Consider the following 144,179-nt stretch of genomic DNA (forward strand, 5'->3'; position numbering starts at 1 on the left):
CCACACTAGGCAGAGATTTGAAAGTCTGGCGGCGTGGGCATTCTCGTTCCCCAAACGTTCTCGACGCAGCTCGAGTTCCTGAAGAGGAACGTCTAAGGTTACTTATGTAACCCTGGTTCCTCGAGGGAACGAGACGCTGCGTCGCAGTGCCACACTTCCGGCATCTCTGGCTGGCGCTTGCTTCATCCTTTGGGGCTGTTTTCCGGCTTCGCCGCTCATGCTTTATCCTTCCTGGTCTCTGACGTCACCCGCCTTTGACGTCACGCCCTTCCTTTGGACTGATTATACACATTATTCAGAGACGTCACGCTGGACGCGTTCCCCAAACGTTCTCGATGCAGCATCTCGTTCCCTCGAGGAACCAGGGTTACATACGTAACCTTAGACATTTTACAACGATTACAATGACATTCTTCATTCCCAAGGGAAGAGTAATTTGCTCTATACCTCCACAAAGTCTGGTCGTAACGGCTTTACATATTCCACCCACTTGGACCAGAATTTAATGAACATATTTTTCTGGAGATGGAGGGAAAAAGTGATTCTTTCCATATCATATCTATCATTTACTATGTCCATCCACTCTCGTATTGTGGGGGGTTCAGGAAGCAACCAAGACCTTATTAATGCTTTTTTTACCAGCAGATGTTAAAATGCCAAATAGATATTCATCCTGCTGTCTTGCCTTTAAATCCACATTTCCTAAAAACGCACTGAAAAGTGCAAGGGAATGGTAGTGTTAAGAATCTTTTCTAATGCTTTATGAAGCTCTGCCCAGAAAGGTTTTATCACTGGGCACTCCCAGAATATGTGCCAGTGATTGGCTTCCTGAATCCCACACTGTCTCCAAGATTTGGTGTGTCCCCCTTCAGTATGTGCTTTCTGTTTCGGGGTAATAAAAAATCGGACAAGACACTTCCGCCCGAACTCCCGCCATATATGAGAATTAGTGCATTTCCAGGGGAATTTACACATCTCAAGCCACTCCTCTTTTGATATTGACAAATTACATTATTTTTCCCATTTTTCTTTAATATCCTCTTTCTTTAATATACGTGGAATTATATAGTTTTGTTCTGAGGCCTTTATAAAATCTAGATATGACACCCTTATTTAAATTGTTCTGGTAGGCACCCATGAATATTCTCAATATTGGGTCATCTAGGTCTGTTTTATTTTTAATATTATGTTCAAAATGATTACGTATTTGGAGGTATCTATAAAAATCAGATTTCTCAAGGCAATATTGTTTCTTTAAGTTTTCAAAATCTTTTAGGTGTCCCTTTTCTGTAAGGGAATATAATGTTGTTATTCCCTTTGAGATCCAAGACTTGAATCTATGATCCATTCTATTATGTTTGAATTCAGGATCATAAGCACACCATTGAATTATTTGTAGTTTGTGGTTCAGTTTATATTCTTCCATCACAGTTTACTTTACTTCTAAAATTGATACTATTAGAGATAAAATTGCAACCATTTAGCCGTCAGCTACAGTATCACATCAGACAGTGCACTATAGACCCCCTGAGGAACAGTTCCAATCATTCTCTACTGTAGGAGAGGAAGAATTGTATAAACTTGTTAAATCATCTAAACCAACAACATGTATGTTAGACCCTATACCATCTAAGCTCCTAAAAGAGGTGCTTCCAGAAGTCATAGATCCTCTTCTGACTATTATTAATTCCTCATTGTCATTAGGATATGTCACCAAAACCTTCAAACTGGCTGTTATTAAGCCTCTCATCAAAAAACCACAACTTGACCCCAAAGAACTAGTTAATTATAGACCAATCTCGAATCTCCCTTTTCTGTCCAAGATACTAGAAAAGGTGGTATCCTCACAATTATATTCCTTCTTAGAGAAAAATGGTATATGTGAGGATTTCCAGTCAGGATTTAGACCGTATCATAGTACTGAGACTGCTCTCCTTAGAGTTACAAATGATCTGCTCTTATCATCTGATCGTGGGTGTATCTCTCTATTAGTTTTATTGGATCTTAGTGCTGCGTTTGACACAATTGACCACAACATTCTTTTGCATAGACTTGAACACTTTGTTGGCATCAGTGGAAGTGCATTAGCATGGTTTAAATCGTACTTATATGACCGCCATCAGTTCGTAGCAGTGAATGAAGATGTATCCTATCGATCACAAGTGCAGTATGGAGTACCTCAAGGCTCAGTACTAGGGCCGCTACTCTTCACGCTTTATATGTTACCCTTGGGAGATATCATCAGGAAACATGGTGTTAGCTTTCACTGTTATGCTGATGATACTCAGCTCTATATTTCTTCGCAGCCCGATTAAACACACCAATTTGAAAATGCATTTGTAAAACTGCATTTTTCCATCTCAAAAATATATCTAAATTACGGCCTATGCTCTCAATGTCAAATGCAGAAATGTTAATCCATGCATTTATGACCTCAAGGTTAGATTATTGTAATGCTTTATTGGGTGGTTGTTCTGCACGCTTAGTAAACAAACTACAGCTAGTCCAAAATGCAGCAGCAAGAGTTCTTACTAGAACCAGGAAGTATGACCATATTAGCCCGGTCCTGTCAACACTGCACTGGCTCCCTATCAAGCATCGTATAGATTTTAAAATATTGCTTATTACTTGAATGGTTTAGCACCTCAGTATTTGAATGAGCTCCTTTTACATTATAATCCTCTACGTCCGCTACGTTCTCAAAACTCAGCAATTTGATAATACCTAGAATATCAAAATCAACTGCGGGCGGCAGATCGTTTTCCTATTTGGCACCTAAACTCTGGAATAACCTACCTAACATTGTTCGGGAGGCAGACACACTCTTGCAGTTTAAATCTAGATTAAAGACCCATCTCTTTAACCTGGCATACACATAACATACTAATATGCTTTTATTATCCAAACCGTTAAAGGATTTTTAAGCTGCATTAATTAGGTAAACCGGAACCGGAAACACTTCCCATAACACCCTATGTACTTGCTACATCATTAGAAGAATGGCATCTACGCTAATATTTGTCTGTTTCTCTCTTGTTCCGAGGTCACCGTGGCCACCAGATCCAGTCTGTGTCCAGATCAGAGGGTCACTGCAGTCACCCGGATCCAGTACGTATCCAGACCAGATGGTGGATCAGCACCTAGAAAGGACCTCTACATCCCTGAAAGACAGCGGAGACCAGGACAACTAGAGCCCCAGATACAGATCCCCTGTAAAGACCTTGCCTCAGAGGAGCACCAGGACAAGACCACAGGAAACAGATGATTCTTCTGCACAATCTGACTTTGCTGCAGCCTGGAATTGATCTACTGGTTTCGTCTGGTCAGAGGAGAACTGGCCCCCCAACTGAGCCTGGTTTCTCCCAAGGTTTTTTTCTCCATTCTGTCACCGATGGAGTTTCGGTTCCTTGCCGCTGTCGCCTCTGGCTTGCTTAGTTGGGGACACTTCATCTACAGTGATATCGTTGACTTGATTGCAAGTAAATGCACAGACACTATTTAACTGAACAGAGATGACATCACTGAATTCAATGATAAACTGCCTTTAACTATCATTTTGCATTATTGACACACTGTTTTCCTAATGAATGTTGTTCAGTTGCTTTGACGCAATGTATTTTGTTTAAAGCGCTATATAAATAAAAAATAAATGCACAGACACTATTTAACTGAACAGAGATGACATAACTGAATCCAATGATGAACTGCCTTTAACAATCATTTTTGCATTATTGACACTGTTTTCCTAATGAATGTTGTTCAGTTGCTTTGACGCAATGTATTTTCTTTAAAGCGCTATATAAATAAAGGTGACTTTGACTTTGACTTTATTATCATATTCCATTTTTTTAACTGTGCTTTAATCCATGGATTTTGCACCTTATCTATAAATCTTACCAAGCTCAGCATAGAAGACAGCGCTTTAGACTGTGGTGACTCAGCATATAGATGTCAATGCAACAGCATAAAGAGAGGAGACATTCAGAACGTTCAGTGTAACTTCAAGAGAGAGTACTCACAATGGGCGTTCAGCTGTGGTGGCTCAGCATAGAAGACAGCGCTTTAGACTGTGGTAACTCAGCATATAGGCATCAATGCCACAGCATAAAGAGAGGAGACATTCAGAACGTTCAGTGTAACTTCAAGAGAGTACTCACAATGGGCATTCAGCTATGGTAGCTCAGCATAGAAGACAGCGCTTTAGACTGTGGTTGCGTTCAACTTAGATGCTTGGATCCTCCGTCCATCAACACGTTGTTGCTGCACTATTTCCCTAGCTGCAAACACTGTACTTCGCCCCACACATGCAATCACCGCAATATCACTCTCATTAATCGTGCAAAGTTCAGCAGACACCGCAGTACCACTCCAATTCCCAAAACTAGAACAATGATAATAAGCAATATTTTAAAATCTATACGATGTTTGATAGGGAGCCAGTGCAGTGTTGACAGGACCGGGCTAATATTGTATTTACAAAACAGAAATACTATGAGTCAGGCTCCAAATCAACTAAACTTTTGGCAAGGAAACTGCAGAAACAGCAAATTCAATATTTATATTATATAATTCAATATACAAAATAAGGAATCTAAACTCTTAAAATGTACAATATAAACAGGACAAAATACAGCAATTTTTAAAAGGTACTACAAGTTATTATACACACAACCACACCTAGAAGATGAGCAAAATATTGGAAAATTCCTAGATTCCCTCAATTTACCAGTTATGTCAGAGGAACAAAATCAAACAATCACAAATGAAATAACTGAGACAGAATTAAATAGTTCTATCTCCAGGCTTAAGGTGAATAAGTCTCCTGGCCTGGATGGATTTTCGTCAGAGTGGTATAAGGCTTTTCGAACTGTATTAACACCAAACCTTCTTTGGGCATGTAATACATCTTTAATATAGGCCAAAATGCCTCCATCATGGAGTGAGGCAGTGATCTCAGTTATCCCAAAAGAGGGAAAGGACCAATTAGAATGCAGTTCATATAGACCAATTTCGGTTTTGAAAGTTGACTACAAATTATACACAGCCATCCTTGCCAGAAGACTGGAAAAAATTCTCCCACAGCTTATACATAATGATCAAACTGGGTTTATATCTCAAAGACAAACGCATGATAACATAAGACGGTCACTGCACATATTAAATCATATCAAACAAAACAAACTTGAAGCCTTTTTTATTAGTTTAGATGCTGAGAAAGCTTTCGATTCTGTGAGTTTGCTTTTCTTATATAAGGTTCTTGAAAGATTTGGCATGCACCCAAATTTTGTTAGGGCTATTTGTATGCTGTATAATAAACCATCAGCCCAGGTAAAAATAAATGGGTATGTGTTAATAGTGCCTGAATTGGGGGGTCATTTATTATTGAAAGTTCAATATCTTTCCACCTAGCATGATATCTTGGATTACATATGTTAATTAAAGGTTTACTTTGGGCTGAATAAAAATAGTTCCTAAAATGAGGCAATGCCATACCTTCTTCCTCTGTTGGGAGCTGTAATGTTTTAAATTTAATCCTGGGTTTTTCCTCTTGCCAAATATATCTGGAAATTATCTTATCCAATTCAGACCATTGTTTTGAAGATATTTCTACAGGGAGCGCTTTAAATAAATAAAGATAACGCGGAAGGATGTTCATCTTTACAGAATCAATTCTTTGACTAAGGCCTATGAAAGAGCTGGAGTTCCATCTGTGTCACTTTTAATGTTTGTTAAGAGTGGATCAAAATTTATTTCTGCCAGTGTTAGGATTTCTTTTGGTAAATATATCGCTAAATATTTCCTGACCCCAATTAAGATGAAATTTTTCTAGAATGTGTTTTGGTTGTCAATGTCAATGTCACCTTTATTTATATAGCGCTTTAAACAAAATACATTGCGTCAAAGCAACTGAACAACATTCATTAGGAAAACAGTGTCAATAATGCAAAAATGAGAGTTAAAGGCAGATCATCATTGGATTCAGTTATGTCATCTCTGTTCAGTTAAATAGTGTCTGTGCATTTATTTGCAATCAAGTCAACGATATCGCTGTAGATGAAGTGTCCCCAACTAAGCAAGCCAGAGGCGACAGCGGCAAGGAACCGAAACTCCATCGGTGACAGAATGGAGAAAAAAACCTTGGGAGAAACCAGGCTCAGTTGGGGGCCAATTCTCCTCTGACCAGACGAAACCAGTAGTTCAATTCCAGGTTGTATATAATTAAAGGTCAAAGTTTGCGTCTTCTGTATGTTTAGTTTGTATGCTGCATATCTGCCAAATCTTTCTAGAGTGTTCATTAGTTCGAGAAATGAGTCATCAGCATATAGTGCCAGTTTGTGAACTTCTCCATTTATGTGGATACCTTCTATATATTCATTATTCCTTATCCTTATTTCCCTATTCCTTAAATAAATTTTGATCCACTCTTAACAAACATTAAAAGTGACACAGATGGAACTCCAGCTCTTTCATAGGCCTTAGTCAAAGAATTGATTCTGTAAAGATGAACATCCTTCCGCGTTATCTTTATTTATTTAAAGCGCTCCCTGTAGAAATATCTTCAAAACAATGGTCTGAATTGGATAAGATAATTTCCAGATATATTTGGCAAGAGGAAAAACCCAGGATTAAATTTAAAACATTACAGCTCCCAACAGAGGAAGAAGGTATGGCATTGCCTCATTTTAGGAACTATTTTTATTCAGCCCAAAGTAAACCTTTAATTAACATATGTAATCCAAGATATCATGCTAGGTGGAAAGATATTGAACTTTCAATAATAAATGACCCCCCAATTCAGGCACTATTAACACATACCCATTTATTTTTACCTGGGCTGATGGTTTATTATACAGCATACAAATAGCCCTAACAAAATTTGGGTGCATGCCAAATCTTTCAAGAACCTTATATAAGAAAAGCAAACTCACAGAATCGAAAGCTTTCTCAGCATCTAAACTAATAAAAAAGGCTTCAAGTTTGTTTTGTTTGATATGATTTAATATGTGCAGTGACCGTCTTATGTTATCATGCGTTTGTCTTTGAGATATAAACCCAGTTTGATCATTATGTATAAGCTGTGGGAGAATTTTTTCCAGTCTTCTGGCAAGGATGGCTGTGTATAATTTGTAGTCAACTTTCAAAACCAAAATTGGTCTATATGAACTGCATTCTAATTGGTCCTTTCCCTCTTTTGGGATAACTGAGATCACTGCCTCACTCCATGATGGAGGCATTTTGGCCTATATTAAAGATGTATTACATGCCCAAAGAAGGTTTGGTGTTAATACAGTTCGAAAAGCCTTATACCACTCTGACGAAAATCCATCCAGGCCAGGAGACTTATTCACCTTAAGCCTGGAGATAGAACTATTTAATTCTGTCTCAGTTATTTCATTTGTGATTGTTTGATTTTGTTCCTCTGACATAACTGGTAAATTGAAGGAATCTAGGAATTTTCCAATATTTTGCTCATCTTCTAGGTGTGGTTGTGTGTATAATAACTTGTAGTACCTTTTAAAAATTGCTGTATTTTGTCCTGTTTATATTGTACATTTTAAGAGTTTAGATTCCTTATTTTGTATATTGAATTATATAATATAAATATTGAATTTGCTGTTTCTGCAGTTTCCTTGCCAAAAGTTTAGTTGATTTGCAGCCTGACTCATAGTATTTCTGTTTTGTAAATACAATATTAGCCCGGTCCTGTCAACACTGCACTGGCTCCCTATCAAGCATCGTATAGATTTTAAAATATTGCTTATTACTTACAAAGCCCTGAATGGTTTAGCACCTCAGTATTTGAATGAGCTCCTTTTACATTATAATCCTCTACGTCCGCTACGTTCTCAAAACTCAGGCAATTTGATAATACCTAGAATATCAAAATCAACTGCGGGCGGCAGATCCTTTTCCTATTTGGCGCCTAAACTCTGGAATAACCTACCTAACATTGTTCGGGAGGCAGACACACTCTTGCAGTTTAAATCTAGATTAAAGACCCATCTCTTTGGACTTGCTACATCATTAGAAGAATGGCATCTATGCCATTTTTGCCAAGGTTTGCCATTTATGCCAAGGTTTTTTTCTCCATTCTGTCACCGATGGAGTTTCGGTTCCTTGCCGCTGTCGCCTCTGGCTTGCTTAGTTGGGGTCTCTTCATCTACAGTGATATCGTTGACTTGATTGCAAGTAAATGCACAGACACTATTTAACTGAACAGAGATGACATCACTGAATTCAATGATAAACTGCCTTTAACTATCATTTTGCATTATTGACACACTGTTTTCCTAATGAATGTTGTTCAGTTGCTTTGACGCAATGTATTTTGTTTAAAGCGCTATATAAATAAAGGTGACTTGACTTGACTAATGCGTGGTGTGCTCACAATCCCAGACAGAAATTGCAGAGAATCTCTGCACAGAAAATGGAGTAACATACTGTATCAGATAGATTACACTAGCTAGATTCACCATTTAGATGCATTCGAAATGTAGCATGCTGAGGACATCTGCTGGTTGAAGCATGTAAATGAAACAAGAACAGCAAAAACTGAAACTGATACAGATACTTAAAAGGATAGTTCACCCAAAAAAAAGAGTGTAGTCTCACGAGAGTAAGCTCCGGGGAGAAGAGCGTAGTCTCGTGAGAGTAAGCTCTGGGGAAAAGAGCGTAGTCTCGTGAGAGTAAGCTCTGGGGAGAAGAATGTAGTCTAAGAAAACAGCAAGTAAATTGCTTAATTTTATTGATGCTTTAAAATTAACTGAAGCCCCTTAACTACTGTCTTAATTTATTATTTGTCATTTATTATTTTTGTTTATATTTTTTATTATTATTTTACGTGCTCCGTTCCCTGTATACAATGATATTTCTGTGAATTATATCTAAGCCAGTTATTGTTGTAAATTTTGACACTTCAATAAAAAAAAAAAAAAAAAAAAGAGAAGATTGTAGTCTCGTGAGAGTAAGTGGGTGCTTCTCAATTCATATTTGTGCATCCTCGTTTCCTTTCCTCGCTTCCTTTCCTCGTGTCTTAGCTCCACACTTTCAGGATGCGAGGGAAGGACGCAAGGAAAAGACGTGAGGATGGAGGACTTGAATCAAGTGAAATGATTTATCCTCGCTCCCTTCAGCGTTACTTCAAAGTGTCATCAGCTGTAATTAAAGGGATCTGCCCTTATGTTGTTAAAGTTTATTAATTAAGACATTCATAATAAATATTAATAAAGCAAGATGCCCTGTTTGAAATATATGACATGCATGGTTTATTTGAAGTGAAAAGGTAAAATATAAATAAAAATTGTTACAACAGATGTGAAGGGGGAGGAGAATTTATACGTGCGTCACGTTAAGTCGATAAAATACTTCCGCATAGGATACACCTGTGTATCCTCGCTCATCTCTCCTCATGAAGCCTCCTCCCTCCTCGATCCTCGTCTCCTCGTGGTGCAATTAGGGAATTGAGATGTCCTTCAAGATGGCTGTGTTCGATCGGTTTCCGGGTCATAGGATGGAGGACGGAGGAGCGAGGAGACGAGTAGGGATATTGAGAAGCACCCAGTGTCACGGGGTGACTAAAAGCCGGAACTTTTCTTTTTGGGAATTGGAGTGGTACTGCGGTGTCTGCTGAACTTTGCACGATTAATGAGAGTGATATTGCGGTGATTGCACGTGTGGGGCGAAGTACAGTGTTTGCAGCGAGGGAAATAGTGCAGCAACAACGTGTTGATGGACGGAGGATCCAAGCATCTAAGTTGAACGCAACCACAGTCTAAAGCGCTGTCTTCTATGCTGAGCTACCATAGCTGAATGCCCATTGTGAGTACTCTCTTGAAGTTACATTGAACGTTCTGAATGTCTCCTCTCTTTATGCTGTTGCATTGACATCTATATGCTGAGTCACCACAGTCTAAAGCGCTGTCTTCTATGCTGAGCCACCACAGCTGAACGCCCATTGTGAGTACTCTCTCTTGAAGTTACACTGAACGTTCTGAATGTCTCCTCTCTTTATTCTGTTGCATTGACATCTATATGTTGAGTCACCACAGTCTAAAGCGCTGTCTTCTATGCTAAACCACCACAGCTGAACGCCCATTGTGAGTACTCTCTCTTGAAGTTACATTGAACGTTCTGAATGTCTCCTCTCTTTATTCTGTTGCATTGACATCTATATGCTGAGTCACCTCAGTCTAAAGCGCTGTCTTCTATGCTGAACCACCACAGCTGAACGCCCATTGTGAGTACTCTCTCTTGAAGTTACACTGAACGTTCTGAATGTCTCCTCTCTTTATTCTGTTGCATTGACATTTATATGCAGAGTCACCACAGTCTAAAGCGCTGTCTTCTATGCTGAGCCACCACAGCTGAACGCCCATTGTGAGCACTCTCTTGAAGTTACACTGAACGTTCTGAATGTCCCCTCTTTATGCTGTTGCATTGACATCTATATGCTGAGTTACCACAGTCTAAAGCGCTGTCTTCTATGCTGAGCCACCACAGCTGAACGCCCATTGTGAGTACTCTCTCTTGAAGTTACACTGAACGTTCTGAATGTCTCCTCTCTTTATTCTGTTGCATTGACATCTATATGCTGAGTCACCACAGTCTAAAGCGCTGTCATCTATATGCTGAGTCACCACAGTCTAAAGCGCTGCCTTCTATGCTGAACCGCCACAGCTGAACGCCCATTGTGAGTACTCTCTCTTGAAGCTACACTAAACGTTCTGAATGTCTCCTCTCTTTATGCTGTTGCATTGACATCTATATGCTGAGTCACCACAGTCTGAAGCGCTGTCTTCTATGCTGAGCCACCACAGCTGAAAGCCCATTGTGAGTACTCTCTCGAAGTTACACTGAATGTACTGAATGTCTCCTCTCTTTAATTTAATTTCAATTTTATTTGATTGGGACAGTGCATTTTAATTTACATAACATGGAGTACATGCATGTAAAAATGCCGGATTACAGCCAAGGGCTAATTTCCATCCGTAGTCCCACGTGCTAGGATCACACAGCTCACAAAAACATTGTAAAATAAAATTTACATCTACAGTCAGTTCATAAATTGGTGTCCTATATACAATATTCAAACAAGACTACATTCAACTTCACAAACATTCATCCATATACACATTACAACATAAAACAATTTAAAAGAGAGTAAAGCATACATTCTAATGTGTACAGCTTTGATTTGCCCATAGCCATTTTTTCAGCTGGACTTTAAACGAGCTATACGTAGTACATTCTCTTAGTGTTAGAGGAAGACTATTCCACAGGTTCCCACCCCGGACAGACAGGACCGTCTGACCGAAGGTGGTACGCCTGTGAGGTATTATCAAGTCTCCTCTAGTAGAGGCTCGTGTGGTCCTCAGAGAATTTTCTTTGGATTTAATAACGTCCTTCAGCGGTGGCGGAGCGAGGGAGTGAAGGACCTTATATATCATACAGGCCATTTTCAAATTAATCATATTTTGAAAATCTAGTAATCTATGTTTCTTTAGCACTTGACAGTGGTGGTGTGATAGCGGTTTTTTATCTAATGGCTTTTTATATAGACTTTCTATGGTTTTAAGTGTTGTAGGACAAGCAAGAGACCAGGTAGTCAGACAGTAATCAAAATGAGAAATAATCATCGAATAAAAATGTTTTAGCAGCACCCATAGTTAAATTATTTCGAATGTGACAAAAATTTTGAAGATTAAATTTGACTACCTTTGCTACTTTTTTTACATGATTTTTGAAGCAAAGTGTTGAGTCAAGGACTACCCCAAGATATTTGAATTCTGAGACCAGGTGAAGTTCCTCTCCATTCAAAAAGACGTTTGAACTGCTTACTTCGACGTGACGTTTTGAGAAGTACATGCACACGGTTTTTCTGGTGTTCAACATGAGGCATGAATTCTTGAGCCAGTCCTGCACATAAGATAGGGCAGCTGTGAGATCAGCAGCTGCTTGTTGGATGGTTTTTGCTTGAGTGTAAATTACTGCGTCATCCGCATACATCTGTGAGAAGACGTTTGTACATGAATTTGGTAGGTTATTAATAAAGAAAGAGAACAGAACCGGCCCAAGAACAGACCCCTGCGGGACACCAACTCCAGAATCTAAGCAAGGAGATTTGACACCATCTACTACCACATACTGTTTCCTGTGGGACAGGTAGGATTTAAACCATAAAAGTGCTTGATCAGAGATGTTAAATTGAGTCAACCTGGATATTAAAATTTGATGGTTAACAGAGTCAAAGGCTTTCTTCAAATCTAAGAAGATAGCGCCGACATAAGGACTCTTGTCAAGCAGACCTTTTATGTTTTCTGTTAACACACACAGGGCACTATCGGTGGAGTGATGGTTCCGAAAACCAAACTGTAATGGATGTAGTGAAGGTTGGACATTTTCCAGATGAGCCGTCAACTGTGTGACTACCCACTTCTCTGCTATTTTTGATATAACGGGAAGTATGCTGATAGGTCTATAATTAGACATGTCTGTTATAGCACCTGATTTAAGTATTGGTGTCACTGCAGCCACTTTCCAATCTGCAGGGACTATAGAATGGTTAAAGGACATGTTAAGAAGATGGGTTATTGGACATATTAGATGATCCTTGTACTCTCTAAAAAAGTATGTATTAAGGCCAAATGCATCAAGAGCTTTTGAATTTTTTCATGCCAACAATAATTTTTGTTACTTCATAGTCTGAGATTTCAGTGATTTTAAATACAGGCTGATGTGGATCAAAGACATTGTTAAAACACAGAGCTGAAACAAATTCCTGCGTAATCTCTTTCACAGAATTCATAAAGAAATTATTAAAATTGGTGGCTATGGAAAATGGATCTTTAATAATCAAGTCATTCATTTGAAGCTCCATTTCCTTATTATTTTTATTTAGATGTCGACCAAGCAGTTTGTTTAGGTTTTGCCATACTAATTTTCCATTGCCGTTTGCATTCTCTATTATTTTAATGAAATAATTCGCTTTGGCCTGTCTCAGACTCTGTGTTACTTTATTTCGCATATGGGTAAACCTTTGACGGTCTGTTGTTAGACCTGATTTTAAAAATTGCTTTAATAGCAGGTCTCTAGCTGACATCAGATTTTTACATTCTTTGTTCAGCCATGGCAAGTGGCACCTTTTTTTACATTTATATTTCCCTCTACTCGGATGGGTTGAGATAACATCCTTCAGAGATTTAATAAATTTACTGCTACATGATTCAGGATTGTCATCATACAAGATTGTATCCCATTCCAGTGAAGACAGGGCTGTGGCCACATTTTGTCGTTGACTGTTAGGTATAAACTCATAAGGAGACCTGTTATTTGTGGGGTTGAGGAAATCATTATTAACCCTCGACTTGGATAATTTCCTAGAAAAAAGTATAATATTATGGTCTGAGAGACCAGTCAGGAAATTGTATGATCTAATTATCCTTTCAGGTCTGTTGCTGAAAAGTAGATCTATTTTAGTTTTAGAGTGTTTCGTAATCCTTGTTGGTTGCTGGACAAGTTGGGAAAAATTGAGATTATCCATTATATGCTTTAGTGTTTTCCTGTCTTTCTTACAGTCCCAGTTCACATTGAAATCTCCAATTACAATAACTTCATTGGACTTGTTGTGTGTTGTATGATGTTTAAGTAGTGCTTGCAGTTGTTCATAGAAGTCAACTTTGGCTGATGGTGGACGGTAAAGGCAAACCAGAGTAAAACTCATCTCTGCAGAGAGGGAAATTTTAACTGAAACATTTTCAATTTTGATCTCACTTGGCACACTTAGTTGTAAACACTTCAAATTATTTTTCACATACAGCAGTACACCACCACCTCTTTCTTTACCATTGTCCCTTCTAAACACATTATAGTCAGGGAAAACAACACCAGCTTCAGGGGATGATTCTTTAAGCCAAGTTTCTGATAGGCCTAATATATCAATATTTGAATTCCTGAGAATATGGTCCAGTTGTTCACGTTTAGGGAGCATACTGCGTATGTTAAGGGCACAAAGAAGCCCTTTTGGTCTATTTTTATTGTCCCATATTAAATTAGCATGGTTTAATGTATTAAAAATATTTGTCTCTCGATATCTTCTCATTACATAATTTCTTATCTTTTTAATAACTTGGCAGGAATTTGGTGCAGTCTGAGTGCAGTCAGGTACGAACCCGTTTTGGATCCCTGGCGTAAGTGGCGTTGTTTCCAATTCAGCTGTCATATTGACAGCCAATGTCACATGACCATCGATGCATGCTGCAGTTGTTTGTAGCCTCTTAGCCGATACGCTAGCAGTAGTAGCCCCTGCTGCCGCTGTGTTAGATGCATCGAGTGCTATTGTAGACTGCAACTCAGCTGTCAATCCTCCCTCCGCAATCCCGACTCCACCACAGTCCGAGGGCACCCCCGGCACAAGATCCAACGTGTCCACTGCAGTCCCCACGGGACATCCGGCACACGCCAACGGATGCAGGGCACCGCACGCCAAAACGCCGGCCCCCACCCCCAGGCCCACAGGTGAGTCTGAGCCAATGCCATAATGGCCAGAGTAGCTGTTGGCGGCCAACGCAATGATAGCCTGGGGTTCACGTTCCGCCAGTCTTTTAAGGGGTCCCGGACACTGGTGTATGTCCCCTGATAAAAGTAGGCAGATGGCGATTATAAGCGTGCGGCTTTGAGGAATTTGTAGAGTGCGTGCACTGCTTTTCCTGCTTTTAATTGAGCAGTAGAGAGATGGAAAAACAAAAGCCGCAGCAACGGCATGTCTCCCAAATCCAAAATGTTTTTTGTTCGAAGTTTTGTGTGGAACTTGTAAGATTGTTCCCGGATATTTTTTGCCAGCGCCGTAGTACTTGGATTGTGATGAGAAACAGGCAGTGTCGTTGAGTCTATATCTTAAATTGTCCAAAAATAGCACATAAACAAGGAGTGCTATGACAACTCCCGTCGTACCTGCTGCTGCCATCTTGGCCTGCAGGTATGTCCTTTCCGTTCCGGCTAGGAGTGAGGCTTTTGTCTGGGCTCGTCTGCCAGTCCAGTCAAGTAGGCCAGATGGCTGGGTTCTTGTGGAACCACACAGGGCGTGCTGGGCCGTCGAGGTTGCCCGAGGGCTCGCCGCCGTTTGCCGAGGCAGAGTAATTGTCAAAGTCAGGAACACTAGTCCTTATCCCGTCAGTCTCTACTGACATCAACAACTGGCTCGAGTAACGGCAGTGGAGCCTCAACAGGTACGGGAAAGCCGAGACGTTTGCTTCAGCCGAGTGGATGCAGCAGTTGTGGAGGTGGCTATTGCACCTGAGGGCCAGCGAACGGGTCTGAGCGACACCGAAGTGCCTGACCATCTGACCAGCGAAGCTCTACAGGGAGAGGGGCTGGAGGAGGAACAACAGTGTCAGCTCCAAGCTTTGTTGAACAAATGGCGGCATATATTCTCCACCCACGAAGAGGACTACGGATGCACGGGCATTGTGAGGCACCAGATCCCTACGGGGGACGCTGCACCCAGCCGGGAGCGCTATCGACCGGTCCCACCAACCCTTTATTCCGAGGTTCGTACCCTGTTACAGGGGATGCTGGAGAGAGGCATTGTTTGCGAAAGCAGTAGCCCTTGGGCGGCCCCGATTGTCCTGGTCCAAAAGAAGAGCGGAGCGTGGAGATTCTGTGTAGATTACAGGAAACTGAATAGTGTGACCAAGAAGGATGCCTTCCCCCTGCCCCGGATCGAAGACTCGTTGACTAGTTTAACTAAAGCTGCCTGGTACTCCACGTTGGATCTTGCCAGTGGGTACTGGCAGGTCCAGGTAGAGGAGGGGGATTGGGAGAAGACCGCGTTTACGACCCCCTTTTGGTCTCTTCGAGTGGAAACGGATGCCTTTCGGCCTTTGCCACGCCCCCGCCACCTTCCAGAGGCTGATGCAGCGGTGTCTGGGGGGTCAGTTGGTGGACTCCATGTTGGTCTACCTGGACGATGTAATCGTCTTCTCCCCAGACTTTGCTAGCCATCTACTCCACCTGGAGCAAGTGATCCAGGCTATGGAAAAGTACGGGCTGAAGCTGCGGCCGGACAAGTGCCAACTGTTTAGGAGGGAGGTCAAGTTCCTGGGCCATTGCGTTAGTGCAGCAGGAGTTTCCCCGATCCAGAGAAAGTGAGGGCTGTACAGGAGTGGGAGCCTCCGAAGATGGTTCGACAGGTGCGGTCATTCCTGGGGTTTGTGGGCTATTATCGGCGCTTTATTCGAGACTTCTCCAAGATAGCCAAGCCATTAAATCAACTGCTTGTGGGCACGGCACGGTTGCGGGGTCGCGGCTCCCCCTCTGTGACCTGGAGCGACGCATGCGAAACAGCCTTCCGAAGTCTCCAACAACAGCTGCTACTGGCCCCAATCCTGGCTTATGCCGACTTCTCGCTCCCATTCGTCCTGTATACCGACGCGAGCAACTTGGGGTTGGGTGCCGTACTGGCGCAATGACAACAAGGCGAGGAACGAGTGATCGCCTATGCCAGTCGGAGCCTCCACCTGGCGGAACGGAATGACTCCAACTATAGCTCCTTCAAAATCGAACTACTGGCAATGAAGTGGGCCATGAGTGAAAAGTTCAAGGACTATCTGTGGGGAGCTAAGGTAAAGGTGACGGACAATAATCCATTGGTACACTTGCAAAGTTGGGCGCAGTCGAGCAACGCTGGGTGGCTCAGTTGGCGAACTATGACTACCAGAACCAGTATCAGCGATGTTCCCGAGAGTTGGGGCTGGGACCCTAAGCGTTGGAAGGAGCTGCAGGAGAAGGAAGCTGATTTGATGGTCGTTCGGAAGTGGCTGGAGAAGGGCTCCCTATCGTGGGATGCCGCGAGACAGACGGAGACGGTGAGGTTGCTTCGTGGGCAATGGGAGAGGCTCTGTTTAAAGGAGGGGGTAATCTGCCGGGCGCTCCAGGATCCTGTCACCTGTGAGCCGGTGTACCAGGTGGTAGTACCGGCGGGGCAGGTACAGCCGTTACTCCACACCTACCATACCCAGATGGGCCATCAAGGCCAGGATAGGACTTTGTCATTATTGAGGAGACATTTCGACCACGGGCACCGCTACATATGGTGGGGGTAGACTTCTTGACGTTGAGCCGGCCGGCTGACCCATTTCAGAACATCTTGGTGGTCACAGACTTATTCACTAAGTATTCTTGGGCCATTCCCACTCTGGACCAGACGGCTACTACTACAGCTGCAGCCCTCTGGAGAGCCGTGTTCCAACCCTTCGGATGCCCAGAGGTCCTCCTGTCGGACCAGGGCCCAAACTTTGAGTCACGGGTGATTGCTGAATTGTGCCAACTTTACGGGTGCCGTAAGACCCACACTACCCCGTACCACCCCCAGGGGAGTGGGGGGTGCGAGAGATTCAATCAGACCCTATTGAGTTTGCTGGGGACCTTAGAGGCGGACCAGCAGAGCGCATGGGCAGAATGCCTCCCTTCCCTATTACAAGCGTATAACAATAGCATCCACAGCACCACAGGCTTCGCCCCCGCTTTCCTGATGTTCGGGAGGCACGTAAGGTTGCCCGTTGACCTCCTTTGGGGAACCGTACCGGCAACGGGTACCCCGAGTACTACCGAGTGGGTGAGTCGGCATCACCAACAGCTACACGCCGCCTACGAGAGAGTCAACAAATACCTAAGCAGCGCTGCAGTTAAGAGTAAGAGACTGTACAATCGTACTGCTAAAGAGGCCCCGTTGTTGCCGGGAGAGCGAGTAGTAGTGAGGGATAATCAACGTCAAGGAAAAGGGAAGTTGAGTGATCGGTGGGAGGCTACGCCTTACGTGGTAGACCGGCAAAAAGATCCAAATCAGCCGGTATACGTCCTCCGCCCCGAGGGGAGGCTGGGCCCCGAAAGAGTGTTACACCGTAACTTGCTTCGGCCCTGTCCCAACTATCCGGGACCCGCAAGGACGGTCCCGACGCACCCTGGGATGCCTGAACCCCTAAGAATAGGCTGGGGGGTGTTTCCTGAGGAACCAGAACCCGTAGCGGACCGTGGACTTTTACCACCCCCGCCCTCACCACCCCGACGCTCACAGCGAAGTCCGTGCATGTGGTGATGAATTACCGGCAGTGGAGTTGAGGAGCAAAGGATTATACAATGGATATACCACTTGAAAGATAAGTGTTCTACTTTGTGTTGTGAGGAAAAAAAGGGGGGGGCCGTAGAGGAACATCCTTGACTGTGTTATCAGGAGTAAAGCTGTGTTGTTTCACTAGATGTCCGCCATTGACCTGCATGGAAATATCTCGCTGGACTTGAACATTGTTCTAGTTTTGGGAATTGGAGTGGTACTGCGGTGTCTGCTGAACTTTGCACGATTAATGAGAGTGATATTGCGGTGATTGCACGTGTGGGGCGAAGTACAGTGTTTGCGGCGAGGGAAAGAGTGCAGCAACAATGTGTTGATGGACGGAGGATCCAAGCATCTAAGTTGAACGCTACCACAGTCTAAACCGCTGTCTTCTATGCTGAGCTACCATAGCTGAATGCCCATTGTGAGTACTCTCTTGAAGTTACACTGAACGTTCTGAATGTCTCCTCTCTTTATGCTGTGGCATTGATGCCTATATGCTGAGTTACCACAGTCTAAAGCGCTGTCTTCTATGCTGAGCCACCACAGCTTAACGCCCATTGTGAGCACTCTCTCTTGAAGTTACACTGAACGTTCTGAATGTCTCCTCTCTTTATGCTGTTGCATTGACATCTATATGTTGAGTCACCACAGTCTAAAGCGCTGTCTTCTATGCTGAGCCACCACAGCTGAACGCCCATTGTAAGTACTCTCTCTTGAAGTTACATTGAACGTTCTGAAGGTCTCTCTTTATGCTGTTGCATTGACATCTATATGCTGAGTCACCACAGTCTAAAGCGCTGCCTTCTATGCTGAGCCACCACAGCTGAACGCCCATTGTGAGTACTCTCTCTTGAAGTTACATTGAACGTTCTGAATGTCTCCTCTCTTTATGCTGCTGCATTGATGCCTATATGCTGAGTCACCACAGTCTAAAGCGCTGTCTTCTATGCTGAGCTACCATAGCTGAATGCCCATATTGAGTACTCTCTTGAAGTTACACTGAACTTTCTGAATGTCTCCTCTCTTTATGCTGTGGCATTGATGCCTATATGCTGAGTTACCACAGTCTAAAGCGCTGTCTTCTATGCTGAGCCACCACAGCTGAACACCCATTGTGAGTACTCTCTCTTGAAGTTACATTGAACGTTCTGAAGGTCTCCTCTCTTTATGCTGTTGCATTGACATCTATATGCTGAGTCACCACAGTCTAAAGCGCTGTCTTCTATGCTGAACCACCACAGCTGAACGCCCATTGTGAGTACTCTCTCTTGAAGTTACATTGAACGTTCTGAAGGTCTCCTCTCTTTATGCTGTTGCATTGACATTTATATGCAGAGTCACCACAGTCTAAAGCGCTGTCTTCTATGCTGAGCCACCACAGCTGAACGCCCATTGTGAGTACTCTCTCTTGAAGTTACATTGAACGTTCTGAAGGTCTCCTCTCTTTATGCTGTTGCATTGGCATCTATATGCCGAGTCACCACAGTCTAAAGCGCTGTCTTCTATGCTGAACCACCACAGCTGAACGCCCATTGTGAGTACTCTCTCTTGAAGTTATATTGAACGTTCTGAAGGTCTCCTCTCTTTATGCTGTTGCATTGACACCTATATGCTGAGTTACCACAGTCTAAAGCGCTGTCTTCTATGCTGAGCCACCACAGTTGAATGCCCATTGTGAGTACTCTCTCTTGAAGTTACACTGAACCTTCTGAATGTCTCCTCTCTTTATGCTGTTGCATTGACATCTATATGCTGAGTCACCACAGTGTAAAGCGCTGCCGTCTATGCTGAGCCGCCACAGCTGAACGCCCATTGTGAGTACTCTCTCTTGAAGCTACACTGAACATTCTGAATGTCTCCTCTCTTTATGCTGTTGCATTGACATCTATATGCCGAGTCACCACAGTCTGAAGCGCTGTCTTCTATGCTGAGCCACCACAGCTGAATGTCCATTGGGAGTACTCTCTCTTGAAGTTACTCTGAAGGTTCTGAATGTCTCCTCCTTTTATGCTGTTGCATTGATGCCTATATGCTGAGCCATCCCAGCTGAACGCCCATTGTGAGTACGCTCTCTTGAGGTTATACCGAACAGCCCGAGTCCAGAGCCCGAGGCCGTTTCGGTGGTGCATTTATCCTGAAACACAAAAGCCGGAGAATAGATGATATAGCTACTTACCCACATTGACACTGTCCCGAGCCTCCTGTAGTGGCGTTTCTGCCCAAGCCGATGATCCTTCCCGGCCGCGGTCCAGGCTGACTCTGTGGAACAGATGCTTAACGTTAGCGCATTCACTCTCGTCCAATTGCTGCTGTGAAATTAGTGCTGCCACTTTCCTGTCCTTCCCTTGTTGGTTCCGGCCCGTCTTCGGAAGAATTCCCGCCTCCTGTAGTGGTGCCTAGCCCGTCTAGCCGAATCCGGATCCTGGGAAGTAGAAATCAACGGTAAATAGTACCTCCATCGAGTCCCCTGCGCCCACCCCTTCGTAAAAGACAGAACGGCCACAAGGAGTGAGGATCTGCACCACTGTACTTGAGAGCTTTTCCCCCAGTGCCATACTCGCCCACCAACGGACCTGACCTTGGTGTCCAGATACCTACCATCCGTCCACATTCAGAGCAGTCTCCAGTTTTAGAATTATTTAGCTAATAAAGTCTTTTAAATTGTTACTCTGTTGTCTGTCGTCTCTGGGCTGTGGGGTAGCTCCTCGGAAGGGCACTGCCAAGGGGTTAACGGGGAGGTCGGTCGGCACAGTGCCAAGGCTCCCCCCGACCTGTGACATCTGGCGTAGTCGGCAGGGTAGCCCTTCTGAGTTGAGCACCCGTAGCTAGGAGATGGCGGATGAAGAGGGACTGGCCGCTAGACCCCAAGTTATGCCCGTTTTCATGGGAGCACCGTGGGCGCAGCGATTCGGAGGGCCTGGCTCGGAATTGAACTTATACGAGTGGAAGACTCGGACCGAATACTTGGCCGGGTTACAAGGGCTGAGTGAACCACAGAAACTGCAGTTTGTACTGGGGTCCCTCGAGGGGGAAGCCAAGAGAGAGGTCCAGGCCGCACCCAGAGCTGTCAGAGCCACCGCCAAGACAGTTTACGACTTTCTTACTGAACTATATGGGGACACCACTCAAGTCGCTGCGCTCCGGGCCCAGTTCTTCAATTTCCGACAAGGCCCCCGACAGAACCTCCGTGCTTATTCCTTGCGTCTCCGAGAGCAGTATACCCGCCTGAAGGAACGAGTGGATCATGGCTTGGGAGAAGAAGATACCTTATTACGAGATCAATTCCTGTTGGAGCTTTGTGACGGACCGATCCGTCAGAGCTTACGGTTGCAACTTCGCCAGGACCCCACGTTGACTTTCGAAGCCCTTCGCCGTGAGGCTCTGGCCCAAGAAGCTGAACACGCCGAGAATCCTGATCCGCCCGCTTGCATGGCCGCGAGCGGGACCTGTCCCCCTACTGCTCCGACTGTGGTCGATTGGAAGCAGGAGCTACGAGCAGAGCTCATGAAAGACGTTAAGGAACAGATAGCTGAACTCTCTAAGACCTTGATCGGTGAGCTCCATCGAGGCCGGCCTAGTGGGGTGCCTTTGCTGCGGGAGCGGTCTTACTCCGAGGGAAGTCGGGAGATGGGACGCCGACCGGGAAGACCGGGCCCAGCTCGGTTCCAGTGGGATGATCAAGGACGGCCAATTTGTAATCACTGTGGAGAGGCGGGACACATGAGTCGCCAGTGTGGTTCCCGGCGTGGGTCGCAAGGGGGTTTTTAAGGTTACCGGCCACTGTGGGTCAAGTGGTCGGGACCCCCACAATCGACCCCACTTCCTTGCCTGTTCCTAGAGACCAGTTAGTTGGACGCTGTCCGACGGTTGAAATCCAAGTCAACGGCACCAAACTTCAGTGTCTGGTCGATACCGGTTCACAGGTCACCTTGTTCGCAGAAAGCTTGTCTCGAGAACTCTTCCATGAATGTCGCAGCCCGGGGACCAAAGCACCCTGGCTCACCCTTAGAGGGGCGAATGGACTTGACATCCCGTATATCGGATACGTAGTGGCTGACTTCCAGATCAGAGGGGTTGGAGTCCAACAGAAGGGCAATGTCATCGTCCGGGATCAGTGTCTGGGAGCCCACCGAGCCCTTCTTGGCATGAATGTGATATCGGAGTGTTGGGAGGAGTTGTTCCGGAGTCGGCCCGCTCTGAGGCCCCCATTAAAAGAAGCAAGGGAGTGGGAAGGTATAATCGCAGATTGTGAACGGATTTATAGTGCTCGAGCACAGTGGGATTGGGAGGAAACTGGACGAGTGGCCTGCAGGTATGCCCTTTCTGTTCCGGCTAGGAGTGAGGCTTTTGTCTGGGCTGGTCTGCCAGTCCGGTCAAGTAGGCTGGATGGCTGGGTTCTTGTGGAACCACACGGGGCGTGCCGGGCCGTCGAGGTTGCCCGAGGGCTCGCTGCCGTTTGCCGGGGCAGAGTAATTGTCAAAGTCAGGAACACTAGTCCTTATCCCGTCAGTCTCTACCGACATCAACAACTGGCTCGAGTAATGGCAGTGGAGCCTCAACAGGTATGGGAAAGCCGAGACGTATGCTTCAGCCGAGTGGATGCAGCAGTTGTGGAGGTGGCTATTGCACCTGAGGGCCAGCGAACGGGTCTGAGCAACACCGAAGGGCCTGACCATCTGACCAGCGAAGGAGGAGGAACAACAGCGTCAGCTCCAAGCTTTGTTGAACAAATGGCAGCATATATTCTCCACCCACGAAGAGGACTACGGATGCACGGGCATTGTGAGGCACCAGATCCCTACGGGGGACGCTGCACCCAGCCGGGAGCGCTATCGACCGGTCCCACCAACCCTTTATTCCGAGGTTCGTACCCTGTTACAGGGGATGCTGGAGAGAGGCATTGTTCGCGAAAGCAGTAGCCCTTGGGCGGCCCCGATTGTCCTGGTCCAAAAGAAGAGCGGAGCGTGGAGATTCTGTGTAGAATACAGGAAACTGAATAGTGTGACCAAGAAGGACGCCTTCCCCCTGCCCCGGATCGAAGACTCGTTGACTAGTTTAACTAAAGCTGCCTGGTACTCCACGTTGGATCTTGCCAGTGGGTACTGGCAGGTCCAGGTAGAGGAGGGGGATCGGGAGAAGACCGCGTTTACGACACCCTTTGGTCTCTTCGAGTGGGAACGGATGCCGTTCGGCCTTTGCAACGCTCCCGCCACCTTCCAGAGGCTGATGCAGCGGTGTCTGGGAGGTCAGTTGGTGGACTCCATGTTGGTCTACCTGGACGGATGTAATCGTCTTCTCCCCAGACTTTGCTAGCCATCTACTCCACCTGGAGCAAGTGTTCCAGGCTATGGAAAAGTACGGGCTGAAGCTGCGGCCGGACAAGTGCCAACTGTTTAGGAGGGAGGTCAAGTTCCTGGGCCATTGCGTTAGTGCAGCAGGAGTTTCTTTTTTTTTTTTTGAACTTTTTATTTATATTTTTTCCACAGAACAAAACAAAAAGAGCATTATCTGAGACAAGTGATAAAATAACAGATATAATACAGAGAAAAATAATAATAAATACAAATATTCTGTATATATACGTATATATATTGCTGCACCCAATATGCATATTCACATCTCCACAAACATGATACAATAATATACAGTCCTATAATGAAATAAAGATAAATAAATAAATAAGTAAAAAAAACAAAAAAAAAACATTATTTAATTTATAGATTTAAATATTCTTTAACCATGTGCCATCTCTGATTAAAAAGTTCAGTTTTCAATTGTAACGATGCAGTCATTTTTTCCATCATATACATCTGTTTTAGTCGCTGTTTCCATTCAGTTACATTTCACAGCTTTCCAATTAGCCGTAATGGTTTTTTTGGCAATTAGTAGCAATACACGTAAAATATATCTTTGGTCAGCTTTGAAAACTTCAACCGATATAACACCCAATAAGAAAAAACTTACATTTGAGGGAACTTCTCTTTTTACAATTTTCTCTATTTCTTTTTTAATATTTTTCCAATATGCAAGGATTACTGGGCAGTCCCAAAATATGTGTATGGTCACCTGTTTTACCGCATTGTCTCCAACACAAAGCTGCAGAGGGGTCTTTTAAAATATTGTTCTATGCCATTTGGGATTTTGCCAATTCTCTCTTTTTCCTTATGGTTTGTAATGTAATGCCTAATTTGCAAATATCTATAAAAACCGCTTGAGGGAAGATCAAATTGTTCCTGAAGTTGTGAGAAGGACTTTAAGTGTGTTTCTTCAAAGAGCTGATTAAAAATAAAGAGGCCTTTAACTGCCCACCTCCTAAAACCATGGTCGCATATCGAAGGTGGAAAATCTACATTACCCACTATGGGCATAGCTCGAGAAATTGTTCCAACATCCTTAAGCATTTTCTTTACTTCTGCCCATACCTTTATTGTATGTTTTATCCATTCATTTTCAATCTTCATTTTATTGACATGTTTTAGATCCATAAAGGGTAGGGCAGACAGTTGTGCACCCTTAACTTCCCCTTGCTCTATTTGAGTCCACTTCGCTTCCTCATCTCCACTGATCCAAGTCACAATTGCTGCTAGTTGAGCTGCCCAGTAATACAATTTTATATTTGGCAAAGCCAAACCTCCTTTATTTTTAGCCAGATGCAGTGTTTTAAGTTTAATTCTGGGTCTTTTGTGTTGCCATATAAATTGAGAAATTAATTTGTTTAACATATTAAAAGTGGAAATTGGAACTCTTATGGGCAACGACTGGAATAAAAATAAGAAACGTGGGAGCAGGTTCATCCTTACGGTCTCAACTCTGCCAAACAAAGATAGAGGAAGAACCTCCCAAAGAACTAGATCACTCTTTATTTGATTAATTAGCTTACTATAGTTTGCCTCAAAAAGTCTTGTAGTTTTAGGAGTGATAATAATCCCCAAGTACCTAAATTCTTGTTTAGACCAGCGAAATGACACCATCTCATTTAGTTGTTTAGGCCATATTCCTGATATCATCATTGCCTGTGATTTATGTTGATTAATTTTGTATCCAGAAATGTCTCCATAATCCTTTAGGCATTGCATTAGTCGAGATATTGAAGTAAGGGGATGTTTTATAAAGAGCAGAATATCGTCAGCGAAAAGGGAAATTTTATGAACTCTCCCCCCACTGTCCTCAACCCCCTCGATCTGGACATCCTGTGTTATTGCCTCCGCTAGAGGCTCGATACTGAGAGCAAAGAGAATGGGTGAGAGAGAGTCACCCTGTCTTACGCCTCTCTCTATATCAAAAAAGTCAGAACAATGTCCGTTAACTCTAATTTTTGATTTAATCTAATTTTTTCTTGTACAACACCCGGAATCAAAAGGTAAAAAAGCATCTAAGCTGAGAAGCATTGACGTTTGAGTACCCTTTGCCATGAGTGACTGCAAGTTTAATGCTCTCCTTATAATATTTGTCCCTTGGCGGCCTGAAATTAACCCCGTCTGATCTGGTTTTACTAATTTCCTAATGTATTTTTGTACTCTAGTTGCTAAAATAGATGTTAATATTTTATAATCCACGCATAGAAGGCTAATAGGATGATAGCTAGAACACTGCAATGCATCTTTTCCTTCTTTATGCAGGACTGTAATGATAGCCTCTGACCATGACTCTGGAGGGTTTCCTGAATTTAACACATAATTATATAACTTACATAATATTGGAGTGAGGTCCTCAACAAACACTTTATAATATTCTCCTGCAAATCCGTCTATTCCTGGCGTTTTGTCATTTTTTTATTTAATAATGGTTTCTTTTACCTCTTTTTCTCTAATTGGCTCTACTAACGCAGAGGCCTCATCCGTCGTCAATTTGTCTAATTTAAGATTTTTAAAGAAATCATGTATTTTTTCTTCTTTCAAATCCTGATGTTGTCCCTTATATAATTGTTCGTAATATTTGGCAAAAGTATTTGCTACTGCTTTTGGACTCGTTTCAACATTGTTGGAATGAGGTTGTTTAATTTTAGGAATTGTTCGACTAGCTTGTGCTTTCTGTAGTTGAAATGATAATAACCTGCTTGCCTTGTTCCCCAATTCGTAGCATTTTCTATCGATAAACCTAAGGGCACCCTCTGCCTTATAGGTCAGAATCTCATCTAACTTGTCTCTATTCTCTTTAAGTTTATTAAATACTTCTTGTTTTCCACTTTGTTTATGTTCATTTTCTAATCTCTTGATTTCAGTTTCTAGCTCTACTTGTTTTTTAAATCTGTCTTTCTTTAACTTTGATCCTATAGATATTATTTTCCCCCTTATTGTGGCTTTTCCTGCATCCCATAAAACAGTAGGTGAGACCATTCCATTATCGTTCAAAGCAAAATACTCCATTATAGCTGACCTTATGTCCTCTCTTATCTTAACATCTGTCAATAATGAAACATTAATTCTCCAATACTTCATACATGGTTCCAATCCCAAATCAAGTGTCATTTGTACTGAGCTATGATCTGAAGTGGTTATTGGCTCAATGACACAGTTTTTAACTCGGTGTGTGTCCTTTTTGGACACCAAAAAATGATCCAACCGTGAGTAGCTTCCATGCACTTGTGACATAAAGGTGAAGTCTCTCTCTTTTGGATGAAGGTGGCGCCAAGCATCTATCAACCCTAATTCCTTCATCATATTCATTAGACTTTTCGACATTTTGCTTTGAGGTTTTAAGGATGATGGTCATTTATCTATTCTATTATTCAGTACGCAATTTAAATCCCCACCCATTAAAAAAAACCTTCCCCATGATCTGCTACCAAATGTGCAAGCTTTTTGAAAAATTGTGGACAATCTTCATTTGGTGCATAAGCATTCAAAAGAGTTAATTTAAAACCTGCAATCCTTCCTATGACCATAACATAACGGCCCTCAGTATCCTGGAAAACTTTTTCACAATGAAAGTACACAGACCTACTAAATAGTATCGCTACACCACTCTTTTTACATTTCCCATAAGAGCTACTGTAAACCTGATCCACCCATTCTCTTTTTAATTTTTGGTGTTCTGTTTCTGTGAGGTGAGTTTCTTGCAGTAAGGCTACAGAGCACTGCATTTTCTTCAACTGCCCCAGTATCTTTTTCCTTTTAATTGGGTTATTTATTCCTTTTATGTTATAGGTAATTAAATTAAGTAATGCCATCATTGTATTTATACTGATTCATGTAACACCGCCCGAACCTCTCATAAGCATCTGTTCGACAAAAACAAATTAAATAATTTAACTCCAAATGTACAAAGTTAAAGAAAAAGAAATTTGCAACCTGCCTCAGATAAAACAAAACAATAACATTATGAACATAGAACAGAACTTCCACATTTCCAGTCAGACACAGAAAATAAACTATAACCATGTCTGACCCCCAGTGATAATGGGACAGAGAGTGGTGACCTAATCCCTCTGTGGAGAAAAGCACCCAATGTGCAATAATGACCAGTATTACACTAGCATGTAAGAAAGGTCTTGATGAGTGTGAACCACTCATGTAAACATCAAGAGTCCGTCAGATCTTTTTTTTTTTTTAACCCTTTGTGACAACTTTACTTTTTTATTTTGTATTATGCTGTTATTGCATTCAGTCTATGCATTGTTCATACACACTCAACATTATATGTCAGCCCTATTTTTAAATCAAACTGAAATTAATTTCAAGTGTTATACCTCCGACTAATCATCTTCCTCTAGAATCATAGCCTTCAAGTCAGCTATCGCCAGCATGTTGGTTCTCCTACTCTTCGCGCTGATGTTCCATCCTCCAGTTAGTTTCTCCTCGATGCGCTCTTTCTCTCCGCACTGCACCTCTACACCCATCTCTCTCAAAGTATCCGTGGCGATTATCAGCGAGGGAAAAGTTTTTTCTCCCGAGTCCATCTTGACTTTCAGTCGTGCTGGATACAGACACTTTGCCTGAATGCCCTTCTGCTTTAGCTGCTTGACGACTGCGTGAACCTTAGCTCTCTTCTTTTGTAGCTCAGGAGAATAATCTTGATCGAAGAAAATCCTCTTGTCTTGAAACAACACCTTTCCTTGGCTCCATGCTTGCTGCAAAACGATGTCTTTCACCGCTGCGTCGAGTAATCTCACAATGATTGATCTGGGGGGAGCCGCTTTATCTGTCGGTTTGGACTGAAGTGAGCGGTGCGCTCTTTCAATTTTAATGTCCAAATTAGGTGGCAATGTCAGTACTTTGGGGAGCAGGGCTTTCACAAACGCAACCACATCTCCATGTTCACTCTCCTCCGGTATTTGAAATATTCGGAGGTTGTTTCTCCTCAGCCTGTTTTGTAAATCATCACAAACAGCTGTGAGGTGTTTTTCGCGTTGAAACAGGTACCGTATCCCACGGAACTGCCCTGCGCCCGCATCTTCCACATCGCTCACTCTCCCTTCCAGCTCACCGATCCTCTGCTGATGGTCACCGAGCTGCTCCTTGATATCTGTCACAGTCTTTTCCAAGCGTTCAAGAGTCTTTGTTGTTTGTTTATGTCCCTGGCTGTTTTCTTCGCGGAGTTCTCATTTCTTGTAACAAAGATACTTCGCCCTCACTTGCTATCTGTTCCTCGCGGCTAGTAGCATCTAAGCTAGCGCTGTTTGTGCTCTGTGGTTTATTGTCAATTTCTTTCGAATGTCCTGGTTTTCCTTGTCCTCTCGTTCTCGATGTGGTAGTCATCTTGTTCACGCGCTATTTTACCCCTTGAAAGCTTTATATATTTGCAGTTGTCAATGTTTTCTAACTTTTTTCTAATGGAGCCTTGTCTCTAACCTGTTGTTCCAACCATGACGTCACCGGAAGCCGCAGCAGGAGTTTCCCCGATCCAGAGAAAGTGAGGGCTGTACAGGAGTGGGAGCCTCCGAAGACGGTTCGACAGATGCGGTCATTCCTGGGGTTTGTGGGCTATTATCGGCGCTTTATTCGAGACTTCTCCAAGATAGCCAAGCCATTAAATCAACTGCTTGTGGGCACGGCACGGTTGCGGGGTTGCGGCTCCCCCTCTGTGACCTGGAGCGACGCATGCGAAACAGCCTTCCGAAGTCTCCAACAACAACTGCTACGGGCCCCAATCCTGGCTTATGCCGACTTCTCGCTCCCATTCATCCTGTATACCAACGCGAGCAACTTGGGGTTGGGTGCCATACTGGCGCAACGACAACAAGGCGAGGAACGAGTGATCGCCTATGCCAGTCGGAGCCTCCACCCGGTGGAACGGAATGACTCCAACTATAGCTCCTTCAAAATCGAACTACTGGCAATGAAGTGGGCCATGAGTGAAAAGTTCAAGGACTATCTGTGGGGAGCTAAGGTACAGGTGGTGACGGACAATAATCCATTGGTATACTTGCATACAGCAAAGTTGGGCGCAGTCGAGCAACGCTGGGTGGCTCAGTTGGCGAACTATGACTACCAGATCCAGTATCAGCGATGTTCCCGAGAGTTGGGCCTGGGACCCTAAGCGTTGGAAGGAGCTGCAGGAGAAGGAAGCTGATTTGATGGTCGTTCGGAAGTGGCTGGAGAAGGGCTCCCTATCGTGGGATGCCGCGAGACAGACGGAGACGGTGAGGTTGCTTCGTGGGCAATGGGAGAGGCTCTGTTTAAAGGAGGGGGTGATCTGCCGGGCACTCCAGGATCCTGTCACCCGTGAGCCGGTGTACCAGGTGGTAGTACCGGCGGGGCAGGTACAGCCGTTACTCCACGCCTACCATACCCAGATGGGCCATCAAGGCCAGGATAGGACTTTGTCGTTATTGAGGAGACATTTCTTCTGGGCTAGGATGGGAGCGATGGTGGGTGAGTTTGTCCGGGATTGTCCCCGCTGTCTGCTGTTTAAGGCCCGAAAGGAAGTGAAAGCCCCCCTTGTCCCAGTACGACCACGGGCACCGCTACATATGGTGGGGGTAGACTTCTTGACGTTGAGCCGGCCGGCTGACCCATTTCAGAACATCTTGGTGGTCACAGACTTATTCACTAAGTATTCTTGGGCCATTCCCTCTCTGGACCAGACGGCTACTACTACAGCTGTAGCCCTCTGGAGAGCCATGTTCCAACCCTTCGGATGCCCAGAGGTCCTCCTGTCGGACCAGGGCCCAAACTTTGAGTCACGGTTGATTGCTGAATTGTGCCAACTTTACGGGTGCCGTAAGACCCACACTACCCCGTACCACCCCCAGGGGAATGGGGGGTGCGAGAGATTCAATCAGACCCTATTGAGTTTGCTGGGGACCTTAGAGGCGGACCAGCAAAGCGCATGGGCAGAATGCCTCCCTTCCTGGGCCCCGAAAGAGTGTTACACCGTAACTTGCTTCGGCCCTGTCCCAACTATCCGGGACCCGCAAGGACTGTCCCGACGCCCCCTGGGATGCCTGAACCCCTAAGAATAGGCTGGGGGGTGATTCCTGAGGAACCAGAACCCGTAGCGGACCGTGAACCTTTACCACCCCCGCCCTCACCACCCCGACGCTCACAGTGCGACAATCGGGGACAACCGCCGGGCGAGGTATGGTGAATGGACGTCTGGTCCGGGGTTCTAGGGACTAGAACCCATTGGTAGGGGGGGATGTCACGGGGTGACTAAAAGCCGGAACTTTTCTTTTTGTCCCCCCCCCGGACGTCTTTCCGGAAACCCAGAGTTCGATTCCGGTGGCTAGTGCGCATGAGCCTGAGACAGCTCACATTGATTATGAGAGATTGGCCGCACCTGTGGCTTCTTCCAGCGAATCCGTGCATGTGGTGGTGAATTACCGGCAGTGGAGTTGAGGAGGGAAGGATTATACAAAGGAGATACCACTTGAAAGATAAGTGTTCTACTTTGTGTTGTGAGAAAAAAAGGGAGACCGTAGAGGAACATCCTTGACTGTGTTATCAGGAGTAAAGCTGTGTTGTTTCACTAGATGTCCGCCATCGACCTGCATGGAAATATCTCGCTGGACTTGAACATTGTTCTAGTTTTGGGAATTGGAGTGGTACTGCGGTGTCTGCTGAACTTTGCATGATTAATGAGAGTGATATTGCGGTGATTGCACGTGTGGGGCGAAGTACAGTGTTTGCAGCGAGGGAAAGAGTGCAGCAACAACGTGTTGATGGACGGAGGATCCAAGCATCTAAGTTGAACGCAACCACAGTCTGAAGTGCTGTCTTCTATGCTGAGCTACCATAGCTGAATGCCCATTGTGAGTACTCTCGAAGTTACACTGAACGTTCTGAATGTCTCCCCTCTTTATGCTGTGGCATTGATGCCAATATGCTGAGTTACCACAGTCTAAAGCGCTGTCTTCTATGCTGAGCCACCACAGCTGAACGCCCATTGTGAGTACTCTCTCTTGAAGTTACATTGAACGTTCTGAAGGTCTCCTCTCTTTATGCTGTTGCATTGACATCTATATGCTGAGTCACCACAGTCTAAAGCGCTGCCTTCTATGCTGAGCCACCACAGCTGAACGCCCATTGTGAGTACTCTCTCTTGAAGTTACATTGAACGTTCTGAATGTCTCCTCTCTTTATGCTGTTGCATTGATGCCTATATGCTGAGTCACCACAGTCTAAAGCACTGTCTTCTATGCTGAGCTACCATAGCTGAATGCCCATTGTGAGTACTCTCTCTTGAAGTTACACTGAACGTTCTGAATGTCTCCTCTCTTTATGCTGTTGCATTGATGCCTATATGCTGAGCCATCCCAGCTGAACGCCCATTGTGAGTACGCTCTCTTGAGGTTATACCGAACAGCCCGAGTCCAGAGCCCGAGGCCGTTTCGGTGGTGCATTGATCCTGAAACACAAAAGCCGAAGAATAGATGATATAGCTACTTACCCACATTGACGCTGTCCCAAGCCTCCTGTAGTGCCGTTTCTGCCCAAGCCAATGATCCTTCCCGGCCGGGGTCCAGGCTGACTCTGTGGAACAGATGCTTTCCTGTCCTTCCCTTGTTGGTTCCGGCCCGTCTTCGGAAGAATTCCCGCCTCCTGTAGTGGTGCCTAGCCCGTCTAGCCGAATCCGGATCCTGGGAAGTAGAAATCAACGGTAAATAGTACCTCCATCGAGTCCCCTGCGCCCACCCCTTCGTAAAAGACAGAACGGCCACAAGGAGTGAGGATCTGCGCCACTGTACTTGAGAGCTTTTCCCCCAGTGCCATACTCGCCCACCAACGGACCTGACCTTGGTGTCCAGATACCTACCATGCGTCCACATTCAGAGCAGTTACTCTGTTGTCTGTCGTCTCTGGGCTGTGGGGTAGCTCCTCGGAAGGGCACTGCCAAGGGGTTAACGGGGAGGTCGGTCGGCACGGTGCCAAGGCTCCCCCGACCTGTGACATAAGCTCTGTGGAGAGGAATGTAGTCTCTCGAGAGTAAGCTCTAGGGAGAAGAGTGCAGTCTTGCGAGAGTAAGCTCCGTAGAGAAGAGCGTAGTCTCGTGAGAGTTAGCTTCCGGGAGAAGAGCATAGTCTCGCGAGAGTAAGCTCTGGGGAGAAGAGTGTAGTCTCGTGAGAGTAAGCTCTGGGGAGAAGAATGTAGTCTTGTGAGAGTAAGCTCTGGGGAGAAGAATGTAGTTAGTCAAGTACAAACTATGATGTGCCATATTTCTAGAGAGAAGAGCGGCACCACCCCAGGAGGGATGAAGACCTGTTTTCAACAGGTCAGGTCTACCCCAAATACTCATCCAATTGTCTATAAAACAAAAAAGTCAGTCTGGGGTGCGCTTCCCAAAAGCAACTTTGGATGCAATTCCGTCGTTACCAATGAAGTTCAATGGAACTCGCAACCATAGTTAGCTAACGATGCATTTATGAAATGTACCCCAGGTTAGTAATAAGTGAAGTTGGTGATGCTGTGTTTAGAGTTGTATAATCACCTTCTTCTGAGATCTTGAGAGATTTAATGTCTTTTATTTCAGTTGATGTAATCCAAGTCTGTGGCTGAAGCCAGTTGTAGTTCTTGTGTTTCTCTATTTTTTAATGATTCTGTAGCTGTTCATCACTAATTCTCAGTCTTCACTTAATAAATCACTTAATTATCTTGTTATTTCCGTCACTGCTTCAGTGTTCATTCAACCCTCAGGATTTTGCTTTGTAGGTTGAATATATATATATATATATATATATATATATATATATATATATATATATATATATATGTATATATGTGTGTGTGTGTGTGTGTGTGTGTGCCGCGTGTCCAGAGCTCTCATCAGCGTATCCCTGGAAACCGAGCAGGTACACCTGCACCTGCTCATCACGGGCTGAGCGGCCACACCTGCGCCCCATTAAGCACTGCTTACTTAAACCCAGCAGGCGAACACAGAGGTGAGAGATGTCTCCGCATGACTCGGCTAACCCTTTCTTTCATTGTGCCTACAGAGAGCAGCGTGTGACCGCCAGCCCCACCGCCCACGGGAGAGCACTGACCCACACTGCACCAGCGCACCACTACAAGGACGCCGAGCACCAAGCCGCCTCACAGCAACGCCACTTCACCACCCTTCCTTTCAATAAAAACCACCCTTCGGGGAACTTACCTTTATCCTCGAGTCGTGTCCTTCTTCACACTGGAGAATGCGTGCAGGACAATGAAGAGGACACCGATGACCCCTTCCCACACAGCGTTTCTACTGTTGGACTGGTTTGTTTTTTGTTTCCTCCACGCTCCTTGCCTCACGCATCTTCTCTGGTTCCCCAGGTGGCGCTCCTCCCCCAACGATGGAAGAGCTGTTGAAGCACCTCACTGAGGTGAGCATCCGCCAGCAGCAGATTATGGAGCACATGGCCTCCCGGCCTGGGCCGGATGGGGCTGTCTCCAATCAGCGCCGCCCAGCTATTCAATGAGTGGACCTGCGAATCGGCGGCAGCCGGCCTGAGCTCAAGCAGCTAGTCTCTCCCGTTTGGCCCAACACTGGTTGCTGGCCGGGGGTCCCACCGTACACCAGGTAGCGGAGCACGTTGTGGTCGACCGCCTCCTGCGGGCCCTTCCCCACCCACTTCGTCAGGCAGCCGGTAGATGGAACCCGACCAACGTGGACGAACTGGTTGAGGCCACAGAGCTGACGGAGGCCACCCAACACTGGGAGGTAGGGGAGAGAGTTCCGGTCCTCCTCGGCAGGGACTGGCCAGGGTTCGACCGCCTACTCTCCGCCGTCACTCAGGATCAGATGCTCCCCTACGTGCTCTTCGGCATTTGAGAGATCCCTCAGGCCTCCCGTGGCTTTACACCGTTCGAGCTGCGGGGTACTACCGCTGCTTTATCCTTAACTTCTCCTCCTTAGCTTCTCTCCTGACAGACCTGACCAGGAAGGTGCAGTCAGAGAATGCTCCCCTACAGTGGATGGCCCGGGCCAAGGAGACGAATGCCAGGGTGACGCGGTGGTTCCTCCCACTCCAGAACTTCAACCTTACCGTGCAACACCGAGCGGGGACGGCCAATGCCACGGGAAAGCACGGACTCACACTGCACCAGCGCACCTCTACAAGGACGCTGACCACCAAGCCGCCTCACAGCAACGCCACTTCACCACCATTCCCTTCAATAAAATCCACCCTTTGTGGATCATCATCCTCGAGTCGTGTCCTTCTTCACCCCGCCACAATATATATATATATATATATATATATATATATATTTTTTTTTTTGTAACTGGGTTCATGCAAAAACCAAAGTAATAACTCAAATATGTATTATAAATTCTATATCTACGTTACTGTCTTGTTAGGAGAAAAGCATTTTTAAACAAAATATTAAATTGTTTAAATGTCTTCAATCAAACATACAAAAGTCAATGCATGAAATACGAAAACGTGCACAATTCTTCTCACAAAACAGCTGAATAAATGCTGCTCATCGGCTGTAGTCTAATAGGCCTTACAGCTAGCAGGAATGGAAAAGTGCAATTTCAGTTTGTTGAATGGACCCCAAGACCTGATCATCCACTAGTGACATGACAGATTCTTAACTCAGCTCATTGTTTCATTGGCTCTTTGCTATATAAGGGATTTGCCTTGGGGAAAAAACACAGATGTGCGTAGAGCTCGTACTCCCAATTTTTTAGCTTGTCCTTGTGTTACAGCTTTGGTTGCTCTGTAAAACTTCACTCATTGTGGTAAGAGGCCATGGTCACATTATTTTGTTTTTATGTTAGACAGTGTAAAGTATTTAGTGAATATGATGAAAAGTTAGATAAGATTTTGATAGATTGATTGCAACATAGAGAAACAAAAAAAAGGTTTATGGGGCAATTCACCTCCACATGGGCATAGTCACACAGCAGGTTCAGTTTATCACCATTTATCAAATAGTTGTTTTCAAAATGATGCAAGTGCCCCACTTTTCATTGACTGTTTGGAGGTGAACTTTACCTTCACTTTGCTCAGTTTGGATAAAACATTGATTTTCTTTCATTTGCCAGTGCTAAGCACTCATTTTTAACACCCCCCCCCCCCCCCGCCCCCAAAAAATTAAAAAACCTAATATTAAAAAGAAAAAAATATCAGTTTAATTTAGTATTTTATATTTGTGCCCCAGACTTGTTGACAATGCACTTCAGTCTTTGAAACAATCGTTGTATGGATTTATGTATGATTGTATGTGTTTTCTGTGGTAATCAGTATTATACAGCAGGTTCTGTCCATCAAGCTTATTTTTGTTTCTAATTTAATAGCTCACAGGTAAACAATTTTTGGATAAAAAAAAAAAAAAAAAAAAAAAAACATTTTGTCAGTGGTGTTACATAGAGTTAAAAATTCAAAATTCAGCTTTGCATCACAGAAATAAATGATAATTTAAAGTATAATAAATTTAAAAACAATTATTTTAAATTGTAATAATATATCACAATATTAAATTTTTTCTGTATTTTTTATCAAATAAATGCAGGCTTGATGAGCAGAAGAAACTTCTTTCAAAAACATTAAAAATAGTAATGTTTCCAAACTTTTGGTCTGTACTGTATGTGGTCAAACTATTAATCAAAGCACTGATGGTTCACAGGTTTAGTCATTATGAATGAATCAAATAAAATAAAACTGAAATAAATTCTGAAAAAGACAGAGGGAAAATTAAAGGGCTTTCCTTATTTAGTTAAAGTTAGGAGATATGACGAAGTGGTTATCACTTGTTCAAAGGAATGTACAATTGTCATGAAACCTAAGAAGACTGTTAGCTGTGCTAGCAGGGATATATCAAACACCTCAAGGTAATAAACAGAAACAATAGGAAGTGTTTCTAGTCTGCTCAGGGGCCTGGTATAAGGAAGGTTATAGACAGGAATTAGGCTCCTAAAACATGTACCACTCATTAAGGGGACAACAGTTGAGAGAACTGCTCTAACCTAGAGGGAAGATGGTGATGGTCAAATAACTAAAATAAGGAAAATGTCCGAATTGCTTTAGGAAACTAAAAGGAATGATAAAATAAACAAACTGATTTAATTAGAATCAACTTAGCTGAATCTGTACCTTCAAGCTAAAAAGTAAATAAATGAAATGGAATCAAAGAGAGGTAGAATAAAGTCAAAATAAAAATAACACAAATAGAACTAACATATGTGATGATGAGCAAACCTGAGTCTAAACAGGTTTTAGCACAAACAGGAAGTGAAACCAAGAGTGAGAGAGAGAGAGAGAGAGAGTCAAACTTTTGACTTGAGTCGAGCTTTTGACTCAATTTGGCACCAAGGACTGTTTTAAAAACTTATTGAAAGCGGCATAGGAGGTAAAACCTATGACCTTATCAAATCAATGTACACTGAAAGTAAATGTGACGTAAAAATCGGCACCCAACATACAAGGTATCTTTCCCAAGAGTGTGGTGTGAGACAGGGCTGCTGCTTAAGCCCAACATTATTTAACATTTAAATCAATGAACTGGCAAGCAGTCTGGAGCGATCCGCAGCCCCTGGCCTCACACTACACAACTCACAGATCAAATGCCTGCTGTATGCAGATGATCTGTTTCCTGCTGTCTCCCACTGAACAAGGTCTACAGCAGAACCTGGACCTGCTAGAACAATACTGCCAGACCTGGGCCCTGACAGTCAACCTGAAGAAAACCAAAATCATGATCTTCCAGAAAAGATCCAGATCCCAGGGAACACAACACACATTTACATTAGGCACTAAGCCGATAACACACACATCACACTACAACTACCTGGGTTTGAAAATCACATCCACAGGAAACTTTAATCATGCTGTGAATGAACTGAGAGAAAAAGCACGCATGGCCTTCTACGCCATAAAACGCCAATGTCCTATAGAAATCCCTATTAGAATTTGGCTGAAAATATTAGAATCAGTAATTGAGCCCATTGCACTCAATGGCAGTGAGGTGTGGGGTCCACTGACCAATCCAAATCAAGATTTCACCAAATGGGAAAAACATCCAATTGAGACCGTGCATGCAGAACTGTGTAAAAATATATTACACGTGCACCGGCATACAACAAATAATGCATGCAGGGTAGAATTAAGGGCAATCAAATTCTGGAAACATCTGAAACTCAGTGACCCCCAATCATACCATTATAAAGCCCTGCAACACCAAGAGATGAGCAAAGAAAGCAGTCCCCTCCCTCAGCTGATCCAGAGCTTCAGTCCTGATGCTTCACTAACTTCTACTGATGCTCTGAATGACATCAGAATCAATCAGATTACTGCACAAATCAAACAGAATTACATCACTCACTGGCAAACCCAAACAGAACAACAGAGTAAAATGTGATGCTATTTGACTCTAAAGAGAGAATACAGTATGGCAGAGTATCTGTACACAGTGTCAGATCAGAAACTGAAAAGCATGCTGACCAGATACAGACTCAGTGGACACAAGCTGATGATAGAGACTGGCAGACACAGAAAAACATGGCTGCCAGCGGAGCAGAGACTGTGTTCACACTGTGATCTGAATCAGATGGAAACAGAACTGCACTTTCTAACAGAATGCCCCAAATACACGGACATACGGACAGTGTTCTATGATAAAATACAGCAGATCCATCAGACATTTAAAACTCTTCCGAAACCAGGAGAAACTGCTGTATCTGTTAGGAAAACAAGAACTGCTGTGTGTTTGCTGCTCAGTATGTGTCTGCCTGTCATGATATTAGAGAAAACACTCAACCTGCCCTGATCTGATGTTTACATCACATGTAGATTATGTTATGCCATATTACTGTATTGTAATACTTAGACGTATCTTTTGCCTCTGTAAATCTAATACCATATTCTATTTTATTTTATTTCTAACTTATACATTCACATACACTAATTTCATTTTGCACTACATGGTTAATACTTTTTATATATTTTATTATTACTATTATTCTTTTTCTTTCTGTTATTACATATGTGCACTATTTGTAAGCAGCCCAGCTGCAACTGCTTTGGCAATACAAATGTACAGTTTTTGTCATGCCAATAAAGCTCACCTAAATTGAAATTGAAAAAAAAAAATTTGGGTTTCTTCGCTGATGCATTCCTGAGGGGAATTTGCACTGCTGAGCTAGGGTGAGTGAGTAGGATATCTCTCCCAATGTGGTTCCTATTGCAGCCTATAAGAGTCCCTGGGTTCTCTCTGGACAGGTCAAGTTCGTCTTGAATTTTGTCCAGCTTTTCCAGGTCCTTTCTGGCTGCCTTTTCCAGCTGCTCTTGTTGTTCAGCAGCTGTAAGAGCCTTTTGAAGTCTGTTGGTTTCCTCCTGTAACTCAATTTTGCAGGGGACTTTGTGGGATTTGTGAGATCCGGGATCTGTTGCTTGAGATCATTCACCTCCCGTTTCAGACTAATCTTGGTGATCTCTTTGTAGTCATAACTATGGCTTGAGTCATGAGTCAGTAGTACCCCTGTTGTCTAGTTGCTTTCGGCTCTGGTGCAGTGGGTTGTAGAAGTGGTTCAGTAGCCCTGGGTAGATGGGTGTTCCTCACAACGCCTGGCCAGTCCCATTGGTCTGCCATCTGGGCAGTTAGACTGAGCGTCTGTTACATTTTTGCAAACTCATGTTAAGAGTAAGGGGCGAGAGACTAATACAAGATAAAACAGAATGTGGAGCTAGGTTTTACAGCTAGGTTTTGCCAGGTATGGTTAGCTGGTGAAGCATTTTGTTATTATCTTGGCTGTGGATAGCAGAATGTTAAGATAGGTTTGGGTCAGCATATGTTTGGTGAAAGGGGCATAAGCAGAGTTCTAACTGATGACTTAAGACTCTTACTGACAGTTCACAACAGGCTCGATCTCTGAGGAAGTGCAGTAGAGGAAGGAAAAGGAAGAGGAGAGCATTCCTATTTAGATTATGATTATTACTTGGTGCTCTAGAAGTCTAGAACACTTGTGTAACAGGGTCATAAAATTAGAGCACATGTTGAAAATAAACAAATCGGGACTTCCGGTTTGACGAACCAGGAGATGGCAACTTAGAGAGTGTGCTCCAGACGATTTTGGACAAAGTTACCCACTACAACCCGAATATTTAGAAACAAACTTAGTTTAAAATTTGATTTAAGAAAGTGGGGCTTGAGAATGCCCAGAGGGAAAAATAAAAAGTCAATACAGACGGAGTTATTCGACGTCGAAGGAGCTAGCCAAAAGCCAAAAGAAATGAATAAATCCAATACTAGGATTGAAGAGGCGGAGAGGAGAATTTATGCAACTGAAACTCGGCTACAAGTGGCGGAAGGCACCGTGCAGGAAGTAATTAAGCACCCGGACTTGCTTTTGGAGCGGATCCAGCGTTTCACGTGGCATACCATTAATAAACAAGGGAACCGGCACAGAGCTGGCAAAGCTTTGGACTATAAGGAAAATTACAGGCTTTTAGACACCAGGAATTAGGATGACTGTTAGTGATCTGAAACCTGCTGTGTGCGAGTTTACTGGGAATATAACTGGTGAGTCCATTGAGTTGTTATTTTCTTTTTCTTTTTTTGCTCGTGACTCCCAGTGGAGAGAGGAATTAAGACCTTTAACACGTCCAGTACACCTGCTGCTGTTCTTTGCAGTTTGTGGGGTATAACCTGTGATTCTCCTTGTAACTCATGGTCACTTATGGTGGTGAGTTTTTTTTCTGTTTTGTTTATCTCATTTCTCATTTTCCCCCTTATTATACATTGAATGAATTCAGTTAAAATAGCAACTTACAGTGTGAATGGTCTTGTCAATCCCATTAAGAGAAGTAAGATATTAACTAAACTAAAAAGAGAGAGAGTTGAGGTGGCGTTTTTACAGGAAACACATCTTTCAGGATACAGAACATGCTAAATTAAAACGTTTGGGCTTTAGACACCAGTACTCATCATATAAGGCGGGACACAGGAAGGGGGTGGCAATACTAATATTCAACAAGACTAGTTTCGAACCCACTTTTGAGAAAAAGGACATAGAGGGAAGATTTATTCTCATGAGGAGAAATTAAAGGGGGCTTATTGATTACTTTATTTAACATCTACGCTCCTCCTAACTCTGGAAGTTTTTCAAACAGATATTTGATTTAATAACAGTAGTGTCAGGAGAAAGCAGGCTGAATTGAGATGCGGGTAAACTCAAGGCTTTATTCAAACAGAGGAGACAGAGAAGATGAGTCACGATTCACAGGTTTCACTCGTAGTGAGAGGATGAGTAGCAGATGAGTCACATTTCACAGGTTTCACTCGCAGTGACAGGATGAGCAGCGGATGGGTCAAAGCAGATGAGTAAAGTTCCACAGAAGTACGTATAACCGCCGAACCGGAGGGATGACGGCTGGAAGCTACTAGGAGCTCTGGGCTTGTAAGAACAAGGGCAGAGAAATCAGCTAAACACACTGGAGCCTGAGGACAAGACACGACAAGGTGAGTACAAAGAGCTGCTAGATGATCGGAGCTATTGGTACGAGTAACAACAGTCTGACAATAGACAGAGAAACACAGGGAATAATAAAGGGGAAAAAATTAGAAGGACATAGAGAACAGGTGGCGAACAATTAAGGTTAACAACGGGGAAACAAGGGAGGCGGGGAAAACACAAACAGGCAGACGCGGTGAGCTGTCAAACCATCCCAACACACACGCACACACACCAAAAAGGCAGGTGATTAGCCCCGAGACCCGACAGTACCCCCCCTCCCAGGAGCGTCCCCTGGTGCTCTAGGAAGGGGCCTACCTCGATGCCGCCGGAAGTCCTCAATCAACGAGCGGTCCAGAATGTCCCGGGACAGCACCCAACACCTCTCCTCTGGACCATACCCCTCCCAGTCCACAAGATACTGAAACCCCCTGCCGCGGCGCCGCTCATCGAGTAATCTCTTAACCGTATAGGTAGGAGATCCATCCACAAGACGAGGGGGTGGGGCGACTGCAAGCAGGATTAAGGGGGGAAGAGAACACAGGCTTGACCCTGGAAACATGAAACACCGGGTTTAACCCGACCAAGAGTAGGAGGGAGCTTGAGCCTGATCGCCACCGGACTAACCACCTTGGTGATGCGGAATGGCCCAATGAATCTGGGTGCCAGCTTACGAGAAGGCGCCCGGAGAGGCAGATCCTTGGTAGAAAGCCAAACCCGTTGACCACACACATAGGCAGGAGGAGAGGACCGGCGACGATCAGCTGCAGCCTTGGTTCTGCCAGAGGTTTGGATCAAAATCCTCCTGACTTTCTCCCAGGTGCGACGGCAGCGCTGTACGAAAGCCAGGGCGGATGGAACCGCTGCATCGGGTTCCTGTGATGGGAACAGAGGTGGGTTATAACCAACAGCACACTCAAAAGGGGACATACCTGACGCGGCCGCAGGAAGGGTGTTATGAGCGTATTCTGCCCAGGAGAGCTGCTGGCACCAGGAACTCGGATTGTTGGATGCTAGACAGCGGAGCATTCTTCCTAGATCCTGGTTGGCCCGCTCACACTGCCCATTGATCTGGGGATGAAAACCAGAAGACAGACTTGCAGAGGCCCCAATCTGTCTACAAAATTCCCTCCAGAACCGGGAGACGAACTGGGGACCCCTATCTGAAACCACATCCACCTGTAACCCGTGGAGACGGAAGACGTAATCCACCACCAGTTGGGTGGTCTCCCGGGCGGAAGGCAGCTTGGGCAGGGGAATAAATGACCCGCGATCCACCACCGTGAGAACTACAGTGTTTCCCTTCGACGGAGGAAGCCCAGAGACAAAATCAAGGGCAATGTGTGACCAAGGACGTGAAGGGATAGGGAGAGGATGCAGTAGACCATCAGGAGGGCGATTGACAGGCTTACTTTGGGCACATGTGGGGCAGGCCAAAATAAACTGTCTAACATCTGCGGCCATAGTAGGCCACCAGAAACGCTGTCGGATGGCAGACAATGTTCTCCGAATACCTGGATGGCAGACTAACCTGGATGAGTGACCCCACTCAAGGACCTCAGAGCGCAGCGCAGCCGGCACCTGCACCCCTCGACCGGCCTCCTCAACTCGCTGCTCGATACCCCACGAAAGAGCAATGGGAAAAACATCCAATTGAGACCGTGCATGCAGAACTGTGTAAAAATATATTACACGTGCACCGGCATACAACAAATAATGCATGCAGGGTAGAATTAAGGGCAATCAAATTCTGGAAACATCTGAAACTCAGTGACCCCCAATCATACCATTATAAAGCCCTGCAACACCAAGAGATGAGCAAAGAAAGCAGTGTCCTCCCTCAGCTGATCCAGAGCTTCAGTCCTGATGCTTCACTAACTTCTACTGATGCTCTGAATGACATCAGAATCAATCAGATTACTGCACAAATCAAACAGAATTACATCACTCACTGGCAAACCCAAACAGAACAACAGAGTAAAATGTGATGCTATTTGACTCTAAAGAGAGAATACAATATGGCAGAGTATCTGTACACAGTGTCAGATCAGAAACTGAAAAGCATGCTGACCAGATACAGACTCAGTGGACACAAGCTGATGATAGAGACTGGCAGACACAGAAAAACATGGCTGCCAGCGGAGCAGAGACTGTGTTCACACTGTGATCTGAATCAGATGGAAACAGAACTGCACTTTCTAACAGAATGCCCCAAATACACGGACATACGGACAGTGTTCTATGATAAAATACAGCAGATCCATCAGACATTTAAAACTCTTCCGAAACCAGGAGAAACTGCTGTATCTGTTAGGAAAACAAGAACTGCTGTGTGTTTGCTGCTCAGTATGTGTCTGCCTGTCATGATATTAGAGAAAACACTCAACCTGCCCTGATCTGATGTTTACATCACATGTAGATTATGTTATGCCATATTACTGTATTGTAATACTTAGACGTATCTTTTGCCTCTGTAAATCTAATACCATATTCTATTTTATTTTATTTCTAACTTATACATTCACATACACTAATTTCATTTTGCACTACATGGTTGTGACGAGTGGGGCGGGGCCGAGGGACATGGGAGCGAGGCCGGGGGAGTGATTGGAGATGAACTACACCTGTTCGTCCCACCGGTCTCGAGGCCCATGGAGGAGATGGAAGGATATAAAACTGGAGCGACGACAGTGAAGGACGAGAGAGGACCAGGCCTGGGCTTCTCTCGTCCTTCACTGTCGTCGCTCCAGTTTTATATCCTTCCATCTCCTCCATGGGCCTCGAGACCGGTGGGACGAACAGGTGTAGTTCATCTCCAATCACTCCCCCGGCCTCGCTCCCATGTCCCTCGGCCCCGCCCCACTCGTCACAATGGTTAATACTTTTTATATATTTTATTATTACTATTATTCTTTTTCTTTCTGTTATTACATATGTGCACTATTTGTAAGCAGCCCAGCTGCAACTGCTTTGGCAATACAAATGTACAGTTTTTGTCATGCCAATAAAGCTCACCTAAATTGAAATTGAAAAAAAAAATTTGGGTTTCTTCGCTGATGCATTCCTGAGGGGAATTTGCACTGCTGAGCTAGGGTGAGTGAGTAGGATATCTCTCCCAATGTGGTTCCTATTGCAGCCTATAAGAGTCCCTGGGTTCTCTCTGGACAGGTCAAGTTCGTCTTGAATTTTGTCCAGCTTTTCCAGGTCCTTTTTGGCTGCCTTTTCCAGCTGCTCTTGTTGTTCAGCAGCTGTAAGAGCCTTTTGAAGTCTGTTGGTTTCCTCCTGTAACTCAATTTTGCAGGGGACTTTGTGGGATTTGTGAGATCCGGGATCTGTTGCTTGAGATCATTCACCTCCCGTTTCAGACTAATCTTGGTGATCTCTTTGTAGTCATAACTATGGCTTGAGTCATGAGTCAGTAGTACCCCTGTTGTCTAGTTGCTTTCGGCTCTGGTGCAGTGGGTTGTAGAAGTGGTTCAGTAGCCCTGGGTAGATGGGTGTTCCTCACAACGCCTGGCCAGTCCCATTGGTCTGCCATCTGGGCAGTTAGACTGAGCGTCTGTTACATTTTTGCAAACTCATGTTAAGAGTAAGGGGCGAGAGACTAATACAAGATAAAACAGAATGTGGAGCTAGGTTTTACAGCTAGGTTTTGCCAGGTATGGTTAGCTGGTGAAGCATTTTGTTATTATCTTGGCTGTGGATAGCAGAATGTTAAGATAGGTTTGGGTCAGCATATGTTTGGTGAAAGGGGCATAAGCAGAGTTCTAACTGATGACTTAAGACTCTTACTGACAGTTCACAACAGGCTCGATCTCTGAGGAAGTGCAGTAGAGGAAGGAAAAGGAAGAGGAGAGCATTCCTATTCAGATTATGATTATTACTTGGTGCTCTAGAAGTTTAGAACACTTGTGTAACAGGGTCATAAAATTAGAGCACATGTTGAAAATAAACAAATCGGGACTTCCGGTTTGACGAACCAGGAGATGGCAACTTAGAGAGTGTGCTCCAGACGATTTTGGACAAAGTTACCCACTACAACCCGAATATTTAGAAACAAACTTAGTTTAAAATTTGATTTAAGACAGTGGGGCTTGAGAATGCCCAGAGGGAAAAATAAAAAGTCAATACAGACGGAGTTATTCGACGTCGAAGGAGCTAGCCAAAAGCCAAAAGAAATGAATAAATCCAATACTAGGATTGAAGAGGCGGAGAGGAGAATTTATGCAACTGAAACTCGGCTACAAGTGGCGGAAGGCACCGTGCAGGAAGTAATTAAGCACCCGGACTTGCTTTTGGAGCGGATCCAGCGTTTCACGTGGCATACCATTAATAAACCAGGGAACCGGCACAGAGCTGGCAAAGCTTTGGACTATAAGGAAAATTACAGGCTTTTAGACACCAGGAATTAGGATGACTGTTAGTGATCTGAAACCTGCTGTGTGCGAGTTTACTGGGAATATAACTGGTGAGTCCATTGAGTTGTTATTTTCTTTTTCTTTTTTTGCTCGTGACTCCCAGTGGAGAGAGGAATTAAGACCTTTAACACGTCCAGTACACCTGCTGCTGTTCTTTGCAGTTTGTGGGGTATAACCTGTGATTCTCCTTGTAACTCATTGTCACTTATGGTGGTGAGTTTTTTTTCTGTTTTGTTTATCTCATTTCTCATTTTCCCCCTTATTATACATTGAATGAATTCAGTTAAAATAGCAACTTACAGTGTGAATGGTCTTGTCAATCCCATCAAGAGAAGTAAGATATTAACTAAACTAAAAAGAGAGAGAGTTGAGGTGGCGTTTTTACAGGAAACACATCTTTCAGGATACAGAACATGCTAAATTAAAACGTTTGGGCTTTAGACACCAGTACTCATCATATAAGGCGGGACACAGGAAGGGGGTGGCAATACTAATATTCAACAAGACTAGTTTCGAACCCACTTTTGAGAAAAAGGACATAGAGGGAAGATTTATTCTCATGAGGAGAAATTAAAGGGGGCTTATTGATTACTTTATTTAACATCTACGCTCCTCCTAACTCTGGAAGTTTTTCAAACAGATATTTGATTTAATAACAGTAGTGTCAGGAGAAAGCAGGCTGAATTCAGATGCGGGTAAACTCAAGGCTTTATTCAAACAGAGGAGACAGAGAAGATGAGTCACGATTCACAGGTTTCACTCGTAGTGAGAGGATGAGTAGCAGATGAGTCACATTTCACAGGTTTAACTCGCAGTGACAGGATGAGCAGCAGATGGGTCAAAGCAGATGAGTAAAGTTCCACAGAAGTACGTATAACCGCCGAACCGGAGGGATGACGGCTGGAAGCTACTAGGAGCTCTGGGCTTGTAAGAACAAGGGCAGAGAAATCAGCTAAACACACTGGAGCCTGAGGACAAGACACGACAAGGTGAGTACAAAGAGCTGCTAGATGATCGGAGCTATTGGTACGAGTAACAACAGTCTGACAATAGACAGAGAAACACAGGGAATAATAAAGGGGAAAAAATTAGAAGGACATAGAGAACAGGTGGCGAACAATTAAGGTTAACAACGGGGAAACAAGGGAGGCGGGGAAAACACAAACAGGCAGACGCGGTGAGCTGTCAAACCATCCCAACACACACGCACACACACCAAAAAGGCAGGTGATTAGCCCCGAGACCCGACAGTACCCCCCCCTCCCAGGAGCGTCCCCTGGTGCTCTAGGAAGGGGCCTACCTCGATGCCGCCGGAAGTCCTCAATCAACGAGCGGTCCAGAATGTCCCGGGACAGCACCCAACACCTCTCCTCTGGACCATACCCCTCCCAGTCCACAAGATACTGAAACCCCCTGCCGCGGCGCCGCTCATCGAGTAATCTCTTAACCGTATAGGTAGGAGATCCATCCACAAGACGAGGGGGTGGGGCGACTGCAAGCAGGATTAAGGGGGGAAGAGAACACAGGCTTGCCCCTGGAAACATGAAACACCGGGTGAACCCGACCAAGAGTAGGAGGGAGCTTGAGCCTGATCGCCACCGGACTAACCACATTGGTGATGCGGAATGGCCCAATGAATCTGGGTGCCAGCTTACGAGAAGGCGCCCGGAGAGGCAGATCCTTGGTAGAAAGCCAAACCCATTGACCACACACATAGGCAGGAGGAGAGGACCGGCGACGATCAGCTGCAGCCTTGGTTCTGCCAGAGGTTTGGATCAAAATCCTCCTGACTTTCTCCCAGGTGCGATGGCAGCGCTGAACGAAAGCCAGGGCGGATGAAACCGCTGCGTCGGGTTCCTGTGATGGGAACAGAGGTGGGTTATAACCAACAGCACACTCAAAAGGGGACATACCTGACGCGGCCGCAGGAAGGGTGTTATGAGCGTATTCTGCCCAGGAGAGCTGCTGGCACCAGGAACTCGGATTGTTGGATGCTAGACAGCGGAGCATTCTTCCTAGATCCTGGTTGGCCCGCTCACACTGCCCATTGATCTGGGGATGAAAACCAGAAGACAGACTTGCAGAGGCCCCAATCGGTCTACAAAATTCCCTCCAGAACCGGGAGACGAACTGGGGACCCCTATCTGAAACCACATCCACCGGTAACCCGTGGAGACGGAAGACGTAATCCACCACCAGTTGGGCGGTCTCCCGGGCGGAAGGCAGCTTGGGCAGGGGAATAAATGACCCGCGATCCACCACCGTGAGAACTACAGTGTTTCCCTTCGACGGAGGAAGCCCAGAGACAAAATCAAGGGCAATGTGTGACCAAGGACGGGAAGGGATAGGGAGAGGATGCAGTAGACCATCAGGAGGGCGATTGACAGGCTTACTTTGGGCACATGTGGGGCAGGCCAAAATAAACTGTCTAACATCTGCGGCCATAGTAGGCCACCAGAAACGCTGTCGGATGGCAAACAATGTTCTCTGAATACCTGGATGGCAGACTAACCTGGATGAGTGACCCCACTCAAGGACCTCAGAGCGCAGCGCAGCCGGCACCTGCACCCCTCGACCGGCCTCCTCAACTCGCTGCTCGATACCCCACGAAAGAGCAATGGGAAAAACATCCAATTGAGACCGTGCATGCAGAACTGTGTAAAAATATATTACACGTGCACCGGCATACAACAAATAATGCATGCAGGGTAGAATTAAGGGCAATCAAATTCTGGAAACATCTGAAACTCAGTGACCCCCAATCATACCATTATAAAGCCCTGCAACACCAAGAGATGAGCAAAGAAAGCAGTCCCCTCCCTCAGCTGATCCAGAGCTTCAGTCCTGATGCTTCACTAACTTCTACTGATGCTCTGAATGACATCAGAATCAATCAGATTACTGCACAAATCAAACAGAATTACATCACTCACTGGCAAACCCAAACAGAACAACAGAGTAAAATGTGATGCTATTTGACTCTAAAGAGAGAATACAGTATGGCAGAGTATCTGTACACAGTGTCAGATCAGAAACTGAAAAGCATGCTGACCAGATACAGACTCAGTGGACACAAGCTGATGATAGAGACTGGCAGACACAGAAAAACATGGCTGCCAGCGGAGCAGAGACTGTGTTCACACTGTGATCTGAATCAGATGGAAACAGAACTGCACTTTCTAACAGAATGCCCCAAATACACGGACATACGGACAGTGTTCTATGATAAAATACAGCAGATCCATCAGACATTTAAAACTCTTCCGAAACCAGGAGAAACTGCTGTATCTGTTAGGAAAACAAGAACTGCTGTGTGTTTGCTGCTCAGTATGTGTCTGCCTGTCATGATATTAGAGAAAACACTCAACCTGCCCTGATCTGATGTTTACATCACATGTAGATTATGTTATGCCATATTACTGTATTGTAATACTTAGACATATCTTTTGCCTCTGTAAATCTAATACCATATTGTATTTTATTTTATTTCTAACTTATACATTCACATACACTAATTTCATTTTGCACTACATGGTTAATACTTTTTATATATTTTATTATTACTATTATTCTTTTTCTTTCTGTTATTACATATGTGCACTATTTGTAAGCAGCCCAGCTGCAACTGCTTTGGCAATACAAATGTGCAGTTTTTGTCATTCCAATAAAGCTCACCTAAATTGAAATTGAAAAAAAAAAATTTGGGTTTCTTCGCTGATGCATTCCTGAGGGGAATTTGCACTGCTGAGCTAGGGTGAGTGAGTAGGATATCTCTCCCAATGTGGTTCCTATTGCAGCCTATAAGAGTCCCTGGGTTCTCTCTGGACAGGTCAAGTTCGCCTTGAATTTTGTCCAGCTTTTCCAGGTCCTTTCTGGCTGCCTTTTCCAGCTGCTCTTGTTGTTCAGCAGCTGTAAGAGCCTTTTGAAGTCTGTTGGTTTCCTCCTGTAACTCAATTTTGCAGGGGACTTTGTGGGATTTGTGAGATCCGGGATCTGTTGCTTGAGATCATTCACCTCCCGTTTCAGACTAATCTTGGTGATCTCTTTGTAGTCATAACTATGGCTTGAGTCATGAGTCAGTAGTACCCCTGTTGTCTAGTTGCTTTCGGCTCTGGTGCAGTGGGTTGTAGAAGTGGTTCAGTAGCCCTGGGTAGATGGGTGTTCCTCATAACGCCTGGCCAGTCCCATTGGTCTGCCATCTGGGCAGTTAGACTGAGCGTCTGTTACATTTTTGCAAACTCATGTTAAGAGTACGGGGCGAGAGACTAATACAAGATAAAACAGAATGTGGAGCTAGGTTTTACATCTAGGTTTTGCCAGGTATGGTTAGCTGGTGAAGCATTTTGTTATTATCTTGGCTGTGGATAGCAGAATGCTAAGATAGGTTTGGGTCAGCATAGGTTTGGTGAAAGGGGCATAAGCAGAGTTCTAACTGATGACTTAAGACTCTTACTGACAGTTCACAACAGGCTCGATCTCTGAGGAAGTGCAGTAGAGGAAGGAAAAGGAAGAGGAGAGCATTCCTATTCAGATTATGATTATTACTTGGTGCTCTAGAAGTCTAGAACACTTGTGTAACAGGGTCATAAAATTAGAGCACATGTTGAAAATAAACAAATCGGGATTCCGGTTTGATGAACCAGGAGATGGCAACTTAGAGAGTGTGCTCCAGACGATTTTGGACAAAGTTACCCACTACAACCCGAATATTTAGAAACAAACTTAGTTTAAAATTTGATTTAAGACAGTGGGGCTTGAGAATGCCCAGAGGGAAAAATAAAAAGTCAATACAGACGGAGTTATTCGACGTCGAAGGAGCTAGCCAAAAGTCCTCAGCTAGCAGCGTAATGGAGGACGATGATGACACACAAACGCAACTCGGAGCGGGTCAAAAAGAGACTGGGGACTTTAGCCTCATACTTTAAGAGATGAGAGAGTTCAGAAAAGACAGCGGTCAGCAGCTGAATGCAATTGGAAAGAAATGAATAAATCCAATACTAGGATTGAAGAGGCGGAGAGGAGAATTTATGCAACTGAAACTCGGCTACAAGTGGCGGAAGGCACCGTGCAGGAAGTAATTAAGCACCCGGACTTGCTTTTGGAGCGGATCCAGCGTTTCACGTGGCATACCATTAATAAACCAGGGAACCGGCACAGAGCTGGCAAAGCTTTGGACTATAAGGAAAATTACAAGCTTTTAGACACCAGGAATTAGGATGACTGTTAGTGATCTGAAACCTGCTGTGTGCGAGTTTACTGGGAATATAACTGGTGAGTCCATTGAGTTGTTATTTTCTTTTTCTTTTTTTGCTCGTGACTCCCAGTGGAGAGAGGAATTAAGACCTTTAACACGTCCAGTACACCTGCTGTTGTTCTTTGCAGTTTGTGGGGTATAACCTGTGATTCTCCTTGTAACTCATGGTCACTTATGGTGGTGAGTTTTTTTTCTGTTTTGTTTATCTCATTTCTCATTTTCCCCCTTATTATACATTGAATGAATTCAGTTAAAATAGCAACTTACAGTGTGAATGGTCTTGTCAATCCCATCAAGAGAAGTAAGATATTAACTAAACTAAAAAGAGAGAGAGTTGAGGTGGCGTTTTTACAGGAAACACATCTTTCAGGGTACAGAACATGCTAAATTAAAACGTTTGGGCTTTAGACACCAGTACTCATCATATAAGGCGGGACACAGGAAGGGGGTGGCAATACTAATATTCAACAAGACTAGTTTCGAACCCACTTTTGAGAAAAAGGACACAGAGGGAAGATTTATTCTCATGAGGAGAAATTAAAGGGGGCTTATTGATTACTTTATTTAACATCTACGCTCCTCCTAACTCTGGAAGTTTTCAAACAGATATTTGATTTAATAACAGTAGTGTCAGGAGAAAGCAGGCTGAATTCAGATGCGGGTAAACTCAAGGCTTTATTCAAACAGAGGAGACAGAGAAGATGAGTCACGATTCACAGGTTTCACTCGTAGTGAGAGGATGAGTAGCAGATGAGTCACATTTCACAGGTTTCACTCGCAGTGACAGGATGAGCAGCAGATGAGTCAAAGCAGATGAGTAAAGTTCCACAGAAGTACGTATAACCGCCGAACCGGAGGGATGACGGCTGGAAGCTACTAGGAGCTCTGGGCTTGTAAGAACAAGGGCAGAGAAATCAGCTAAACACACTGGAGCCTGAGGACAAGACACGACAAGGTGAGTACAAAGAGCTGCTAGATGATCGGAGCTATTGGTACGAGTAACAACAGTCTGACAATAGACAGAGAAACACAGGGAATAATAAAGGGGAAAAAATTAGAAGGACATAGAGAACAGGTGGCGAACAATTAAGGTTAACAACTGGGAAACAAGGGAGGCGGGGAAAACACAAACAGGCAGATGCGGTGAGCTGTCAAACCATCCCAACACACACGCACACACACCAAAAAGGCAGGTGATTAGCCCCGAGACCCGACAGTACCCCCCCTCCCAGGAGCGTCCCCTGGTGCTCTAGGAAGGGGCCTACCTCGATGCCGCCGGAAGTCCTCAATCAACGAGCGGTCCAGAATGTCCCGGGACAGCACCCAACACCTCTCCTCTGGACCATACCCCTCCCAGTCCACAAGATACTGAAACCCCCTGCCGCGACGCCGCTCATCGAGTAATCTCTTAACCGTATAGGTAGGAGATCCATCCACAAGACGAGGGGGTGGGGCGACTGCAAGCAGGATTAAGGGGGGAAGAGAACACAGGCTTGCCCCTGGAAACATGAAACACCGGGTGAACCCGACCAAGAGTAGGAGGGAGCTTGAGCCTGATCGCCACCGGACTAACCACCTTGGTGATGTGGAATGGCCCAATGAATCTGGGTGCCAGCTTACGAGAAGGCGCCCGGAGATGCAGATCCTTGGTAGAAAGCCAAACCCGTTGACCACACACATAGGCAGGAGGAGAGGACCGGCGACAATCAGCTGCAGCCTTGGTTCTGCCAGAGGTTTGGATCAAAATCCTCCTGACTTTCTCCCAGGTGTGACGGCAGCGCTGTACGAAAGCCAGGGCGGGTGGAACCGCTGCGTCGGGTTCCTGTGATGGGAACAGAGGTGGGTTATAACCAACAGCACACTCAAAAGGGGACATACCTGACGCGGCCGCAGGAAGGGTGTTATGAGCGTATTCTGCCCAGGAGAGCTGCTGGCACCAGGAACTCGGATTGTTGGATGCTAGACAGCGGAGCATTCTTCCTAGATCCTGGTTGGCCCGCTCACACTGCCCATTGATCTGGGGATGAAAACCAGAAGACAGACTTGCAGAGGCCCCAATCTGTCTACAAAATTCCCTCCAGAACCGGGAGACGAACTGGGGACCCCTATCTGAAACCACATCCACCGGTAACCCGTGGAGACGGAAGACGTAATCCACCACCAGTTGGGCGGTCTCCCGGGCGGAAGGCAGCTTGGGCAGGGGAATAAATGACCCGCGATCCACCACCGTGAGAACTACAGTGTTTCCCTTCGACGGAGGAAGCCCAGAGACAAAATCAAGGGCAATGTGTGACCAAGGACGGGAAGGGATAGGGAGAGGATGCAGTAGACCATCAGGAGGGCGATTGACAGGCTTACTTTGGGCACATGTGGGGCAGGCCAAAATAAACTGTCTAACATCTGCGGCCATAGTAGGCCACCAGAAACGCTGTCGGATGGCAGACAATGTTCTCCGAATACCTGGATGGCAGACTAACCTGGATGAGTGACCCCACTCAAGGACCTCAGAGCGCAGCGCAGCCGGCACCTGCACCCCTCGACCGGCCTCCTCAACTCGCTGCTCGATACCCCACGAAAGAGCACCGACCACCACCCCCTCAGGAAGGATGGCCTCGGCTAAAGCGAAGCACGTGTCAACAGGATATCCTCGTCTTTTCAAAATAAAAGTATTTTCAACAGGATATCCTCGTCTTTTCAAAATAAAAGTATTTTCAACAGGACGTGGTCATATTTTAAAAATAAAAGTATTTTTTTTATACAACAGTCTGGCGGTGATTGGGACATTAGACGCGTTGATATTAAGTCAAATAACACATACTTTATGAATATAGTGTTAAAATATCTCTATCAGCAGATGAGATAAAGCAGCATAACATGAAGAAAATTACAGGAATGAAATGTAATAAAAATAGCATAACAGGCTTTGATCAATTAATAGTTTTTTTAAATATCACTACCATCAGATAAAATAAGACAGCAAAAAACTTGAAGAAAATTACAGGAATGAAATGTAATATGGTTTAAAGGCATCATATACTGTAAAAATAGCATGACAGGCTTTGATCAATTAATAGTTTTTTTAAATATCACTACCATCAGATAAAATAAGACAGCAAAAAACTTGAAGAAAATTACAGGAATGAAATGTAATATGGTTTAAAGGCATCATATACTGTAAAAATAGCATGACAGGCTTTGATCAATTAATAGTTCTTAAATATCACTACCATCAGATAAAATACTGAATTAAATACTGAATATAAAATACTCACTTTTATCCATTGTCTTGGAAAGCAAATGTCTTGGAGAGTCGTCCGGAAAGTTTTCTGGTTCAAGTGATTGTCTTTGTAATGCGTCAAATTGGATTTATAAGGCGGGACCGTGTGAAAGAAATCGGTGTTGAGTGACCGCTAGGTGTCATCCTTGTTCTATGAATGAACTTGTTCAATAGGTGGGAAACTGAACCAGGGTCGCCCCGTGTCGTCATAAATTAGAGGGGTACAAGAGATGCTAGCCGCGCACCAACCGTAATTCATAGGTGAACCGTCAGAAAACTGTAAAAAAACATGGTACTCCTGCGTGAGATACGTTAGTTTTAATTAACAATGTCTTTGAAGATATTATGATTTGTAGTAAATTCCGAGAAAAGAGTGAAGTGTAGCATGCAAACGCAGACACTGGGAGCACTGCGGGTCAGAAAAGGTGATGTGAAAACACCTCCTTCACCTCTCTAAAAAATGTAAAATGGATTTTGTTTATCTGAAACAATCGGTTTCAGTATTTTTTTTATAACCATTTCATTTATATCCTTTTTTTAAAAGAACAGAATGTTTTTCAACCTTAGTTAAATTGCTTTTAGATTATGTATATTATATAAATTACATAAAGAACTGCATGTTTAGCTCTGTTGTACTGTGGCATGCGCGCTCTGTCTCTCTGTCTGACAGTGAGAACGCGCGCATGCAGGCACGCTCTCTCTGTCTCTCTCCCTGCGGGCACGAGCACGGCTCAACCGTGTGCTATCATTCAGAGAGAGTCCAACAGATGGAGCTGGGAGCCCGTTTCTCACAAAGCTGAAGCTTCTCTAAGGTAATCCAATTGGTTTAGTAAGCTTTTTATATTCTTTTAAAGAACAGAATGTTTTTTCAACCTTAGTTAAATTGCTTTAGATTATATAAATTATATAATGTTTTATATATGAATGTGAAATAACTAAAATGTGGGTCCCACTTTATATTAGGTGGCCTTAACTACTATGTACTTATAAAAAAAAAATAAGTACAATGTACTTATTGTGTTCATATTGTATTGTAAAACACTTTTGCTGCTATTGAGGTGGGATAGGGGTAAGGTTAGGGAGAGGGTTGGAGGTATGGGCAAGTTTAAGGGTGGGTTAAGGTGTAAAGTATGGGCCAACAGGGTAATTATAAATGTAATTACAGAAATTAAATACAGATGTAATTACATGTAGTTTTTTTAAATATAAGTAAAATGTTTTTACAATGTAAAAACATGTATGTACACAATAAGTACTTTGTACTAAATTATTAATTAAAATGTAAGTACATAGTAGTTAAGGCCACTTAATATAAAATGTGTTTTCAACCTTTAATTGTTTTAGATTATAGAAATTATAGAATGTTTTATATATAAATGTGAAATAACTGAAATGTTTTTTCAACCTTTAATTGTTTTAGATTATATCAATTATAGAATGTTTTATATATAAATGTGAAATAACTGAATGTCACATATATGAAATAACTAAAATGTTTTTTCAACTTTAGCAGGATAATTATTATATTATATAAATTATAGAATGTTTTATATATAAATGTGAAATAACTAAAATGTTTTTTTTTTCAACCTTTAATTGTTTTAGATTATATAAATTATAGAATGTTTTATATATAAATGTAGAACACACCGACCCCATTTATATACTGCTCGTGAATGTAATGGGAGTGGGACACACACACACACACACACACACACACACACACACACACACACACACACACACACACACACACACACACTCGCAAAACCCATATAACTGGCACAAAGTTCAAACAACCGGCAAATAGCTTCTGTCAAAACCACATGATCGATGCGTGGGGAGTGTTTCCTATAGCGTAAAACCACACGTCAAAAACCATGATTTAGAACTAACTAGGTCAATAGGGTAAAAGCTTCTGTCAAAACCACATGATCGATGTGTGGGAAGGGGTCAATAGGTTAACCCATGAACTCATTCGGAAAGTTCAACCCATCCATCATAAGGTCACCGGAAGTTCAACCTGTCAAAAGGTCAAAGTCGTAAATCATCTTGACACATAGTGTCTGATAGGTACTACTTGTAAATGGATTTAAAAATAGCTGACTGCTATTATTAAAACAGGGAAATCATTCTGATTATTAGGAACAATCAGTAGCACTAGTGATTAACTGCAAGATGTGTATTGGGCAACACACCATGGTTAGTCAGAGCTGCTGCGTGTTCAGCTCCCATGCTTAGAGTGTGCCCCACCCTTAGTAACGTGTTATTCACTGTGCTATTAAAAACTCCCAATTACTTAATTCTTCTCTAGATAAACAGTTAAATGTAATTAAGTGTAGATTGAATTAGCTAGTAACTGAGAAATAGCATTCAGAAAGATACATATGAGTTTGTTACATTAGCTGAGAAGAATTTAAGATAAGGAAACAGAGAATAGAGAAAGTGAAAAATCAGAAACCAGGGATTAGGTTAATTTCAAATTACTTCACACTGCATACAAACCTGCTGTTTTTAAAAGCTTCAAGTAAAGGATATTAACCCGTAATTGTTAAAGCTATTCAGTAGCTTAGCCTAAGATTAAACAATGCTAAGACCGCTTAAGGTGGTCTGTTTACAACATGGTACAACCAGGTGACTTGTGTGCTATGTGAAGTTAGCACTTCCTGTGACAAGTCGTTGGTCATGGTGCACGTCCTTATATTGCTGAGTTAGATGTGTTCCTAGGTCAACATATTTTGTTGACCCTGGAACAACATTTTACTCCAAAAATGTATTCTTGACCACATCCCTACACCTAAACCTAACCTTAACCGTGAGTAATCCCTAAAATCAGAGGAAATGATAGATGAATGACACTGATGTACAAGCACCAAACAGTGATTTTAAGCATAAACTTCACAAAATCTATAAACTGTTTTTTTCAAATCTGATTGGATAATCACAATGTTGTTCAAGGGACAACAAAGATGTTGTCCCAGGAACATGTCTCACTTGGTGAAATCAGGTTCTGCGGTCATGGTAACCAATGCATGCTAGAGCTAGTCAAACAGTTAAGTTGCCCACAGTTTTAAAACACGGTGCGTTCAGTCCTTTAAGACTTGTTGCATTAAATAAGCACTTCTGTGAGTGCTTCTCTAATTTTCACAATAAACCTCTTGCACTTGTTTAAAGAATAACAAAACAGGTTTGCTGTATGTTAAAGCCAGTTTAAACATATGTTGTTATGTGTGTCTCACACATGAATACTTTAGTACAGTATTACACCTTTAGTTTCACTCAGCGAGTGACACACAGTAATGACCAGCAGGTTAGGCTTGTATGCATACAGTCAGAGAGTATATGGATTGCATTGATCTAATCAGAGGTGGGTAGAGTACCCAAAAACTGTACTCAAGTAAAAGTACTTCTAGAAATATTTACTCAAGTAAAAGTAAAAGTACTAGTCTTGAATAGTTACTTGAGTGAGACTAAAAGAGTATCGGATAAAAAATCTACTCAAGTAGTTAGCTACTAGTTACTTTGGGTCATATATACTGAGCCTATTTTTATTTAGATATATAGATAAAATGTATATAATGTATGTGTGTGTGTGTATAAATGTATATATTTAATCAGCCTTTACTCCAATTTATGTAATTTATTATAAAACCCTGTCTGTTTACTTAAGTAACAGATTTAGGTGTTAGATAATTCACCAGAAAGAGGTCTCCAATCAGCGAGCGAGTGAAGGAAGCACCGGTATTTTAGCGAGGATTCATCTGAACGCCTTTTGATTGGCCATTGCATTCAAAAGCTCAACAGAATCTTGTGTGATTGGTTATAATACGCAGTGCTGTAAAAACGAGTCCGTCTCTGGCTCAGCGCCAGCAAGAGATCACAGATCTGAATTTAGCAACTGATGATATGACTTGCTGAACGTACTTGCACTGGTGTGATTGTATTAAAATTAATAAAATCTTAATTGGCTATTTTTTTTCTTTTGGAAGCTGCATTCAACTTGACTCCTATGGAGTCAAAATAACGCCTTATATATACGCAAAAAAATAACGATTTGCAAAAGAAAAAAAGTTTTGCAAACGAAATTTAAAGTATTGAGGAAAATAACTGCTTTTTGCAAACAAAATTTAAGAATTGCAAAACATAAATGAAACAGCACGAAAGCAATGATTTTGCAGTACATATTTTACATGGTCATATCTATTAATTTATCTGCAACGCTGCTTTTATTTTGCGTGTCAGTCTAGTTTGAGCTTGCGATATCGTTTACCCTTTGCGCTTCATTTTTCTGCACGTCTCTCTTTGTGGCACTGTTTTGACGTGGGGTGGAGTCAAGGGACGGGGGCGTGTACAACATGCCTCCCTGGAAGTGACGTTCATCGGCCCAAGACGCAGCTCACCCATAGACAGTAAAAGAAAAAAAAAGAAAAAGATCCAGGTCCTGTCATGATGAGCGAGACTTTCGAGTGGTTTGTTTCTTTTAATTCAATAGCATTAAAACATTTATGTTTTCATTTTATTAACTTTATTAACAAATGTATGTGTATTAGCAGCGTTTGATCAAGTTAAAGAAGTTGTTACCGTGAACATCTGCTGTTTATTTCTCTCGATGTGCACACTTTTATAGCATTAAAATGTGTATTGTTTCATTTGGTTAACTGCAAGTGTTTGATTAAAATCTCTTAACTTGTGGAGGACGCCAACGCACAGAAGCGTTCTTTGTTTACATTAGTTCAGAGGAAACCGCAGCCCTGAAGAGTTTTGTAAATAATAAAATTTTGTAAAAGCCCGACATGCCACTAAAGCTTTGATTATGCTATGTGACAGGAATTTTTACTAGAAGTGCACTTTAGAGGATGAATTTAACAATAACTATATAAATATCCTAACCCTATAATAATAAATAGTAGAATTATAAATGAATAAATTAATAATTCACTAGTTTCATTTGTGGGTGAAGCGCAAAGGGAAAATGGTATTGCAAGCTCAAACTAGATTGACACGCAAAATAAAAGCAGCGCTGCAGATAAATTAATAGTTATGACCATGGAAAATATGTATTGCAAAATCATTGCTTTCGCGCTGTTTTATTTATGTTTTGCAATTCTTTATTTTTGTTTGCAAAAAGCAAATTTATTTTCCTCAATATTTACATTTTCATTTGCAAAACTTTTTTTTTGCAAATCGTAATTTTTTTTGCGTATATATATATATATATATATAATATATATATATATATATATATATATATATATATATATATATATATATATATATATATATATATGGTATTGCAAGCTCAAACTAGATTGACACGCAAAATAAAAGCAGCGCTGCAGATAAATTAATAGTTATGACCATGGAAAATATGTATTGCAAAATCATTGCAATATATATATATAATATAATATATATATATATATATATATATATATATATATATATATATATTTATATATTTATATTTATATATTTATATATATATATATATTTATATATATATATATATATATATATATATATATATATATATATATATATATATATATATATATATAAGGCGTTATTTTGACTCCGTAGACTCCCCTCTGTTATAAGCCACACACGTACAACAAACTAATGTCACAGTGGTATCGTGTACTGTAATCGAATGTAGCCCAAGTTATTACCTGTTAAACAGTAGACAGCACATGCGTTGTTCATCTAATAAGGATCTCCATCGCAAGCAAATAATAGCCTTTGCAGATTTGCTTTCAATTCAGTGCAGTTCCATAGCCACGTTTTCAACGCTGCTGATGTTCTTAAACGTTACAACTCTGAGTGAAGTGATGGGTCATGCGCAAAAGATGTGGCTCTGAGAGCCGATGCTCCCAGTTTTTTTCCTTTGGCTGCTTACCTCAAGGCAGAACTTTGTTTTGATTGGTCAGCAATCGCATCGCGCCCAATCAGATGTGAGTATATGGGATCATAACATTATGTAAAAACAGAGAGGGGGATGAAGTGAAGCGGCACTCCACTGCAAGTTAACGATTCGTAACAACGTTAATGGAGGGGAGACTGTGTATTGTGGCAACATCGGTTCCTTCAGAGAGAATCTTCTCAAAAACAGGGCAGATAATCACAGAAAAAAGAAATATGATCAGTCCATCAAAGCTGAGGCATCAGATTTTTTTGAATGCCAATTTTCACTGAGGACATTAATACTGTTTGCTTGAGTTTGGTTCTAGTTCTGTGGATTTATTTGCGGTTTTGTTGTTTATTTGTGCAATAAAATGTTTGATTAAAATATTAAACAAAATAATGTTTTTTTAACAAAATAAATTATAAGGATTCTCATAAAAACACTGCACATGAAAGGGTTTTCAACATACAAACCATTAATTTTTTATGGAACATGCATGCTAGAATTATGGTAAAACAAAGCCCTACAAAACATCCTAAATTAAGAGCCATTCAGGAGTCGAAAGAGCCGGCTCTTCTTTGGGAGCTGAGCCAAAAGAGCCGGCTCTCTGAAAAGAGCCGAACTTCCCATCACTAGCTCAGTGAACCGCTTCAGATGCTCAGCGCGTTTGGCAGAAAACTGAATGAATAATTCAAACTGATTCATGAACCAATTCACTCGTTTGCCAATTGGTTTGATCAAGCCTTTGAACAGAATTGACTCAAAAGAATGAATCATTCGCGAATGGGCATCGCTCATTGTCCAGAGAAAAGTAGACGGCGTGTTTGGAATAAACCGAAGCATTTATGAGGAGCGTCGCCCACAGTAACGAAGTAAAAGTACAGATTTTTCCCAAAAAATTCACTCAAGTAAGAGTAAAAGGACCCATCTTTAAATATACTCCAAAAAGTATTAGTTACCCCAAAAAAAATACTCAAGTAAATGTAATGAAGTAAATGTAGCTGTAACAAGGAGTCGGAGGCGTTCGGATCCATATGCAGCATTTATTCCACAGAATGGTAATACAGGCAGAGATCAGGAATGGCGTCAGGTGTGTCAGGGATAACCAGAATCGTAACCAAAAACAAGCAGAGAATCAGAGTCGGAATACACAGTCCAAAGGTCAAAACACAGGAATAACAAACACAGGGAAAAACGCTCGGAAATGTCAGACTGGCTAAACAAGACTTCGCATTGAGTGAGAGTGAGTGTGCTGCTTTTATGTGTGTGTGTAAATGAGGTGCAGGTGTGGCAAGGAAATTGGCTGATGAATGAGGTGCAGGTGTGGCAGGGTGATTGTGATGCAGTGACTCATGGGTAATGTAGTTCGGGTGTGGTGCAACAGTATGAGAGGTGCTAGTGTCCAAGTGACATCTGGTGGTTGATGGGTGGAATGGTCCTGAGTGGAGTGCCCTCTAATGAAGTTCATGGGCACTCCATCTAATAATCGTGACATAGCCCACCCCCAAAGGAGCGGCTTCCAGACGCTCAAAACAATCTAGGAGGGCGGTGGAGCGGAGGCGGAACAGGGGGAGGGATGGAGGGCTAGGTCCATGAGGAAGTGCAGTGGACTGGGGCCGAGCAGGTGGAACTGGAGCCCTTCCTGGGCCTAACTCAGGAAAACAGGAGCCCCTCCTGGGCCTGGCATAGGAAACAGGGGCCCGCCATGGGCTTAACTCGGGAACAGGAGCCCGCCATGGGCCTAACTCTGGAACAAGGGTCCACCAAGGTAGAGCAGGTGGTGTGGCAGCTCACCAGAGTGGAGCTGGAGCCCACCAGGGAGGAGTAGAGGACCACCACAGCTGAGAAGATGGGACAGAAGCCCACCAGGGCGGAGCAGAGGACCACCACAGCTGAGAAGATGGGACAGAAGCCCACCAGGGCGGAACAGAGGACCACCACAGCTGAGAAGACGGGACAGAAGCCCACCAGGGCGGTGCAGAGGACCACCACAGCCGAGCAGATGGGACAGAAGCCCACCAGGGCAGAGCAGAGGACCACCACAGCAGAGCAGACGGGACAGAAGCCCACCAGGGCGAAGCAGAGGACCACCACAGTGGAGTCGATGGCACCGGACCGCAAGTCTGCTCAGGTGGGACTGAAACAGAGAACATTGACAGGTTAATAGCTGCCTCCGTGGCCGTGATGAGATGGTAGCTGGCCTCCTTGGCCATTAAAGGGCAGGCGATTAGTTCATGGAGGACCTCCGTGGCCATGACAGGACAGACAGAGAGTTGGTGGATGGTCTCCGTAGCCCAGACCGGAATGAATGAGAGCTCATTGATAGGACGAGAGCTCTGAGATGTGACGAGGCTCTGGGAGTTCGGCTGAGATGTGACGAGGCTCTGGTAGATCTGTGGTGATTTGATTGGGTTCATGAAGATCAGCTGTGACTTGACTGTGCCCATGAAGATCGTTGGTGACTTGACTTGGTTCCTGAGGATCAACTGTGACTTGACTTAGTTCACGGAGGTTAATGGTGACTTGACTTTGCTCATGAAGATCATGATGACTTGACTTTGCTCATGAAGATCATGATGACTTGACTTTGCTCATGAAGATCGTTGGTGACTTGACTTGGTTCCTGAGGATCAACTGTGACTTGACTTTGCTCATGAAGATCGTTGGTGACTTGACTTGGTTCCTGAGGATCAACTGTGACTTGACTTAGTTCATGGAGGTTAATGGTGACTTGACTTTGCTCATGAAGATCAACGGTGACTTGACTTTGCCCATGAAGATCAACGGTGACTTGACTCGGTTCCTGAAGATCAACGGTGACTTGACTCGGTTCCTGAAGATCAACGGTGACTTGACTCGGTTCCTGAAGATCAACGGTGACTTGACTCGGTTCCTGAAGATCAACGGTGACTTGACTCGATCCTTGAAGATCAACGGTGACTTGACTCGATCCTTGAAGATCACCGGTGACTTGACTCGGTCCTTGAAGATCACCGGTGACTTGACTCGGTCCTTGAAGATCACCGGTGACTTGACTCGGTCCTTGAAGATCACCGGTGACTTGACTCGGTCCTTGAAGATCACCGGTGACTTGACTCGGTCCTTGAAGATCACCGGTGACTTGACTCGGTCCTTGAAGATCACCGGTGACTTGACTCGGTCCTTGAAGATCACCGGTGACTTGCCCTGGCTCTGGAAAGTCCACGGTGACTAGCCCTGATTCCGGAAGGTCAACGGTGACTAGCCCTGATTCCGGAAGGTCAACGGTGACTAGCCCTGATTCCGGAAGGTCAACGGTGACTAGCCCTGATTCCGGAGAGTTCACTGGAACCTGACTCGACTCTGGAGAGTTCACTGGAACCTGACTCGACTCTGGAGAGTTCACTGGAACCTGACTCGACTCTGGAGAGTTCACTGGAACCTGACTCGACTCTGGAGAGTTCACTGGAACCTGACTCGACTCTGGAGAGTTCACTGGAACCTGACTCGACTCTGGAGAGTTCACTGGAACCTGACTCGACTCTGAAAATTCAACGGTCAACTGACTCGACTCTGGAAGGCCAACAGGAACTAACCCTGACTCTGGAAGGTCAGCGAAAACTTGACCTGACTCTGGATGGTCAACAGTGACCTGATTAGACTCTTGTTCTGGATGGTCAGTGGAGACTTGACCTGACTCTGGAAAGTCGACGGGGACCTGACTTGACTCTGGAAATTCAACTGAGGCGGCCATCTTGTGCAGCGTGGCTGGGCTGGCGGCCATCTTGTGCAGCGGCGCTGGGCTGGCGGCCATCTTGTGCAGCGGCGCTGGGCTGGCGGCCATCTTGTGCAGCAGTTTTGGGGCTTTAAAGTTCTCTGCCTCTCCCACCGTGAAAGGAGAACCACATAACAAGAGTGCATAGTCCATTGTGTCCCTTAAGCTGCAATTAAACTCCCCTCTAGGCAACCATGATTTTACTGGTACATTGAGTCCAAAACGGAATAAATCCTTAAACCAGACTTCATCGTCTAGAGGAACTTGATAAACCAGTTCACAGAACTGTTGAACATAGTCCTCAATAGATCGATCTCCTTGCTTAAGATCTAACAGCAGGTCAACTGGATCTGTGGTTAGGCTGGATTGGTGATATGCTGACATTGAAACAGGAACCGATACCTCAGTGACAAGGGGATACCGGGCTGCTGGATTCTGGTATGGCGAAGTCTTCTGTAACAAGGAGTCGGAGGCGTTCGGATCCATATGCAGCATTTATTCCACAGAATGGTAATACAGGCAGAGATCAGGAATGGCATCAGGTGTGTCAGGGATAACCAGAATCGTAACCAAAAACAAGCAGAGATCGGGACAGGCAGCAGAGAATCAGAGTCGGAATACACAGTCCAAAGGTCAAAACACAGGAATAACAAACACAGGGAAAAACGCTCGGAAATGTCAGACTGGCTAAACAAGACTTCGCATTGAGTGAGAGTGAGTGTGCTGCTTTTATGTGTGTGTGTAAATGAGGTGCAGGTGTGGCAAGGAAATTGGCTGATGAATGAGGTGCAGGTGTGGCAGGGTGATTGTGATGCAGTGACTCATGGGTAATGTAGTTTGGGTGTGGTGCAACAGTATGAGAGGTGCTAGTGTCCAAGTGACATCTGGTGGTTGATGGGTGGAATGGTCCTGAGTGGAGTGCCCTCTAATGAAGTTCATGGGCACTCCATCTAATAATCGTGACAGTAGCTCGTTACTACCCACCTCTGGATCTAATTATAATATATAAGGCCTTGATGCTGTAGAAAGAGGAGTATCACTAAAATCTACCTTTATATAACACTGTACTGAAATTAAATGATACTGCAATTTTGTGATTTCTTCACTAAAGCAGGTTAATGCATTATGGTACAGTTTGGACTGCTGAGCTGTGGTTTCTTCGTCAGGACAGGCTAACACTTTAATACTGAAATTATCATATTAACCTTACACTGATACCATTAAGCATGAAATGCATAAAGACTCTTTCAATTATAATAGTGATACCAATTTAACCCCCTACTTTATCTGCATTTAATCTCATAACCTTTGTTTTATCATGCTTTGCGTTCTCCACCATTTATGTTGCGAATCAGCTCAAGGGGGAAATATGAAAAATCATTCATAACTAGCTGTGAGTAATTATACATTTTTAATTTTTAATTACAAATATTTAGATCCGCTGTAAGTATTTACTTGACCTCTCAGTGTCAACTGTCTGTCAATTCTAAGAACTTTAATTTCCTGGTAAAGGAAAGTAACTTTCTTACTGTACAGTACTACTGAACGCATGTAGCAAAAATGTGCATGATTAGGGACTTCATTTATGAGCAAACAATGAACAACCTTAAGTGTGATACAAATAAGACTTTATTAACTACATAAACACTTAAACTAGTCTAACACACACACACACACATGCAAATAGTTGGCATAGGAAAAAGGGGTTGAAGCTTAAACAGTAAAGAGATTAGAAATAAAGACATGAAGCTGTAGTACAATTTGATATTCAGCAGATCTACAGCCTGAAGGAAACATCCGTTTCTTAGTTCAAACAAACCTTTGTAAAAGGTGCATATGATAATTAATGTATGAATTAATACGACTAAGTTTGATACTTGCAAGTCTTGCCAGGTAAAGAGTCTTTGATAAAGAGTCCTGATGCACTTTGGGGCTCCAGTTGGTCTCTGCTGAAGTGAATTGATGAGACCAGCTCGAATCAGAGGATCTTGATGAATGAATAGTCAAAGCCGAAGCCTGGCACAAGCTTAGTGTGGTTTTGAAGTCTCTCAGCTCAGCATCTTCTCCTGGAATTCCTGAATACATAAGTACCGCCTGATCTGGTGATCAGTGATCTATATACAGTGTTGGGAAGGTTACTTTGGAAATGTAATAGGTTACAGATTACAAGTTACCCTATTTAAAATGTAATAGTAGTGTAACTTTTTTAATTACTTTAATAAAGTAATGTAACTAATTACTTTTGAGTACATTTTGATTACTTTTATAAATTTCTAATGAATGTTAATTTGCAACTGTTAATCATCTTCAACCATTTGACACCATGCAGGTTTAACCTTACAGTAGTGCTCAATACTGTCAGACTTTCACCATCCTTCATCACTTGAATTAAGATGATCACATTTGAACACATCCACCACACAATCAGACTTTAGTACTGCCTTTTACTTAGAGATTGATCTGAAGTTCAAAGCAGATTTAAAATCAAAAGAAATAGTTTATAGATACTGTTTTTGAAACCAAATCTTTGCATAACTACAGGCATCTAACTGCATCTAACAATGGTTTGGGGAAAAATAGTTAATAAAAAAATGAAAGCATATACATCAACTCAAATACGGTTATCTAATAAGCATGTGTCCTATTTTGTGTACTAAACTCCTGAAACATTGGTGTCTTTTTGAAACACTGCTGTCTCTTTGTATATGATATGATGATAGTTTCTCAAAATAAGTAAAAAATGCTCATGAAGTGACTGTTCTTGAGATTAATTTCCATGAGGGGCAGACTGGGAAAAAAATAGGCTGGGAAATCTCACACTCATACACCCACAACCCATTCTGAAACATAGAAAACCCTATTTTTTTTTTTGGACCTGACATCAAAAAGATTTGAATCCTTAGGTTGGGGACATGCAACGTAATTAAGAGTTCTCTCCAGAACTGCACCTTCACTTCCATTATCCATCCATCTCTCTCATGACTTTAATACTGAAGATTTTTATTTGACTTTTACCATGTTTTGTAAGTGCAATTTTGTTTTTTTGGCAAATGAATTACTACTTGTATTTATTTTTACTACAAATTCCATAGTTAAACCACGGTTAGTGCCATACCATAGGCTACATTAATTTTCCTAAGGGTTGTGTTTTTGTATCCACTAGCTCCCCCTAAACCTATGATAAAATATGATGATTTGTCTGCTAACTTACTACTGTAACATTACAAAAGATAATAATGACGTCGTTTATACAGTATTTTGAGTGATTGCAAGCAATGTGCTGCTGCTGCTTGACTAAGTAAACAAAGACAAAACTACATTAGCATATTTACAGATGAAACTGACCTGCACCTGAAACCCTGAACAGAAGTGTCGCTTCTCTGCTCCAGCTGTGCGCTTACACAGTTCACTCCGGTCTCTCTCTCTCGCATTGATTACTCGGAGTCTGATCCAAACCGTTCGGCGGAGGCGCAGAGAACGCGCGAGCCCAACCATTCCCAGTCACGACTAACCGATTCATGATTTATTAGAGATTTAATTATCGAATGGCGGATTCGGAAATAATCGCTTTAGTATATTCGGCCTGCAATTATACAATAACTATATTAAAGTAGAAGTCCAAATCGTCTGCCAGGCCACCGGGAATAGTCCCGGTTCTCCCGATGTCCAGTCAGCGCCTGATTTCCACAGACAGGCAGAACTTGCAGGATTCATATTCAGTCTTTTTGCGGCTTAATATTCACAGACATCAGTCCATATCGGGTTTTGATTCAAGTGTACTGACCTACTTTTGATTTATTCATCCAAAATGTGGCATATTGCGTCCGTGTTATAGGCTGAATTCCATTTTTTATTACTCGATTCTACGAATGTGTTTTCCATGTCTCGGAGATTATGGGCCATATGTCTTAGTGCAATTTGGGAAAGAAATAAGCTGTATGTGGATGTGTGTAAATATTGAAATGTATTCCTTTTTGTAATCGTTACAATTTTCATAAGTAACTGTAATTGAATTACTCATTTTTTCTTAGTAACTGTAACTGATTACTGTTACATTTATTTTGTAATTAAATTACATAACGCCGTTACATGTAACTAGTTACTCCCCAACACTGTCTATATAGGGGGATGATGTCACACCCTCAGGATTTGAGTTAGCCAATGAGGAATGGTATCTTTTGGAGGGAAGTTTTGCAACTCTTTGTTCTTAGTATGGTGTCTTGCATATGAAATTAGATTGGGGGGTTCAAGAGAAGAATCTTTTAACATTCTTATAAAACTAATGTGTTGCCTAGGTATCAACATATAATATACACTCTCATTTAGATCATGTAAATACGAACTCATAGATACCACACATCATATAGATGAGGTTATATTAAGTATTGATCCATCATAAGGATGTTTAAAACATATACAATACATAAAACACAATATACAAGAACAGAAACAGCATACACAATGCCCTAAAGTATATGTGAATTAATTCAAAGAAAGGTTTTTCTATGAATTAATTAGAGAAGAGTCCCTTTGTATGTGAATTAAGTGTCTGTTTTTGAGAGACTTGAGTTAAGAGTGGCTTAGCAACATTCTTGGGCATCGTAAACCTAGTGTTATCCGATAGTGTGCCTTTGGTTGCAAGGGAACCAGAGGCCTGTTCTGTCCTTTTTGAGGTGATAGTTTCCTTTTGGGGGAAGGGTCCATAGACCCTTTGGTTAGATGAGGAGGCATTAGATATTATTTGTTAAATGTAACAAATAGTTGTGTGTCTGATTGGTCCAAATGCTACACTCTCAACTATTTTGTGAGCCAAATCTGAAATTATGCTTCCTTAATGCCTCTTAAGTAATAACACATTTAGTATCTGGGCGTGTGATTGGGGTGGAGCTAGCTGTTGGACCTACAGAAGCACCAATTGCTGAATCAACTGTGTTCATATATAGTCAAGACCCACATTAGCTAACGCTCTCCCTCTCCCATAACAATGAGATGCAACTTCAGACATCCTCCTGTTGTGATGAATTTCAGGCCCACCACCCACCATCAAACCAACTCAGTTAATTATCAGGATGAATACAGTTCAAAGAGAAAAGATTCTTATCTCTCTTTTCTTGATGGAAGTAAAATAAAGTAAAAATCAGTCATGTAACCACAGCGATCGGCGAAGTGCTGATCTGAAGATCCGAAACTGTCATGGCACCACGTGTGACCGGTGTAATCTGTGTTGTGGTTTTTTTCAGAGTAGTAACCAGACGGTCATCCCCACCCCCAAAATTCCCAATGGAATTTTGTTACAAGAACATTTTTCAAATATTCAGGGTTGGTTCTGGAAACATAAAAAGTCCAGTTTTCTTGATGTTAGAGCAATGTTTTTAAAAGTTATGATGTTCCTCAAACATTCTTTAAACTTTTTATTTTTATTTAAAATTGAGTATTCTAGGAATGTTGATTTCTAGCATTCCAAAAACATAAAAAATATCCGGTTTCCATAATGTAGAATGTTATTTAACTTGTTAGCCAGCACCCCCCATGATGGGACTCACAGCTGAAAGTGCCCTACCTAACTTAAAATTGTAACAGTTCCTTACTTCAGTGTTACACACATCATTTTGGTGTCTTTGGAAAGAAGACTCTGCGCTGTACTTTTTATCAACCAGAGTTGATAAAAACTCTTTATTTTTTTTACGACACTGATTTTTTTTTATTTGATATAAAAATACATGAAATCAGTCCTGGAGCAATCTAAAAAAATAATGGGTTGAAAGTCAAATATCTCATGAGTTTCTATTTCAAATCTGAAGACGATACTAGGGATGGGCATTTTCCGCAAATATCACATTCGAATATTGGAGCTCACAAAAAATGAATATTCGAATATTCATTTATTTAAATTAAGTTTAATGAGACAGACGTTATTTTTCAGCAACATTTATTGTTTCCGTCATTTTGAACAAGCTTACACACAATAAGCTTGAACATCACACATCGTGTTTTGTAGCTGAAAACCTTTAACAATGCGTGCAAACAAACAAAAGTAGATTAAAAGCAACAACAAAAAGTGAACAAAGAAAAAAAAAGTGAACAAAGAAAAAACGTAAAGCAGCCTGCAGCAATTAGGCTATTGTAGAACGTAGCCTACACTTAACTTTGAAACTTTTAAACTGTCAGCAAATCTTTTTTGCTTTTTTTTCTATTGTTTTACATGTTCTTGTTAAGAAATACGAGCATGTAAACATGATCGGGGGAATGTCGGCTCCTTAGTCTGTTAACAATAAGGTCGGCCGTGGAGAAAATGCTCTCTGACGGCACAGACGTTGGCGGGACTCACAAATAACGGTGTGCTAAGCGAATAAGTTTTGTGAAGCACTTCATGTTTTCGTTTCACCACTGAATGGGATCCTCATCTGGAGGAATACATGGCTCCAGCAAGAACTGTTCCCACTCGTCTCGGCTGGACTGTAATCATTGCTGAAGAACTGGCTCAGCCTTTTCCGACGAGTGGGCATTGCATTCTCTTCATCGTTGGTGACAGCTTTTCGTTGGTGACAAAACTTTTTTTTTTTTTTGGCAAAATTCGAATATCATTTTTACTTATCGAATAATTAGAGCAGAACGAATATTCAAATGTTCGACTATCTGGCACACCCCTAGACGATACCATGAAAAATTAGATTCCTGCAACCATTTTTCTGAGACTATGTCTAGCCCCCCCACCCCCCAAATATAAAAAATATTGTTCTACAAACAATTTTAGTCATTAAACATACCACTGCATAGTTTTTTCAATTATAAAACAATAGAAAGAAACTTAGACATCATGTAAGTGATTTATTTGAGCACTAGAAAAATACAATAAGAATAATTTAAATAATTAGCGGGTACGCTATTTAGCTTATAGCCCATTAACATCGCCAACGTGGTAGCCACTAATTGCGCTTGCATTGCTAATACTCTATTCACACACATTACCTTTGCTTTACTCACTGTTACTTGCTTTAATGGCAGATGTATGTCTACCTTTGATTGCAGGTGAGGACACGTTCAAGCTGCATTCGGTGCAGCTGGAGCTGGAGGCCTTGGAGAAGCAGATTTGCGACCTGGAGGAGAGGGAGGCTCAGCTGAGAGAGCGGAGAGCCGTACTGGAAAGCTCCCGGGCTGATGTTCACAAGTCCGGGGTAAGTATACAGCGTGCTGCTAACAGTCCCACTACTTCTATTCCATGTGTTTCTCTGCACAGACCCGGTGCACCCAGGACGCGATCCTCCCAGATGTCCTTCACTCCGGCGATGTGACACCACGGACCCTGTGTGCATCCACAGCGAAGGTCGCGAGCCAGGCCCCGGGCAACGACTTCTCCCCCTCCTGCCTTCGAGATCTCCATCTGGAACCGATTCGTTCCCCTCCGCGAGACAGAGCGTGGAGCTGTGATCGTCGGAGACTCCATCGTCCGACACGTCGGTTCTACGTTAGCCGAAGGTAAAGTGCACACTCACTGTTTCCCTGGTGCTCGTGTTCTCATTGTTTCTGCGCAGATACCCACGATCCTGAAGGCCGACGAGAGCCCCAGAGCGGTTGTGCTTCACACCGGGGTTAACGACACCATGCTGCGGCAGACGGAGACTGAAGAGGGACTTCAGGAGCCTGATGAAGACGGTTCGCAGCACGACACCCGTCATCATGTCAGGACCACTTCCCACGTATCAACATGTACACGAAAGGTTCAGTAGACTTGTTGCTTAAAATGAATGGTTATTGTCATGGTGTAAAGAACAGAAACTGCTATTTGTTAATAATTGGAATCTTTTCTGGGAGCGTCCTAGGCTTTTTCACACTGATGGTCTGCACCCAGGCAGACTTCTCTCTGACAACATCTCCAGGACACTTTGCTCCATATGACTAGTAAGCCAATTCTCAAATAACTATTATGATGAATTTTGTTCCGTGTAAATGAAAAGAGTAATTGCGCTGTACAATCTATTAAAATTGTTCCTCGAATAGTGGGGTTAAAATATAAACTTACATATATATTTATTTTATATATTTATATAAATGTATATATTTATATAAATATGTAAATTTTATGTAGGATCTAGAAAAAATCTTATCATGATTAAACCAGAAAAATGTAAAATAAATGAACAAAAAACATTTTTTAAGTTCATAAACATTAGATCATTCACACCCAAAGCAGTTATTGTAAATGAAATGATCACAGATAATAGTTTTGATGTACTCTGCTCGACTGAAACCTGGCTAAAACCAAATGATTATATTGGTCTAAATGAGTCTACTCCACCAAACTACTTTTATAAGCATAAGCCCCGTCAGACTAGTCGTGGCGGAGGTGTTGCAGCAATATACGTATAGTGATATTCTCAATGTTACCCAGAAAACAGGATACAGGTTTAACTCTTTTGAAATACTTCTGCTAAATGTTACACTGTCAGACATGCAAAAGAAATCTAATGTATCTCTTGCTCTGGCTACTGTGTATAGACCACCAGGGCCGTATACAGAATTCCTATAAGAATTTGCAGATTTCCTCTCAGACCTTATGGTTACAGTTGATAAAGCACTAATCATAGCAGATTTTAATATTCACGTTGATAATGCAAATGATACATTAGGACTTGCGTTTACTGACCTAATAAACACTTTTGAAGTCAAGCAAAATGTCACTGGGCCCACTCATCGTTTTAATCATACACTAGATTTAATTATATCGCATGGAATCGATCTTACTGACCTAGATATTGTACCTCAAAGTGATGATGTTACTGACCATTTCCTTGTATCATTCATGCTGCGTATCACTATATGGCTGGTAATATTATTCGAAAATATGGGATTAGTTTCCACTGTTATGCTGATGATACTGAATTATATATCTCAATGAGACCAGATGAAACTTCTAAATGATCTAAGCTGTGTTAAAAATTTAAAAGAATGGATGACCAATAATTTTCTCCTATTAAATTCTGATAAGAGATATTACTTATTGGACCAAAAAACATTACACAGAATCTAGTAGACTACAGTTTGCAACTAGACGGATGTACTGTTACTTCCTCTACAGTCAGAAATCTGGGTGTTAAATTAGACTTCAAACTTGTCTTTTGAAAATCATATTTCCTATGTTACAAAAACAGCATTTTTCCATGTTAGAAACATTGCCAGCCTACGAAATATGTTACTTGTTTCTGATGCTGAAAAGTTAGTTCGTGCATTTATGACCTCTAGACTGGACTATTGTAATGCACTTCTGGTTGTCCAGCATCTTCAATAAAATGCAGCAGCTAGAATCCTTACCAGGTCAAGAAAATATGATCATATTACCCAAATTTTACAGTCTCTGTCCTGGCTACCTATTAAGTTCTGTATCAGTTACAAATTATTATTACTTACCCATAAGATCCTAAATGGTTTAGCTCCTGTGTACCTAACTAGCCTTATACCACGCTACAATTCATCACGCTCCCTAAGGTCACAAAATGCTGGACTTTTGGTAGTTCCTAGGATAGCAAAGTCCACTAAAGAAGGTAGAGGTTTTTTTTTTGCATTTGGCTCCCAAACTCTGGAATAGCCTTCCTGATAATGTTCCGGGATCAGACACACTCTCTCTGTTTAAATCTAGATTAAAAACACATCTCTTTCACCAAGCATTCGAATAATGCATCTCATTTGTGACTGCAGTTGTATCTGATCAAATGCGCATTCTTATTCTTTAGCTTGGGTAAAACTAATTCATTTTACTTTGTTGGAACAGAAGCTACCCTAATTATGTCTCTATTTGTTTCTCTGTTTTGCCACGGGTTTTCACAAACTCCAGTCTGGATCCAGAACACCTGATAAGAGATGATGCGGACCCCTCAGAGGACCCCAGATGATGCTAACCCTGAAACATCATACAGAACTAACAAATATTGCTACTTACTATGCAGTCACATTATAATTGCTGTCAATAGTGTTCATCATCTGGTTGACTGTCTTGTATTAATTTTTCTGAAAATTCCTTTCATATGCACATAAACTGACAGTCACCACTTATAAGCTACTACTGAATATTGTAGAAACTTAATTTTCTGTAAAGTTGCTTTGCAGTGATTTGTATCGTAAAAAGCGCTATATAAATAAACTTGAATTGAATTGAATTGAAATTCTCTTTGTGACACTGTACGCTACAAAACCATGCCGTTTTTTTTTTTTTACTACCAAGCAGTTTCTGAGCATGAATTATTCCATAATGGACACAACCGAATCTGACCTCGAGTGCCCGTCTGAAACATCTACTAGCCCACAACTCCAACCACAGGCTTCTCAAGAGGTCACTTCAATGACTAGTGAACTTCCAGCCAATCAGCAACCTTGGGAAACCCCCTGAGGAACTCAATGCAAGGGTTAATTAAGTGATTGATGGTTGTTTATGTCTATGCAATTTCCCCTTTTTTATTCTCTTAAACTCATTCTTTCCTGACTTCCTATCTTCCTGCAACTTGTGTGAATGTGTGTGTGTGTGTGTGTGTGTGTGCTAATGTGTTAGATTAGTTTATATGCCTCAGATTAATCTAATAAAGTGTTACTCATATTGAAAAGAGAAGTATCTTGTGTTTTGTGCTTACAATTTAATGTCTTAAACTGCCGATCTTGTTACTGTGCTAATTAATAGTGTTTTCACTATACTTTGGATATTAAGATTGATTGCAAAGTTGATGTTATACGTCTCATTCAATGAATCCCTGGCTGTCTCAGTGATCAGCTGTAAAACAGTGATTCTTTCCAAATTCCCTTTAAAACCTTAAATTATTCCTTTTGAGCTAAACTGACCTGTTTCCCTTACAATTAATAATAATGATTGGTAAGTTATCTGTAACATGGAGGATGAACTTAGAGATGAGGGAGGCAAGACAAACAAAACCTCAATGTCATGGTGAATTCTGCTAATAGTTAGAGTGACATGACATTTGTCATATCTCTCTTTTATATTTGTTTTGGATGTCATTTACATTGGCAAGTATCTCACTAAACTATTTGCTTATTTCCCCTTGCAGTGAATATTATAAAGGTCTGGACAAGTGAGGAGAACTTTTACTTGGTTGAAGATTTAGGTTTCGTGTCCATGTGCAGCATGAGAAAGCTGGTAATATTAGCAGCATTGGTCTCGGCTCTACACGCAGCCAGCTTCCCAACAGACACTGATGTGGTATATAAGTGCCAAGAAGATCAGGACAACATTGCTACTTTAGCAGCTGTGCAGTTCATTAATGACCATCACCACCATGGATACAAATTCAAATTAGTTTCACTGGACAGTCGCAGTGCAGATGAGAAGGTGAGGTTTTGCATAATAGGTATTAGTATGTAGCATTTATAGGTACAAAACATAAATTTTTGTACGTTTTGATTGCTGCTGAAATGTACAAATTGGACCAAATTGAAAATATTCAAACATTTAAAATGTAAACATTTTAACCTATTCACATACATAAATTGTTTAAAAATCTTTAATATCATAAAAATATTTGTTTAAATGCACTTTTATAATTTTATCATTATCTAAATTATTTATTAGATTAAACAACCATTTTATAGCCAATATAAAAAGATATACATCACAATATATTTAAATATGTAGCAATATTAACATTTTTGCAATAATGTGACATGATATTTTAGATGATACATGATAGTGGCTAATGTCATTCTTAATTCAACTATTATTATTATTATTATTATTTTTTTTTTTTTTACATTTGTACAGATTAATGAAAAACATTCCAGATAGACAAGTGCAATAAGTGATTTATTTACTGCAAAAATGGCTGTACCAAAACACAATGTGTTGCAGTCACAGTCCTCTCTTAAAATACTTTCCTGATCCTCTCTGTGAAGGTGCGCATTTCTCATTCAAATACTGTGTCACCTACATATACTGTATGTACTATTTTTGTAGAGAAAAAAAGTACATACTTTTGAGTTATTAGCAGAGGAGCAGGCAATCTTTGGGAAATACTACTTCATCATAACTGTGCATCTTTAATGGACCATTCCTTTGCTTAGTTATGTGCATCCTGTCACCATTTAAACCAGGGATCTAGCTAGTTCAGGTGGGTTTCATTAGGGTTGGAGCTAAACTATTCAGGACTCTGGCTCTCCAGTGCAGAGTTTGGAGACCCCTTGAATTGTCCTGTCAAATTTGTCTTTATAAAAGTTCACAATGTTGTTACATATGAAATATAACATGGACAACATAAAAACATTTTTCATCATGTTAGATATTGATTATTTATCACTTAAAAACGTTTTTCTACCTGTCCACCAGTCTCGCATATCCACCATGTTTGTAGTTTTTTAAATTACATTTTTATTTGTATTTGTAGTTCTAATTGAATCTTCATCCAACGTGCAATGAGTTCTTGGAAATATTTACCATTAGAGTGTGCACAGACCTTTGATTTCCTGCCGGAAGTAGTAAACCATCCGGGTACCTTTGGAATACTCATTTCAACATATTTTGATTTGGGAGACTCTGATTCTAATTTCTAATACTTTATAGGATGGATAATATAGAATGTAATATGACTTGGGACACAGCAAAACATGTCACCCAAATCATGGCACGGCAAGGCATCTGTGATGAAGCAGACAAGAGCCAATGAGCGTTTAGTTTCACTGCTCTAAAAGCTTCCAAAAAGTAGTTCCCTATCTGTCGGTCACTACGAGTTATGTCGAACGACATATGGGGGGGTCTCACTTGGGAGGCCAATCATCTCTGAGTTTAAGAGAAAATGCCAATGAAAATTGGCTAGTGGATTTAACATACCTGAGCCACTCCCCGTGCCAACGGGTATAAATAGGGCAACAGGTGCATCCACTCATTAGATTTTTGCTTCAGAGCCGAGTGGTTGTATGAAAGCTGTTATACTCCACAAAGCCATTCATCTGCTGTGTCGGGAAGCTGTTCTGGTTGGCGCTACGGCGCAAACAGTGGTGTCCCTTTCAGCGATTCCCCTGGCGCTTCAACTAAGAGAGCAGATTTCCTAAAAGAGCAAATCACGGACGATTCGCGTCTTTTTAAAGACGCCGTTTCGTCCGCGTCCTTCTGGATGCGGTCGTTTCCTGTTCTCTGAAAATGGCCACGATCGTTGTCTTCCATGTCTGGGCATTCAGCACGCTGAAGGCGCGTTCGTGGATGGTTCATGCACACACTGCGTGTGTGATCATGGCAACACTGTGATCGCGTCTCCCCTTTCTTGAAGGGAAAGGAACAGACCCCTCTGTCACTATCCTTTCCGGTTTCTCTGCCACGAGCAGAGGATCGCCGGCTAGTGCTCTGGGAGATTTGAAGGTGACAGTGAGAGCTTCTCCGCCGGGCCACGCCCCACGGACCTCTTACCCCTTCCGCATTGTTTGTCCTGTGCGGCTGCTGGGTGATTTTGCTGGGCTGTCTTATGGCAGTCCCAACGGGTCATTCAGTTTGCCGCCGGGGATCAGATGTCGATTGCAGCATTGGGGATGGGCTGTTGAACTCTGTGGATGAAGATTCGGCGGGGCTGCCCCCCTCGGGTGTTGTCGCCACTGCCGAATTGGACCCAGGGTTGACAGCCGTGCTTGCCCGGGTAGCTGTGAGCATCAGGATGGAGGTGGCCGCCAAGCCCTGAGTGCTCATGGCTGTTTGATTGGTTCTCGGTGTAGAGCGCGGCTCACAACCGCGTTTTGCTCTGGTTCCTTTCTTCCCGGATGTGCATGGGGAAGTGATGTAGTTGTGGATGGCCCCTTTTTACATCCGGAAGCAGCTCATTTCGTTCCTCCATCCTCACTACCCTCGATGGCGGGGCAGCTAGGGGTGCGTCGACATTCCCCAGCAGGAGAGTGCGATTGCGGTGCACTTGTGTCCGCAAAATGCCGCCACTGGGAGGAATAGTCCGCGCCTCTCACCCAAGGCCTGTAAGCTGTCGGCCGCTCTTGCTGCCAAGGCTTACAGTGCGGCGGGCCAAGCTGCCTCTGCTCTGCATGCCATGGCTATCCTGCAAACTCACCAAGCCAAGGCTTTAACAAATGCACGAGGGTAGAATCAACCCGAGGTTGATGCAGGAACTGCGCACGGCGACTGACCTCACCCTTCTGGGTGACGGAAGTCACGACGCAGTCCCTCGGGAAGGCGATGTCCACTCTGGTGGTCCAGTAGTGCCGTTTCTGGTTCAGCCTGGTCGGAACAGCAGCGTAGCCTTCTCCAGCAGCGATGTACTCTCCCTTCGGCCCCTTCGGTACCAAGGTCAGTGAATTTGCGCTGGGGCTTTGGGAGGGTTACGACCTTAAGCGTAGCTTTTGTGGCACGCCAGGGCTTGTCGACAATTGCAGCGCCACAGGGTTGTGACGGTGTTCAGGTTGTGGCGTTTTCCATAGGACCCCATATGTCGTTCGACATAACTCGTAGTGACCGACAGATAGGGAACGTCTCGGTTACGTACGTAACCCTCGTTCCCTGATGGAGGGAACGGAGACGTTATGTCCCCATGCCACAACCTTGAACCGGTCGCTGTTGCCGGGACATGTTCTCGGCTCCTCAGCGTAAAACCTAATGAGTGGATGCACCTGTCGCCCTATTTATACCCGTTGGCACGGGGAGTGGCTCAGGTATGTTAAATCCACTAGCCAATTTTCATTGGCATTTTCTCTTAAACTAAGAGATGATTGGCCTCCAAAGTGAGACCCCCCCATATGTCGTTCGATATAACGTCTCCGTTCCCTCCACCAGGGAACGAGGGTTACGTACGTAACCGAGACGTTACTTTTGAACTTAACAAGTGCATCAGTGTGGGCTTTTTGAGCTTAAGGCCAAAGTATAAAAAGGCAACTCTCTGAGCAATGTTGCCGGGCAATGTTGCAAGTCAACTGGCAACCATGTGAGACACAGGGCCCATGACCGATCTAAAGTATCTAAGGTCATCCTTGATGGAAAAGTACTCAAGCAACATCACTCTGCAACATTACTCAAAAAGTTGTCCCACCTTAAGAAATGGAACAACAACAAAACAGCAGAGACTTCAACAATAACACATCGCTGCATTGACAAGCATTTGTGTCAGAGGATTATGAGATAGCACCCGTATAGCATAGTTTAAAATAGATTCTCTCATTGTCTGTCATGATCATACGTTTTCCAGTTCTTCAGCATCTGCCAAAGACAAAGACTATTATTTAAGATAAGTCCTATAATATCATCAGCTTCCTAATTTCTCACCTGATTGCTCTCCTGAGCTCTGCCATCTGCATTAACAAACTGCGAATCATAGTACCAGTGTTGTCTTCTTCTGTTCGCTGACAAGGAAGATGAAGATTGCTGAATAAAGACTTTATTTTAACTTAATTCTGAAGGTTTAAACGACAGCTTATGAATAAAATTTATTATTTTTGTATTTTGTATTTTATGGTTTTACAGTCACAGCATGACAGAAAATACGCCTTTTGTGACCCATGTTAAAAAAAATGACATAAGTAATGATTAAGTAATTGCAGAAAGGTATATTTATTTCAAGGTATTAAGTTGATGATACACAGGGAAACTTTCTGAGCAATGTTGCTGAGAGATGTTGCTAGAGAGATGACACTTTCTCATTAAGAATGAGAAACAAATTTCAATCAGGATACTTCTGATCGGTTGTGAGCGCCGTGTCTCAATAAAGGGATAGTTCACCCAAAAATCAAAATTATGTCATTAATAACTCACCCTCATGTCGTTCCAAACCAGTGAGACCTCCATTTTTCTTTGGAACACAGTTTAAAATATTTTAGATTTACTCCGAGAGCTCTCAGTCCCGCCATTGAAACTGTGTGCATGGTCTACTGTCCATGTCCAGAAAGGTAAGAAAAACATCATCAAAGTATTCCATGTGACATCAGAGGGTCAGTTAGAATTTTTTTAGAAAATACATTTTGGTCCAAAATAGCAAAAACTATGACTTTATTCAGCATTGTCTACTCTTCCGTGTCTGTTATGAAAGAAGTTTGTGATATCTGGTTCGCGAACGAATCATTCGATGTAACCGGATCTTTTTGAACCAGTTCACCAAATCAAACTGAATCATTTTAAACGGTTTGCATCTCCAATACACATTAATCCACAAATAACTTAAGCTGTTAACTTTTTTAATGTGGCTGACACTCCCTCTGAGTTCAAACAAACCAATATCCTGGAGTAATTAATTTACTCAAACAGTACACTGACTGAACTGCTGTGAAGAGAGAGATGAACACCGAGCCTAGCCAGATAATGAACAAAAGACTGACTCGTTCTCGAGTCAAGAACCGGTTGCATCGGTTTTCAGATCACCAGTAGTTCTTTCGGACAGCCAAATCTCACCAAAACCCACCAAATCTCAACAAATTAGAATATGGTGACATGACAATATGCTAATCAACTCAAAACATCTTTAAGGATTTCCTGAGCCTTCAAAATGGTCTCTCAGTTTGGTTCACTAAGCTACACAATCATGGGGAAGACTCCTTATCTGACAGTTGTCCAGATGACATTGACCCTCTTCACACATAGGGTAAGCCACAAACATTCATTGCCAAAGAAGCTGGCTGTTTATAGAGTGCTGTATCCAAGCAGGTTAACAGAAAGTTGAGTGGAAGTAAAAAGTGAGGAATAAAAAGATGCACAACCAACCAAGAAAACCGCAGCCTTGTGAGGATTGTCAAGCAAAATCGATTCAAGAATCTGAGTGAACTTCACAAGGAATGGACTGAGGCTGGGGTGAAGGCTTTAAGAACAGATGTGTCAAGGAATTTGGCTACAGTTGTTGTATTCCTCTTGTTAAGCCACTCCTGAACCACAGACAACATCAGAGGTGTCTTAACAAGGCTAAGGAGAAGAAGAACTGGACTGTTGCCCAGTGGTCCAAATTGCTTTTTTCAGATGAAAGCTAATTTTGTATTTCATTTAGAAACCAAGGTCCTAGAGTCTGGAAGAAGGGTGGAAAAACTCATAGCCCAAGTTGCTTTAAGTCCAGTTTTAAGTTTGCACAGTCTGTGATGATTTGGGGTGCAGTGTCATTTAATTGTGTTGGGCCATTGTGTTTTTTGGAAAACCAAAGTCACTGCAACCGTTTACCAAGAAATTTCGGAGCACTTCATGCTTCCTACTGCTAACCATCTTTTTGAAGATGCTGATTTCATTTTCCAACAGATGTCACGGTTCATAGATCTGTGTGTTCATTCTGCATGTCTGTTTACTCATTATCTGTCTAATTGCTCATTCAGCATTGCTCCGGCAATCATTGGGCTGATGAGCTGATGAGCTAATGTCACCTTTATTTATATAGCGCTTTAAACAAAATACATTCCGTCAAAGCAACTGAACAACATTCATTAGGAAAACAGTGTCAATAATGCAAAAATGATAGTTAAAGGCAGTTCATCATTGGATTCAGTTATGTCATCTCTGTTCAGTTAAATAGTGTCTGTGCATTTATTTGCAATCAAGTCAATGATATCGCTGTAGATGAAGTGTCCCCAACTAAGCAAGCCAGAGGCGACAGCGGCAAGGAACCGAAACTCCATCGGTGACAGAATGGAGAAAAAACCTTGGGAGAAATCAGGCTCAGTTGGGGGGCCAGTTCTCCTCTGACCAGACGAAACCAGTATTTCAATTCCAGGCTGCAGCAAAGTCAGATTGTGCAGAAGAATCATCTGATTCCTGTGGTCTTGTCCTGGTGCTCCTCTGAGACAAGGTCTTTACAGGGGATCTGTATCTGGGGCTCTAACCAAGCTAATCAGCGTGGCTGCACCTGATGCTGGTTCTGTCCTGTCTTTTTCTGTCTTGTGGTTGTTACTGCATGTTGTCAGATCGTTGTTCGTAGTTGACGATGCTGGTCTTGCTCTCAGTCCTCGCATCTCTCTTCTTGCTCTCAGCCGAGGCGATCGCCCAGTGTGCTTCCACGCCTGTTCCCAGGAATATTCTCTGGGTTGGTTCGGGTCAGTGCCTCATAGTGTCCGTGTTACAAAGACAGCTCTCCAGCTCACCAGCTCACCTATTCACCAGCTCATCTGCTCTATTTTCTTGTACCCTACTGTATTGTGTTGTGGCAAATAAACTTTTTGGTTGCACTTTATTTTACAGTACGTGTACTAACATGTACTTATAGTGTACTTGCAGTGTATTTATCTAAGAAAGTTCTGGTAACACAAGGTAACTACATGGGGTAGGGGTAGGTTTAGGGGTAGGTTCAGGGTTAGTACCTAGTTGTTACATAGTTATTGTAATTACTATAATAAGTACATAGTATGTACATGAGGAACAGGACTGTAAAATACTTTTTTACTTGCAATTGGATTTCGTGTTCTTTACGTGACAGCAGGATTTGGCATCTGCCCACACTGCCAAAAGCACCAAAAGTTGGTTGAATGAACATGGTTTGCATTGAATTTATTTAACCCTTAACCTGCATCCCAACGCGGGGGTCCTGAACTCCCCTTGTTTGCACTTGTCAGTTTTTATGAATAGATTAAATGAAATGGGACAAATTTAATCTTGATGCCTCAAGCATCGACGACAGATCACTGTTTTCCCATGGAAAGCTTATAAAGAATGTATTTGCTACATTTTTGTAAGCAGTATACATCAAAATATTAAGAATACAAACACAGTACATACCAGATTCCTCATAATAATGAGTCATAAACGCATCCACAGCTGTATATCCTGGTTTAGTTAGAAAGGTAAGGGTCCACTGAACGAAATCTCATAAAGAGCACGTTCAGTCCAACAAAGCAATAACGTAGTGATATGGATGATAATTCCTTTGTTTACGTTTCAGTACTTCATGGACAGAATTGTTTGTTTCCATTATGGAATAAATCACACTCAGAAAACTGTGTCTTGGTAGTAAAAAAACGGCATGATTTTGATGCGTACAGAGTCACAATCAGAATAAGACGATCCACAAAAAAAGTGAAAGATAGGTGGAAGATTGTTTATTTGAATTCCGGCGCTCTCTCATGATGACTCGTGATGCATGCTGTGACGCACCTGTCATCTGATGGAGGCGGAACTTAGCAATCGCCTTAGTCTCAGAAAAATGGTTGCATGAATCTCATTTTTCATGGTATCTTCTTCAGATTTGAAATAGGAACTCAAAAGACATTTGACTTTCAACCCATTACTTTTCTAGATTGCTCCAGGACTGATTTCATGTATTTTTATATCAAATGGAAAAAAATTCAATGTGATAAAAAAAATGGTAACACTTTAGAATAGGTAACAGCTATTAGTTGCTTATTAGCATGCATATCACTAGAATATTAGCCATGTATTAGTGCTAATTAAGAACAGTAATGCCTTATTCTACTTGACCTTATTCTACATCCCTAATCTTACCCAATACCTAAACCTAACAACTACCTTACTAACTATTAATAAGCAGCAAATTAATAATTTATTGAGAGAAATGGCGTAGTCAATAGTTAACCAGTGTTACCTATTCTAAAGTGTTACCAGAAAAATGTCAAGGCACTTCAGTGTCTATAACTTTTAATATTTCTGAGCATTATCAACTCTGGTTGATAAAAAGTACAGCCCAAAGAGTCTTCTTTCCAAAGACACCAAAATTATGCGTTACACACATAACAAGTTAGTTAGGGCACTTTCAGCTGTAAGTCCTATAATGGGGGGTGCTGGCTAACAGGTTAATACACAAGTTTCACAGTTTTAGTTGAATTACAGAAATTAACTTTTCCACAACATTCTAATTTATTGAGATGCACCTGTAGTTATATAGTAAAACTGCACCCCTACAGATCAGTCTAGATTTTACCAGTGGCTCATAAGGGGTTATAAATTAAGCAGCCTTTTTTGATTAGATTCAAGGATTCAAGGATTGACTACCTTTTGTCATGTCTTGAATATATATCTATTTTATGTCATGTCTTGATTATGAATATAATTAGCAAAAATGATTTTCTATATCATAAACCTATACATTTCTATAATTTATCATTATAATTTTGTGCGTGTGGCTCAGGGAGGGTGGTAACCTATTGCCTTCTACTGTTCAGCCATCACTGGTCATTTGTTTGTTTGTTACTTTTCAATAAACTCTGCATCTAAATCCACATCAGTGTCTTTCTGTGGCTGTTCTACATACGGTGTAAAAAGTGATTTCAAATACAGAAAACAAGATATGTTTAAAAAAAAAAACGTATTATATTGTGCAAATGCTACAAATTATCTTGTTTTTGTGCAGACCGATCTTTGTGAGGTCATCTTCAGAATAACACTAGAAGAAACTGAATGCCACATTGTGAATCCCAAACCTTTAGATCAGTGTAATACTAGAATGGAAGCAGAGACGGTGAGCTGAAAATCACATTTCTTCCAAACTCTAATTTCAGATTACTGCTTTTTCCACTCCCAAGAGAGTGACTTTTGTGAGTTGTGCATCCATTTAACAGCCTTTTTCATGTCTCCCTTAAAGAAAGTGACAGCAAAATGTAATGTGACCGTGTTAAGTTTTGAGGGAAAAGCAGTTGTGGCGTGCTTCATCTGTGACACCAAACCAGGTGCTGTAAACAATTCTCTCTCTCTCTCTCTCTCTCTCTCTCTCTCTCTATATATATATATATATATATATATACAGTACAGACCAAAAGTTTTGAAACATAACTATTTTTTATGTTTTTGAAAGAAGTTTCTTTTGTTCATCAAGCCTGCATTTATTTGATCAAAAATACAGAAAAAACAATAATATTGTGAAATATTATTACAACTAAAAATAATAGTTTTCTATTTGAATATACTTAAAAAAAAAAAATTTATTCCTGTGATGCAAAGCTGAATTTTCAGCATCATTACTCCAGCCTTCAGTGTCACATGTAACATCCAGTCTATCACATGATCATTTAGAAATCATTCTAATATTCTGAATTTTTATGAGTGTTGGAAACAGTTCTGCTGTCTAATATATTTGATGAATAAAAGGTTAAAAAGAACTGCATTTATTCAAAAAAAAAAAAAATCTAATAATATATATTCTAATAATATATTTTCTTTACTATCACTTTTTATCAATTTAACACATCCTTGCTGAATAAAAGTATTGATTTTATTTTAAAAGAAGAAAAAAAAAATACTGACCCCAAATTACTGACCAGTAGTGTATATTATTATTACAAAATATTTATATTTTATTATTTTATTATTATTGTTTTTTTTTTTTACTTTTTATTCATCAAAGTATCCTAAAAAAGAATCACATGTTCTGAAAAAATATTAAGCAGCAGAACTGTTTCCAACTTTGATAATGAATCATCATATTAGAATGATTTCTAAAGGATCATGTGATAATGATCCTAAAAATTCAGCTTTGCATCACAAAAATAATGAAAATTTAAAGTATAATAAATTTAAAAACAATTATTTTAAATTGTAATAATATATCACAATATTAATTTTTTTTCTGTATTTTTGATCAAATAAATATTTGTATATATATATACAATTAGACACTCGACTTGTATAGCCATTCAAAGAACTTATAGTAATGTTTAAGGTCACTTTGTCTGAGTACAGAAAAGATCATTCATATCCTATAAATACGATTCTCCTGTTTTTGTCCCAGATTCACATGAAATACTTTTGACAAAATGCCCTGACTGCCCCAGTCTACTGCCATTAAATGACCCAAATGGTCTAGAGACTGTGAAAACGGCCCTGCAGAAATTCAACAAAGAATCTAATCACAAGTCGTACTTTAAACTGTTGGAAGTGGGAAGGATCAGCACACAGGTAAAGTCTCTCAAACTTAAATATTTTATGCAGATACATAACCGGAAATGTTTCTTGTGACACAAGCTTGATTACACATGTAATTTTGCTCCAAAGTTGGGTCACCTTTATTTATATAGCGCTTTAAACAAAATACATTGCATCAAAGCAACTGAACAACATTAATTAGGAAAACTGTCATGTATTTTGTATGTCTATGTTACCCGTACCTGAGTGATGTCATGATCTGCTAAATAAAAACAGGAAGCCCCGAGTTGTACCTCATTGCGAGTGGCGTGGCAGAGAAATCAGAGGCCGTGCAGTGTGCTACCTTTCTTCATATTGCGGGTGAAGAAGCCATTAAAGTGTACAACACATTCCAGTTCATGGAGGGAGAGATGAATAAAATAGCTGCACTAAAAAGGAAATTAAAAAAATATTGTGAGCCCAGAAAGAATCTGCCGTACATTCGCCGCATGTTTTTCACGAGATCGCAAAGTTCAGAAGAAACAATTGATGCATACGTCACAGATCTTAAAGGCGAAAGACTGTGAATTTGGCGATCTGACTGATTCACTGATCAGGGATAGAATTGTATGCGGGATAAGAGACGACAATGTGCATGCAAGATTGTTGCGTGAGACAGACCTCACGTTGGAAAAAGCAATAGACACATGCAGGGCCAACGAGCTAACGTCAAATCAGATGAAAATACTAGTTGAAGAAATAGACGTGAACAAAATAAGCAGTGTCAAAAACAAAGACAAAAGGAGGAAAAACAGTGCAAAGTGAACAGAGATGTAAACAGTATGCAATGGAAAGTCACCACAAAGCAAACGTGAAATGTTCAAGATGTGGTTACCAACATGAATACAAAAAATGCCCAGCTTATGGACAAATTTGCAAAGCATGCAACAAAAGAAACCACTTTGCGAAAATGTGCAGAATGCAAGTCTCCACCAGGAAAATACAGACTGTAGAACAAAGTGATGAGCAAGATGATTTCTTTGTTGGAACCATTGATGTGTTCATTCCAAATTTATCTGATGTCAGTGCTCCTCTCCAAAAGCTGCTAGAAGAAGATGTTCAGTTGCACTGGGAGGAAGAGCAAAGAGAAAGCTTCATAAAAATGAAGAATTTGCTGACAAATGCTCCAACACTGAAATTCTTTGATGTCCAGAAACCAGTGACACTTTCAGTTGACGCCAGCTCAGAAGGCATCGGAGCAGTCATTCTGCAAGATAAAAAAACCAGTGGCTTATGGATCACATGCACTCACAGATTCTCAAAAAAGATGCTCGCAAATTAAAAAAAGAGCTCCTTGCCATAGTTTATGGATGTGAGAAATTTCATCAATATATCTACGGCAAGGAAGTGGAGGTTGAAAGTGATCACAAACCACTGGAAAGTATCTTCAAGAAATCCCTGCACCAAGCTCCACCCAGACTTCAGCGCATGCTACTCAGACTTCAGAGGTACAACAGCCTAAAGGTAGCCTACAAACCAGGTAAAGAAATGCACATTGCTGATGCACTAAGTCGAGCATATTTGAATGAGCATACAGAAGACTTGCTTGGTCAAGAGTTAGAGCTGTGCTGGATAACAACGTATCTGCCTGTGACTGACGAAAATCTAAGTGTTTTCCGCGCTACAACAGCTGCTGATCAAGAAATGCAACTACGGCGCAAAAATGAACATGGATGGATGGCCCAAGGAAAGAAGTGATGTTCCAAAAGTGATTCAAGCGTACTGGACTTTCAAAGAAGAAATAAGCTTCACATCAGGACTTCTTTTTAAATCTGCAATGCTCATAGTTCCAAATAAACTGAGACAAGAAATGCTGAAGAAAATTCATGAATCACACCTTGGAGTTGTAAAATGCAAAAAAAGAGGCAGGGATGTTCTGTATTGGCCGAATATGTCAACACAGATTGAAGAGTTTGTCTCCCAATGTCCAGTATGCAACGCACACAAGAACAGTAATCCAAGAGAACCATTGATATCACATCCAATACCGGGAAGACCTTGGTCAAAAATTGGCACAGATCTATTCCATTACAATGGTTCAGATTACGTACTGTCTGTCGATTACTACTCCAAATTCCCAGAAATCAGCAAACTGTCCGACACAACTGCTCGCAGTGTAATCATGGCCTTCAAATCTATGTTCGCGAGGCATGGTATACCAGATACTGTAGTCTCGGACAATGGTCCTCAGTATGCCAGAACAGAGTTCAGCAACTTTTCAAAAGTGTGGGAGTTTAAAAATGTGACGTCCAGCCCAGGACACGCACAGTCGAATGGACAAGCTGAACGAGCAGTACAAACCATAAAGAAACCTGTTAAAGAAAGCTCAGAGGGGCAACAGTGACCCCATCATTGCTCTGTTGGAATACAGAAACACGCCATTGGATGGTATTGGATACTGACCAGTACAGTTACTAATGGGATGTTGGTTGCAATCCAAAATACCTACATCAGTCACCTTGTTGTCACCCGAAAGCAACATACAGATCCAAGTCAAGTCAAGTCAAGTCACCTTTATTTATATAGCGCTTTAAACAAAATACATTGCATCAAAGCAACTGAACAACATTCATTAGGAAAACAATGTGTCAATAATGCAAAATGACAGTTAAAGGCAGTTCATCATTGAATTCAGTGATGTCATCTCTGTTCAGTTTAAATAGTGTATGTGCATTTATTTGCAATCAAGTCAAAGATATCACTGTAGATGAAGTGACCCCAACTAAGCAAGCCAGAGGTGACAGCGGCAAGGAACCAAAACTCCATCGGTGACAGAATGGAGAAAAAACCTTGGGAGAAACCAGGCTCAGTTGGGGGGCCAGTTCTCCTCTGACCAGACGAAACCAGTAGTTCAATTCCAGGCTGCAGCAAAGTCAGATTGTGCAGAAGAATCATCTGTTTCCTGTGGTCTTGTCCTGGTGGTCATCTGAGACAAGGTCTTTACAGGGGACAACAGGGCTCTCATGTTTTGAAGACAGGCAAGAGTGACACCCCCAACCCATACCACCCCCCCAGAAGAAAATATTTCACACATGACACTGACAATTTAACCAAATACAAAGTGTTTATTCAATTTCCATTTCTAATTTTTTTTGTGTGTGTGTGTGTTTGAGTGCGAGTTTTTGTGAGAGAGAGAGAGAGAGATTATGACTGGTGTTGTTTGTTGTAAGTGTTTGTTGCCTTTTTGGACTCCTACCATTTTCGCCACCTTCTCTGGGCCAGCATCCTGTAACCTGCTCTTTTTGGGGGGTTTTCCTCTCAGGGTGAATGAAAGGATGCTTAGTTGCAGTGGCGGATCTAGAAAATTTTGCATGGGGGGGCAAAGGGGTGGCAAGTGGTCTTGGCAGGGTGGCAGGGGTACATGGAATCCCTATATATGAATTGCTTTAAAAAAAAAACACAAAAACACTTTTAAACTACAGTAGTTATTGTTTAATCATGCCCTTACACACTACAACGTTTTTTAATTCACAACACACACACCAGTTATGTTTAGACTACTTAATTCTATTGTATTTGTTATTTCCCCAGTTGTAACCTGGTTTCATTGCTGTGATATCTGAGAGGAATTTGATTTAATAGGACTGCTTAGGCTTAGCTAATCAAATGATCGATCTCCTAACTGGCACTGTATTGTGTGTTGTAACGTAACAGCCCAAACTAAAATTGGGTATTTTTATTTAAAGTAATTAATTAATTATTAAAGCGATTTAAGGGAATAAAGAAAAAGAAAGGCTTGTTGTATTAGTGAAATAATTGTAACTATTTGCAACTAATATTTTATTTTTAATTTACATAAATGAATCAAGGAAATTATAGCATATTTTCAATTCAAAAAGGCAAAATGTAATAAATAAATAAAAAAAGTTTAACTTTTCTATTGTAAAACAGTCAAATATTAAATTATCTACTTACATTGCGTAATGTAGTGCATCAGAGCAGCATCAATAATAATATCAAGTGAATCTCTTATCTGCATCTTAAGTTTATTGCCAATAATAATGACAGGTTTGCGAACGTGAACTCGGTGAGCTCGCGCAAAACACATCTTCAGCACAGCACAGCGACTCATTTAAACGCCTCTGATTGGCCGATGTGATCAACAGACATGTCTGTGATTGGCTACAATGCTCAACGTTGCAAAAGCACGTCAAAAGTACCTTTAATGCAAAGGGAAAAATATAAATAAAAATGTCATATGCACTGTTCATGATTAGTTAATCACGGCCGCTGTAATCTTATTCACATTTGTTTTTCTGATGAATTGTTTTGCTCTGTGAGAAAGACAAGTTAACAAAATATTCGGGGCTTTACTAAAAACTTTCGGGGCTTAAGCCCCATTAGCCCAGCCCTAGCACTGCCCCTCAATATTTTATATTTTTTATTAAGCTGTTCTTATCTTTACTAAAATCAAAATCAGGCTAATCAAAGAGAAGAGTGCTCTTACAAATCACGAGGGAGCGATTTGACCGCTGATTTTGCCTAACGTAATAGACTCGCTGTTTTTGCTGATGCTGAATCGTCTTTAGCATACAATACATTCATTACAAATGTAACTTTAAGTTAAACGTGTGTTTAAACTACACCTGGGGAAACTCACTTCACCTTCAGAGGATCTGACCGGGGCAGTTCAGTCTCTGGTTGCAGGGCCACCGCACCGAAGCAGACTCGCTGTGTGTATGAGCCAGACTGAGCGAACGCCGCTCTGCACGTTTGAATCAGGGACGTAACTAAGTATTTGAGGGGCAGGGGGGAAGGGCGAATAATACATTTAAAATTAAAAATTAAATTGTTCACTTTTGGTAAATGTATTGGACATAGTGGTGGGTTGTTTTTGTAAGTACAGTTTTTGGATCATTAAAGTTAGGGGGGCAGCTGGGGGGGCAAGGCTCTAGAGTGGGGTGGCACCTGCCCCCCCTTGTCCCCCTGTAGATCCGCCCATGCTTAGTTGCCTTTTACCTGACATCTTTGAAAGACAGATGCAATGATTAATGCATCCATGGCCAGGATTATATAATTATAAAATATGACATGATTTTAAAAGTGACCTATAACATCGACTATGCAATACACTTTAATTTAGTGCTAATAAAATGATTAAGCCTATTGGAGAGAGACAATATGTCAGTCATCGTGTGATAACGAAAATATGACTAGGCCTAGACTAACGTTACTTGTTCTGAGCAGATGTTGTCAGTGAACAGGCTGTAAAACTGTTGGCTAAGTAACAGACACTCATGAAAAACTGATGCTAATTATCTGGGAAACATTCTCTAACAGCAGTCAAGTTGTCATTGTTTGTGTCAAACAAGTTGTGAATTTGTTGTAACAGGAGATCATTACTTACTTTGTGCTCAAAGTTATGCTCGGAGCTCCAGTGGTTTCCTCTGTGGGTGAACGAGGAAGATGGTGAACAATTCCAGGATGCTTTTTTTTCATTGGTTGTTGCGTTAAATATTACCCAGATACAATAGTGCTATTTTCTGATTGGCTATTGTGTAGCCTATTTCTTTTTTGTGATTGGCTGATAAGTGGCAGGCTCGATTAAGAACTCCAGGGGAGACGCGCTTGATTCCTGCCGGTTTCCATAGTGAGAGCGGCGCGACCAGATAACTTTTGGGCGCTGCGGCATATTAAATATATTATAAATAGTTTTTCTGCGTGAGAAATACAATGTGTGGCGGGAGTGCATGACAAAAGACCGAAATGAGTGACTGTCACGCTCAATGCGTGACACTTGAGAGCCCTGGGACAACCTGAAACTAAGACAAGACAAACAAAAAGCCTACTTTGACAAACAAACAAGACTGCTTCCAGATGTGCACATAGGAGAAAGAGTGAGAGTGCAACAAGGAGATGTCTGGAAACCTGCAGTAATCATAAAAAGACATGAGCAACCAAGATCCTTCATCATACAAACTACAGATGGGAAAACATACAGGAGAAACAGAAAACATCTTCTAAAGACTGAAGAAAAAAGTCTAACAACAACAGCAACAGACAACACAGTCAATGACACTTATACTGAGATGGACTCACAGGTCACCGACACTCAGTCATCTACAATTGACAAGGACACACAAAACACAGAATTGAGTCTCAGCCACATGAATACATTACCAGGTCAGGCAGACAAGTGAAAATACCCTCAAGGTACAAGGACTGAACAGTGGTTTGTAATATAGAAATACGCTGCAGTAACCTGAGTTTTGTTTTTGTTTGAATAAGTTGTGCAGTTAAAAGAATGAGCTCAATGTTCATAAGATTGCTCATAAAAAAAGAAATTATATTTTGGTTTAATTGTTTAATTCAGATATGTAATAATAGTTACAAAACTGAATAGTTTCAAACTTAAGAAGGGGGATGTCATGTATTTTGTATGTCTATGTTACCCGTACCTGAGTTACATCATGATCTGCTAAGTAAAAACCAGAAGCCCCATCTAGAAAACTCACCTCGTGTCTGTGTTGTCTGGTTCTTCACTTTAAAGTATATAACATAAATCACAAAAACAGCGTGTCAATAATGCAAAATGACAGTTAAAGGCAGTTCATCATTGAATTCAGTGATGTCATCATCTCAGTCCAGTTTAAATCGTGTCTGTGCAATCATTTGCAATTAAGTCAACAATATCGCTGGTCTTTTCCCGGTGGTCATCTTAGACAAGGTCTTTACAGGGGATCTGTGTCTGGGGCTCTAGTTGTCCTGGTCTCCCCTGTCTTTCAGGGCTGTAGAGGTCCTTTCTGGGTGCTGATCCACCATCTGGTCTGGATACATACAGTATCCGGGTGACTGCATTGACCCTCTGATCTGGATACAGACTGGATCTGGTTGCTACGGTGACCTCGGAATAAGAGAGAAACAGACTAATATTAGCGTAGATGCCATTCTTCTAATGATGTAGCAAGTACATAGGTTGTTATGGGAAGTGTTCCCAGTTCCGGTTTACCTAATTAATGCAGCCTAAAAATAATTTAACGGATTTGGATATTAGAAGCACATTAGTGTGTTATGTGTAAGCCAGGTTAAAGAGATTGGTCTTTAATCTAGATTTAAACTGCAAGAGTGTGTCTGGCTCCCAAACAATGTTAGGCAGGTTATTCCAGAGTTTAGGCGCCAAATAGGAAAAGGATCCGCCCGCAGTTGATTTTGATATTCTAGGTATTATCAAATTACCTGAGTTTTGAGAACGAAGTGGACGTGGAGCATTATAATGTAACAAGAGCTCATTCAAATACTGAGGTGCTAAACCATTCAGGGCTTTATAAGTAATAAACAATATTTTAAAATCTATACAATGTTTGATAGGGAGTCAGTGCAGTGTTGACAGGACTGGGCTAATATGGTCATACTTCCTGGTTCTAGTAAGAACTTTTGCTGCTGCATTTTGGACTAACTGTAGTTTGTTTACTAAGCATACCACACAACCACCCAAATAATACATTACAATAATCTAACCTTGAGGTCATAAATGCATGGATTAACATTTCTGCATTTGACATTGAGAGCATAGGCCATAATTTAAATATATTTTTGAGATGGAAAAATACAGTTTTACAAATGCTAGAAATGTGGCTTTTTAAGGAAAGATTGCTATCAAATAGCACACCTAGGTTCCTAACTGATGATGAAGAATTGACGAAGCAGCCATCAAGTCTCAGAGAGCATTCTAGGTTATTACATGCAGAGTTTTAAGGTCCTGTAATTAACACCTCTGTTTTTTCAGAATTAAGCAGTAAGAAATTACTCGTCATCCAGTTTTTTATATCAACTATGCATTCCATTAGTTTTTTTTAAATTGGTGTGTTTCGCCGGGCCGCAAAGAAATATAGAGCTGAGGATCATCAGCATAACAGTGAAAGCTAACACCATGTTTCCTGATGATATCTCCCAAGGGTAACACGTAAAGCGTGAAGAGTAATGGACCTAGTACTGAGCCTTGAGGTACTCCATACTGCACTTGTGATTGATATGATACCTCTTCATTCACTGCTACAAATTGATGGCAGTCATATAAGTACAATTTAAACTATGCTAATGCCCTTCCAGTAATGCTAACAAAGTGTTCAAGTCTATGCAAAACAATGTTGTGATCAATAGTGTCGAATGCAGCACTAAGATCCAATAGCAGTAATAGAGAGATACAACCACGATCAGATGATAAGAGCAGGTCATTTGTAACTCTAAGGATAGCAGTCTCAGTACTATGATATGGTCTAAATCCTGACTGGAAATCCTCACAGATACCATTTTTACTCCAAGAAGGAATATAATTGTGAGGGTACTACCTTTTCTAGTGTCTTGGACAAAAAGGGAGATTCGAGATCGGTCTGTAATTAATTAGTTCTTTGGGGTCAAGTTGTGTTTTTTTGATGAGAGGCTTAATAACAGCCAGTTTGAAGGTTTTGGGGACATATCCTAATGACAATGAGGAATTAATAGTAAGAAGAGGATCTATGACTTCTGGAAGCACCTCTTTTAGGAGCTTAGATGGAATAGTGTCTAACATACATGTTGCTGGTTTAGATGATTTAACAATTTTATAAAATTCTTCCTCTCCTATAGTAGAGAATGAGTGGAACTGTTCCTCAGGGGGTCTATAGTGCACTGTCTGATGTGATACTGTAGCTGACGGCTGATTGGTTACATTACAATTACGTTACAATTTTATCTCTAATAGTATCGATTTTAGAAGTAAAGTAGTTCATAAAGTCATTACTGCTGTGATGTTGGGAAATGTCAACACTTGTTGAGACTTTATTTTTTGTTAATTTAGCCACTGTAATGAATAAATACCTGGGGTTATGTTTGTTTTCTTCTAAAAGAGAAGAAATGTAAATGGATCTAGCAGTTTTTAATGCTTTTAATGCTCCAGCTGCGCTCCATTTTCCAGGCTGCTCTCTTTAGGGTGCGAGTGTTCTCATTATACCATGGTGTCAGACTGTTTTCCTTAACCTTCCTTAAGCGTCGATGAGCAACTGTATTTAAAATGTTAGAAAAGAGAGAGTCCATAGTTTTTGTTACATCATCAAGTTGTTCTGAGATTTTGGATATGCTAAGGAATTCAGATACATCCGGAAGATTACTTACAAAGCAGTCTTTTGTCGTAGACAATTGCACATTTAGTCAGTTAATCTGGTTCCGTGATTAGCGCTAAATCACCATCACCTGCTTTCAAATGGAGCAAATGGAGCGGCATTTAATAGACAGAGCCATAGATCACTGACAAGATACGCAATATCACATTCATTATCGCAGATGAATCGATAATGAATGCGATATTGTGTAGCTTGCCAGTGATCTACAGCTCTGTCTATTAAGTGCCGCTTCATTTGAAAGCAGGTGATGGTGATTAAGCACTAATCACAGAACCAGATTAACTGACTAAATGTGCATGATCATATCGTTAGATATATCGCCCAGCCCTAGTTCTACCATACTTTTAACAAGAAGTAGAATTTACAGTTTTGACTACATGAAGTTTGCCCAAAACTAAACAATGATCTGAGATATCATCACTTGGCTGCATAATTTCAACAATATCAACATCATTTCCATGTGACAGTATTAAATCTTGAGTATGATTTCGACAATGAGTAGGTCTCGAGACATGTTGTCTAACCCAGAGTTCAGAATGTCTATAAATGCTGATCCCAATGCATCGTTTTCATTATCAACATGGACATTAAAATCACCAACTATTAAAACTTTATCTGCAGCCAGCAGTAACTCGGATGTAAAATCAGCAAACTATTTAATAAAGTCTGTATGGTGCCCTGGTGGCCTGTATAAAGTAGCCAGAACAAACATCACAGGGGATTTATCATTAACATTTGTTTCTCTGGATAACGTTATATGAAGCACCATTACTTCAAACGAGTTATACTTGTAGCCTGCCCTCTGAGAAATCCTGAAAACATTCTTATAAATTGAAGCAACACCTCCCCGTTTACCTTTTGGACATGGCTCAAGTTTATAAAAGTAATCTTGGGGGGTAGACTCATTTAAAATAATGTAATCTTCAGGTTTTAGCCAGGTTTATGTCAAACACAGCACATCTAGATTTTGATCAGTGATCATATTATTTACAAAAATTGCTTTCGTAGAAAGGCATCTGATATTCAAAGCCAAGCTTTATCATTTGTTTATCCGTATTGCATCTGTTTTTTATTTGTTGAACCTCAATTAAATTGTTACTCTTAAATTGGTTTGGGTGTTTTTTTGTATTTTCTTGTTAGGGAACAGACAGTCTCTGTAGTGTGATATCTAGTTGAAAGAGTCTCTATTTCAAGTCAGGTCAAGTCACCTTTATTTACATAGCACTTTAAACAAAATACATTGCGTCAAAGCAACTGAACAACATTAATTAGGAAAACAGTTCGTCAATAATGCAAAATGATAGTTAATGATAGTTAAAGGCAGTTCATCATTGAATTCAGTGATGTCATCTCTGTTCAGTTAAATGGGGTCAGTTCATTTACAGTGATATCGTTGACTTGATTGCAAATAAATGCACAGACACTATTTAAACTGAACAGAGATGAGATCACTGAATTCAATGATGAACTGCCTTTAACTATCATTTTTTCATTATTGACACACTGTTTTCCTAATGAATGTTGTTCAGTTGCTTTGACGCAATGTATTTTGTTTAAAGCGCTATATAAATAAAGGTTACTTGACTTGACTATTCTATCCGTTTTGTTTTTATTTATTATATTATTTAAAAGCCCATGTGTACTGTGTTAACCTAACTGAGACTTGTTATAGCACTTATATTTCATTGTTCTTTTTGTTGTTTTTGATTGCTTCCACTGTCCTCATTCGTAAGTCGCTTTGGATAAAAGCATCTGCTAAATGAATAAATGTAAATGTAATATTTCTGCCCTCATACAGCAATTCTGTTTTATCAGACATTACTGTGTCATTAACAAACAACTTTTTAAATATGGTAATTACGTTGTTTGCATATTAACATAATATTTGTCTATTTCCTTAGTGGATGCTTTCAGGTCAAGGCTTCTTTGCGCAGTTCGCCATTACAGAGACAAACTGTCCCAAAACAGTGGAATATCAGAAACAAAAAGCATGCAAGGCTTTGTGTGGAGTTAAAGCTGTAAGTACACATGTTCATTACTTATGTCAGACTATTGGAAAGTAACATCCAATATACACATTGTTTGTTGTAATACACAAGTGTTTATTTTGTTACACTAAATGTGTCTGTGGATTTCAACAATACCATACATACCATTAAAAAGTTGTTTTCTTTATATATTTTTTTTCTTGTGCACTGATCCAGTAATAATCTTAGCATTATGTGCATAACCTGTTTCCCTAATGAGTGAACTAGACGCTGTGCCGTGATGTTGATACTATGTGAACACCTAGAGTGTGACTGGTGTTTGAGGCATGTGTGAACATGGCAATCTTGTTTGACAATGGTCATATAATTTCACTGGCATTCGAGCTTAAAGGGCACCGATGGAATGCCAAGGTCACACTAAACTGTGAACATGCAAACATTTAGGATACTGCAGTGTTTGTGATATACTGTAAGTGACACACTGCCTAATAAACAGGCCCTCTGGGAAGAAAGCCGACATATTCTTGCCAGGCTGCTTCCTCCAGTCTAAGTAATGGATAGGGCAAATAAGAGAAGAATTTTAACATAGATTCATCCATGACTACACAATTTCTAGAAGTATATTGATAACATCTCCTATATTTAATATACTGGAGAGGGTCAGCTCAAACAACCTCTAATGCCAGACCAACCTCTATTTTGGAAAGGGAAGGATTTATGGCCCTTTGCAATTGACCCCTAAGCTACTGTCACTATGTCCAACAACCCATTCCACTCCCACACCACAAATCATGTTCTCACGCAGTAAAAAAATGCATCGCAGAGCATAAGAAGACATTTACAATAGCCTGACAGACAAGGCAGGGCAGTTTACTTCTAATATGAAATACAATTTTTGTAAGAAATTCAAGATTTGAATTTAATAAATTTAATATATTTAGCTTTTATTGAACTGCAGTAAAGTCCCATTAAACAAATACCACTATGATGCTTAAATATTGGGAAAAAAGAGAAACTGTATCAGCTCAGGCATTTAGACATAAACACTTATCGTCAAATCCTCAACAGTGGTGACAATAATTATTCACGCTGCAGTGCATGATGGGAGATTTTACTATGTTGTTACCCAGCAGTCACTGCAGCATGAAGCATTTTGTGGATTGTCACCATTGTTAAGATTCAAGTGTTGGTTTGTGATTTCTGCATTTCTAATTATAATGAGTCTTCAAATATTTATATGCATTACATAAAGATTTAAAATTAATTAAAATTCCCTTGCATGCTGCTGTTCCACAGGGTTGATTATTCAAAACATATAAATGAAATAGAAAGTTATTTTGGAAGTAATCAGGCTGGCACCTGATGATTAATTCATCATATAAAAGCAGCTAACAGCTCACTGCACAGCACTGATCTCGGTGCTTTATAACAGCACATGCAGTACTACAGAGAAAGATCAAACATGGGAGTCAAGGGTCAAGAGCCCAACTAAAGCAAACACTGATCTTCATGATGGTGGCATAATTTCAACCAATAAAGCATCAACATCTGTTCCTCATTCATTCTCAATAACAGTAGGTGTTATTCACTAATGTACAATCATCATTTAATTTAATTAGTCACTTAATTATTTCATTTACTTTAACTGAGGACTTGAGATTTGACTCTATTCTCGTTTGTGACTTGAAAGCAATGATTTGGTTCCTTTTCTGGTAAAATCAGCTGCTGAGTTCATGGATGGAATAAAAATATGGCAGGACTTCTACATTCTGACCCCTAGACTTTACACCTCTGCACCTTGCTAGTATCGGGTTGGACCTCCTTGTGCCTTCAGAACTGCCTTTATTCTTCCTGGCATAGATTAAACGAGGTGTTAGAAACAATCCTCAGAGATTTTAGTCCATATTGACATCATAGTATCACGCAGTTGCTGCAGATTTGTCAGCTGCACATCCATGATGCGAATCTCCTGTTCCTCCACATCCCAAAGGTGGTCTATTGGATTGAGATCTGGTGACTGTGGAGGCCATTTGAGTAAAGTGAACTCATTGTCATCTTCAAGAAACCTGTCCGAGATGATTTGAGCTTTGTGACATTGTGTATTATCCTGCTGGAAGTAGCCATCAGAAGATGGGTACACTGTAGTCATAAAGGGGTGGACACAATCAGCAACAATACTCAGGTATGCTGTGGCATTTAAACAATGCTCAGTTGGTATTAAGGGGCCCAAAGTGTGCAGAGAAAGTATCCCCAACACCATTAAACCACCACCACCAGCCTGAACCATTGAGACAAGGCAGGACGGATCTATGCTTTCATGTTCTTTACGCCAAATTCTAACCCTACCATCTGAATGTTGCAACAGAAATCGAGACTCATCAGATCAGGCAAAATTTTTCCAATCTTCTATTGTTGTATTTTGGTGAGCTTGTGCGAATTGTATCCTCTGTTTCCTGTTCTTAGCTGACAGAAGCTGCACCTAGTGTGGTTTTCTCTTGCTATAGCCCATCTGCTTCAGGGTTAAACGTATTGTGCATTCAGAGATGGTATTCTGCATACATTGGTTGTAACGAGTGGTTATTTGAGTTACATTTCCTTTTCTACCATCTCTAACAAGTCTGCCCATACTTCTCTGACCTCTGTCATGAACCAGGCATTTTCTTCCACACAACTGCCACTCACTGGATATTTTCTCTTTTTCAGACCATTCTCTGTAAACCCTATAGATGTTTGTGCATGCAATTCCTAGTAATTCTGTCGTCGATGCTTGAGGCTTAGATCTTTTTAATGATACCTAGTTTGTCGAGATTAAATTTGTCCGTTTTATTTAATCTATTCGTAAACACTGACACATGCGAGTTTAGGGGCGTACAGGACGCCCGCGTTCTGGTGCTGGCCAACAGGTTAACCTGAGTTATGGGTGATTTTGGGGTGTAACGTGCAATAAACCAATCAGTGACATTTTCCATTCCTTTTAAGAGGCAGTTGCGCTCGTGCCATGGCAGAATTGCTATTTACATGGTGGAATTTGCAAGCACAAAGATAGAATGCATCACCAGAGATGAAACGGAGCTGCTGCTTGTGCATGAGCAAATAGTTAGACTAATTCTGATACATGCAATGGCTATCCATTATGATATGTAGGCATTTAAATATTCATGTAGCCTACACAATAATAATATTTAGCATTTTTATCTTTTCACTGTTACATATATAAAAATGTTCATGTGCTGCTGCGCGTCTCTCTGTGTAATAAGCAATGTGAATGCGCTCTTAACAAAAAAGGCATACAAATATTGCACCATTGACTTTAGACATTAGACCAGGTTTGAGATGGTCTATGGCGCAGTCTATTTTCAGTTCATCAAAATAGCAACACCAACCACAGGCCTGAACACACCTCTTGGACAAATGGGCACACATGCATTTTGGAAAACTAAAAATAAATGCAATTTGAATCTCTTTTACTTTGTTAGCTATAGTCAAGTCTAGTCACCTTTATTTATAAAATGCTTTTAAAAATAAAGACTGTAACAAAGCAACTAATCGAGTAAATTGGTTAACAGATGTTTCGGGAGCAGGGGCAAGCCCCAGGCAATCACCACTTCAAAAAAACCTACATATATATCGAGCCACCTCATACCATACTGCTAGTCTTGTTCTCTCGAAGGACAAATGGACTCACCTGGTCTGGATGGCGCTCTGTTTGATTCAGTGTCACTGGCGACACTTGAGGATCACCTCTCATCGTCCCGTTCGCAGTCTCTTTCCAAGTGGTCGCGTTTGGTCGCGCACATTCCGGGTCTACTCCCAGGCTCATCTCGGGAGGATTCTGAGCTGTTGCCGGTCTCCACCGATCTCCGTCAGTGGGATCTGTGGGCCGAGATCACCATCATCGGCTGTGAGGTGGACGCAGAAATGGAATTCTCACTCCCCTCGCAAGCCGCTTATCTGACGCTGAACCACTGGTCGCCTTCAAAATGCACTTAAATCCAAGTTATCCTCAATTGTGCAGATAACAAACAGTTATTTCAACTATATTCAATATCAATAAAACTTCTGTCATGACAAACTTTGAGCCCTCAGCACTTCCGGCAACTCCTAGGGAGTCACTCGCCTTCACACGACGTCACAAGAATTCTCCTCCACTGCATCAAACAGCAGCTCCCCCTAGCGGCAGACAAGACCATTATTAAAACTGCAGCTAACACCTCCACCACCATGGCGGCCCCTCAGGTGGACGATCCCGCAGCTAACCACACCACAACGGCAGCGCCTCAGGTGAATGAGCTCGCGGCTAACAACAACAGCACCACGGCAGCGCCTCAGGTGGATGAGCTCACGGCTAACAACAACAGCACCACGGCAGCGCCTCAGGTGAATGAGCTCACGGCTAACAACAACAGCACCACGGCAGCGCCTCAGGTTGACGAGCCCGCAGCTAAAAGCACCACCACAGCAGTGTTTCAGGCAGACGATCCCGCAGCAAACAACAGCACCAACACGGCAGCACCTGAGGCAGACGAGCCCGCAGCTAACCGCACCACCACGGCAGTGCCTCAGGCGGACAATCCCACAGCTAATGACAGCACCACCACGGCAGCTCCTTAGGTGGAAGGGCCCACAGCTAACAGCACCACCACAGCAGCGCCTCAGGTGGACGATCCCGCAGCTAACAACAACACCACCACAGCGGCACCTCAGGTGGACGAGCCTGCAGCTAACAACAGCACCGGTAACTTGTACAGGCTAGATCAGTCAGTGCGAATGCACTGTCCTATGCGCATGTCTAAGACCACTGACTGTTTCTATAGCAGCTGGGACGCTTCTAATGGCAACTGCAATGACTTACTGATCAGTTCTTTCATTCGGAAGGCGGGGCTACCTGCGATTGAGCAAACTTATTGAGTATTGCATATTCTATACTGTTTGCTCACACAGACCAGCCGGTCTCCTTCAACCCTCCAATTCTATTTCCAAAACCTCTATCCATTCTCCCCTCCCTGCCTTCATCTTGCAACACACCCCACTCACAAACATCTTTTCATCCCAACATCCCTTCTTCCACCCTTCCTTCAGCCTATTCTTCCCTCTCTTTACCTCTCAATCGCACTCTCTACTTACCCCCCCCCACCTCCTCCCCCTCCTATATCCTCTCATCCTATACCCCCCTCCCCCACTCAAAAAAATCCTTTCATCCCAACATCCATTCTTTCAACTTTTTTTCAGCCATTTTCAGGGCTGCCTCTCGTCTATTCAGTAACATTCATTAGGAAAACAGTGTGTCAATAATGCAAAAATGACAGTTAAAGGCAGTTCATCATTGAATTCATTGATGTCATCTTTGTTCAGTTAAATAGTGTCTGTGCATTTATTTGCAATCAAGTCAACGATATCGTGACTGTGTTTTTTTGATGAGAGGCATAATAACAGCCAGTTTGAAGGTTTTGGGGACATATCCTAATGACAATGAGGAATTTATAATAGTCAGAAGAGGGTCTATGACGTCTGGAAGCACCTCTTTTAGGAGCTTAGATGGTATAGGGTCTTACATACATGTTGTTGGTTTAGATGATTTAACAAGTTTATACAATTCTTCCTCTCCTATAGTAGAGAATGAGTGGAATGTTCCTTAGGGTGTCTATAGTGCACTGTCTGATGTGATACTATAGCTGACGGCTGAATGGTTGCAATTTTATCTCTAATAGTATCGATTTTAGAAGTAAAGTAGTTCATAAATTCATTACTGCTGTGGTGTTGGGAAATGTCAACACTTGTTGAGGCTTTATTTTTCGTTAATTTAGCCACTGTATTGAATAAATACCTGGGGTTATGTTTGTTTTCTTCTAAAAGAGAAGTAATCGGATCTAGCAGTTTTTAATGCTTTTCTGTAGGATAGGTTACTTTCCCGCCAAGCAATACGAAATACCTCTAGTTTTGTTTTCCTCCAGCTGCGCTCCATTTTTCGGGCTGCTCTCTTTAGGGTGCGAGTATGCTCATTATACCATGGTTTCAAACTGTTTTCCTTAACCTTCCTTAAGCGTAAAGGAGCAACTGTATTTAAAGTGCTAGAAAAGAGAGAGTCCATAGTTTTTGTTACATCATCAAGTTGTTCTGAGGTTTTGGATATGCTAAGGAATGGATACATCAGGAAGATAACTTAAAAAGCAGTCTTGGGGGGTGGACTCATTTAAAATAATGTAATCATCAGGTTTTAGCCAGGTTTCAGTCAAACAGAGCACATCTATATTATGATCAGTGATCATATTATTTACAAAAAGTGTTTTCGTAGAAAGGGATCTGATATTCAATAAGCCAAGCTTTATCATTTGTTTATCCATATTGCATCTGTTTTTTATTTGTTGAACCTCAATTAAATTGTTAATCTTAACTTGGTTTGGAAGTTTTTTAGTATTTTCTAGTTCGGGGAACAGACACAGTCTCTATAGTGTGATATCTAGGTGAAAGAGTCTCTATGTGCTGAGAATTAGCTGACCTCTGTGACGTGAGGCAGCTAGCAGACTTGGGCCCCAGTTAGTGAAGTATAAACACTAAGACTATTTGCCATATTTCTAGAGAGAAGAGTGACGCCACCCCAGGAGGGATGAAGACCATCTCTTTTCAACAGGTCAGGTCTGCCCCAAAAGCTCGTCCAATTGTCTATGAAACCTATGTTATTCTGTGGGCACCACTTAGACATCCAGCCATTGAGTGATGACAATCTGCTATGTATCTCGTCACCACGGTAAGCAGAGCCGCATCTTTTGCACATGACCCATCACTTCACTCAGAGTTGTAACGTTTAAGAACATCAACAGCGTTGAAAACGTGGCTATGGAACTGCACTGAATTGAAAGCAAATCTGCAAAGGCTATGATTTGCTTGCAATGGAGATCCTTATTAGATGAACACCGCGTGTGCTGTCTACTGTTTAACAGGTAATATAACTTGTTGGGCTACATTCGATTACAGTACACGATACCACTGTGACATTAGTTTGTTGTACGTGTGTGGCTTATAACAGAGGGGAGTCAAGTTAAATGCAGCTTCCAAAAGACAAAAAATAGCAGATTAAGATTTTATTAATTTTGATACAATCACACCGGTGCGAGTACGTTCAGCAAGTCATATCATCAGTTGCTAAATTCAGATTTGTGATTGCTTCCTGGCGCTGAGCCAGAGACAGACTCGTTTTTAAGGCACTGCGCATTATAACAATCACATAAGATTCTGTTGAGCTTTTGAATGCATTGGCCAATCAGAGGCGTTCAGAAGAATCATCGCTAAAATACCGGTGCTTCCTTCACTCGCTCGCTGATTGGAGACCTCTTTCTGGCGAATTATCTCGTCAGAAACAACAAAGTGCAGATGTGTGAACGAATCTATAATTAAGATATTGATTTCACAGTGTTAACAGTTTCAGTGATTTTTATGGGAGTTTCTGAGAGTTCAATATTGAACTCTAGACTGTCAGTGAAAATGATCTTTAATAATGTAAATGTTATTTGCTCTCTTTCTGAACAATGAAAGATTATTAGCAATTTTTATATCACATTAACTTTCAATGTTAAATTGGCATTTAATATAAAGTCAGTCCTATTTAAATATGTTATGGCATGACACCTTAATCTGTTACTTAAGTAAACAGACAGGGTTTTATAATAAATTTCATAAATTGGAGTAAAGGCTGATGAAATATATACATTTATACACACACACATACATTGCATACATTTTATCCACATATCTAAATAAAAATAGGCTCAGTTTATATGAACCAAAGTAACTAGTAAGTAACTACTTGAGTGGATGTTTTATCCGATACTCTTTTACTCTCACTCAAGTAACTAATCAGACTAGTACTTTTACTTAAGTAAATATTTCTAGAAGTACTTTTACTTTTACTTGAGTACAGTTTTTGGGTACTCTACCCACCTTCGGAGCTGAGTAGTAACGGATGACATGTAATCTGGATTACGTAATCATATTCCAAAACTCAAGTACTTGTAATTAGAGTAAACTACTTTTTAAAATACTTGTAATCAGACTACAGTTACTTTTTTATGGATTAAATGATTACATTTCATTTACACAATGGTAATAAATTGTTCACAATTCATTGATTCTTCTAAATTTCCTTTTTTTCTTCCATTTTTAGTCTTTTTCAAAATTCATGTTTGCAATGTAGCTATTTTTTTTCATTGATACACTCATATGCACTTCTAATGTTTTATTAGATTAAATATTTAACCTGGCAGTGATATTGCTGTGAATTTCATGTTTTTCAATATTGTTTTTTGTAGTGTAGCTGTTTTCTAAATTTACTTAATTATAAGTAATTAATTATAAGTTTTATTCAGTGTTACTAGCAAACACTAAAAGCAAGGCACATTAGTGTTATTATTTTGTAAGTATTAATTGTCCATACATTGCACTTGAAAAAGAAGCAGTTGTGGCTCTTGTTGGTGAATTAAATATATTTTGTGGAATATATTTTTTCTTTGTATATATCGAAATAGTACAAGATTAGGCTAATTCAATATATGTGCTATCAAATAATGGTTAGCACAAATGTAATCTAAATGTAATCCAAAAGTAATCAGATTACGTTAACAAAAATGTGTAATCTAAGAGATCATATTACTGACTACAAATTTTGTCATGTAATCTGTAATCAGTAACTGATTACAATTCATAAGTTATTTACCCAGCTCTGATTTGTGTTTGATATTTCTCATGGGAATTTCATAATTTCGACTTTTCAGTTTGAGTTAAAACTCTTTTTTAGCGCATTTCATCTGTAAAAAAAAAAAAAAACTATGTTAACATAGTTAATGTTTATAAATTAAATCTTATTGTAAAGTATTACTAAAGTTATATATATTGTTCTGTGAATGTGATTTTAAAGTCTAGATGATTCGGATTAACCCTTTAACTGCCGTATCCCTTAAAACCTGACTGCCAGAGGGTTATTGTAAATGCATGTGCCCGCTGGGCACAGTTTACCAGATGCCACCGGGGTGGCGTTCGCACTGATGGCTTGAGCCCGCCATCGCTGCTTGCAGCTATATTTTAACTTTATTTTTATTTTTATAATTTTTAAATACATGCCCTTATTGTATAGTTGTATTTTATATTTTATATTTGATCTACATTTTTAGGCTCTACTGTTAGTGTTATATGTATGCACCATGGGTCTGAGAGTAACGCAATTTCAATTCTCTGTATGTATGTACTGTACTGAAGAATCGACAGTAAAGCAGACATGACTTGACTAGTAACTGGATCCATCGACCCATAACTCTTTATCTGGATTTTCAAGAGGGATTGGATTAACTGGAATAAGGCATTCTTCTTCTACTTGTTTTTCACACTCATGTGGTGTTTCCTCATGCGGTTCCAGCATTATTGTTGCAAGCTTAAAGGAACACTCCACCGTTTTTTGAAATAGGGCTTATTCACATTATTTCCTACATTTAGATAGGTGGGCAAATGCAATTTTGTGTCAGTGTATGCATTGTTTTAGTTTGACTGGGTCGGCGTTAGCTTAGCTTAGCACAATGAATGGAATCCTTTGTTGCCAGCTAGCATGGCCTGAGTAAAAGTGATCAAAAAAAAAAAAAAAAAAAGAAAAAAAACCCCACCTAATTACTTCTTGTGGCCTGCGTATTCACAACGAGTACAAATAGCGATCCAGATTAACACTAGGTGATTTCCTAGGCAGATATTGACTTGGGACTATATTATGGGGAAGCACAGGCGAAGCACTGCTGCTTAGGCGAAGCACTGCTACTTCGGTGCAGAGATATCACGCAACACATGAAATCCCACGAATTCAGTCAACATAGCGGCGTGCAACGCGTCAAAAAAAACAGAAGAAGAAGAACATACCAGCGTGACCTGCACCGAGTGTCTTCGCTTTTGGATGATTTATTTTGAGAAGTTACAGCAAACATGGTTATTACCTGCATAGCAAAAGGTTGTGAGAACAAGCAAAGGACATACAAGAATGTAAAGTTTCACAGAATTCCACCTAATGTGGAACTGAGAAATAAATGGCTAGCAGCTCTGGAGATCTGTAGTTCAACGCCTCTCAACAAAATAAAGCAGTATCGTGTTTGCGAAGAACATTTTGCACCAGAGGACTACTTTGAAAACACAGGAAGAACAAAGTGCACATGTAAGTTGTCTTTTATTTCTCTTCCTATATAACCTATATTGCCTGTTAAAACATCAACTCTATGTGAATACAGCTATAATATGGGTCGATCTATACATGCGTCATGATTAAAATAATCACTTACTCTGTGGACAGCTGTCCATTTGGTCCATTCGGCGTGGGGCGTTTTTTCCAGTTCACTTTGTCACACCGGAAAAAAAAATCGAGTACTGCAGAATGGATCAGCGCCGTGAAATCCTCTGTAGATGTGACACAACTTCGGGCACGCTCATCTTGATCTGACGTGTTGAGCCTGGTCATCAATGGCAAAAACATGTCCCACTCTCTACAGCATAGACACTCTATTTCCGTCGGCATAGATTGGCATATTCCCCCACATTCACACCACCAGTTCATGTTGGCTCTCATCAAGAGCGATCCTCCTCCTGTCGTTCTATTTCCAAAGCACGCAGCTCGTCTTCTGTAAACTCTGGTTCAAATAGGTATGGTTCTGGTTCTTGACTGTCTAAGGAGTCACCCTCTTCGTCTCTCTCAAAATCAGCCATGTTCATCGCCATTCGTGTACTATAAGGAAAATAGCCAGGCAGCTACTATTCACGCCGGTATGTTGACGGAAGTCGTGGGATTTCATGTGTTGCGTGATATCTCTGTGCCAAAGTAGCAGTGCTTCGCCTAAGCAGCAGTGCTTTGCCTGCGCTTCCCCATAATATAGTCCCAAGTCAATATCTGCCTAGGAAATCGCCTAGTGTTAATCTGGATCGCTATTTCACTCGTTCACTCGCTATTTTACTCGTTGTGAATACGCAGGCCACAAGAAGTAATTAGGTGGGTTTTTAAAATTTTTTTTACTCAGGCCATGCTAGCTGGCAACAAAGGATTCCATTCATTGTGCTAAGCTAAGCTAACGCCGACCCAGTCAAACTAAAACAATGCATGCACTGACGCAAAAATGCATTTGCCCACCTATCTAAATGTAGGAAATAATGTGAATAAGCCCTATTTCAAAAAACGGTGGAGTGTTCCTTTAAGGGAAGTGTCTCTGATTATTTCCACTCTCAAGTCCTTGTTCAGCAAAGCTGCTTCCCATTTTTTCTTCTCGCATCAGTGATTGTTTTGATGTTTGTTTTGATCAACAGCATTACTTTACTGTGTGGGGTGTGCAATGTGATGGTTTGCCACCTTTTAGAATTTCCACAGCATTCACTGCCCATGGGGCACCATCAAGAGCTTGTATTCATTGAGGTTGACCTATCATGGTAACAGGAATCTTTGTGGAAAAGTATCCAAATGGTTCGTATTGATCACCTGGTTTTTGACACAACACTGCTGAGTAGGTCTCATCTCCCACACTGTGCCAAATGATGGCAAATGATGGCAAATGGCAAACGACAATCAGAAAGTCCCAAGACTAGGGCTGAAATCAGATTCTCTTTCATAGAGGTAAACACTTCCTCAGGTTCTGGTGTCCATTCTATCTGTTTCACTCCAAGCTCCAAGCACCTTTATACAGATCAATGAGAGGACTAGTGAGGCTGGCAAAATCAGGTATATACTGACGACAATAGTTGAAAAGTACATGATCTGTGGTCATCTTCCCTCAGGAGATATTTCTTGGCCTAAATAAATAACTGAACTTTTTCAGGTTTAACTTTCAATCCACCTTTTCTTAGAGCTTGCAAAGTAATATTTAGAGTGGATATGTGACTGTTCTCGTCTGGGCTTGCAATCAACAAGTCATCAACATATTGGAGGCAAACACTTCCTGAACTCTCAATTTAAGCTTTTCACTCAGTTAAAAATTGCTCCAGGGCTCTGTGAAATACAAAAGGAGAAATTTTTAGACCTTGTGGAAGTCTGTTCCAAACATACTGGGTTGCTCCCACAGTGAAGGCCAATTTCTCTTGAGATTTTTCATCAATAGGTATAGACCAGAAAGCTGACAGCACATCTAGGCAGTTAAGATTCTTGCATTCCCTGGAATATCATTCAGAATGGTAGCAAGGATAGCCACAATATGATGTTATTTTGGCATTACACTGTTAAGTCTTGTGTAATCAATGGTTAATCTCCATGAGTTGTCTGTCTGATTTCCTGAATGGCCAGACAGGGCTGTTGGTTCTAGAAGAAGAAGAAATCATCACAATTAAAACAATCAAAGGCTTAAACCACTCCAGTTTGTGTGCATTTAATTTATTTAATACACAAGTTTCACAATTTGAGTTGAATTACTGAAATAAATATACTTTCCAACGTGTAATGATCACCATTATTGGAAGATGTTATGTTTGTTAAAATTGGATTAGATTAAACTGTGTGAGGTAGAATGGGTGTTTTAAAAAGATGAGACAACAACAAAAGTAGAATGAATAATAATAATAAAAAAAATATTTACAATATTCACAATGATATTAAAACCACACAATACAACCAAGAAATCCTAGGCTGTTAAAAGCACAGAGTATTTCCGCTCCATACCCTTAAAACAGTCCTTAAGAAATCCAGCATGTTGTATGTTCAAATGTAAAAGTGTCCACTGGTGTATATACAATTCAAATAAGTGATAATCCAAAAAAAAGTGAGATGCTGGAATGATAAATCCTTAAAAGCAACTCCTCAATCCAGATGCATTGTTTGGTCAAAGACTTGATCGTTGTCATGCTGCTTACTTTATACTGGTCTAGTTTGTGGCGAAAATAAGGAACTACACTGACCAAAATGCAATGCGGTGCGGTGAGATGGAAGTACGTAGCGAATTATTTAAGCAACAGGTGTGCGGGGCTTAAGGCGGGGAAGTTTGAGTGAACACTGAGTGAACGAGTTCGAGCTGGAGTTTTTTCACAAAAAAAAAACGCCTGAGTTACCTGATGTCTAACCACTTTGCTGGCTTCGTTGCGGGAGAGTGTTGGGATTTTGCTGTTGCTATTCCTAAAAGACGCTCGTTCACCGACTGCGTTTGGGCTGTGCGTGAGTTAAATAGACATTGTTTTGATACTACAACGCTGCTGAAAAAGACAAACCTCGACAGAAGATTGCTGTGTTCCTAAGTAACTGCTGCACTGTGAAAGAGTGTCTGGATCATCGCTGTTGCTTGTCCTAAAAGACACATTATCAGAGGTGCCTGGGCTGAGCACGGGCCGAACGTTACAGCGCTACGAGTGAGGTATCCTTTTCATTGTGGACTCTGGGTTCAAGATACTGTGCGTCTGACTCCAGGTAGGACTGGAATAGTACACCACTCTTCCTTTTACAAGATATTCATTCACTCGCCCCCACCAACAACGAAAAAGACGCTATAAACTGTGATCATCTACGCAGTACGCACACACACACGCACTCACACACGCACACACACACACACATACACACACACTTAACTAACGAACGCTAACATTTCTGAGGTGGTTTGTTTACGAACTGAAAGAAAAACTGATGAAATTGATATTACATGTAACGTTATCACAGTGTTGATGAAATACATTGTTTCATTATGAGTCATGATGATTCTGTGAAAAATATGTTCTAATTTCTTTTGACATTGCTTTCGTGAAAAAAAAAAGAAAAACTAAAAGAGTAAGACAGACCTAGACTAAAAATAAATCTTTCTTATTTATTGTTGAATTGGTTGGGTAATTGTGTACCGTTCTGTAACGGATGATAAGTTAATTCCATTACACCGTCACAATTTTCTTATTCCTTTCATGTGATAAACCCATTTACAGTTTAAGACATACATTAAAATGAATAAGAGAATTAAAATTGCTATGACCACATGTAAAACCATTAAAACTGTAATATAGATAGATATATCTTATATATCTTAATATATATTGAGCGGTAAAAACATGTTTTTGTGTGACAGTGTCACATACAACATTATAATTTATAGAGATGCACCTGTATACCGTGTTGTGTTTAACTAAATTAAACACTAAAATTAAATATCTCCTAATAGTCGGAGCTGATACCCTTTTACACTGTAAAACATTTGATTGGTTAAACTTAGAAACAAAGGTTCACCTGCTGCCTTAAAAATGTGAGTAAACTCAACTTAAAGATATAATTTTTTCAACTTGAAGAGCTGTGTTTCACAAGTTATTGTGCATTATTGATGGACACATACTGGTACTGAGAATTACAGAGGATCAGATGTTGATGTTTTATTGGTTTAAATAAAACAAAGAATATCTTTAAGTTGAGTTTACTAACATATTTAAGGCAGCAGGTTAACTTTTGTTTCTCAAATTTAACCAACTTAAGAATGTGTAAGCTAGTTCAGTATCCAAAACTTACAATGACAAACTGAGTTAAAGAGAAAAAGTAAGGTTATAAAACTTAGAGGGCTTGCAGTCACCTTACGTCATCGCAAACTCACACGGAAAATGCATGGAGAACACAACCCGACAGAGCATAGTTGTAATTCTTTTGTTATTTTGGTGCTATTATGCACAGCATAATAATTAATTTTTATTACTTAATTTTAATTAATTTAATTTGGACTTTTAGGACTGTGTGGAATCAACCTCGGCTCTCTCGTGTATTGAGGAAACAATGATATCGACAGTGTTACGCATGCGAGAGATACTTTACTTCCTGAACAAGTGCGCATCTGAGTCCGTGTTCCTTGCACATTCACATGAACTGCGCCACAGTTCGGGAGCAACCGAGCTCAGACCACATTCTCCAGGTAGGCTCCAGGGTCCAATGACAGCGTTCACATTAGCAATTTTTCATGCGAACCGTGCCCCATTCCGCACTTAACTGCCAGTGTGAAAGCCCCTTTAATTGGGCTATAATGTTTTACAGTGGGCAGTGCTTCGAGTTAGTCTTTGATTAGTAACGACTGAAGCTGCTGCTTCCATTGAGTTGTTTAATCAGATCCTGAGAGATTTAATGTCTTCTTTTTCAGTTAATTTCATCCAAGGCTATGGCTGAAGTCAGTTGTAGTTCTTGTGTTTTTCTTTTCTAAAGTGATGCTGCTTGTTAACAGCAACTGTTCATCACAAATACACAATAATCATTTAATTAGACATTTAATTATCTCATTAAATTTAACTGTTTGGATATGACTTGAGACTTTAAAGGACTGACTTGGTTATGGCATGGCATGATTGCTGCCAAAAAATAAAATAAAAATAAAAGCATGAATCTAGGTTTTATAGATTTAAGTTTAATTTATTTATTTTTATTTGTTTGTTTGTATTTATTTGTTTATTTTAGAGCTCTTTTATGGGCTACCATAAAAAATATATATACAGAAACTGCTCTCAACTGAGTGCTATTAAACCCAGAATTGCACATTTGATTACCCTATATTGCACATAGATGCTCCCCTATAAATGTGATTCTACCCACCCTCGAAGCATCCTAACTGTATGTGACTTTCCACTTTCAGAATAATCCAATCAAAGTTATATTAAAAATTGTCCTTGCTCTTCCAAGCCTTTCAATGGGGGTAAGCGGGTGTTTGTTGTCAGCTGTTCAGAAGACATGAAATAAAGTGCGCGCATCTCAGTTGAACTAACCCTTTAATATATTGATCATTCAAATATTAGGAAATATGTAGCAAACTTAACTGTTTTTCCCCTATCTTAAAGCGGTTTGTTAATATATTATTCAGCTTATTTTTTAAATGTATTCAGAAAAATAATATGACAGTATTTTGATAAAGATAAAAGGAGATATCTTATATGTTATATATATATAACTCACTGAATCATTGACTCGTTCAAAAAATAATCATTTAGTAACGGAAGACTATTGTGTGTTTCTCGGAGATGCGCGACTGTACTGCTGTGGCTTTGCTTAGAACCATTTTGTTAGCAAAATCGAGCAAAAACGATACATAATATGTCTAAAATGTAAGTCAGTTAATATTACTTGTTTATTTAACTAAAGTTGTTTAAAATCAATATCACATTTCAATCAAGCTGAAAGTTGGGTCTGGTCGTGTGATGTTGCATATATTACATATAATATTTATATATATTTAAGAATATATATATTTGTATGTTTGTTCATGTTCGTATCTTTGTTTCTGTTGCGCTTATAATTTTGATTTCTCCGCGAGTCAGACCAGCTTCAGGAGCCTCAACTTACGCGACCTTGATACTGTTAATACATTATCCGTTATTAGTCACAGTTTATACTGAAATAAAATCAGAATCATTCTACCGAAGTTTTAGTGCTGCCCTAGTTATTGTTTGTTATGAAAATTTTGATCAGTTTACTTGTCTGGTCAGGCAAGAAAAATTCTCTTTCACTTGCCCCTTCACAAAATCTACTTGTCCCGGACAAGCAGACAAGTGTTAATGTCGAGCCCTGATATATATATATAACTCTAATATGTAAAAAACATATTGTATATAAATTTGTGATTATTCAATTAGTTAATGCATCATTTATATATTTAAATGTAACAATTCAGAAAACTTGTATTATAAAATGATTGTCTTAATGTACTGTGACTGATCAACTGCTTCCCATCTTATTTCTCTAGCGGTATGGGTTCTGTAAGACCTACAAGGTTGGTAATGAAGAACCAGAAGTGGAATGTGAGATTTACATAGCTCAGGTATATCTCTCTATAACATATTTTCTCATTCATACCAGTCAGACCAAGTTATTTTGTCCTGACTAGCTGAATTGCCTTTGTTCTATATATTTCCAGAACACAACTCATCCAATGAAACACCCTGCTCAGTCAAGAAAAGACTGTAAATTCCATGGCTTCCCAACCCCCCATTTCCCAGGAGATAACCTGCCTCACCCGGAACATGCAAGCCATGAGAACAAGGGTAGGGACAAAAGGCCTGACCGAGGGGGCCGTCCAGGACACAAAAGCCATGAGGACAAGGACAGGGACAAAAGGCCTCACCGAGGGGGCCGCCCAGGACATGCAAGCCATGAGGACAAGGACAGGGACAAAAGGCCTGACCGATGGGGCCATCCAGGACACGCAAGCCATGAAGAAAAGGACAGGGACAAAAGTCCTCATCGAAGAGGCCGTCCAGGACACGAAAGCCATGAGGACAAGGACAGGGACAAAAGGCCTGACCGAGGGGGCCGTCCAGGACACGCAAGCCATGAGGACAAGGACAGGGACCAAAGGCCTGACCGATGGGGCCGTCCAGGACACGCAAGTCATGAGGACAAGGACAGGGACAAAAGGCCTGGTCGATGGGGCCGTCCAGGACATGCAAGCCATGAGGACAAGGATAAGCACAAAAGGCCTGACCGATGGGGCCGTCCAGAAAATGCGAGCCATGAGGACAAGGGCATGGACAAAAGGCCTGACCGTTGGGGCCATCCAGGACACGCAAGTCATGAGGACAAGGACAGGGACAAAAGACCTGACCGTTGGGGCCATCCAGGACACACTAGCCATGAGGACAAGGGCAGGGACAAAAGGCCTGACCAAGGGGGCCATCCAGGAAAAACAAGCCATGAGGACAAGGACAGGGACAAAAGGCCTGACCATCAGGGCCGTCCAGGACACACAACCCAAGAGGACAAGGACAGGGACAAAAGGCCTGACCGAGGGGGCCGTCCAGGGCACGCAAGCCATGAGGACAGGGACAAAAGGCCTGAACGAGGGGGCCATCCAGGACATAAAAGCCATGAGGACAAGGACAGGGACAAAAGGCCTGACCGAGGGGGCCGTCCAGGACACGCAAGCCATGAAGGCAAGGACAGGGACAAAAGGCCTGACCGAGGGGGCCGTCCAGGACATGCAAGCCATGAGGACAAGGGCAGGGACAAAAGGCCTGACCAAGGGGGCCGTCCAGGACACACAAGCCAAGAGGACATGGGCGGGGACAAAAGGCCCGACCGAGGGGGCCATCCAGAACATGTAAGCTATGAGGACAAGGGCAGGGACAAAAGGCCTGACCGAGGGGGCCGTCCAGAAAATGCAAATCATGAGGACAAGGGCATGGAAAAAAGGCCCGAACAAGGGGGCCGTCCAGATCACCCAAGCAATGAGGACAAAGAAAGGGACAAAAGGCCAGATCAAGGGGGCCGTCCAGATCACCCAAGCAATGAGGACAAGGGAAGGGACAAAAGGCCAGATCATGGGGGCCGTCCAGATCACACAAGCAACGAAGAAAAGGGTAGGGATAAAAGGCCTGACCAATGGGACCATCCAGAACATGCAGGCAAAGAGAACAAGGGCAGAGACAAAAAGCCAGATCAAGGGGGCCGTCCAGATCACACAAGCAACGAGGACAAGGGCAGAGACAAAAGGCCTGACCGAGGGGGCCGTCCAGGACATACAAGCCATGAAGACAAGGGCAGGGACAAAAGGCCTGATCAAGGGGGCCATCCAGATCACAAAAGCATTGAGGACAAGGGCAGGGACAAAAGGCCTGAACAAGGGGGCCGTCCAGATCGCCCAAGCAATGAGGACCAGGGCAGAGATAAAATGCCTGACCAAGGAGGCCATCCAGAACATGAAGGCAATGAGGACAAGGGAAGGGACAAAAGGCCAGATCAAGGGGGCCGTCCAGATCACCCAAGCAATGAGGACAAGGGCAGAGATAAAAGGCCTGACCTAGGGGGTCGTCCAGAACATACAGGCAATGAGGACAAGGGCAGAGACAAAAGGCCAGATCAAGGGGGCCGTCCAGATCGCCCAAGCAATGAGGACCAGGGCAGAGATAAAAGGCCTGACCGAGGGGGCCGTCCAGGACATACAAGCCATGAAGACAAGGGCAGGGACAAAAGGCCTGATCAAGGGGGCCATCCAGATCACACAAGCATTGAGGACAAGGGCAGGGACAAAAGGCCTGAACAAGGGGGCCGTCCAGATCGCTCAAGCAATGAGGACCAGGGCAGAGATAAAATGCCTGACCAAGGAGGCCGTCCAGAACATGAAGGCAATGAGGACAAGGGAAGGGACAAAAGGCCAGATCAAGGGGGCCGTCCAGAACACGCAAGCAATGAGGACAAGGGCAGAGATAAAAGGCCTGACCTAGGGGATCGTCCAGAACAAACAGGCAATGAGGACAAGGGCAGAGACAAAAGGCCAGATCAAAGGGGCCGTCCAGATCGCCCAAGCAATGAGCACCAGGGCAGAGATAAAAGGCCTGACCAAGGGGGCCATCCAGGACACGCAAGCAATGAGGACAAGGGCAGGGACAAAAGGCCTGACCAAGGGGGCCGTCCAGAACACACAAGCAATGAGGACAAGGCCAGGGATAAAAGGCCTGACCGAGGAGGCCGTCCAGAACATGCAAGTAATGAGGACAAGGGCAGGGACAGAAGGCCTGACCAAGGCAGCCGTCCAGAACACGCAAGTAATGAGGACAAGGGCAGGGACAGAAGGCCTGACCAAGGGGGCCGTCCAGAACACGCAAGCAATGAGGACAAGGGCAGAGACAAAAGGCCTGACCAAGGGGGCCGTCCAGAACACACAAGCAATGAGGACAAGGGCAGGGACAAAAGGCCTGATCAAGGGGGCCGTCCAGAACACACAAGCAAAGAGGACAAGGCCAGGGACAAAAGGCCTGACCAAGGGGGCCGTTCAGAACACGCAAGCCCTGCGGACAAGAACAGGGACAAAAGGCCTGACCAAGGGGTCCATTTAGAACATGCAAGCAATGAGGACAAGGGCAGGGATAAAAGGCCTGACCAAGGGGGCCGTCCAGAACGTGCAAGAAATGAGGACAAGGGTAGGGGGTGGAGTGGAAGGGGGTGGGGTGACAAAAGGCCTGACAGAGGGGGCCGTCCAGAACATACAAGCCATGAGGACAAGGGCAGGGACAAAAGGCCTGACCGAGGTAGTCGTCCAAAACACGCAAGCCATGAGGATAAGGGCAGGGTCAAAAGGCCTGACCAAGGGGGACGTCCAGAACAAGCAAGCCATGAAGACAAGGGCAGAAACAAAAGGCCTAAGGGCCGCCCTGAGTTCCCATACAGTGGCTTTGTAAAAATACCCCCTTCTATTTATCCAATCTGTCCTTTCCTTCCACCATGTCTCTGCCAAAGCCCTTCAGACCATGAACCCTCTTCTCCTCCTCCTCCTCCTCCTCCGTCTCAGTAACCAACACTAAAATCTGCTGAGGATCAATAAACATTAAAAACTGAACAACATAAGAGTGTTAATGCCTCCATAATGTTCATCCAATAAATATTCTTTACTGACCTGTCTGGTTGAGTGACAGTGGTTTCAAAACACAGCTGAATAGGTAATAGTTTTGTAATGGGTATTACAATATTACAAAACTACTCTGACAAGAAAATCAAATAATGTATAACTCTAGATAAAAGTGAGAATACTCAAAAAAGAAATAGCAAAGAACAATCTAACAAAACAGATGATATGAAAACATCAACAAACATACAACATAATGTGTGAAAAAAAATCAACCTTGACTGGGCTCATATCATGAGCAATCCAATTTCCCTTAATCATTATGCTATCTTATTTCAAAATATCAAGAAAACACACTGTAAATTTGTCTTTAGTCCAAAAAGACCATTTGCTGTAGTGATAAACATCCATACACATTCAGCCACATTTACAGTCATAAAGATAAAGCAGCATGGATGCTATTATTATTTTTTTATTAAAAGTATAACATATAAATAATATATTATTATTAAAAGTTATACTTTTTTTTCTTTAAGACTGGTCATAAATTTTTAAGTTTATGCAGCTGGCCCCTGATCTTAACAGTAATAATGTTATTTAATGTGAGCAGCACATTTTGGTGTGCATTGTTGTAATATAGATCAGCACAGCTCATTTGAAAGGGATGTTTATTAAGGGCACAACATCATTTTTTTTGCAAAAATTGCAAAAACTATGATTTTATTTAGCATTGTCTTCTTTTCCGTGTCTGTTGTGAGAGAGTTCAAAACAAAGCAGTTTGTGAAATCTGGTTCGCGAACGAATCATTCGATGTAACCGGATCTTTTTGAACCAGTTCACCAAATCGAACTGAATCATTTTAAATGGTTTGCATATTACCTCCAATATGCCTTAATCCACAAATAACTTAAGCTGTTAACATTTTTAATGTGGCTGACAGTCCCTCTGAGTTCAAACAAACTAATATCCCCGAGTAATTAATTTACTCAAACAGCACACTGACTGAACTGCTGTGAAGAGAGAACTGAAGATGAACACCGAGCCGAGCCAGATAATGGACGAAACACTGACTCGTTCACAAGTCAAGAACCGGTTGCATCGGTTTTCGGATCACCAGTAGTTCTTTCGGACTGTTCGATTCAATAAACCAGTTGAAGAAAACGGTTCACCGGTTCTTTTGCGCTCGACGTAATGGCGTCATTGGCGATGATTGCCCTTGATTCAAGCCTTCGGTTTACCCGCGCTCATAACATTAATGACATAATTTTGATTTTTGGGTGAACTATCCCTTTAACATTACGTATCAGCTTTACAATATGTAATTTCATGTTATGCCATATCATATCATGTAATATCATGTGACCTCACATCAAATGCCACAATATCACATGACCATTTTATTTACAAAATATTGTGTTCACAACATCTATATAACAGCAACAATGAAAACATTACAATGATTTTGCAACTGCAAGTATCACAGTCCACAAATCACTGTCAAGTCAAGTCACCTTTATTTATATAGCGCTTTAAACAAAAACATTGCGTCAAAGCAACTGAACAACATTGATTAGGAAAACAGTGTGTCAATAATGCAAAATGCAGAGATGCATAGTAACGAAGTAGAACTACTTCACTACTGTACTTAAGTACTAAAAGGCGGTATCTGTACTTTACTAGAGTATTATTTTTTTCTCCTACTTCCACTTTTACTTCAGTACATATTTTCGATGAGTTTAATACTTTTACTCCGATATTTTTTTTATGTGCTGCATCGTTACTCGTTACAATTATAAAAATGTTACGAATCATTCCATTACAAACAGAACTGTAGATGGCAGGTTTGATGAAGCTGGCACATCATTGAGCGAATCAAGCGATCAAGAAGACTGCGCGTGCTGACTGAACTGCTGTGAAGAGAGAGATAAACACCGAGCCGAGCCAGATAATGACTCGTTCACGAGTCAAGAACCGGTTGCATCGGTTTTCGAATCACCAGTAGTTCTTTCTGACAGTTCGATTCAATAAACCAGTTGAAGAAAACAGTTCACCGGTTCTTTTGCGCTCGACGTAATGGCGGCATTGGCGTTGACTGCAAGCCTTCGGTTTACCTGGGCTCATAACCTTAGCACAGAATCAGTTCAGAATCAATCACCAAAAGAATCAGTTCGGTTCAGACGCTCTGTGTGTCGGTTTGCTTTCACGCTGAATCACACATGCGCAGTATCATCAGCTCCTCGGTTCTCGAATCGGATACGTCTGACAGAAACGGTTCTTGACCACTGATCTATAATATAAGTTATATATATAGATCAGTGTTCTTGACTCGTGAACGAGTCAGTCTGTTGTTCGTTATCTGGCTCGGCTCGGTGTTCATCTTCAGTTCTCTCTTCACATCAGTTCAGTCAGTGTACTGTTTGAGTAAATGAATTACTCCGGGATATTGGTTTGTTTTAACACAGAGGGAGTGTCAGCCACATTAAAAAAGTTAACAGCTTAAGTCATTTGTGGATTAATGCGTATTGGAGACGCAAACCGTTTAAAACGATTCAGTACGATTTGGTGAACTGGTTCAAAAAGATCCGGTTACATCGAATGATTCGTTCGCGAACCGGATATCACAAACTGCTTTGTTTTGAACTGTCTTACAACAGACACGGAAGAGAAGACAATGCTGAATAAAGTCGTAGTTTTTGCTATTTTTGGACCAAAATGTATTTTCGATGCTTCAAAAAATTCTAACTGACCCTCTGATGTCACATGGACTACTTTGATAATGTTTTTCTTACCTTTCTGGACTACTTTCTTTAATAACTACATAACACAATACTTGTACTTTTACTTTCAGTACTTTAGTAGTAAATTTTCAAAAAGGCTACTTGCAATACTTAAGTACAAAAAATTTTTGAATACTTTAGTACTTCTACTTAAGTGTGGTGCTTAAAGAGCACTTCAACTTCTACTCAAGTCATTTTTTTTGATAGAGCACTTTTACTTTTACTCAAGTCTGGGTCTCTAGTACTTTATACACCTTTGGCAAAATGACAGTTAAAGGCAGCTCATCATTGAATTCAATGATGTCATCTCAGTTCAGTTTAGGTTAAATAGTATCTGTGCAATCATTTGCAATCAAGTTAATGAAATCGCTGTAAATGAAGTGTCCCCAAATAATCAAGTCAGAGGCAACAGCGGCAAGTAACCAAAACTCCATTGATGACCGAATTGAGAAAAAACCTTAGGAGAAACCAGGCTCAGGCTAGGGGCCACTTCTCCTCTGACCAGACGAAACCAGCAGTTCAATTTCAGGCTGTCTTGTTCCGGTGGTCGTCTGAGACAAGGTCTTTACAGGTGATCTAGTTGTCCTGGGTTCCACTGTCTTTCAGGGCTGCAGAGCTCCTTTCTAGGTGCTGATCCACCATTTGGTCTGGATACGTACTGGATCTGGGTGACTGCAGTGACCTCGGAATAAGAGAGAAACAGACTAATATTAGCGTAGATGCCATTCTTCTAATGATGTAGCAAGTACATCAGGTGTTATGGGAAGTGTTCCCGGTTCCGGTTTACCTAATTAATGCAGCCTAAAAATCCTTTGGATATTAGAAGCATATTAGTATGTTATGTGTAAGCCAGGTTAAAGAGATGGGTCTTTAATTTAGATTTAAACTGCAAGAGTGAGTCTGCCTCCTGAACAATGCTAGGTAGGTCATTCCACAGTTTAGATTCTATATAGGAAAAGGATCTGCTGCCCGCAGTTGATTTTGATATTCTAGGTATTAACAAATTGCCTGAGTTTTGGGAATGCAGCAGATGTGAAGGATTATAATGTAACAAGAGCTCGTTCAAATACTGTGGTGTTAAACCATTCAGGGCTTTATAAGTATTAAGCAAGATTTTAAAATCTGTACAATGTTTGATAGGGAGCCAGTGCAGTGTTGACAGGACCGGGCTAATATGGTCATGCTTCCTGGTTCTAGTAAGAGCTCTAGCCACTGCATTTTGGACTAGCTGTAGTTTGTTTACTAAGCGTGCAGAACAACCACCCAATAAAGCATTACAATAATCTAACCTTGAGGTCATAAATGCATGGATTAACATTTCTGCATTTGACATTGAGAGCATAGGCCGTAATTTAGATATATTTTTTAGATGGAAAAATGCAGTTTTGTAAATGCTAGAAACGTGGCTTTCTAAGGAAAGATTGCGATCAAATAGCACACCTAGGTTCCTAACTGATGACGAAGAATTGACAGAGCAACCATCAAGTCTTAGACAGTGTGCTAGGTTATTACAAGCAGAGTTTTTAGGTCCTATAATTAACACCTCTGTTTTTTCATAATTTAGCAGTAAGAAATTACTCGTCATCCAGTTTTTTATATCGACTATGCATTCCATTAGTAAAATACACTAAATGTACTGACACGAAAAAGTAATTTTCCCCAAAATTTGCATTAATGATATCGACTGTTTTTAGCAAATGACATTAAAAATGTATGATATTTAAATTCTATTATTGCTATTATTATTATTATTACAAAATCTGTCAAAGTTCTTACAGTTTCAGGTTCACCACAACCTCATAAGCCTGCCACTTTCCTGAAAACATGTGTTGGCTACCTAAAACCAATGGGTAAAATTCTAGAATTATTGTTCTTTTCAAGAAAAAACTAAACTGATTCAATTGGAACCATTTATTTACAATTTCTAAATTACACATAGCAAACACACAAATAACAAAAGCAGGTGATACATACATATATAATAAACAAGTCTCCTTAATAACAAATATAGCGCGATGGCCTTCCTTCTATCAACAACACGTACTGCACGAAAAACAAAGACAGCAAAACAAAGAAACAACAAAAGTTACAATGAAATTATTAATTAAAAAAAGCTTCTTGCCAAGTCTTTTGGCAATGCGAACTTACCCATTATAGAGTACCCTGTAAAAAATCAGCTGTTCAGTTGCGCGCTGCTTCTGCTTCCGGTGTGAAAGCAAAATAGCCGCGCGCTGTTTCCGCTCTGACTACCTGCTGCTAACGCGCTGCTTCCGATCTGCTGCAGCTTGCGGTGTGAACCCGGCCTAAATACTGACTGGAAATCCTCACAGATACCATTTTTCTTTAAGGAATATAATTGTGGGGATACTACCATTTCTAGTGTGACATTGTTATGTTTACATGGAAGAGTAAACCTATGCAAAGTTTGGGAATTAATACACATATGAATAAAGGTTTTTTTTCCTATTGGATAGTTACATGTCATCGTAGAAGAAGATTAGTTGATCTTAAAAAGAAAAAAAAAAGAAAAAGAGGATCAGAAGACAAGGTTTCAATCCTCATTCTTAGAAAAAATTGCCCTAAAATTTCACATTTTATGTTTTGGAGACCAAGTTTCATCTACTAGGCAAGAAAAACAGGAGAAATTGTGAAATCCTAAATCCTGAAGAGTACCCAGTATGGTTTTACTACTACTACTACTACTACTACTAATAATAATAATAAAACTGTATTTTTCTGTATTTTTTTCGCCATTTTAACAGCCTTTTCAGCTGACAGGCCAATGGACAGTGCTAGGATGTTATGTATATGAAGAGAGTTTGCAGATTGACCTGTCACCTGTACAGGTATAGCAACTAGGTAATAACCAAAGACCAGCATGCAGGGTTTTTATCATCATATGCTCACAGAAGTGACTCTCCCTTGACAGTTCCTGCCTCCAAAATCAGAGAACAGTGCCCAGATTACCATGTACAGCTCCCTGAAGATCATGAAGCAGCCTTGAAAACAGTGTAGATAGGAAAGGAGAAATACAATAAAGAGAGTTCCTCAGCAAATTACTTTGTTCCTCTAAACATTACAAGAGTTACTATTAGTGTGTTTGGTCTTGGCAGAATAGATCTGGTACACTGCTGCAGTGGCAGAACAAGTACCGAGACTTGCTACTGCCAATACATCCACAGACATGCTTCTGTGAGCATGTAAGAAATACTGCTGCTGCACATACAACATGTATGAGAAAAGACCCCAACAAAGCAGGAGACACAATAAATGGACAATACAGCCAGTTATGTATGTCGCTGAGTGTAAGAATAAAAACTACTGCATCACCATACATGAATGTATCAACACATTGAAAACTGGACCGGATTGAAAAAAAAAAAACACCCTCCCATACTAGCAGACCTATCACCAAGACATATGTACTGCTGCTGCCCCAAAGAGCCATGTGAACCACATGTATTACTGTCCATGTGTGCCTGGGCTACCATGCCAACCAGCTTAACTCTACTTATAACGCACACTGTGTCATTAACAAATAGAAATACTACGGTGCCCGTAAAGTGACTTGTTCGGTTTACTTAGTTTTGTCGTGGCCACGAAATAATAACTTGTGGAAACGTGATAATATGTCGAGGCCACAAGATATTAATTTGTGGGAACATCATATTAACTCGTGGGAACGTCATATTATGTCGTGGCCACGAGATCATTTTGTCGAGGTAACGTAATCCTTATGTCGTGGCCTCGAGATATTATGTTGAGGGAACAACATCCATTTCCCGTGGCCACGACTTCTTATGTTGAGGGAACAACATGTTTTTCTCATGGCCATGAGTTAAATGCATAAACAAACCTGCGTGACCATAGCAACCTGGGATTATCAGAGATGGATTGGCTACTGGACTGTATTACATGCGATTGTCAGCATTCAAATTAAGTTTTTCATAAATAAATATTACATAAAGTGCATAATAAAATATAAAAACTTTTTTTTATCCATCCTACAGTCTTGTAAGTCCATTAACTGATAGTCTTTCTCCCGTAATATGTGTACATTATTATTATTATTAGCCTATTATTATTGGTTAATTTATTTCGTTTATATTCTTTTTTTTTGCTTCAATTACGATCTCTTTACTTAACATTCTGAATACTTTTGTAAATAATAGCGTACTGTAAATGCTCGACATTAACATAAAATGTCATAATGTAAATGCATAAATGTATAAATAATATAATAATTTTGTAATTCAAAATAAAATATGAATGAATCCATCTCTGATAATCCCGGGTTGCTATGGTCACACAGGTTTGTTTACGTATTAAACTCGTGGCCATGAGAAAAACATATTGTTCCCTCAGCATATGAAATCGTGGCTACGAGAAATGTATGTTGTTCCCTCAACATAGCATCTCGAGGCCACGACATAAGGATGTCATTACCTCGACAAAATGATCTCGTGGCCACAACATAATATGACGTTCCCACAAGTTAAAATGACATTCCCAGAAATTAATATCTCGTGGCCATGACATATTATCACGTTCCCACGAGTTATGTCGTGGCCACGACAAAACATAAGTAAACCGAACAAGTCACCGTATGGGCACTGTAAAATACATTGCAACCTGATGAGATAACAAAAACTCAACTCCACCTGAAGCAAGATATCATAAAGTAATTTGGTAATTGTCACTGACATAACTTTTATATTCTTATTTGCATATTGTTTCCATTAGGACAGTGGTTTTCAACCTGTGGGCCGCGGTCTCGATGGTATTGCAGGTGGGCCGCCAATTACTATTAAAAGAAATCAACAGCAGTTGTGCCAAACGGTGCCAGCCCGAGTTATTTTCTGTCCATTGCCAGTTCATTCAATAAAGACAGTTAACAATCTAGCTTCTGAGTACTAAGTTATTACCCAACAATAGCGGGTTCAGTTAATTTTTTTGCAGTGGGCCGCGCAAACATATGTGTTTGTTTGTGTGGGCCGCGAGTTGAAAAAGGTTGGGAACCACTGCATTAGGAGCAATGAAAAGTCTCTACGCTTCATGCAGCTGAAATCAACTGCACACTCAGCATAGCTAATGAAAACACCGCTCTTAGAAATAATGAATAAATAAATTAACGTGAAAATGAGGTTATGCAACTAAATATAACTAATCCCAGTAGAAATGTACACAAACATAAATGCTTTTGTTTTAACCTATTCTCATGTCCGTAGATTGTAGGCATATCCTGACATCTTTAATGTTTGTTGCTCCATATTTCACCTCTGCATCAAATGCAAGACAAAACTTAACACTTAGTTTAAAATGTGTTTATAATTGTCAATTTATGAATTAATTAAGGCACTTGCATAGTGATATGAAGGAAAATAATGTTTTCTTACAGTAATACGGTGCCTGTTGAATGTACTTTGTTATAAACAGTGACATGGAAAACTAGTCTTCCATAGGCCTATTTAGTTAACCCCAAAATGGGCCAGTAGTATTTGCACATTGGCACTTCTGCTGCTTGACTTCACGGTGTAAGGATCATTATAATTATATAAAATTGTGATCTCTATTTACAATGGTGGAAAGAGTAAAAAAAAAAGAAAAAAAAATGTACTGAAGTAAAAGTATTGCTACTTAACCCTTATGCATTGTTAGGGACGTTTTCGTCCACTAGGGGGTACAGTTGAGTCTTATATTTGGCCACAACTTTCTCTGTGTTTGAGCTAATGGAAGGATTTTTGGTGACAAATCTTATTTTGACCCATATTTTGGGAAATTTGAAAATTTGGAACTTTGAAATTTTCAAAAAACTCAATGGTACACTGTGGGCAAATTCACTACCCTTGTTTGTGGATGAAAACATCCACTAAATTAAACTGCTGTAAAAATGTATCAGATAAATATTTTTTTCAAAATTTTTTTTTGCATAAATCTATTAAATCAACCTCAGTCCTGATCAAAACTACCAAATGTTTAAAAAAAATCCAAGACTTTAACTCTTTAATTACCAAGTTCATAAATGATGACACTGATTTGGGGAAAAAAAACACATAAAATTACATATTTTCAATATAAAAAGTGATTGTGGACTGGATATTTTTTTACCTTTTATCACAGTCTTGGTCATGTCAAAGATTAGTAACAAGATTTGCTTTGATGAATTTTTAGTTTTTGTGCAGCAATAGAATTACATTTTTTTCTCCCTCATTTGTTGTTGGTGGCTGTTTTTGCCCCATTGACTTCCATTATAACGACATTTTCTGATTGCAAAGCCATGACACCATATAATCATGCATTCTTGATTGTTTGTGGTTTTCCCTTTTGGGAAGAGGTCAAATTTGTTATTTTTTACAGTTGATCACTAGGTGGGTCCATTAACCCTTTAGATAGGCCTGTGCAAAAAAAGGCTTAGTTTCTGGCTTGTATATGGAGTTATATGGAGTATAACAGCAAATTATAGTGTTTTTGTGTGTGTGAGATTCTTGATTGTTGGTGGTTTTCCCTTTTGGGAAGAGGTAACATTTGTTATTTTTTACAGTTGATCACTAGGTGGGACCATTATCCCTTTAGATAGGCCTGTGCAAAAAAAAGGCTTAGTTTCTGGCTTGTATATGGAGTTATATGGAGTATAACAGCAAATTATAGTGTGTGTGTATGTGTGTGTGAGAGAGAGAGAGAGAGACAGAAAGAGAGAGTGTGAGAGAGACCTCTTTGCACATACCTTGATGTATCTTAAAAAATCCAAATATGCACCTCAACTCTCAGAACTACATGGAGTAAAAAAAAAAAAAAAAAGAAGTGTGTTTATGCACATGCTGCCATTTGATGGTGAAAAGTATGGATGGCCTATGTGTGAAATGCTCGTCTTTTCTTGATGGTAAAGCCAGTTTAAAACCTTAAAAATCCTGTAAAAAAAATCTACTTTGCATCAAATTTATGAACATAATGTATTGTGAACCAAAATGCAATACCAACTTCAAATAAGCTGAAGCTCACTGGAGGGGTCAAGCTGCATAATCATTTCTAAAACTTTGGTACAAGTCAAGCCCTTTCTCGTGTTGCTTGCTGCTCTTCTCACCAATAAATGACCAGCACGATGGCATGCAAGTGTTTAAATCCACATACTTTGCTGTTGTTTAGTCTATACTTATCACCACCATTAAAAGGCAGCAGGTGCATAAATACACTTTTGTTTACTCCATGTAGTTCTGAGAGCTGAGGTGTACATTTTGATTTTCTCAAATACAACAAGGTAAGTGTGCAAAGGTCTCTCTCACACTCTCTCTCTTTCTCACACATACACATACACACACAATATAATATGCTGCTATACTCCATATAGCTTCATATACAAGTCAGAAACTAAGCTTTTTTTGCACAGGCCTATCTAAAGGGTTAATGGTCCCACCTAGTGATCAACTGTAAAGATAAAAAATTTTTACCTCTTCCCCAAAAGGAAAACCACAAACAATCAAGAATGCATGATTATATGGTGCCATGGCTTTGCAATCAAAAAATGTCATTATAATGGAAGTAAGTCAATGGGGCAAAAACAGCCACCAACAACTAATAAGGTAGGAAAATGCTAATGCTGCACAAAAACTAAAAATGCATCAAAGCCAATGTTGCTACTAATCCTTGACATGTTTTATATTGAAAATAAGTAATTTTGTGTGCCCCCCCCCCCCTCCAAATCAGTGACATCATTTATGAACTTGGCAATTAAAGAGTTAAAATCTTGAATTTTTAAAAAAACATTTGGTAGTTTTGATCAGGACTGAAGTTGATTAACAGATTTTTTGCAAAAAGAATTGAAAAAAAAAAGATGAATCTGATACATTTTTACAGCTGTTTAATTGAGTGGATGTTTTCATCCCGAACATAACGAAAGGGTAGTGAATTTGAACAGTGCACAAGGGTTAAGGAATAATCTACTTGATTACAAGTAAAAGTATGGACAAATAATATGACTCAAGAAAGAGTAAAAAAGTAGTTAGCTGAATAACTACTCAAGTATTTTAGTATAATTTTTTATATTTTTACCCAAAATGAGGCGATGTGAGCATTATGGAGTATTAAACATTCTCTTGTAATGTCTGTTTCACAAGTGAGACTGATAGACATTTCATATGGACACATATAATATAAGACACATGCCTTTGGTGTGAGAGACCCGTGTTCGAATCCACTGTGAGACACCTATGTGTCCCTGAGCAAGACACTTAACCCCTAGTTGCTCCAGAGGCGTGCAACCTCTGACATACATAGCAATTGTAAGTCACTTTGGATAAAAGAGTCAGCTAAATTAATAAATGTAAATGTAAATATAAATGTAAATATAAATATGGGGTGGTGTTGGCGCAGTGGATAAGACACATGCCTTTGGTGTGAGAGACTCGGGTTCGAATCCACTGTGAGACACCTATGTGTCCCTGAGCAAGAGACTTAACCCCTAGATTCTCCAGAGGTGTGCGACCTCTGACACACACACACACACATATATTTATATATATATAGCAATTGTAAGTTGCTTTGGATAAAAGCGTCAGCTAAATGAATAAATGTAAATATATCACCACAGCTGATTAATATGCAGACATTTTGACAGATGAAACATGAAGACAATAAACAAACAATTGTGATGATATACCTCTGTTTAACTGGGTGCTTTAAGTCATTTTCTGGTATTTTCATAAGAATGATGTGTAACACAAATGAGCGAATGGTATTCAACCATCTGTTCCATATTAATGAATCCTGACTCTCTAACACATTCTGCACTCAAAGACCAAAACGTGAGTAAAAGAAAAAACAAGGACTTTCGTTTTACAACATCTTCCAACATAACTCACCACTCGGGCGCCGCAATGTCGGCAACATCCTGGTTTGGGTGATAATAATTACACCTTGGAGACTGTCCTAAGATACCCGTGTGAGCCTCAATGGAAAGACAAACACCTGCCCTTTTCACTCACGGCACGATCACACATTCCACAAAACAGACACACACATACACAAACAGGCACGAGCATTTTTGGCTAGCACATGGACCTTTTTCGATAAAACTACCTGTAAATGTATTTAAATGTCTCCCTTTACGTGCTCAAATGTATTTATGTGGCATAGTGGAATAGATGAATGTTACTGTGTGTTTAATCAAACTTTATATGCATGTAGTTAGGAACAACTCTGTATCTCTGTATCCCTGATTTGCAAAATTATAGTTTTTGGTGTATAATGTATAATCGTAAAAACCAGACTGTAACGAATCTTGACAGCAAATTACAAAAAGATGCATTGTTTCAGAGAAACAATCTTGTTGAGGAAAAATGTTTAATTTTGTCAATGCCATAAATTAGACCAGTGGGTGGAAATCAGCAAACAAAGAAGATTTTTCCCGCCTCAGTTTCTCACACTTCATTGGTTCATATGGAAAGATAGGTGTAAACCTACTTTTCAATGAAAACAAAGGGAAACCCTTGTTCTTGGCATTCCGCCAGAGAAAGAGGGTGTTCTCATCTTCGCGACCGGACTTCTCAAGAAGTCTCTCCATTTTTTCTTCTTTACTTTTCGTTTCATTGTAGTTTTTCTTTAATGTCTTCTGATATTTGACTTCATTCAATTGTCTTCACGAGCCAAACGAACTTAAGTTTAATCATCTTTCGGCAAAGTTTACATTCGCGTTAACCATCGAGCTTGCGCATCATCTGCTCTGGAAAGAACAACGCTGAAGCTGCACCAACGGACAATTTGAACTCAGCTACACACAAAAGCCAGATCAAAGCAAGTGGTTTCTTATATCACAACTTAAAATTGCTGTTTAAGGTTGTCTAGGCTATTCCATTTTTGTGAAATTATTCAATGACTTGGGGTCTCTTGCAAAGTTAACTGTTTGAAAATTGTCACTGAGATCTGCCTTCACTCTTTCTCTCTCTCTCGTTTCTCTCCCTCTCTATCTCATTACTATTCTCGTTCATTTATCTTGTTTAAATTGTACTGTTTGTTTTGCTATATACTCATATTTACTCCGTGTGAATTGTAGTTATGTACTCTTTAGTCTGTTTTTATTAAATACCATAATTTGCTTGAATTTAACTGGTTTATTGCTCATCGAGATCGAAGTCCCTGAATCGTGTGATCTAAGTTACAAGCTTTGTTTTCTATGAATTAATTTCAGTGATCTAAGTAGTACAGACACAGAAAATATTGTTTTTTCCTGATCAGATGATTAAAATTTCTTGGAGTTTGTAAGAAGGGTATTTTTATTGATTTTTGATAAGGAAGTCTAGCTTGGTACTGCGTTTGAGCTCCGTCACTATATTCTTTTCATTGACTATTTTTAACTTAAAAATCAATTTTATACATTATCGTTTCCGTTTATATAACGTGTGAATATATCCTCTATTGTATTCTACAACAAAAACAATCAGAGCGCCTCGCTATCACTAGTTTTATTTTGATCTCCCGGGTCCGCTATTAGCTTTTAGCCCGTTAGCATCAGCAAGCGTGGTTGCTGCTAACTGTGCTTACATTGCTAATACTCTATTCACACACATTACCACATTACATTGCTAATACTCTATTCACACATTACCACTACTGTACTCACTGTTAATTGCTTTAATGGCGGATGAATGTCTCCACTCTGTGCAGCTCGAGCTCGAGGCCGTGGGGAAGCAGATTCGCCACCTGGAGGTGAGGCAGGCCCAGCTGAGAGAGCGGAGAGCCGCGCTGGAATCATCCCGGGCTGACGCTCACAAGTCCGGGGTAAGTATACAGCGTGCTGCTAACAGTCCCACCACGTCTACTCCGTGTGTTTCTCTGCACAGGCCCGGTGCACCAAGGACACGATCTTCCCAGATGTCCTTCACTACGATGCCGGGACACCACGGACCCTGGGTGCATCCACAGCGGAGGACGCGAGCCGGGTCCCGGGCGACGACTTCTCCCCCTCCTGCCTTCGACATCTCCATCCGGAACCGCTTCGCTCCCCTCCGCGAGACAGGACGCGACGCTGTGATCATCGGAGACTCCATCGTCCGACACGTAAGTGCTACGTTAGCCGAAGGTAAAGTGCACACTCATTGTTTGCCTGGTGCTCGTGTTCTCGATGTTTCTGCGCAGATACCCGCGATCCTGAAGGCCGACGAGAGCCCCAGAGCGGTCGTGCTTCACGCCGGGGTTAACGACACCACGCTGCGGTAGACGGAGATGCTGAAGAGGGACTTCAGCAGCCTGATCGAGACGGTTCGCAGCACGACGCCCGCGGCGACGATCGTCGTGTCAGGACCACTGCCCACGTATCGACGAGGACACGAAAGGTTCAATAGACTTTTTGCTTTAAATGAATGGTTGTTGTCATGGTGTAAAGAACAGAAACTGCTATTTGTTAATAACTGGAATCTTTTCTGGGAGCGTCCTAGGCTGTTTCGCGCTGATGGATTACACCCCAGCAGAGTCAGAGCGGAGCTGCTCTCAGACAACATCTCCAGGACACTTCGCTCCATGTGACTAGTAAGACAATTCTCTAATAACTATTATGATGAGTTTTGTTCCACCCGCTTAAATGATAAAAGTACTTGCGCTGTAAAAACTATTAAGACTGTGTCTGTTCCCCGAATAGTGAGGTCAAAATGTAATGTAGGATCTAGAAAAAATCTTATCGTAATTAAACCAGAAAAATGTAAAGTAAATGAACAAAAACAATTTTTAAAGTTTGGGCTCATAAATATTAGATCACTCACACCCAAAGCAGTTATTGTAAATGAAATGATCACAGAAAATAGTTTTGATGTACTCTGCTTGACTGAAACCTGGCTAAAACCAAATGATTATTTTGGTCTAAATGAGTCTACTCCACCGAACTACTGTTATAAGTAGGGGTGCACCGAAATTTCGGCCGCCGAAAATTTTCGGCCGAAATGGCATTATCGGTTTCGGGCCGAAATAAAAAAAACAGCCGAAAACGTAAACCGAAAATGAATTTCACCCGCCCCTCCCATCCGTGAGCAAGTGCTTAGGTTTCACTCACGGTCGAGCTGTTATCACGCGTCTGCCTGTCAAAGGGCTGTCACAATCAAAAAAAGCTTGTCACAAAAGCTGCACAATCGATCGGACCAACCAACACAAGTTTCGAAAACGAAAACAGGGAATCGATTTTAACGGCCTTCTCTCGGAGCCCGAGCTATACGCTCGCAGCGAACGCGCGTCACACAGCAACTGCAGGTTCTGACACACACACACACACACACACACACACACACAGAGCCTATTAGTGCATAATATCAATGTAGCCTTCAGTAATGTTTTTCATTGATGTTATGGCAGTCCACATTGCTGACTTGTGCGCGTCTCAAGCGCCCTCTTTACGTTCGCCCTAATGCCTGTTTAGTTGTCGGTGGATTTGCCTATATTTGGCGTTGAAAAACGGATCAACGCCAAATATAGGCAATTTACTAACGATTCATTGAACACTTTGCCTATGTCTCAAAAATCGAACAGGATTTTTTTTCACAAAAGTGACAGCCCTATACGAGAGGACACCAAAGTTGCAATATGTAACATTTGTTCCGCAAAAATCTCCAAAATTGTGGATTTTTTTGCACAATTTTTAAAAAACTATTTTATTTGATGGAACATAAAACTTGAAGAAGAATAATTATTTATATTTATTGTAAAAAATATTTTATGTTTTGTTATGTAACTGTTAATAAAAGTTTGATTATTATATTGTGATTTTTCAATTCAGATCCATTAAATCCAAGCAATATATATACGTTTTTAAAAGAAGCCATTTTCGGCTTCAGTTTCGGTTTTCGGCCTAGTGCATCCTAAATTTTCGGTTTCGGTTTCGGCGCAGAATTTTCATTTCGGTGCATCACTAGTTATAAGCATGAGCCCCGTCAGACTGGTCGTGGCGGAGGTGTTGCAACAATATGTAGTGATATTCTCAATGTTACCCAGAAAAAAGGATACAGGTTTAACTCTTTTGAAATACTTCTGCTAAATTTTACACTGTCAGACATGCAAAAGAAATCTAATGTATCTCTTGCTCTGGCTACTGTGTATAGACCACCAGGGCCGTATACAGAATTCCTAAAAGAATTTGCAGATTTCCTCTCAGACCTTCTAGTTACAGTTGATAAGGCGCTAATCATGGGAGATTTTAATATTCATGTTGATAATGCAAATGATACATTAGGACTTGCGTTTACTGACCTAATAAACTCCTTTGGAGTCAAGCAAAATGTCACCGGGCCCACTCATCGTTTTAATCATACACTAGATTTAATTATATCCCATGGAATCGATCTTACTGCTATAGATATTGTACCCCAAAGTGATGATATTACAGACCATTTCCTTGTATCGTGCATGCTGCGTATAACTGATATTAACTATATGTCTCAGCGATACTGTCTGGGCAGAACTATTGTTCCAGCCACCAAAGAAAGATTCGCAAATAACCTGCCTGATCTATCTCAACTGCTATTTGTACCCAAAAATACACATGAATTAGATGAAATTACTGACAACATGGGCACTATTTTCTCTAATACATCAAATTGAAAAAGGTTAGAGAAAAACGTACCGTGCCATGGTATAACAGTAATACTCACTCTCTCAAGAAAGTAACTCGTAGTCTTGAACGCAAATGGAGAAAAACTAACTTTGAAGTTTTTAGAATTGCATGGAAAAACAGTATGTCCAGCTATAGACAGGCTCTAAAAACTGCTAAGGCAGAGCATATCCACAAACTCATTGAAAATAACCAAAACAATCCAAGGTTTTTATTAAGCACAGTGGCTAAATTAACAAATTACCAGACGCCACCTGATTCAAATATTCCACCAACGTTAAATAGTAATGACTTTATGACTTTTCTTCACTGATAAAATAGATAACATTAGAAATACAATAGCAAATGTAGATTCTACAGCGTCTAACACTTCAGTGTCATCCATCGCACCCAAAGATAAACTGCAGTGCTTTACAAATATAGGACAGGAAGAGATAATAAACTTATCACTGTATCTAAACCAACAACATGTTTATTAGATCCTGTACCCACTAAATTACTAAAAGAGCTGTTACCTGTAGCCGAAGAACCGCTTCTCAACATCATTAACTCGTTGTTATCTTTAGGTCACGTCCCAAAACCATTCAAGCTGGTGGTTATCAAGCCTGTTATTAAGAAACCAAAACTAGATCCTAGTGTACTGGCAAATTATAGGCCTATTTCAAATCTTCCATTTATGTCTAAAATTTTAGAAAAAGTTGTGTCTGCCTAATTGAGCACATTCCTGCATAAAAATGATCTGTATGAAGAATTTCAGTCAGGTTTTAGGCCCCACCATAGCACAGAAACTGCACTTGTTAAAATTACAAATGACCTGCTCCTTGCGTCAGATCAAGGCTGCATCTCATTTCTAGTCTTACTTGATCTTAGTGCTGCGTTCGACACCATAGATCATGACATACTCATAGATCGATTACAAAACTATACAGGTATTCAAGGGCAGGCTCTAAGATGGTTTAGATCCTACCTGTCCGATCGCTACCATTTTGTTTACTTAAATGGGGTGTCATCTCATTTATCATCAGTAAAATATGGAGTGCCACAAGGATCCGTCCTAGGTCCCCTTCTATTTTCAATATACATGTTGCCCCTTGGTAATATTATTAGAAAATACAGAATTAGCTTCCACTGTTATGCTGATGATACTCAGCTATATATCTCAACGAGACCAGATGAAACTTCCCAATTATCTAAGCTAACAGAGTGTGTTAAAAATGTAAAAGATTGGATGACAAATAATTTTCTCCAATTAAATTCGGATAAGACAAAGATATTAATTATTGGACCAAAAAACACCACACAGAATCTTGTAGATTACAATCTGCAGCTAGACGGATGTACTGTTACTTCCTCTACAGTCAGAAATCTGAGTGTTATATTAGACAGCAATTTGTCTTTTGAAAATCATATTTCCAATGTTACAAAAACTGCATTCTTCCATCTTAGAAACATTGCCAAGCTACGAAACATGTTATCTGTTTCTGATGCAGAAAAGCTAGTTCATGCATTCATGACCTCTAGACTGGACTATTGTAATGCACTTCTAGGTGGTTGTCGTGCTTCGTCAATAAACAAGCTACAGGTAGTCCAAAATGCAGTTACGTATCAGTTACAAATTATCATTACTTACCTATAAGGCCCTAAATGGTTTAGCTCCTGCGTACCTAACTAGCCTTCGACCACGCTACAACCCATCACGCACCCTAAGGTCACAAAACGCTGGACTTTTGGTAGTTCCTAGGATAGCAAAGTCCACTAAAGGAGGTAGAGCTTTCTCACATTTGGCTCCCAAACTCTGAAATAGCCTTCCTGATAATGTTCGGGGTTCAGACACACTCTCTCTGTTTAAATCTAGATTAAAAACACATCTCTTTCACCAAGCATACGAATAATGTATCTTTTAAATTGTGAGTGTAGTTGCATCTGATCAAATGTGCATTCTTATTCTTTAGCTTGGGTTAAACTAATTTTACTTTGTTGGATCAGCAGCTATGCTAACGATGTCTCTATTTTGTTTCTATGTTTTGCCACACTAGGATTTACACAAGCTCCAGTCTGGATCAAGAACACCTGAGAAGAGATGATGCTGACCCTCAGAGGACCCCAGATGATCCTTACCTTGAATCAACAAACAGAACTAACAATTATTGCTACATGTGTGACTGCATCATATAATAACTATTAATTAATAATATTGATAGTTCATCGTTTAGCTGACTACGTCTTGTATTATTATTATTATTTTTTATTTTTTATAAAATCCTGTCAAACGTGCACAAACTACTAGCTACTACTAAATATTGTAGAAACATAATTTTCTGTAAAGTTGCTTTGTAACGATTTGTATTGTAAAAAGCGCTATACAAATAAAATTGAATTGAATTGAATTGAAAATTGAATTCCAGTTCACGGCACGAACAGATTGTCTAGATAACTTAAATTAATTCTAGTAAAGGTTACCTTTAAATGATTAAATATTCCTTCTTTGGGTAATTTAATATTTGTAAGCAATAAGCACATCATATTCATAGACTCATGAATATTCACTTAATTTGAGCTAATTATTCCCCAGAAAGTGATTGTTGCTACAGATGTGTATTTATAATGCAACACTAATCAACATAGTCTGTATCACAGTGTGGAATTTTATTAAACAATAGGATTTTCTGTCTCATTCTGTGATAAGAAGCAACATGGAACCACAGAGGCAAGTTATTTCAAACACAACTGATGTTATATTGTGCTTTTGGAGCAAAACATATTAATTTTTTATTTTATTAATAATTGTCATTTTTGATGCTGATATAAGAAAACAGTGTCAGTGTGTTACAAACATAATTTTGGTGTCTTTGGAAAGAAGACCCTTTGGTCTTTACTTTTTATCAACCAGATTTGATAATGCTCAAAAATATTAAAAGTTATAGACAGTGAAGTGCCTTGAATTTTTTTTTACCACACTTAAATATTTTTTTATTTGATATAAAAATACATGAAATGAGTCCTGGAGCAATCTAGAAAACTAATGGGTTGAAAGCCACATGTCTCATGAGTTTCTATATCAAATCTGAATAAGATATCATGAAAATGAGGACCACAACAGCCGAGAAGATGGGACAGAAGCCCACCAGGGCGGAGCAGAGGACCACCACAGCCGAGACGACGGGACAGAAGCCCACCAGGGCGGAGCAGAGGACCACCACAGCCGAGAAGACGGGACAGAAGCCCACCAGGGCGGAGCAGAGGACCACCATAGCTGAGCAGATGAGACAGAAGCCCACCAGGGCGAAGCAGAGGACCACCACAGCAGAGCAGACGAGACAGAAGCCCACCAGGGCAGAGCAGAGGACCACAACAGCAGAGTCGATGGCACAGGAGAGCAAGTGTGCTCAGGTGGGACTGAAACAGAGAACATAAATAGGTTAATAGCGGCCTCCGTGGCCCTGATGAGATGGTAGCTGGCCTCCGTGGCTGCGACAGGGCGGACGGTGAGTTCATGGATGGTCTCTGAGGCCATGACAGGACAGACAGTGACTTGGTGGATGGCCTTCATGGCCATGACAGGACAGGATGAGAGTTCTGGAAGTTCGGCTGAGACGTGGCGAGGGTCTGGTAGAGCCGTGGTGACTCAACTTAGTTCATGGAGATAAACTGTGACTTGACTTAGTTCATGAAGATCATTGTGACTTGACTTGGCTCATGAAGATCATTGGTGACTTGACTTAAAGGCCATGGTGCAGGTTTTTTTTTTTTTTTTTTTTTAACACTTTTCTAGTTGGTAATAAACATTTAAACAGTTATCCATTGTATTTGATGTTGTAAAGTATTACAAAAAAGAAATATAATAAGGAAAAGTAGGTGATATTTTAGCGGTTAGCGATGATTCTTATTTCTCCCGCATGCATTCCATGACGTCACATGAGGCACTAGCTAGCAGACGAAAGCCCGCCATTGAGAGAGAGTGAGACGAGTAGTGAGAGTAGCAGCTAGTGAAAGAGTGACAGTGTCAGATATATAAGTAAATAGACAGATATAGAGATAGATAGATAGACAGACAGACAGACAGACAGACAGACAGACAGACGGATAGATAGATAGATAGATAGATAGATAGATAGAATAACATAACATAAAATAGATAGATAGTGAGAGATAGCATAGCATAGCATAACAGATAGCTTAGAGAAAGAGTAGATAATAAATAGATAAAATGGTGTATCGCTGTGTTTGTGCCGGGTGCAAGAACTCCAGCAAAACTGGACATAGGGTCCATTGTTTCCCTAAGGACAAAGGGATCTTCCGAAGCTGGGTGCAATTTGTCAAGATTAGGCGGGCAGATTTTTCAGCTAGCTCTGTCACCGCCTACTCGAGAATATGCAGCGCGCATTTCAACGAGGAGGATTACCACTCAGGGGACGCCAAGATGGTCGCACTTGGTTTAAAGAATGAGAAAATTCCTACCGCCGTGCCGTCTGTGAATCCAAACCTCTCTGCTTGCCCTGTCCCGAGGTCAAGAGACACCACCGTCTGCCGCAAGCGAGCTATTGCCACGGTAAGCATCATGCTAACGTTAATGTTTACAAGTTGCGTGTTAGCTAGCTCTGTGTGTATGTTCCCTTTGACACAGCCTCCACTACAAACAAGATCACTCAGACGTTAGAAGAGCATATTTTGTGATTCACGAATATGAGCCAAAACCAAATTACCCTGTAGTAAATGTCCATATCGTCATGAAAGCTTCATGGCTAGTGTTTGGATCAGTGGTGATGATCATCAAGCGGCTTTCACAATAGTGTGTTTGCGTTTTGTGTTAGTCTGCTACGGTTCTCTTTCACATATATTTGACCGTGACCGTGTCGACAGGGCTGTAGTGGAGACTAAACGCAAGTAAACGCAGTTTACCCACCGCTGAAATGTCAGAAACAGTTTATCCACTTCTCACTTCAGAGTTTAGCTACCTCTCAGTAAATTCACTACCTCATAGAGTTTATGGACCACATGTACTCTAGACATCTATTACCACTAGTATTGGTGTAAACATTTAACAGTAACCTTCAACATCATCAAATATGTTCTGAATGTCTTTTATGTATTTTTTAAAACATTGAGTAGCGCATATCAGGGTCCACTGTACTGTAATCTAAGTTTTTTCTCTTGTGTACCCTCTTAGCCTTTTTCTCACCCACTCACACTGTTTTGATTTTGGTACAGCTGTGCCATAGGTTATTGTTTCCACTGGGAAACTAGTTGTAGCACACACGTCCCAATTTATTGATGAACTTATGCAATGACTGGGAATATTTACTTATCGTCTTGGCATTTCAAAGATGATAAGTAAATAATTCTTAGTACTTCCAAGTTGAAAATAAATGATTAAATGTTTCCATGTACCCCTGCAATGTGCTTGTGTACCCTTGGTTGCTAATCACTGATCTAAGTATTCATAGTGTACCCACCTCTTATTTCACCACTACACCCTTGCATTTCGCTGACCCTTTTTTTATATTTGTTTTCGCAAGATGTTGACAGACGTCTCACAGCAGGAGACCGTGGACAGTGTAGACACTGTGGAGAGTGTCGATACTGGGGATCAGCCCTTGCCCTCCTCCACTTCTGACGCTGAGACACAGTGTTATCTGAAGCCCCCCCGATGGTCTCACTATAAATCTTGGGTATTTTAAGGGGTAGATATTCTGTCTAAAACATTGCCAGTATCTATGCAAGCAGGACATTTCCATACACATTGATTAAATTAATACATAGCCTACACCAAAACATAGCCGCTTAGATTTGCCATAATTGTCACATGTCTGGGTATGTTTACTGCCTCTCCACAGCTGTGCAGGTTAACCTGAAGCCCAAGATGGTCAGTGTGGGCACACAGACGTCATTTAGCCCACAAACCTCCACTCCCCTCGCTAGTCCAGAACAGACAGATGAAGATGATAATGCCTCTGTCATCAGTGAATTATCATGGGCGCCCGAAGAGCCGATGCATGAGGAGGATGAGGAGGACTTGTTTGATGAGGAGCCACCTTACACTTGTGACCCCCACCACAAGTGAGATAATTTAAAACCAATATATACCATTTTGAATGCTCTTTTTTTTGTGTACTGTAGTTTGAATGACAGTGGCAATGATCTTTATACAGCATTATTATTATTATTATGTCTACAGGTTATGCAACATCATTGATGAAGGCCCTTCGGGAAAGCTACACCAAATCACCTGCAGCTCTTCGAGAGGTTAGTGCCAATTTGTCCTCCGATGCACCCGCCCCCATCGCCAAATCCTTCGAACAGGTTCCTAAGGAGGAGGTCGTCAGCCTCTACCTAGCCCGGCAGTCACGCTACAAAAAAAACTAATTTCACTTTTTTTTTCTTTTCTTTTTTTCACAGACAAGTCCAATGATTTAGCTGTAAGTATTTATCTTTTTTTCCTTCTGTCCCTGTCCTCTCATTTGGTGGTGGTTTCCTGCATGCTGCATGTTTTGTTTTTTCTTTGTGTGCTGTTGCTTTGGTTTTACTTTGCACAAAATTACTTTTTTTCGTCTTTGTGGCAATAATTGTCGCTGTACCCCATTCAAGGGGTCCTGCATGCTGCATGTCTGCTCCTCTGTCTGTTATTTGCATGGAATTTGTTGTATGTAATTAAAAATAATTTACCAATCATTTTACCTGTGCCTTGTCAACCTCTGTGTGCGGTGTTGTCTGGGCTCACTGTGTGTCTGCTTCATGTGCTTTTGCATGCGTCACTGTGTGTGCGTGTGTGTGTGTGTGGGGTGGGGGGCTCACTGTGTGTCTGCTTGATGTGCTTTTGCATGCATCACTGTGTGTGTGTGTGTGTGTGTGTGTGTGTGTGTGTGTGAAAGAGAAAGATCAGTTGACCCTCAGGTAAGACCACAATATTGCAGGCAAAAGAAACAATGTGCAAACGTTTCAGTTCTAGCCCTTCATCAGTGTTCCTTGTAGGTTTTGTGCCTAACCATTTTTTTATATAGATTTGTTTACTTCCAACCTGTGTCTTTGTTCAGTAAATGTTTAAATGTTCAGTAACCATTACAAGAAATGCCAAATAAACAGTTTTTTCTTATCAAAATCCGTGTGTTCTGTGTACTTTATAACATTTTAGGGTAATTGGGTGATCACAACAGAATAAGCAATTATTTTTATTCATTTTCATCCAAACGAGGCCATTGAACGCCCTGATAGGTCTGGTCACCACTTTGGAATTTTTGTCTGATGGTTGAAACCACACAAGAGGGTATAGGCTTCCTTATACTCCTGCCTAAAACTCCATAAGCCCAGCGTATAGCCTGTCTGTACGCAGTGTACCGGTATTGCCTAGGAATAAGTAGGAAAGATTTTTAAGTTTAAAACTCTGTAAGTAAGTTGTAAACGTCATTTTAAGCCTGTCTCTTATGCATGTTTATTGTGTATGCAACACATCTCCTGACACCAATTAGCTGTTGTTCAAAGGACTCAGTGTAAAAAGATTGGTAAAGTAAACATAAACCATGAACATACTCGTGCGTGCTGGCTTGAAGGGGACCATGATCCTGCCTGAAGTGTGAGAATGCTATGTGTAGCACAAACGGATTCAGGCAGCATGCCTCAAATCCAGGATGCTGCGTAAGGCACGTTACATCTGCTTAGCACTATCAACAATAATCACACTGAAGACATGACCAGCCTACTCGGCGTCAGATACGTTTGCAAACAACATTTTCACCGGAGAAAGAGGTAAAAGCTTATAAATAAACACTAGGTGATTATTCAATGTAATTATTAAATGTAATATGCCTTCTATTTATAGATCGTCTGACTAAGTTTACTTATCTGAGCCAACGACATAATCACTCTCACTAGATATAAAGAGAACGTTGACTTTCACTCGATGCTATTCACTGAACGCAAAAAGAAGTTTGTTGTATGCACTGCTGTTCATAGACTACTATCTCCAGCAGTCATTGCTGGGTTTCTAAATGGTAGCAACTCTCCAGTCATTCTCCTCTAACCATGCATTTATTTGTCTTTGACGGCCATCGGCTCTCGGTATTTCCTCATTCGCCCTCTCACGTCTTAACGGTTCGAAATTATATGGCTGTGGGCCATCATAAATGTTAACTGTGGGTCTTGCCACCTCTTCCTCATCCCAGTTAGACGCCATAGTCAGTGTTAGAACTAGTTCTAGTAGCTGAGCAAGGCTGAGGAGGCTACGTTCCACCATGGCTGCCTCATGTGACGTCATCGCCGAATTGCGTAAAAAATAACCGTTACTAACCAAAAACTACAAAAACTGGACTTTAACACCATTTTGGAGACATTTCTAACTTTATATACATATCTTGACTGCTTTATGTACCCATTAATCGACAGTGGTGTTTAACCTGCACCATGGCCTTTAACTCATGGAGGTTAATGGTGACTTGACATGGCTCATGAAGATCGTTGGTGATTTGACTTGGCTCATGAAGATCAACTGTGACTTGACTTTGCTCATGAAGATCATTGGTGACTTGACTTGGCTCATGAAGATCAACTGTGACTTGACTTTGCTCATGAAGATCGTTGGTGACTTGACTGTGCTCATGAAGATTGTTGGTGACTTGTCTGTGCTCATGAAGATCGTTGGTGACTTGTCTGTGCTCATGAAGATCGTTGGTGACTTGACTGTGCTCATGAGGATCAACTGTGATTTGACTTGGTTCCTGAAGATCAACTGTGACTTGACTTGGTAACTGAAGATCAACTGTGACTTGACTTGGTAACTGAAGATCAACTGTGACTTGACCTGGTTCCTGAAGATCAACTGTGACTTGACTTGGTTCCAGAAGATCAACTGTGACTTGACTTGGTTCCAGAAGATCAACTGTGGTTTGATTTGGTTCATGAAGATCGTTGGTGACTTGACTTGGCTCATGAAGATCAACTGTGACTTGACTTTGCTCATGAAGATCAATGGTGACTTGACTTGGCTCAAGTCAAGTCAAGTCGCTTTTATTTATATAGCGCTTTAAACAAAATACATTGCGTCAAAGCAACTGAACAACATTCATTAGGAAAACAGTGTGTCAATAATGCAAAATGATAGTTAAAGGCAGTTCATCATTGAATTCAGTGATGTCATCTCTGTTCAGTTAAATAGTGTCTGTGCATTTATTTGCAATCAAGTCAACGATATCGCTGTAGATGAAGTGACCCCAACTAAGCAAGCCAGAGGCGACAGCGGCAAGGAACCGAAACTCCATCGGTGACAGAATGGAGAAAAAAAACCTTGGGAGAAACCAGGCTCAGTTGGGGGGCCAGTTCTCCTCTGACCAGACGAAACCAGTAGTTTAATTCCAGGCTGCAGCAATAACAGATTGTGCAGAAGAATCATCTGTTTCCTGTGGTCTTGTCCTGGTGGTCCTCTGAGACAAGGTCTTTACAGGGGATCTGTATCTGGGACTCTAGTTGTCCTGGTCTCCGCTGTCTTTCAGGGCACCATCTGGTCTGGATACGTACTGGATCCGGGTGACTGCAGTGAACCTCTGATCTGGATACAGACTGGATCTGGTGGCTACGGTGACCTCGGCATAAGAGAGAAACAGACAAATATTAGCATAGATGCCATTCTTCTAATGATGAAGCAAGTACATAGGGTGTTATGGGAAGTTTTTCCAGTTCCGGTTTACCTAATTAATGCAGCCTAAAAATCAATTAACGGATTTGGATATTAAAAGCATATTAGTATGTTATGTGTAAGCCAGGTTAAAGAGATGGGTCCTTTAATCTAGATTTAAACTGCAAGAGTGTGTCTACCTCCCGAACAATGTTAGGTAGGTTATTTCAGAGTTTAGGCGCCAAATAGGAAAAGGATCTGCCGCCTGCATGAAGGTCATTGGTGATTTGACTTGGCTCATGAAGATCAACTGTGACTTGACTTTGCTCATGAAGATCGTTGGTGACTTGACTGTGCTCATGAAGATCGTTGGTGACTTGACTTGGTTCCTGAAGATCAACGGTGACTTGACTTGGTTCCTGAAGATCAACTGTGACTTGACTTGGTTCCTGAAGATCAACTGTGACTTGACTTGGTTCCTGAAGATCAACTGTGACTTGACTTGGTTCCTGAAGATCAACTGTGACTTGACTTGGTTCCTGAAGATCAACTGTGACTTGACTTGGTTCCTGAAGATCAACTGTGACTTGACTTGGTTCGGTTCCAGAAGATCAACTGTGGTTTGATTTGGTTCATGAAGATCGTTGGTGACTTGATTTGGCTCATGAAGATCAACTCTGACTTGACTTAGTTCACGGAGGTTAATGGTGACTTGCTTTGACTCATGAAGTTTAACTGTGGTTTTACTTGACTCATGGGTGTTAATGGTGACTTGACCTGACTCTGGACGGTCAGCGGAGACTTGACTTGACTCTAGATGGTCAACGGTGACCTGACTAGACTCATGAAGTTTAACTGTTGTTTCACTTGACTCTTGGGTGTCAGTGGTGACTTGACTTGACTCTGGAAAGTCGACGGGGACCTGACTTGACTCTGGAAAGTCGACGGGGACCTGACTTGACTCTGGAAAGTCGACGGGGACCTGACTTGACTCTGGAAAGTCGACGGGGACCTGACTTGACTCTGGAAAGTCGACGGGGACCTGACTTGACTCTGGAAAGTCGACGGGGACCTGACTTGACTCTGGAAGATCAACCGTGGCTGCCATCTTGCGCAGGACTGGCGGCCATCTTGCGCAGCGGCGCTGGGCTGGCGGCCATCTTGTGCAGAGGCGCTGAGCTGGCAGCCATCCTGTGTAGCGGCGCTGAGCTGGCGGCCATCTTGTGCAGCAGCGCTGGCCTGGCAGCCATCTTGTGCAGAAGCTCAGGAACAGGGACCACCGAACGGATAGGAGCGGGATACCTTGGAGAAGTGACCTCCTCAACTGTAAAGGGAGAGCCACAAAACTGCAATACAAAGTCAATAAACTGTCCCAGGGTCCAGCTAGGATCTTCTTCTGGTAAACTTAAGCTTATCTTAGCATCAAGACCACTCCAGAAACAGTCCTTTACCAGATCCTCATCCACAGGCAAAAGGTGACTATACTGAATGAATTCCTCCACAAAGAGCTCAATTGGTCGGCCATCTTGAAAAATGGAGCATAG

At 41.4% G+C, this 144,179-nt stretch overlaps 1 protein-coding gene and 1 long non-coding RNA gene across 2 annotated transcripts; both read left to right on the forward strand.

Annotated features, from left to right (window-relative positions):
• The first annotated feature begins 70,769 nt into the window (after window positions 1–70,769).
• On the forward strand, window positions 70,770–73,680 carry LOC132131263 (uncharacterized). The gene is made up of 3 exons (XR_009428863.1): window positions 70,770–71,247; window positions 71,383–71,428; window positions 73,359–73,680. It is a non-coding gene; the product is annotated as an uncharacterized LOC132131263 (long non-coding RNA).
• Window positions 73,681–74,606: 926 nt separating this feature from the next.
• LOC132131262 (filaggrin-like) lies at window positions 74,607–116,725 on the forward strand. The gene is made up of 7 exons (XM_059543285.1): window positions 74,607–74,858; window positions 83,773–83,880; window positions 84,004–84,088; window positions 85,147–85,313; window positions 96,319–96,435; window positions 113,082–113,156; window positions 113,253–116,725. The coding sequence occupies exons 1-7, from the start codon at window positions 74,646–74,648 to the stop codon at window positions 116,622–116,624; spliced, it is 4,137 nt and encodes a 1,378-aa protein (XP_059399268.1). The 5' UTR covers window positions 74,607–74,645; the 3' UTR covers window positions 116,625–116,725.
• The last annotated feature ends 27,454 nt before the right edge of the window (window positions 116,726–144,179 follow it).

This window comes from Carassius carassius, chromosome 48 (genome assembly GCF_963082965.1).
Source record: "Carassius carassius chromosome 48, fCarCar2.1, whole genome shotgun sequence".
Taxonomy (NCBI): domain Eukaryota; kingdom Metazoa; phylum Chordata; class Actinopteri; order Cypriniformes; family Cyprinidae; genus Carassius; species Carassius carassius.

Coding starts and splice junctions, on each gene's coding strand:
- LOC132131262 (XM_059543285.1), top strand. CDS start 74,646: ATGTGCAGCATGAGAAAGCTGGTAATATTAGCAGCATTGGTCTCGGCT. Junction 74,859..83,772: donor GTCGCAGTGCAGATGAGAAG/GTGAGGTTTTGC, acceptor GTTTTTGTGCAG/ACCGATCTTTGTGAGGTCAT. Junction 85,314..96,318: donor TGGGAAGGATCAGCACACAG/GTAAAGTCTCTC, acceptor CTATTTCCTTAG/TGGATGCTTTCAGGTCAAGG.